Source organism: Cornus florida, unplaced genomic scaffold, assembly GCF_030987335.1.
Source record: "Cornus florida cultivar Cherokee Brave unplaced genomic scaffold, ASM3098733v1 CherokeeBrave_3.0.0_Hap2_Chr10, whole genome shotgun sequence".
Lineage (NCBI taxonomy): Eukaryota > Viridiplantae > Streptophyta > Magnoliopsida > Cornales > Cornaceae > Cornus > Cornus florida.
In genome coordinates this window covers 78,919,124-79,062,646 of record NW_026775580.1, presented here as the reverse complement: position 1 = coordinate 79,062,646, position 143,523 = coordinate 78,919,124, and the positions used below count along the sequence as shown (strand labels likewise).

General features: G+C 34.7%; 12 protein-coding genes across 20 annotated transcripts; 5 read left to right on the top strand and 7 right to left on the bottom strand.

Annotated features, from left to right (window-relative positions):
* Window positions 1-2,250: 2,250 nt before the first annotated feature.
* LOC132279396 (leucine-rich repeat extensin-like protein 4) lies at window positions 2,251-4,848 on the top strand. The gene has a single exon (XM_059781355.1). It carries the CDS (start codon window positions 2,410-2,412, stop codon window positions 4,648-4,650), a length of 2,241 nt encoding a protein of 746 aa, XP_059637338.1. The 5' UTR covers window positions 2,251-2,409; the 3' UTR covers window positions 4,651-4,848.
* An 883-nt stretch (window positions 4,849-5,731) lies between these two features.
* LOC132278664 (probable protein phosphatase 2C 44) lies at window positions 5,732-11,038 on the bottom strand. The gene is made up of 5 exons (XM_059780508.1): window positions 10,734-11,038; window positions 9,949-10,200; window positions 8,370-8,646; window positions 7,988-8,142; window positions 5,732-6,338 (listed from the first exon to the last, which is right to left on the bottom strand). The coding sequence occupies exons 1-5, from the start codon at window positions 10,782-10,784 to the stop codon at window positions 6,201-6,203; spliced, it is 873 nt and encodes a 290-aa protein (XP_059636491.1). The 5' UTR covers window positions 10,785-11,038; the 3' UTR covers window positions 5,732-6,200.
* Window positions 11,039-13,282: 2,244 nt separating this feature from the next.
* LOC132278662 (protein ACTIVITY OF BC1 COMPLEX KINASE 3, chloroplastic) lies at window positions 13,283-27,148 on the top strand. Of its 2 annotated transcripts, XM_059780507.1 has the most exons (8): window positions 13,283-13,729; window positions 13,826-14,053; window positions 21,837-22,172; window positions 22,374-22,929; window positions 23,137-23,323; window positions 23,429-23,807; window positions 25,874-26,022; window positions 26,882-27,148. In XM_059780507.1, exons 1-7 carry the CDS (start codon window positions 13,406-13,408, stop codon window positions 26,000-26,002), a joined length of 2,139 nt encoding a protein of 712 aa, XP_059636490.1. In that variant the 5' UTR covers window positions 13,283-13,405; the 3' UTR covers window positions 26,003-26,022; window positions 26,882-27,148. The 2 variants fall into 2 exon arrangements, with proteins under 2 accessions (XP_059636490.1, XP_059636489.1); XM_059780506.1 differs by lacking the exon at window positions 26,882-27,148 and having other exon boundaries at window positions 25,874-26,475.
* A 9,661-nt stretch (window positions 27,149-36,809) lies between these two features.
* LOC132278655 (chaperone protein dnaJ 10-like) lies at window positions 36,810-49,630 on the top strand. The gene is made up of 10 exons (XM_059780499.1): window positions 36,810-37,162; window positions 39,052-39,111; window positions 39,611-39,693; window positions 39,852-40,011; window positions 40,790-40,919; window positions 46,541-46,699; window positions 47,353-47,531; window positions 47,622-47,702; window positions 47,797-47,955; window positions 49,240-49,630. The coding sequence occupies exons 1-10, from the start codon at window positions 37,076-37,078 to the stop codon at window positions 49,333-49,335; spliced, it is 1,194 nt and encodes a 397-aa protein (XP_059636482.1). The 5' UTR covers window positions 36,810-37,075; the 3' UTR covers window positions 49,336-49,630.
* A 3,697-nt stretch (window positions 49,631-53,327) lies between these two features.
* LOC132278656 (UDP-rhamnose/UDP-galactose transporter 1-like) lies at window positions 53,328-60,970 on the top strand. Its single transcript, XM_059780500.1, has 5 exons — window positions 53,328-53,848; window positions 55,846-56,030; window positions 58,929-59,129; window positions 59,967-60,128; window positions 60,259-60,970. Exons 1-5 carry the CDS (start codon window positions 53,719-53,721, stop codon window positions 60,616-60,618), a joined length of 1,038 nt encoding a protein of 345 aa, XP_059636483.1. The 5' UTR covers window positions 53,328-53,718; the 3' UTR covers window positions 60,619-60,970.
* A 1,569-nt stretch (window positions 60,971-62,539) lies between these two features.
* Window positions 62,540-63,368, bottom strand: LOC132279179 (auxin-responsive protein SAUR15-like). The gene has a single exon (XM_059781112.1). It carries the CDS (start codon window positions 63,272-63,274, stop codon window positions 62,891-62,893), a length of 384 nt encoding a protein of 127 aa, XP_059637095.1. The 5' UTR covers window positions 63,275-63,368; the 3' UTR covers window positions 62,540-62,890.
* Window positions 63,369-67,367: 3,999 nt separating this feature from the next.
* Window positions 67,368-77,166, bottom strand: LOC132278653 (histone deacetylase 19). Its single transcript, XM_059780497.1, has 8 exons — window positions 77,009-77,166; window positions 75,459-75,991; window positions 73,860-74,300; window positions 71,826-72,056; window positions 69,646-69,716; window positions 69,512-69,569; window positions 67,800-67,868; window positions 67,368-67,721 (listed from the first exon to the last, which is right to left on the bottom strand). Exons 2-8 carry the CDS (start codon window positions 75,981-75,983, stop codon window positions 67,620-67,622), a joined length of 1,497 nt encoding a protein of 498 aa, XP_059636480.1. The 5' UTR covers window positions 75,984-75,991; window positions 77,009-77,166; the 3' UTR covers window positions 67,368-67,619.
* Window positions 77,167-87,754: 10,588 nt separating this feature from the next.
* LOC132279003 (uncharacterized) lies at window positions 87,755-95,135 on the top strand. 2 transcript variants are annotated; one of them, XM_059780920.1, is made up of 9 exons: window positions 87,755-88,269; window positions 89,223-89,450; window positions 89,591-89,712; window positions 90,124-90,184; window positions 90,517-90,657; window positions 92,555-92,662; window positions 92,911-93,139; window positions 93,280-93,531; window positions 94,774-95,135. In XM_059780920.1, exons 1-9 carry the CDS (start codon window positions 88,117-88,119, stop codon window positions 94,854-94,856), a joined length of 1,377 nt encoding a protein of 458 aa, XP_059636903.1. In that variant the 5' UTR covers window positions 87,755-88,116; the 3' UTR covers window positions 94,857-95,135. The 2 variants fall into 2 exon arrangements, with proteins under 2 accessions (XP_059636903.1, XP_059636902.1); XM_059780919.1 differs by having other exon boundaries at window positions 87,762-88,269; window positions 94,771-95,135.
* Window positions 95,136-96,391: 1,256 nt separating this feature from the next.
* LOC132278649 (uncharacterized) lies at window positions 96,392-115,397 on the bottom strand. Of its 7 annotated transcripts, XM_059780490.1 has the most exons (16): window positions 115,245-115,397; window positions 114,017-114,132; window positions 113,484-113,608; window positions 113,125-113,387; window positions 112,856-113,009; window positions 112,610-112,714; window positions 112,326-112,415; window positions 111,309-111,351; window positions 107,981-108,069; window positions 107,602-107,653; window positions 107,397-107,491; window positions 106,730-106,779; window positions 104,363-104,423; window positions 97,613-97,668; window positions 96,923-97,533; window positions 96,392-96,838 (listed from the first exon to the last, which is right to left on the bottom strand). In XM_059780490.1, exons 5-15 carry the CDS (start codon window positions 112,908-112,910, stop codon window positions 97,429-97,431), a joined length of 801 nt encoding a protein of 266 aa, XP_059636473.1. In that variant the 5' UTR covers window positions 112,911-113,009; window positions 113,125-113,387; window positions 113,484-113,608; window positions 114,017-114,132; window positions 115,245-115,397; the 3' UTR covers window positions 96,392-96,838; window positions 96,923-97,428. The 7 variants fall into 7 exon arrangements, with proteins under 7 accessions (XP_059636473.1, XP_059636474.1, XP_059636471.1 ...); XM_059780491.1 differs by lacking the exon at window positions 114,017-114,132 and having other exon boundaries at window positions 113,484-113,625; XM_059780488.1 differs by lacking the exon at window positions 114,017-114,132.
* Window positions 115,398-118,880: 3,483 nt separating this feature from the next.
* LOC132277925 (ethylene-responsive transcription factor 6-like) lies at window positions 118,881-122,278 on the bottom strand. The gene is made up of 4 exons (XM_059779765.1): window positions 122,234-122,278; window positions 122,041-122,130; window positions 119,161-119,391; window positions 118,881-119,093 (listed from the first exon to the last, which is right to left on the bottom strand). The coding sequence occupies exons 1-4, from the start codon at window positions 122,276-122,278 to the stop codon at window positions 118,881-118,883; spliced, it is 579 nt and encodes a 192-aa protein (XP_059635748.1).
* A 516-nt stretch (window positions 122,279-122,794) lies between these two features.
* Window positions 122,795-123,814, bottom strand: LOC132277924 (protein FAR1-RELATED SEQUENCE 1-like). Its single transcript, XM_059779764.1, has 2 exons — window positions 123,672-123,814; window positions 122,795-123,563 (listed from the first exon to the last, which is right to left on the bottom strand). The coding sequence occupies exons 1-2, from the start codon at window positions 123,812-123,814 to the stop codon at window positions 122,795-122,797; spliced, it is 912 nt and encodes a 303-aa protein (XP_059635747.1).
* Window positions 123,815-123,961: 147 nt separating this feature from the next.
* Window positions 123,962-128,376, bottom strand: LOC132277923 (protein FAR1-RELATED SEQUENCE 5-like). Its single transcript, XM_059779763.1, has 3 exons — window positions 128,286-128,376; window positions 124,551-124,954; window positions 123,962-124,435 (listed from the first exon to the last, which is right to left on the bottom strand). Exons 1-3 carry the CDS (start codon window positions 128,374-128,376, stop codon window positions 123,962-123,964), a joined length of 969 nt encoding a protein of 322 aa, XP_059635746.1.
* Between the last annotated feature and the right edge of the window lie 15,147 nt (window positions 128,377-143,523).

The window sequence follows — 143,523 nt, the reverse complement described above, 5'->3', positions numbered from 1 at the left end:
GGAGGTCGCCCCAGCAGCAGGAATGACTGGGGGAGTATTTTTCCTCCTGCCAAAAGAGGGAATCTGCAGTCTGCTCATATTGTAGCCGAGTGATGAGAGCGCAAAGAGGTTGTCTGAAGTGAGGAGATCTGAGCAGGAAGGAATATCGTTCAGAACGTATCTCTTCAAGTAGTTAATCCTATCCCTGCAAACACTGTAGCTCAAGTCATCACAAGGTATTCCCAAGGAGCGGCATAAGTAAGTGCAAAAACGAGGAACGCATGTTTCACAGGGGCAGTCGTGTTTATGGGATTTGAATTTTTTATAGGAGGAGACAGAGCAGACACCAAAGGCGCTCGGGATTGGGTAATCCTCTGCAGCCGGCGAAGACCAAGCCCCACTAATACCCACTATGCTATCCCTCCAACCCTTTTCAGATTTTATTGTGTCAGTGCATATGGACATCTTCTCGAACGGATAGAGGTGGTAGAAGGGCTCGTTAGTACGGATCTTACTGACCTTATAGCACAGAAGGAGGTCTATGAGGTCAAGGTCCAGATTTCTGTCACGCACCAATAAGAGCATAACAGATATGATCCTAAAGAAGTTGGGGTTGACCTGCAGAGGGGATATCCCCAATCTGTTGAAGACGTAACTAAAGAAAGGGTGCAGAGGGAACCTAACAACATTCAGTTGAAGGTTTGTGAATAAGACTTCGCCGGGCAGGAGGCCGGCGCCGGTCGTAATATTAACGTCTTGGGGGCAAACCCTAACTACGATGTTGTCAGGAAGTCTAAGTCTCATACGAAGAACACCCAGATCTACAACCATGGTGGAAGTGCAAGAAGAATCTAAAAGAGGGAAAATGGAAGCCTGCCGAAAGTAAAAAGAACGAAACTAACCTCGGAGGACTGCAAGATCGCTGGGAGAATGACTCTCGAAGGATTTCACCGGAAAAGGCTTAGCACAGTTCTAGAAAGAGGGAGATTTGGCTGAAGATGGAGACGGTAAAGGGAAGTGAAGTGGAATTCAAGAGCATTATATAGGCAAGGGGGCCCGAGGGCCGAAGCGTCGGGAAGGCAAGAAATCCCTCGAACCCCGGAACATTGATTCTGGATCTGACCGTTCGCTCCCCCACGTGGTTATCTCGAGCCGTCAGCGTCATGATGAGACGCCATCAATAATTACCCCTTATTAAATAAGGGGCAATTATGGGGGCAGTTGAGGAGGCCCTGGATGACATGGGCCAGGTCCGACTCGCAAAACACAACCTTCAGTCCGAACAGCTGGGTCAGCCCATAAAAAGACACTGCCATATGGGCCGAGCGGGAGTAAGCCCATCAAGAGTGACCAGGGCTTACTGAGGAATAGGCCCAGGTCCAGCAATTAGTAAATATCTTGTAAATATCTTGTAAATATCTGGTAAGTATCTATAAATAGGAGTTGGAATGAAGAGGAGAAGGATCTTGATTCGGGTTGAGGTGTAAGAATTCTAGAGAGAGAAAGAATAGAAGGAGTTTCTTGCATCTTCAACTATTGATGTCTCCGCAAAATATGAGAAAATTTCAAAGCAAAGCCGTAGTGTGGGACAAAGTGTTAATTGTGTTATAATGTTCACAAATGTTTAGATGGTTCAGGAACTAATAATTCCGATCAAGACATATAACAAAAAATAAAATAAATAAAATATATATATTTTTGATATTTGTTTACATGTCTAATAATAAATAACTCATAATATATTCTAAGTAACTTAAAGTCAATGTGCAATAGGTTTTCGCACTCTTCTTTCCCTTCCATTGAATTTTGGACTGCCATTTTTCACTCCTTATAGTCTTCCCCTTATTACCATATTAAAACAAAAATAAAATGAAACCTCCCCGAGACGTGCTGGCATGTCAATAATGATATATATACATAGATTCATTGTCACACAATTTATATTACACTAAATAATGTACAATACACAACACAATGATACTATAAAGATAGTACTAATAAATATAGAAATAAAAGCTTGCAGGAAGACACGTCTCAGACCAGTTGCAGAGACCCATCTGTCACCCCCTCTCTCCAACTTAAAAGCAAACCCTAAATCATTGAGTTGGGTCCCACTATCCGACCTTTTGATCAAATCGCACGGACCAAAAAAGTCATCCTCTCTCAACTAACACACCTGTTTGTCACACTAGATTGTTCTCACCCATAGGAGAAAAGAATAAAGAAAAGCAAAATATTGTTGGACCCTCTATAAAACAAAAGGATTGGAGAGAGAGAGGTGTGGGCAGTGTCCATTCGGATCATTAAACAAGCTGGAAACAACTCCAAACATCCCTAATCCATGTGATATGTACATATATAGACACACATATATATATATATGCACACACAACTCTCTGAGTCTCTAAATCAAAACAAGAGAAACAGAGAATGCCTAATCGCTTGAGCTTCTTCTTTCTCATTTTCATCATTGTCATCTTCTTATTTACATTTCAGATCTGTTCAGCGGACGATGACGATGTTGATCCGGATAAGCTCAGCTTCGAAAACCCAAGAATCCGTCAAGCCTACATTGCTCTCCAAGCATGGAAATCCTCCATTTTCTCAGATCCATTCAACTTCACCGCCAACTGGGTAGGCCCAAATGTCTGCTCCTACGGCGGAGTATTCTGTGCTCGGTCTCCTTCCAACGCCTCCATGAGAGTTGTTGCCGGCATTGACCTTAACCACGCTGACATCGCCGGATACCTCCCTCCGGAGCTCGGCCTCCTCTCCGACCTCGCCCTCTTCCACCTCAACTCCAACCGCTTCTGCGGCGTCGTCCCGGAGACCTTCAAGCGGATGAAGCTCCTCCACGAGCTCGACATCAGCAACAACCGCTTCGTCGGGAATTTCCCCAAAGTGGTCCTCTCTCTGCCTTCCCTCAAGTACTTAGACCTCCGATTCAATGAGTTTGAAGGCTCTGTACCCAACAAGCTCTTCGACAAAGACCTCGACGCCATCTTCCTCAATGACAACAGATTCCGATTCGGAATTCCGGCGAACCTCGGGAACTCACCGGTGTCCGTCCTCGTCTTCGCCAACAACAACCTCGGTGGCTGCATTCCGTCCAGCATTGGCAAAATGGGTAATACACTCAACGAGATCATACTCATGAATGATAATCTCACTGGGTGTATTCCGTCAGAGGTTGGAAGATTGAAGAAGGTGACCGTTTTGGACGTGAGCTTCAACAGATTGCAGGGACCACTGGTTCCCGAAATTGGGAAGATGAAGAGTGTGGAGCAGTTGAATGTTGCACATAATTTGCTGACCGGTGTTATACCGGCCAGCGTTTGCTTGCTTCCGAGATTACAGAACTTCACTTATTCGTATAACTACTTCACCGGTGAGGCTCCGGTGTGTGGATTGGGTAAAAAGGTGGTTGATGGTGTGAAGAACTGTATTTCCGGGAAGGCGAATCAGAGGTCTGTCATGGAATGTGCTTCTAGTCTTGCTAGACCTGTTGATTGTCGGAAATTTAAATGCGGTGGTTCGAGTGGTGGTGGTGGGTCATCACCGGGTAAATTGCCATCGTTGTCACCGCCTAAGATGAGGCCTCCTGTTAAGAATAGGCCACCAACGCCGTGGAGGTCGTCTCAGGCGCCTCCTCCGCCTTCTTCAAAGTCGTCTCCTTCTTTTAAATCACACCCTCCACCGCCACCATCGACTCCACAAGTTTCTCCATCTCCATCTCCTTCTCCTTCTCCGTCAAAGCCGTCGCCTCCGCTACCACCCCAATCTCTTCCGACACCGCCACCACCTACTAAAAAAGTTTCACCAGGAACTCATCTCCCTCCACCGCCACCGCCACCGCCACCGCCGTTTCATCATACCCCCTCGGAGCCTGCATATTCACCCCCACCACCCGTTTGGCACTCACCGCCTACTTATAAACATGTGACACCACCACCACCTCCTACTGAAAAAGTGTCACCAAAGACGCATCTTCCACCACCACCTCCGCCACCGCCAGCAGTTGGAAGCTCACCGCCCACTTATCAACATAAACCACCGCCACCATCAGAATGGGGAGCCGAAGCTCCAACGCCCGCTTATCACAGTCACTCTCCGCCGCCCCCACCATCAGGATGGGGAGCCGAGACTCCAACGCCAGCTTATGAAAGTCACTCACCGCCACCACCTCCACCTCATTTCGAATATGTAGGACCCACCCCTCCACCAACATATTCAACATCTCCAGCTCCACCACCAGCAGAGCATTCTCCACCCACCACAGGAACCCCAGCTCCACCACCTCAAACACCACTTCCGCCACAAGCACCGTTGCATCCCCTCCCTCCTTCGCCTCCATCTGGATGTGGTGTTCCAGGATCACCACCGCCACCAAGTCATCATTCTATGCCTTCGCCCTTCCAAATGCCACCACCACCAAGTTATCACCATTCACCGCCATCCCCACCTCCTGCACAACATTGGCATCACCCACCAACATCACATACTCAGACCCCACCACCCAACAAGTACTCATATTCATCACCACCACCACCGCCGCCGCCGTCACCGCCGCCGTCACCGCCGCCTCCACCGCCACCCGATAACATGCCCCTACCGCCAGTTATAGGAGTCTCCTACGCATCTCCTCCTCCGCCAGTTATTCCCTACTACTGAAAATTGACAATTCTTTATGATTAGATGCAATCAAGTTGCTACATAATGGTGTGTTTTTCTTGTGATGATCTGTTGGTGTCTCTCTTTTAAGGGCTGGTTGTTTAGCAATGATATATTTGTAGTTTCATTTTTGTTTCTCTTTTGTTTTGTATTCTTATAAATTCATATGATTATATAATATGCACATGTTTGGGACGAGTGTTAACACTTCACAATATATATATATATATAATTTGTAATACAAGTAGTAGTATTTTGTGTATAAATTCAGTTCAAGTTCAAAAATATATAGTCAATTGTCATTACGCCGCATTCACTCTATTGTCAAAACTCAAAACATACATGATTGAACTATAAACATGGCCCTGTTTAGTGCAATTTATGGTTTATTTGGTTTTAGAATAATTTTTTTATTTTTTAAAAAACTAAAATAAAACAGTTTGAAAATTTGTTGGTTTGTGGACTGTTTATTCTGAATAATGTTTTGGCTTCAATTGTTTGACTTAATCATTAGTCTTTATGCTTCTAATGTATTTTTGCATGTCTCTAATTTTGCTTCTAAAATTTTCTTATGTTGGTGTTTTGGAGCACCATCAGACAATACTTGTTTTAGAAATGTAGACAAATATTGTCCCAAGCTTGAAAGTATCCATTGCAATTGTGTCATCGCGTATCAATAAACAATTAGTTCTGGTCTCATGACTCTCATCTCACCTTTATAGATTATCATAATTAAATAAAAAAATACACCAGTGGGCTGTTGATTTTGTTCTAGGACATGAAGTTATGATCCATTATGTTGTTACAACAGTCACTTGAAAACTAATCAACTTCATTCAAAATTTTAACATTATTTAAAAAATATTACGCCAGGAGTAGCTAGCATAACAATTTACTTATCATGGAGCACCTAGGGTTTCGCAACTTAAAAGTTAAATACTACGTACGACACTATCACCAATGAATAATATATTCAATTGAAATCAAAATAAATCACTTTGGTAAATGTCCTGCTGATTGGATGGGTGACAAAATAAACATTACAGTACTACAAATTTAAGACTAAAATAAAAAGTGAATATACAACTCAAATATTTAAATGAATGTTCCTCCTCAATTTATTTGTGTCCATTAATGTACACACCATATATAAATGATTTTTCTCTCCTTCACCCTTTACTGTCCAGTAAAAATAAGGAATACCTCATTAATCTCACCTCACCCTCCTCACCTACCCAAAAAAAAAAAAAAAAAAAAACAAAAAAAAAGGAACAAAATAAATAAATAAATAAATAAAGGAAAAAGAAAAAACTGTGTATGGGCACATGCAAGTTAAAGGGGTCGGTCATGGATTAATGAGATATTCTCTTCCCCTATTAAAACAGAAATATGAATCACACTGACACCAACATAACTATTGTTGCAAGGAAAAAATGTAACCACATAAAAGCTCTTTGAGTCACATTATCACCATCTGAACCATCCAATGGAACCAGAAGAAAGCAGGGTGATTCAAGTGGATGTGATGGTGCACAATTTATACCCAAGCATCACCCAAAGCGGATCACAATGCATGAAATATCGTCTTTACTCTTTCTCGCCAATGCTTCCGTTGTCAAACGTTTGGCCGCTGCCTGAGGATCTTTAATAGATTTCACCATGTCAACTGCCTCTTGGTTTGCCATCACCTGCTCATCAGAGCACACCGATTATTTCAGTATTAGTTCTCAACCTACATATGAGATGATACAACATCTTTATCTAATCCAACATGTCCAAGCTGTTACTACATGCAGAGGGAACAAAATTGCACTTGGGCTTAATCCAATGCAATTTTTTCTTTTGCCCGCAATCTATAATTAGATATGAGAATCGATCAGAAAGGACATGCATTTTTCATCTGCCTCCTATATATATACATATATGCTGTAAGGATAAAGGGGATAAATAGATAAATGCTAATTTGTACACATGGATAAAGTGGGGTTTCAAAATATTCATAAAGACGCACCTGTACACTCTACACACATATATATGTATACATACATACTGTGTTTATATGAGAATTACTTTACGAGATACAATAATTAGTCAATCTTTCATACTTTGAAATTTATATGAGAACTGATATTTGGTCCCAAGTCAGCATAAATCAATCTTTAGAAGACATGCGGAACTTCACAGTGTATTAAAATGGTTTAGCAACTTAACCATCAAGAAACCAAATTCTTGTACTCATCCATCTAGGGCTACCGATGCAAACTAGAAGCACCGAAACTATCACCATTTACAAAATAACAATGGAGAGAAGACGAGTGCCTAAAACCACAAACAGAAGGCTTCTTCAGTTACTTGTTTCAGTTTTTAGTGCCCAATGCTTAGTGAAACAGAATGAGTAACGTTGTGATATTTGTATGCCTGTGGCATTGGCTGATGAGGAAATACAAGCTCCTCTTGTGTTCCTGGCAATGCATAATATAAAACCACAAAGTGTCACAGAAGTAAGAATTTTAACAATTCTCTTGTAGTAATCATAGGAAGGTTCTACTCTCTTCTGATATATTTTTGTTGGTACGTTCAATGGGAAGATGGTAACTAACCAAGCAAGTGTAATTATCTATTCTAGCCCACATAAGAAAAAATTCTTAAATTTTACCACCGGTAAGCACCTTATCATGTATGTCATTACATCTTGAAGCCACACAGTACCATAGATTGTAAAATTACTTGCAATCTTCTGGTCTTTGGTTCATACATAACATGAAAACTATACATGATTTGAAGTTGCAAGTCACAAGCCCTATCCACACAGCCCTCTAAAATCATGAGTCCCATCCACATGGCACTCTACGTCACAAGTCCCACCCACATAACTCTAAATCACAGATCCGTTGAATTTTCTATGAATGCAAATATGAGTTATAGATCATATAACTACCATTAGCTGATCAGAGAGATTGAATTTGGGACACATGGTATATATGGGAGGGGTTATAACCTGACAGCATTGTAGGCAAAACACCACAAAAGAGTTGTTGAAGAGTGTCAAAATCAATATCGAATTTATAAGACGAAAAGAAAGTCACAATATGAATATATATATATATATATATATATTAATAATGCAAAGAAATAGTCAGTAATATAGCTAGAATAAAAAAATTAGTTTAGCTTAGAAATTCTGAGCAAAAAGAAAAATTAGTTTAGCTTAGAAATTCCGAGCAAAAAGTAATCATTCTTGAACGTAAAAACAAGGAATCTAGCACAATAATTGAGAAAGAAATTGAATGAGAAAAGGAATAAGAGTGCCCATCACTAAGATGGTGTAACAACTGACCTTCCATAAGCCATCGCTTGCCAATATAATGAACTCTATAGTCGAGTCAATTGGTATATGTCGTACATCAGGGTCTGAACTTAAATGTGCTTTAAGGCTTTGATCTCCAAAAGCACGTGCAACTGCAAGTTGACCATTAACCCGAGGCACATCTCCTGAAATAAGAGATCAATTTTCATTACAAGAAGCATCTATTAAAACTTTACGATCCCACTCCAAATCCAATTTGGCATTGAAATCATATCAAGTTTATGCAAATACCCACTCGCTATCTGTATTTGGGTTGACTTGCAAATTTACACACTTCAGAGGCATTGTCAGCTAAAATCTCCACAAAGAATATCATTTAAGTGTAGTAGCATTGTAAGATAAATATGTTTACCAGGAAGTTTAGTGACAAAGCCACCCTGCTTTTCAATCCTTCTTCGTTCAGTGCGTGGTTCATGGTCCACAGTAAGTTGCTTGGCAGAGCCCCTCTCAGATACTACAGCTCTGGAATCACCAATATTCGCCACCCATAGATCTTTGCCATCAACAACAATTGCAGTTACAGCTGTTGAGCCACCGGGCCCTAATTGCATAGAGTTCTCCAGAATAAATTTATCAGTGGAGCAGTATGCATTCCTTATTGCTGCCTCTGGATCTTTCCAGAAATTTGGCTGTATTAAAATAATAAACGGACATTTGATTGTGGTTGATTAAACAGAACAACTTTTGAGAGATAAAAATAAAAAATAATAAAAATCTATGGTGGGTGGGTCAGTGTTAAATGTATTAAGACTATCAATTGCCATCAAGCTTAAATTGTGAGGAATGAGCCCAACAACGTATATCAAGCTCTTACAGCCTCTCTCACCTGTAGCCACATCTTCCATGTGGAGAGGCAATGTGTAAGGTAATAGACATACCAAACAAAAAAAAGTTCAAAATTACACAAACAAATGTGAAAAAAATGTAGATGTGGTGGATACATGAATACATGATATACATCAAGCTCCAACAAAAACACAGAACTAAATTTAATACGATTTGAAAAGCCGGGGTGTACAGATGGCAATGCGTAAGTATCTATATCAAAACATAATTACATTATTTACAACAAACATAATTAAAAGGCGTAGATTCTACTTTTCCAACCACACTTTCTATTATTGATCTATTTGTGGACCACTGCCACTAATAAAATGCAAAATTTTATTCATTTTCTTATAATTACACGTCTATTCTGAAGATAAAAGTAATAGTTACTGATAAACCATGTGTTTGCTATTACATGTCACCCTCTTTCTAAAACACCTGCTTTTCTAACTAGTATCCCTCAAATTGGTCCATTCATTATAGTAGGAACTCTAAGCCACAAATTCAACTTGCACATTGGCTTATGTGGTTCAAGGCTTGGCAGGTTGGACTTCTCTCCCTTATGGGTGTTTTAAAAAAAGCGGAGGACCAGTGTTTAGTTAAACCAGTTAATATTGAATTTCGGAAATCTCTAGATTCTTCAGTCTTTTCATTGAAGATTTAAGTTATGCAAAAGGAGCTGAGCCGAAGTTCATGTATACTATGCATATCATAGGTTTCACCCCCTCAATTGCATTTTGTTTATAAATTCTTCACTTATCAACAAAACGAAGTATGATTTACATCCTGCCTAGTATATATATCCACGAACTAGGCAGTGTGCCACTTTTAAGGTATACTATAGTCAAATTTCGCATGCTTTCCGCTTAGGAAATTTACCTAACTAAAAGATTTCGAGTTTCATACTGATGAGGTATGACTAAATGTTGCATATTAATCGCCCACCTACTACAATCATCCCCCACTCTCTAAGCTTGTGACTGACTGTGTGAAAGGTAAGAAACTAAGCATGATAGAAGTGGAGATAAACTAACATATCCCAATAATTAATTGACAACGAAAAAAAAAAAAAAAGAAAGAAATATCCAATTATGGAGATATACCTCATCAAGTATGTTGTTGAAAAGATTATCCTTTAAATAACTTGGAACACTGTCACCAAGGTGACCATCATATATCGCAAAGAGTCCAAGCACCCGGCCCTTCTTATTTCTGTATTCAGCAACATGGTAGTCCTCCATGTCATGACCAGACTGCCCTTCCACCAAGTGGAATCCATGAGCCACTTTCTTGTTGGAAGACTTACTTTGCCCTTTCCCTGTGTCTGATGAGGACGAATCAAAGCAACAAACATTCTGCAGTTCCCACACACAGAAAAACACAGAAAAAAAAAATCACCATGACACAACCTCAAATCACCAGTAATTACCATCAATCAAATTTCCACAACTAATTAGCACTCTAAATGTTCTTATGTTGCGTTTGGGAGCACCAAATCAAGCAAGTTTAAACTGAATTTCCTCCGATTCCAAATCCAAGACGCCCGATTTGGTGCTCCCAAACATACACGAAGCAACTTATCTGGTTTAAGATTCATTGTTATAATCCAATCACTATTATGTAAATAGGAATGGATTAATAAGAGACAGGCTCATAGTTTGGATTGCTTATAGGTAATTACTCCAACACAAGCTCTTAATTTTGGTACAAAAATGGATAGATAAAGTAAAGTCCCTGAACTACATGTGCAAACCATTAGAGGCAATAGTTAAATTATGATTCAATTGCATGATTATATGAAGTATAATAAAAATAAATAAAGCGTTTCAGATTATCAAGAATAGAGAATTCAATAAGGAAATTAAATATATTTTCAAAAGAAGACTACCTTGATCATGAAAAATAAGCCTCCAGCTGAAGCTGCGCGCCTTTTCTGCATCTCTATGTCTATATATATTCTTCAAACGGTTAAAAAGGCTCCTTTCTGGGTACCTTTTCACATGGATGGTTTCCAGGGGCTAACCCAAAACACAAATCTCTGTTTTTTTTCTCAACACCCAAACCTGAAGCTTGAAGAGAAGAGGAGGGGTTTGTTTTCTCCGTTTGTAGAAAAATTTGGTTAACTTTCTTATCAAAATACTACAATAGTCGATTGAATTTAGAGAGATGACTAGAGAAATATATATATAGAAAGAGACATGTACTGAAATGCTTTATAAGAGCAATATTTATGAAATTTCGCGTGGGCTCCACAAAAACCAAAGTTTTCATTCAATTGAATTTGGTTCTTTCTTTGAAACTTCAGATCATAAATTCAACTTGTAACCGTCATGCAACGCGGAAAAGCGCTTACTAAAAATTGCGGCTATTGGCAGGGTTGACAATCAAGCCCAAATTTTTCTTTTTTCTTTCAACCCGGATCCATTTGGATGTGAATGTGACAATCTAATCAAATAACCCATAAGCTAGTTGCTAGTCTTGAATGGTTCTTGTCAAATCATGTGCCGGCTAAATAAATGTGTTAGTTTTATTTTAAATTTAATATATATATTTTTTTTTATATATTTTTTTTCACACTTATATGTCAATATATGATTGAAATGGACTCATGGTCCTGAGATCATATAATAATTTTGAGTTGATTGATTGTAATTTTTTATCACAGGAAGTTTTGTGTTTAATTTTTAGAGAAGTTAAATTATAATAATACTCGAATTGACAAATTTTAGGAATAGATAGTATACATTTCGGTTTAAGGTTAAATAAAAATTAATTCGATTCCAATTGCTTGTAAAAAATTATAATCAGAATTGAAACTGATATGAAATTGAATAATGTAAGGCCTATTCGATCTGGTTTAATAGTTCTCTTTTAAAAACAAAATGTCTAGTATTCATTTAAAGAAATGTCCTAAATTGAAATTCCATAATCAAAGTAACTCAAACTTTATATGTTTGAGTATTGGTATCAAATTTATGTCACATGTGCTTACCTGCACCACTCTATTAATTTTTATTAATTTAGGTTGCTATCAAATTTATATCAAATGCCCTTATCTGCATCCAAAATCCTCAAACTCGTTTTTGGTTTAATCGATGTGATATGTGTTATATTATTATTTATTAATATTATAGTTTACAGTTCAATTTTAATAGACTTGGAATTAAAATTAGAACCATAAATTAACAATCCCAATTTAAGAACTGAGCTAAAATGACAGTTTAATTTGTACCAAATTGTACACACGCGTTTCACACGTGTAATTTATGAGATTCGTCTAACATGGTGCAGCACCACAGCGCAAGAATATGAGCTTTGCCTAGTTTATTTTGCCTTGTCCGGATTAATAATCCTTCACTTTTTACAGCAGAAAAGTTCTTATTTTATTTTTTTTAAATATAATTTTTATATCACCCTTTTTTTTTCTTTTTTTTTTTTTTTTGGCACCCTTGTCGATTTCCTATTGAATTTGTACCTCAACAGCTTTCACTTCTCTAGCATTAAATTTCCCAAAGTAGTTGGTGAACATTTGATGGGGTCAATTCTATTTTCAGAACAAAAATATCATGAAAGGGGCAAAAACAACTAACACTACTTTTATCGTGTTTGGTATACGGACTACTATAGAAGAAAAAAAATTGATAATGTAATAAATTAATGAAAATATTATATTAATTTTAATTTGTGTTCGAAAAGGATAGAAAGAAATGAAAGAATAAGATTTAATAAATTTATAATTTACTAAAAGAATTAAGCAAAAGAGTTAATTACTAAGACGGTGTTTGGTACGCGTTTTGTTTTTGGTATTTTTATTTTTTGTATGGTACTGTAGCAGTGAAAAGTAAAAAAAAAACACAGTTGATAAAAAATATTTTGTTTTGCATAATGCTGAAATATTTCATGAATATTTGCAAAAAATTAAAACATTAATTTAGTATTTTTACATGTTTCGACATTGAAACAACAAGTACGGTAAAGATGAATAGTTAAAAAAAATAAAAAACTTTTAAATAACATTTTAAAATTAATATTTTATTTTTTAAATTTGTAATATTTTTTAATCTAACGTGTTTTTATGTTTTTGTTTTAAAAAATATTATAATAAATTTACGTTTTGAAGCATAATTTTGAAAATTATTCAAATAATTATATAATAAAATATTTATTTTATTTCGCATTAAAACAAAACGCTAAACATGCTGCCCTATTATTTATTTTCTTCCGTTTCCGTCCACTCGTAAAATGATATAAAAATTATAATACATCCCCTCAATCCGTTATTTAGGACAAGAACATGTATTCACATTATGTTATATGACACGGTCGTGGAGTGCGAGAATCCATCAATCTTGTTTCGTGTACGAAAGTATCGAAAGGTCCATTTTGCATTATGAGCCAGATATTATACACTGTACATAAAAATATGTAATAATAAGTACATAAAAAAAAAAAAAACAAAAATACGAGAGAAGGAGAAAACGCTCTCTTCCTTCCCCCAAATTCCTTTTTTTTCTTCTCTTTCCTTCACCCACTCTCCATTATATCTCTGTGTTGGAAGCCATGAATTCTCTGGCACTAGCTTCAACAACCGGTTCGATAACCATTTCTAGGACAACCCATTCTTGTAATGGGAGAAGAAGAGTAAGACACAGACCGCGAGCAGCTCTGGTGGAGGCCAGACCTCGACCACCCGTTCCGGCCATCAGAGAAGGCCCTAACGGCAACAATGCCGTGCCGGTTCTCGCAGGAGACTCCGCTCTTCTTTCTTCAAGAAATCGAGCCAACGATATGCAAGCCGAGGCCAAAGCAATGGCGCGTGCCGTCAATGCCTCCGTCTATAGCCCTGAATTGCTTGCCCTAAAGTACGGCTCTCGACCCATCAAGGTAAAGAAATGAACAAATTCTGATGAGTAGAGTAATTGATGTTGATATAGAACTTGCGCTTTTGGATGAATTGTGTATCGTTGTGTTTTTTGATAGGTGTTGATGAGGACTTTGGAAGTATTTTTCGGGTTGGGTTCGTTTGGCTTTAAGCTGTGGTTAGATCAGCTGAATAAGCAGATCGATCAGAACAAGAGAGTGCGTGCAATTGAGCTGAGGAAGATCTTCACGAGGCTGGGACCTACTTTTGTTAAAATAGGACAGGGGTTGTCGACCAGGCCGGACCTCTGTCCACCGGAGTACCTCGAGGAGCTTGCTGAACTTCAGGTATCTTCTTCCTAATGCTCGCTCCCTATCTTTAAATGTTATATTAGTCCAAGTTGTTAATTTTTTTGGATTAGCTTGTTTACCAGTGCTTCTCCTAAATGGTGCCAAGAACCCCTTACCCAATTTACACTACACTCGGGTGTCGATGCAGTGCCCCTTGCCCATTTCTTGCAGCATGAGAACTTTTTGACCCGTTCTCTTGCAGGTCTTGGACTCTGTTTAGGACATAGTTGTTAAAGGCTCAAGGCGCATGAAGGCGCCAAAGGCCTTCTGGAGCCTAAGCGCAAGGCACAGTATAAGGCGCGAGCCTGATCGAAGTAGGGCACGAGTATAAAGTAATACATATTTAAACATATAATATTATATATATTCATAATCAAGCACTAATTGTAGTTAATGTAAGTAGTGAACCATAAATTTATGAATTTTGTCAAATATTTCATAAGTTTAAAACAATACAATATATGATATAGAACCTTTTAATTTAGTAGTCATTAAGTAAACAAGAAAATGATACAAATAAATGATTAAAAAATACAAGGCGCGCCTTTTTTGAGCCTGGAGCCTACTAAAAAGCGTGAGCCTGAGGGCTTTATGTGAGCCTTATTGCAGGGGCCTCGCCTGTAGTGGTTGAGGCGCTCTAGCTGAGCCTTGACGAGCCTGGGGCTTTTTTGGAGCCTAGGCGCGCCTTTAACAACTATGGTTTAGGACTAGTATACAAGGGCAAATAGGATTTGGAGTGGGAGTCGTGGGACATAGGAGAATAGTGAAAACCGCAGGAAACTGAAAAATTTTCCACGTTCTTCATCATGGCTGTACGGTGATGCCTAACCATGTAAATCTTTGTGTTCTTTGTGTGTGCCAGGTTTACTTTTCTTCTTGCTTCTTGATTTGTTCTTGGTTCGGGGCGTTTGTCGCAACAACAGATATAGAGTTAGAATGGCTTATTGAAAATAATGCACTAATCCATAAAACAATCAATATATATTTTATGACTCCGAATATTTGTAGAACATTTGCTTAGTAGTTGGGGACAACTGTTATGTTGCAAACACCACATTATTGCACCTAGTTAGCTCCTGAAAATTTATGCGTCTGTTTGTTGCTGACATCTATAATCAAATTGTACCATTTATAATGTAAAATGCTTGTGGTTTATGATGGCCAAAATGCAAGAACTCGAGGTACAACAGATGAAAAGCTTGACCAAGTTGGCTCAAATGCCAACACTGAAAGCTCATTGAACATTATTTAACTTGAGATTGAGATGAGGTACATGACTAGATAGGTTTGCAGTTGGCAATTGAAAGATGCTGTAGATGGAAAAAGGGGAAATAATTAGTTGACACTTGTATTGGTTCGCTGGTTCAGTCCCTTACTCACGAGGATCATCTTAGCACATAAGCATTTCATGGGGAATGCTTCATATTGGCTACTATGTTCTTGGTTGTCTCAAGATTTCTATAGTATGGTCTAGGACTATAGGTTTTGCAGCTTGCATCTTGCCTCTTTTACTAGGGACAAGTTCTGTGAATGGGGCAAAGCAGCAAGTCCAGGTGAATTAGTTCTTCTCTTTGCTCCTTAAAAGTTGTCTGCTGCCATTTACTTAGTTTTTTATGAAGTATGAATATGGATATGATTTACGGAAATGACATGATATGAATTAAATAAATAAATCAGAATACGGATAGAGCAAGGTTATGATAATGTATACGTGCATGTATTTGTCGCACGCCTATACATATTAAGAAAAATTATATTTTGTATCTTGTTATTGATAAATTTTAAAAAATAATTGTTTATCATATTATATACAATATACATATATTGCGACTAATATTCGTTTATTTCCAGTTCAATAAAAGATATATGATAAACAATTAAGTCTATGAATTTGTCACATATTTTTAAGAAAAATTATATTTTGTAGCTTGCTACGGATAAATTTTTAAAAATTAATTGTTTATCATATTATATACAGTATACATATATTGCGAATAGCATTTGTTTATTTCCAGTTCAATAAAAGATACTCCGTATATGACAAACATTTAACTCTGTGAATTTGTCACGTATTTTAGTATTCCTAACTTTATATTAAAATTACATGAAAAAGCTGAGATAGATGGTTGTACTGACATGCTTTTTGGACTAAATTAAAGATGATGTATTCTACTTTATCTCAGTTATTCTCTATAAGAAAGTCCAAGTATTTGAAATCATTGTGACAACTTTTTTCTAACAATTAAACTATGATATGTGTCAAACAAGTGAGAAGTATTCGATACGTGCTCGAGATGTGTCCAAGACATGGCAGACAAATGTCTCCCAAAGTATTTGAGAAGTCCCGAGTACATGTTCAAAATAAAAGAAAAAAATTATTGTCAAATTATGAATACACTTAACAATTACCAACGCATATCCACGAGCATCCAAGAAGGGTCGACATCCGATACGAATATGATGAGGATAATAGAAATACCCATGCTTCATTGCTTAGTGACTTCTGGTAGTTCAACACCAGCTGTTTCTATGTGACTGGGATAAAAGTGACGCTGCTCAAGGGTCTGTTTGGTTAAATGAAAATTAACAATGGAAGTGAAAGTTAAAGAAAGTGAAATAAATGAAAGGAAAATAATTTTTCTAAGATACATTTGATTGGCGTTAATTTTTTTCAAGAAAATAATGAAAAGTTACCAGTTCATGGTTTGGAATGTATGAAACTTACAAGAAAAGAATGGGTATTACAGTAAATTCATAACAATTGCTCAAGAAATCAAAATTTTATTGTGTTTTTGCGGGAATTTTTTTTGGAAGTTTGGTGGTTACAGAAAGTTTACTTTCCCTCAAAATTTTCCGTTTTATTTATTTTTTGTTCCATTTCCTTAACTTATTTGCTATTTCCATCTAACCAAATGGAGCCTAAGGATCTGCAGCCAATGCATTTATGTTGGTAATATGTTCATAGGCACCACATTAGGTATTAATTATTAGGGTTAATTTCACCTAGACCCCCTGAGGTTGGTGCATATATCACCTAGATGAAGATTTGGTTTTTAACGACCACTTAGACCCCAATTTGTGAGTTTGTATTTCACTTACACCCCAAATGTCAATTTGTAGTACTTTTTAGGTATAAAATGACAATTCTACCCTTTTGACCATATGTTGACTTAAAAAAAGTGTATTTCAAAATTTTCATGACAAAAATACCCTTCAAGTTTTTCATGACAAAAATACCCCCAAATGAGCTTACCACAGTTGCCTCTGCTATAAATTATTTTTTTCTCGACAATGACCATTGCTAATAAAAAACTAAATTTCAAAATTTTCACTCTTATTTCTTTCTTAATTTATTAATTGCCAAAAAAGTGAATTTCAAAATTTTCAGTCCTATTTCATTCTTAATTACTTGAATATTAACATGTAAAACACCTGTTAAAAAAAAAAGCCTGTTTCTTTTTTTAAAAAGCCTTTAAAGCAACTGTTACAATCATGTAAAGCAATTAGTCAACAAATTTTAATTTAAATTTAAAACCTGTAAAAGAATTGTAATTTTTTTAAGCCTCTAAAAATCAGATGCTGATACAGTCCAATTGCATGTACTGCTGCTGCAGATTTTTTTTTAAACCTCTAAATCAGAACCTGTTAGAGGATTGCAAAATCAGATGCTGATACAATCCAATTGCATATACTGCTACTGCAAATTTTTTTTTAAACCTCTAAATCAGAACCTGTTAGAGGATTGCAAAATTTTAAAACCTGTTACATTCCCAAAATATATCAATACCTGTTAAAGTCTCAAAATATATCAATACATTCCCAACATAAAGTCTCAAAATACATCAATACACTCCCAACTTAAAGTACAGAATATCAAAAATACCAAATACCAAACTTAATGTACTAAATAACTGCCACAAATAGAAAATGCCATCAAATTCATTCCATCTCAATGGTGTTAAGCTCCTACTTCCTGCTGGTACAACATGAAGGCTGAAATGAAACAAAAAATATTTATTACAATACAATTATATTCCTGAGAGCTTTGTGTTTTGTTGTTATTAGGATCAATAAATGAATTACATACCTGAGAGCCTTGTGTTGATGTGGCTTGAGTTGCTCTTGTTGCTGCTGCCCTACCGGAAGCCTAATATGAAAATTGAAATGAAGAAATCTTTATTGAAATGTGAAAAAAAAAAAAAAGAGAAAAAAAAAATTGAAATGAAGAAATCTTTATTCAATGAATTTAGTACCTTAGAGCCTTGTGTTGCTGCTGTTACTGCTCTATTCCTTTTTGATCTTTTTGGTGGATGTCTTCTTCCTCCTACTCTTGGGCCTGCTGTTGCTGATGATGATGATGGGCCTAAAGCTGCTGCTCTTGCCTGTTTTGCAGTAGGAGCCTTTTGACATCCCCTCTTGTTGTGTCCAAAATGTCCACATACACTGCACTGCACAATAGTTGACCTTTTCTTTGCTTCTGCTTCACCATCCTCCCTCTTCCTTGACACTCTTGGTCTACCACAGGGTCTTTTGAGTTTTGGTGGATCCAATTCAGGTTTGTCAACCTCAGTCCACATACTTTCATCGTGCATGGGGTGGATGAAAGGAGTGTAAGTCTTTGTATATGTATCCTTATTGTAGAAATCTGAACATAACTTCTCAATATCCACCCTTGTGGTAGTAATGGCTGCACATGCATGCATACAAGGAACTCCACTCACCTGCCATTCCCTACAACAACAAGTCCTCTCCCCAAGCATAACAATATAACTCTTCAGTTTTGCATTATCAGTTACCTCATACACTCCTTCAGCGGGCCATGGCAATTCACATGTACCAGCTTTGGATATATTGGAGTTTAATCTTTTCTTAATTTTTGGCACTACAGTGGTTGTCCAATCTACTGTCCTTCGAAACCTTTTGTTGAATTTGGACATCACCTTTGTTCTTATACATTCAAAAACAGCAGTGATTGGTTTTGCTCTAACATTCCCAAGCCAAGAATTAAATGACTCCACATGATTATTGGTGACATAGTCACATTTCACCCTATCATCAAATTTGTGTCTTGTCCATGTCTCCAAAGGATGCTCCATCAACCAAATTGAGGCATCCTGACTAATTGACTCAATCTGTCTCATTGCAATTTTGAAATCTTCTTCATTATATGCATTTACAGCTTCCCAGAATAGTTTCTTGTACTTCACACCTGGCCACCATGTCCTAAAGTTAGCATATATATGCCTGCAACATCTCCTAGTTATTGCTTGTGGAAAAATTTCAGAGAGAGCAGTTAAAATGCCCTTTTGACCAACTGACATAAAAGTCCATGGTATATTAGTTGTTGTTGTATCACCTAGGAATTTATGCAAGTGATCCAGAAACCATTTCCAACTGTCTTTAGTTTCAGACTCAACTACAGCTACTGCAAATGGATATAATCCATTATTCCCATCAAGTCCTATTGCACTCATCAAAATACCCCCAAATGGCCCCTTCAAAAAACAACCAGCAATACCAATAAATGGTCTGCAACCATTAATAAAACCATTTTGACATGCTGCAAATGATAAAAAAAAAAAAGTCTCTTGAACTTGGTAGGGTCATCTATACTTGGTTTTATAAAAATTAAACTCCCAGGATTAGTTTTAACTACCTCAGCTGCATATTTCCAAAGCTTTTTATATGAAGTAGAATGGTTCCCTAGAATCTGATCTCTTGCTATATTTCTAGCCCTCCAACAAGCACTAGTACTTACAATTGCAAGAAGTTTTTCTCTAACTTCTTCTTTCACATCTTTGACACTAATTTCAGGATTCCTTTTAAACTTCTCCATAAGCTTTTTTGCTATAAAAGGTGCAGTCACACTCTTGAGCTTACTTATTCTGATGCAAGTGTGCTCTGGGCCTACAGACGTCACCTTATATGTCAACTGATCAGCCAATATAGTTGCATGAATTCTCCAACTGCAGCCTTGGTTGGCACAGTGACAAGTAATTCTACCGGTCTCATTTTTTTCCCTAGCAAGGTTAAAACCTTTTTGGACTGAATACTCCACCAAAACCTCTCTGAAATGGCGGATGTCATAAAAAATATGGCCCTTCTCAAATTCAATTTTTCCCCCTTCAGCATATTTGAACAACTTCCCCTTCAATGATTTATATAAATAATCCACGGTCCTTGTTTGCTTTTTTCCTTTCCCTTTCGTTACATTACTCTCTATTTCATCCTCACTTTTTCCGGTCAAATCTTGATTCTCACTGTAATTAGATAACCCATCACTGCTCACATCTGGAATTTCATTTTCCAAGCCAATGTTTTGAAGATTATGATCTCCCAAATTCTCAACTCCTTCATGAACACCAGTCCAATCTTCATCATCACTATCACAAAAAGTATACTCAGATCCACCAACATCACTCGCACTGTTCTCTTCTTCACTCATCTCTTCACCGACATTTTCTTCTTCACTGACCTCTTCACTAACATTCTCTTCTTGCCTCACCACTACTTCTATCACCTCATCAACATCATGCAATATGTCATATGCCATTTCAAACTTGAATAACACACAACAAAAATGAAATGAAATGCAGAATCAGAGAACTCACAAGACAAAAAAAAAAAATCAAATATATATATATATATAGAAAAGAATCGAAATGGTGAGACATTGAAGTCCCAGTAAATTGTAAACGCACTTAACTCGAATTCAGTGACTCTCTGCTGTTTTTTGCAGAGACATGAGCAGTAAGCTGCCATGACAAGACCCCTTTCTCTCTCTCTTCTCTCTCTAAATAGTATCTACAATATAAGAGGGGAACAGCGAGACAGAAACATAGGGTTTGATTAGGATCGTACCTGAAATTAAGGTTCTTCAATGAACGGCCTCTGAAAATTAGGGTTTGATCTACCACAGTGAATTACTTGGTTTCGCCTTAAAAAATGGTCACAAGAATCTACTCAGGAGCTTCGGCAAAGAGGATCTCTCGTATGGGCGGCCTCTGTAGGAGAATCACTGAGATTTCAGAACAGCGGCGAAACCTCCTCGTACGGGCGGAAGCTACATCATTAAGGTAGATGGCGAGATGGAACGGCGGCGGAGGCTAGGTTTGGTTCGGAGATAAGGGTGTTGGGTGTTAGATGCAGAGGAGAGTGTAGGTTTGTGTTTGCCGTTTGGTTCGCCTATTTTGGGTTTTTTTGTGTACAATGTCATTAGGTGTACAATGTCAGGGGTAGTTTTGCCTTTTAAAATTATAAATTTTTTGGTATTAAATTGTATTAAAAATTTAAGGGTAAATGGGTCAATTCCCTTGTGTCAGAGTCCAAAAAACAAATTGGAGTCTAAGTGGTCGCTAAAAACCAAATCTCCATCTAGGTGAAATATGCGCCAACCTCAGGGGGTCTAGGTGAAATTAACCCTAATTATTATGTACTCAGTATTGAAGGCTGCGTAATATTCGGGATTTTAACAGGAGTATCTATTGGTTTGGTTGGTCACTCTTGTACTGGTATTAGGGTGTTACTGTTCACCAAAACTAGAAAATTCTACAAAATCACATTAAGTTGTGTGAGTCATGTTGCTTTATGATTTCAAATTTTTTTTTATGGGCACAAATGATGTAAGTCATGGTTGACGCTTTTTTTAGTATAATTTGCTGTTTTTTTTTTTTTTTTTTTTTTTTTTGTGAGATATAGCCGTCAATGCTTTGAAGTGTAGTTGTGATAAGTAGAAGTTAGATGCAAAGACAACCCTCACTGCTATTTTATGATTGGGCAGGATGCTTTGCCAACGTTTCCAGACGCAGAGGCATTTTCATGCATTGAGAGAGAGTTGGGAATCCCACTTGACTCCATCTACTCATCAATATCCCCATCTCCAATTGCTGCGGCCAGTCTAGGCCAAGTTTACAAAGCTCGGCTAAAATTATCGGGCCAGATTGTAGCTGTGAAGGTGCAACGCCCTGGCATTGAAGAAGCTATAGGACTTGACTTTTTCCTGATAAGGGGTCTAGGATTCATCATAAATAAATATGTTGACATTATTTCCAGTGATGTTGTTGCTCTTATTGATGAATTTGCTCGCAGAGTTTATCAAGAGCTCAACTATGTGCAGGTTAGTTTCCCCATCAAAATTTTCACCATTTTCATCATAAGCATGCATGTTGGCTCATTTTCTTTTCCCATGTATATCTGATTTTAGGAAGGCTTGTTCGTCTGTGACCTGTGTGAAATAGAAGAAACTAAAGCTTTGATTGTTTCATTTTTGTACAAGATTTCTCTGGGTTTGAATGTTAATTTTGACAGGTCTATGCAGGAGGGTCAGAATGCAAGGAGGTTTAAAAAGTTGTATGCTGACAAACAAGATGTCCTTGTCCCAGATATCTTCTGGGATTACACTAGTGGGAAAGTATTGACAATGGATTGGGTTGAAGGTGTCAAATTAAATGAGCAAGATGCAATTGAGAGACAAGGGTTGAAAGTTTTGGATTTGGTGAACACGGGTATTCAGTGCAGTCTCAGACAGCTGCTTGAGTATGGATATTTTCATGCAGATCCTCATCCTGGTAATCTCCTGGCAACACCCGAGGGAAAGCTTGCTTTTCTTGATTTTGGGATGATGAGTGAGACTCCAGAAGAAGCAAGATTTGCCATCATTGGTCATGTTGTTCACATGGTTAATCGGGATTATGAAGCTATGGCTCGTGACTACTATGCTCTAGATTTTTTGGCACCTGATGTAGATGTTTCTCCAATTGTACCAGCACTTCGGAACTTCTTTGATGATGCACTTAATTCTACTGTGAGCGAACTCAACTTTAAAACAATAGTTGACGGTTTGGGTGCTGTTCTATATCAATATCCTTTTAATGGTGAGCTGCTACTGTGTCTATTTATCAATGACCTTTAGCCTTATTGTCACCTGGTGCTGTTTAATCCATAGGTGCCATTGGCAAACTTAGGCAAAGCCCCACGTTTTATTGAATGCGGAGGCAAAAGTTTTCTTCATAACCACAACACTATGGCTGTCTAAATATATAAATACTTCTAACAGTGCTATTTTGGCAAAATGCTTGCAGTCCCAGCTTATTATGCATTAATATTGAGGTCGCTTACCGTACTAGAAGGTTTAGCCCTGTATGCTGATCCTGAATTTAAGGTCCTGGCTGCTTCATATCCATATTTTGCTAAAAGACTTCTAACAGATCCAAATCCATATCTGAGAGATGCTCTGATTGAGTTGCTTTTCAAGGATGGGAGGTTCAGGCATGTATTTTACTAATGTCTTGCTTTTATTTTTCTTCACCTTGAATTAAGTGATATGTTCCTTTTTAGTCCAGTTGGATGAACTAAAATGCTCCTTTGACACAGATGGAATAGACTTGAAAACCTGCTTGTTCAGGGTAAAAAAGATAGAGATTTTTCTGCAAATGATGCTTTACAACCTGTCCTGAAGCTGTTGTTGGGTCCAGAAGGTGAAGAGCTCAGGGTTTTAGTTATTAAAGAAGCTATCAGTGTTACTGAAGCTGTTATTCTGGGCTCAATGATTGATTCTTACAACTCCATGCCTGATCTTATGAGGACTCTTATTTTCAATGCCAATACAAGTGGGCCTCTTAGTGGGCCTCTTACAATGAGTGATGCTGAACGAGAAAGCATGATGCAGCTTAAAGAGCAAGTGTTTAGGATTTGGGGGCTTCTGCGAACCTCAGAGAATTTTGATCCTGCACTTTTGCAGCCCATTTTGCAGGTGAGAATCAACCTCTAATTTCTTTGTTCTTTAATTTATTTATTATTATTCCAGTTTCAAGTGGATATCATGTATGTTGATTATTTTACTCAGCAAACTAACAAACTTGCTCTACACTTATTTCTCAACTTCATGCTTATCAGTTATCATCATCATCATCCTTCCTTATCAGCTTTAATATACGAGTAAAATTTATATGATTCTAGGAGCGCGAGACTATTTTACTTCAGGATTATAGGACACTGAAGTTGGCCCGTATATTATCCGTGGAGTTATTTTTTCTTACTTTTATCTTCTCTTTTTTAAGTTTTTTTGTTTTATATATATATATATATAGATATATATATAGAGTAATGATTTCCTGCTCTCCGGTAAACAAAAAATTTTCTCCACACCAAACAGGGTAACCGTTGGATATGATTCAAGGGTAAAAAAAAGGTAATTACCAAAAACAACATAACAAATCATATACAACGCCATGCTTGGTGTCGATAAATCTCTTGCTCATCTGTGACTGGTGAGCAAGTGATCATTTCTGTATATATACTTGCTAAAAATATATAGGAAACAATAAATAAGGGCTTGTTTATTTATAGCTCCTACGTAAATAAGAAGCTGCCTTACCTTTCATGAATTTAGCCTTATGTTGTGCCTCTCCTTGCATCATCTCACCATGAAACACCATTGATTGAACTCAACAGAACTTGATAAGAATTTCAGGTTGCCAAGTTTGTATTGTAACAACCCTCACCCTACCCAGACACTTGTTCGCTTTTGGCTCCCCCAAACGGGAGACTTCCCAGGAGGTCACCCATTCTGGTATTACTCCAGGTTAAGCACGCTTAACTCCGGAGTTCTAACAGATTAACGACCATTACGGCTTTGTGTCATAAAAGGGTGTTGAATCTACATATAGCACTTGCCTTTTCCACACCCAAACGATGTGGGATTGTACACCTATAGCTTGCCCAGTGTGGTAGTCTGTCAGTGCCTCGCACTCGCCCATGCACACCCGCCCACATAGGTCGCCACATATATTGGATTAAACTCAAACTTCTAACCTCGCACCTTCTCTCAATAATGTATATTTTGTGGTTGTAGTAGTCTACTGTTAGCCGGTTGATTGCGAAGCACCCACCTGTTACACCTACTATCTTGATGTGCCATCCTATTTGATGTGGGATCCAAGAATAATATGCCATAAAAGTTTTTCAGTTTTAGTAGATAATGTGGTATTGGGAAATCTTAAATGATCTTGCTGTTTTTTTTAAAAAAAAAAAAAAAAAATTTATTTCTAAATTATTTTCAAGGGTCTAGGGATTCTAACTTCGAATTATAGGTGGCCATATTGCCTAAGGATGTTTTCTTTTTCTGGTGATTTTAGTATTTCATTTAGATTTAGGATATGCTTGGTACAGTAGAAAAGAAAAGAAATGATAACATTAGTTAGAAGGGAAAAGAAAAGAAATGAGAGGACAGTGTTAATTGTTTGTCGTGTCTGGTTGATTAATAAAAGAAAAGATAATAATCATGTTTGGGGAAAGAAATGAAAGGAAACTATTGTAATGAATTGACAAACATACCCTTTTTTATAGAGTTTTTTTTTTAAAAATATAAGGGCAAATTTGGTATTAACAAAGTTTCATTTAAAATATTAGTCTTTCCTTCCCTTTCCTTTCATTTCCTTTCCTTTCCATCCAACATTTCCTACCAAACACATTTTTTTTTTTTTTGTTATTTCCTTCCATTACCATTCTATTCTTTTCCTTTCATTTCCATTCTACCAAACTGGCCCTTACGGTCTTCTAAAGCCTGTAAATAGGCCCCAAGGATGGAAGACTTATTGGATTCCTACAGAAGCATCTTGGTTGAAGACAGTATCCAGAGCATGATGACATGTTCTTTAGGTTCTGAATCCTTTTATATATATAAAAAAAAAATGCTAGACTAGAACTGCTTATATTATTGAAGAGGGTATTCAAGGCATTTGTTGTTGAAATAACCTAAGGTAGTGGACTTGTTTGTAATTCATTAATCAAGCTGATTCGGGAACTATGCATGTACAGGTCCTGCAAGAACCTGAGGCACGCAGCCTTGGGGGGCGTGTAATTGGTGGAATCACTCAGCGTTTAGCGGCACGCTTGCTGAAACAAGTTCTCCGAGTTCCAACAACGGTTCCTGCTTCGGTTCCATAAGCATTGTTAAGAGCTTTCAGGTGAGATAATACATGTGACATATTTCAACTTAACAACATTTGGTTAACAGCTACAATTGAAAAAGTAGAACGAAAGGAAAAGTGAATCACATGATTTTGCCACAATAATGTGCAAGCCAGCTTGTTGAATGGTTGCTTCTTGTACCCAAAGGGGCTTTCTGGGCAACCAGGGAAATTGAACTCAAATTCATAGCTTCTGAGATGAGTCAACCAGGGAAAATGAACTCAAATTCACACACAACTTTGTTCTTCATGGCGTTTAAATGTCTGTTTCTTCTCATCACACTTGTTTAGAATAAGATCATTCTAGTCCAGCTTCTTCAAGGAATTCAATTATTCATATTTTTTATTATTGTCTTCCTAGTGTTTATTGTGTCAAAGTCAAACCAACCTGTGTACAAATACCATGTGAATCACAATCAAGTAATTTTATTTTCATGGGACATCCAATAATTGTGTCTGGTGCCGGTAATTTTAATTTTTGTTTGGATTTCTTTTCCTTTTTCCGGTAAATATTTACCTGTTGGATAAATTGCACATTACCTTTCAAAAAGGCTCTATAATATTTCATGTATATTTTTCGTTTTTTTGGGGACACATAGCATGGAATTGGGCCATGTGTACCCCATGATCGGTCCGGAAGTCATACATAAAAACCCTTTTTGGGCCAAGCAGGGGTCTCACTACTTTTTGGGCCCTGTAAACCTTACTTCTCTTTGGACAGTAGGTTGAATCTTATTAAAAACCTTTCCATAAAATGTATATTAACGGAACAAAATCCTCTTACATCAAGTAAGTGGTGCAACCCTAAAAAAAACAGTCGTGAAACATGCTGAAATTCATTACATTTTTTTTGTAGGGTGCTTCCTTAATTTGATGGAACCAGACTATTATTTCACCGGAGAGGATGGTCCAATCAAGTAACTGGTTAATAGATCATTTTTCAACACTTCCATGGCCATTCATGGATATTCCCTAAAGCCTAATTAGTATTAATGTGGCATACTTCTTCCAAACTAATATATATCTATATTTCATGTAGTTGTAATGATGTATAAACGGGCAATACCAAGAAATGGTAAATATCATGTAAAGCATCACACATTAAAAGGAAGAATTAAAATCATACTTTCTAACATGTTTCTTAAGCTAGAGACTAATCGAGTTATACTAGCCACAATTCTTAGAAACTTGTTCTACTCAAGGCCATGGTCAATTTGTCACCGGCTCGTCATGCATGGCGGTCGTCGTTTGTTTTTATGTTTTTGTTTCTTGGCAGAAAAAAGGCGTCATTGTTTGGTGTAATGATAAAAGCTCACGGAGAAACAGGAGAGTGCTAGTAGGAGTCTGAGGGCAACAAAAGACGTTATTGTTTGGTGCAATGGTAAAATCTTACTAAGAAACAGGAGAGTGCTAGTAGGAGTCTTAGAGCGTCCGCGTTGTGCAAAAATAATGTTCCCATTTGGAGTCGTAGGTGGAACCATCGGTCTTGTTTTATTTGCAAAGAAAAGTGAATTTCAAATTTATTCAAATGAGAATCCACCTCAATATGTTTTGAGTCCTCCTATGAAGTATTTCTATTATTCATGGTTCTCCAAACATGACACTTTTTATGGGACAGAGAGAGTACAGGGTTATTTGTCTCGCATAAATTTGGTTCACAATTTCTCAAATATGACACTTTTTATAGGACAGAGAGAGTACATAATTATTTGCCTTGCATAATTTTGGTAAGTGGCACAATTCTCTAATAATGACACTTTTTATGAGACGGATGGATTACATAGTTATTTGCGTTGCATAATTCTGATAAGTGACTTTATGTTATATGATTATCAACTTCTTCCGAATGATCAATCATTTCGGAGTTTTATATATATATATATATATATATATATATATATATATATGCATCATGTGTATGCATATATTTATGTATGTATATGTGTGTCTTAGGGACAAAGTCAAAGGAAACGACTTGTTCCTTTGAATCTAACGAAAATCAAACGCCATAGGCGTATTTTTTATTAGCAGGTATGACACTGACTGTCAATTGGGCGTGGAGGATAAACTATTGGAGGCAGTAATTGAATTATATTAGAGGAATACTTAGAAAAATTGAGACATCCTCAACTTCAAGTGAAGTGTCGATGAGACATCAAAATCTGAAATGTCTCACATTCCACTACCTTTTCTTAAGTTCCAATAAAAAACAGCTGGGTTGCATTTTGAAATATAAATTTTAAATCCCATGTAACTGCCCTTGTTCTATAGATTAATCGACTAAATTCTATATGAATATTGATAAATTTTTTATTAATTTGAAACCATGTTTAGATAGATGGTTTGGAAAAGTTTCTACTCAGGTGCTATGATATATCATTTGGACTCCGACCTTGTCCAATTAATAAGGTTGGACGGCTCATGTCTCAAATTTCATTGCTATTTGTTAGTTGTTTTTTTTTTTTTTTTTTTTTTTTAAAAAAAAAAATTATTATTATTATTATTATTTTTTGACAAAAACACAATCACTTACCTATTTTTGTCCCCATAAAAATCCACATTCAAACTTTTTATTTTGAAAAGTGAAAAAGTACCATAAAATTACAAGACCTACCATTTGTTAGTTAAATTCTTATCAGACTGTCCCATTTTCATGTTGGGTGATCGAAATCAACAGGAAATGGATAATTTTAAATTGAATCCCTTGTTCTATAAATTAATAAGAATGATGATTAAACAAGGTTAAAAAGTTGCTCCATTTGAAGGGTTTTTTTGGGGGTACATTTGAGCTTGATCAATCTTTAAGAATAAAATGAATTAAAAAGTGCCATCACCCACACTTATATACATTAAAAAATAAAATTAAGAAGCTATGGGATGACTTTCCCTACCTAACGGATTCCAGAGCAAAAGAGTCCAAACCACGAGCAGGTCGGAGGCAGATGCAGCCAACAAGCTGCCACTTGGTGGCAAATTGAGAGAGAGATAGATTAGTGATAACAATAAATATTAATAAAAATGTTTGTATTCAGACTAAAGTACCTAAATGAATAGATAGATTCTTTGTTACTAAAAGAAAATTAAATGTTACTTATAAAAAAAATAATAAAGATAATAATGTCATGTTCTGAATTATGGAGATTTCACCATCATCGACAAATTCAAAAAAGGAAAAAGAAAAAAACGAAGAAGAACATAATACATATTATGACAAGTAGTCCAAAAGGTGAAATTTACTTTGATCAGAAGACACACATGTCAAACCGAATCAGAAAACTCAAATATCAGGAAATACTTGTTCTATTAAGTACAAACCTGAGATTTGAAAGGAAAAAGAAAGAAAAGAAAGACACTTGCAAACAAATCCACATCCAGATGGAGCAACACAAACATAGTTTTAGAATATTAATAATACCGACACTGTCATTACACAATAACAATATAGATAAATAGCCATGAATGATGTTGACTCATATAGGTGTTTTGTGTGTGTGTTTGTGTTCAATTCAATACCTGTGTTATTGTCTCTAGCCGGCCACAGGCCTGCCTTCTGCCTGCTGATGTTTAACTAACAAATGGGATGGTTTCTTAAGAGCAAGAAATTTCAACCATCAATAAACTATAAAAATTGCTCATCAAACTAGTGGCCAACAAGCACTTCAACAACCAAAACTTAAACCCTCCCAGTGGCTCTCTTCTGCTCCGGTTAGCGTAGTTTGGAACAAAACTCTCCATCAATCTTCCAAACAGAAACTCTTTGCAACTCCTCCCATCAACCCTTCCTCACAAGAAGTATATGACTGCCGAGGATGGCGTTCTTCCCCGATGCTTTTCACACAATGACACCAAAAGGAATGATGCTACTAGTCAAATAGGTGACATGGGAGGATTGAAGAGGAGGGTGAGAAAGAATATGCAACACCATTCTAAAGTTAGTGGCCAGTTCAGGAGGTGTTCTTCCTTATCGATGTCAGCACGCCTAGCAGACACCACATCTGTAGCAGCAGCAATGGAACAGTATCTGAAGCTGGTCGATGATTCTGTTTTAGTCAAATCTTGTCTTGCTCCAGCCAGGGGCCAGAAGGCCCTAACATTTCCGGAACAAAAAGAGAGAAGAAGTGTGAGCAGCCTGCAGTCCCAGAGCATGGGCTGTATTGTTCCGTGGCAGTGGTCAAGAGTGCGTAAAGGAATTAAAAGAAGAAAGGTAATCTATCTGATGAAAAGAAGGTTCAACAACAGATGCAAACAGAAGATAGTTACCTTAGCAAATTGTCCACAGGGCCAGCTCTTATCATCTGAAGAGGCTTCTAGGGAAGAAATTGATCATAGCTGTGACTTTGGTTTTGGCTCTGCTTATCAAAGCAAAGATGAGATCCTCTTAAACTCGAGCTTCAGTCAAAAGTATCAACCAAAACTTTTTCAAGACATTGCAGGTCATGAAATCACAGTCAAGGCCATGTCAAATGCTGTTAAGAAGAAGAAAGTCGCACAACTTTATCTCTTCCATGGCCCCAGTGGCACTGGGAAGACTTCTACTGCTAGAATATTCGCCATGGCGTTAAACTGTGAATCAACTGCAAGTACTAAACCATGCTGGGGTTGCAGAGGCTGCTCAAAAAGCCTTTATATCATGGAGTTGTGCTCCTGTAGTAGAACAACTGGATTCGAAAGAATTAAGACGCTGATCCAGAGCACGTCGTTCACCCAGGCAATATCAGGTTTCAAAGTCCTAATCATTGAGGAATGTCACACATTCACTGCAAAAGCATGGGATGAACTTTTGGGCATATTAGAAGGGGGATATGGTTCTACGGTGGTATTTGTCCTCATCACCGTTGATGCAAGCATGGTTCCCAAAAACATATCATCAAGATGTCAGAAATTCTCCTTCCGAAAGCTCAAGGATAAGGATATAACACTCAAGCTATCAGAAATTGTAGCAAATGAGGATATAATAATTGAAAGAGAAGCAATGAAACTGATTATCGCCAAGGCAGAAGGATCCTTGAGAGAAGCTGAGAACATATTGGATCAGCTGGCCTTACTGGGGTCAACAATCACAAGTTCCATGGTCCAACAGCTTGTGAGTAGTCCTTTCTTGTATTTGTGTCTGATTTTTTTTTTTTTTGGGATTTTTGGAACGACACACTGCCAAAGAAAACATCTCTCTTAAACTACTTCACAATGGAATGGTGTTACTATCTACTACTATTTTTTTTTTACTTATTCTTCTCCTTACAGGTAGGTCTCGTTCCGCATAATAAGCTTATTGACTTGCTCGCTACAGCAATTTCAGGGGACACTATCAAGACTATCAGAATTACGAGGGAGCTAATTGCAGCAGGTGTTGAACCACATGTCCTTGTATCCCAATTGGCATCTCTTACCACAGACATACTTTCGGGAACTGCTCTAGCAGAATCAACATCATCAGCAGGGTCATCCAAAAGTAATAATAGGCTGTTAAGAAGCAGATCACAACTCAGTAAGATGCTTTTATTACTTTCAGTCACTATATATATAACATTTTGACACCTGCTGATACTTAAATTTTTTTGCAGCAAATACTCAATCAGAGAGGTTGTGTTATGCATTAAAGATACTAGTTGAAACAGAGAAGCAACTCAGGTCCTCAACTGACCATACTTCTGAGATATTTGCCTCCCTTTTAGAAATTACTTCCGAAAATGTCAGCAACAGAATTTCCACGGGTATTGTATTCCCCCGAGAAATAACATTATCCTCAGGTATTCTAGGTAGTGAATGAGAGATGGATTTCAAAATTCTGGTAGATAACATTTTTTGTAACCAAATAGAAGTCAGCATTTTTATGCTAGTTATATTTGCTCTTGCAGGTGATATGTCAAATGCAAATTCAGAAGATATACACCAGCAAATATTATCCCAAAGTAGAAGCAGTACAGATCATCGTTCTATCTACAGAACCTCTGAGCAAGCTGATATAGACAGAATTGAACCGGGAAAAACCAGAAAAAGCATTGATAAAGCCCCAAAATGTAGAGGCATGGAAGTTGAAAAAGAGTCCATTTTGGAGCACAACAGTGACATTGAAGAAATTTGGCAGAATATACTGGAAAGAATGCAAAGTAGTTCTATGACAGAATTCTTATACCACCAAGTGAAGCTTGCATCGCTAACCATATCCAGTGGTAATGCAATTTTTCCTACTCATTATCATGATGTTCATTACGATACGATTGCTCTAAAAAAATCTCGATCCAAATATGTCCTTTTATGCTTACATTTTCCATGTCCAACAGTCAATGCCATTGTGCATTTGATGTTCAAAAGACCTGAAGACAAGAGGGCAGCCCAGATGTCTGAAGAAAGCATATCAAAGGCCCTTCAAATGGCCATTGGTCGTCCTGTAACTGTGAATATGAGCCTAGAACCAGCAGGCTGGGACATTATAGAAGAAAATAGAGTTTCTACTATAAGCCAGCTGGTGGATTGCAGTCATTCTAACCAAGAGCAGAGAACACCATCTCTCCCAGAGTTTGTTCACCATAGAAATTCAGAAGCTGAAACTCAATTCCTTACAGCTCATGAATCACCTCCTCCATCAGAACACTTGAGGCTCGTCAAATTGAATGACTGTGAACCATCTCAAGGGCATGATGGATGTCCATCAGAAGAAAAGGAGGCAACTACAGCTCAGCCTCAAGTGATTGTACCCTTTACCGGACTTTTGACCCAGAATAACCAATTCGATTCGTATGTAGATCCTGAAAGAGATATTTTAACAAGAGAACAACCCTCAATAACCACGGATCATATCATGACAGCCAACAAACCTAAACACAGGTGGTGGTCATTATCCTCAATTCCACATAGTGATGCTAGTGTAGAACCATACAGTCAAGATATATTGTTCGAAAATGAAAACAGAGAAAGAGAGAGCAGAGCCAAGTTTCAGAAAGGCTTATCAAAGGCTACCGAAGATCATCATTCACAAAAAAGCGCAGTGCATGTGTAAGTTATGATTATATATGGAGCACTACAATGGAAAAATAAGAAGAAAGATTATAAAACTTTTCTTCTACTTATTTTATGTATAGAGATTTGAAGAATAAGGACTAACAAACTTTACATTTATGTGCAGAGGATCGGACCACTTTTGCAGTTTCACCGACGTACTTTGTCCAAGGAAGATCAAAGTAAGGGGTAAAGCGACATGATTGTTATCCTTGTATTCAAAATTCACAGTATGTGCAAGCAAGAAATTGTGAGAAGGTACATGCTAAAAGAGAGAGAACTTTACATCCGGTAGAGAGATGCATGAAGAAATTACTCATCACCTTGTTTATTACTAATAATTGCAGAAAGAAACTGGTTGTGAGTGCTTATCTACCAAAAGAATAATTAAAACATTATGGAAAGATTTGTTCAGTGCAATATGCAATGTGGTTTTGAAGTATACTGAAGCAGATAAACAATCACATTCTTCGTTTCATGTAAATCCGCGGATTTAGGAATTACCTACAAAGGCATTTCATGAGTGCAACGCTTTGTCTGAGCCTTTGCCTGGAGTATTGGTTATAAAATCACAAACATACAATGAATTTGAGCGTCGGTGTCAGTGCAAATCCGAATTCGTTCCAATAGCCAAACCTCCATTGATAGATAGATAGATAGACACAAATTCTGCAACTCTAAGATCATCCACATTAGTCCGTTGAGACGCTATTTCACTAAACATTTCTTGCTCCAACTATAAACAACTCAACACGATCACATTCATGATAGTTTGCATCATTATATGTCATTCCTTCGAACATTTTCATGCCAATCATCATATATATGATTTCAATGAAATGCAGTAAATATCAATTGAGCTACTTAGTAATTTGAGTATTACACAAGGAGTATTGAGAGAGTACCGAACATGGCTCTCTTTTGAATGCATTCAAGTGGGGTCTCTTTCAGAAGATGACCCATCCCATCCCACTGTGTAGATATTGTTTGCTTGCTCACTATTTTCGAAAGCACGTATTCACAGTTAGGAGACATGTACACGTATGAATGCCAACATCCTCTCCCAATTATGTGGAACATTACAATATCATTTTTCTTTGTAGGGGTGGCTTACCCAAAAGATTTTGTAATATTGGTAAATGGAAGTATCACATTTTTACAAATTGTTCGCCTAATTGAAAAGGAGAACGAAATTCTAGGGTTTTCAACAACCTTTCCAATAATCCTATGAGAACCCTAAATTTGTGATTGTATCCGAAATTGCCTTTTCTTAGCAATTGTCCCTATCCAAGAAAAATTGCCGACACTTGGAACCTCCCTAGCTCCTTTTCTGAACCGAAAGAGAGGAATTTGTTCTGTAATTTGGATACTTTGTGAGCTTTATGGACTGCTTTTTCGATGGAGTCAATGCCCTAGTTCTCCGTTGATCCTTCCCGCCTCGTCTTCATACAGTTTTCTCTTGCCTTTTGTTAAATGTAATAAAACTTCAAAAATATTCTCTAGTTTGTGGGGATTTTATTATTATTTTTTAGAACTACAAATATTGTAGTAAATGACATTTGGATATTACTGCTACCAAGCAAAAACACATTGCAACTCTTAAAAAAAAAATTAAAAAAAACATCCGTAAATATCTTTTTCTCTTTCTTTCTCCAACCGTGGGATATTAGAGGAGCCTGTAATTGAAGCCGAAAGACTTATAATTTTTCTTTTGAAAAACTAAAAAATTAATGCTTCTGATTTGCTTAACTATTGTAACAAAAGCACAATTTAAAAAGAAAAAAATATTTAAAATAATGTTTTAAACTAATATTTATCAAGCATGTTTTATTTTCAAAAATCTTGCACTAAATATACAATACCAAATAGATTTTCAAATTATATTAAACATATTTTAAGGTAGAAACATTACTTCTACTAAAGTAAACGTACAAAACAAACAATTATTGTTTGTTGTCAACTCAACGTAATTGAGCCGTGTCATGGCGTTGAGAGACTAACAGGGTGATATGGCTTTATTTTTAAGTTTGTTTAATAAATGAGCCCAGTAATGGACTTGCCTAATTAAAATTAATTAAAATATTCTTTTATGGTTGTGTTGACTACTATTGTGATAGTTTTTAAAATTTATTTATTTATTTTTTTATAAACTTTATTTATGAAAAAAGAAAGAACTTTTGAAAGTAAACAATTCTTGAGAGCATCTCCAACCGTTGTGTATATTTTTTTTTTGTATAAATCTGATGTGTCATGATGAATTTACACAAAAATCTTACATTATTTAATTTTAACTCCAACGATTGTTTTATATCTTTTGTGTAAAAATATATTACCCAATGATGATCAATCTTGTGTCATGCCAAAACGCCACATAACTTTTACAAATCTATTTAATATATGGTTGATTTTTTAATTGTAGAGAAAAAGGAATGAGAAATGAAATATATTGATCTAGTAGTGTAAACATATTGTGTAAAATACACAACTCTTTTACACATTGGTGATATGGTAATGTATTTTAACAGATTGCTGGAAATAGAAAATATTTACACATCATAAGTGAAAATGTATATTTTACACAAAAAAGTATTTTAACAAACCGCTCAAAATGCTCTTACCGCTGTTTACTAACAGTAAATCTTACTTTTATTTTGACTTAAAAATAAAAGATGGTTTTTTTTTTTTTCTTTAACTAAAAATATAACAAATGACATTTTTATAAGATTATAAATCTACTTATTCATTTCGGAATATTTTTTTTAACACGTCTATTATAAATGAGTTACAAGTAGATTCTGAATATTTTAATACTTGTCAAAGAGTCCGTTCCAGGTCTTTTTTCAACAATTAAAAAATAATTTTTTTTAAAAAAATTAAGTTTAAATGTGTTTAGTGATAACCATTAAAAACACACTTTTAATAGTTATTTTTGAATTTAATTAAAATTTAAAACTTTTAAAATTGTATTGAGAATAGAAGTTATATATTTTAGATAATAATTTTTCTTAAGACAATTTTTTCTTTTTTCTTTTTTATGAAAATAATTTCACTATTTGTTTTATAAAGTTGCTATCTATTAAATATAGTAACATCTTCATTAAAATATGTTTTTATAAAATTAACAATAAAATAATTTTTTAAATTTTTATTAACAAATTAAATATATATTTTAATTATAAAATATTATAATGAATCACAAAACATCTAACACAATTTTTAAATAATTCTATTAACAAAAAAACCTTTTATTTTCAATCTCACGTCAAAGTTCAAACCAATGGGGTACCAAGGGGTTCTAAATAGATTAAAAACTTCCTTTTATGTTGAGATCACTAACTAATTTTTATAAAATTAACAATAAAATAATTTTTTAAATTTTTATTAACAAATTAAATATATATTTTAATTATAAAATATTATAATGAATCACAAAACATCTAACACAATTTTTAAATAATTCTATTAACAAAAAAACCTTTTATTTTCAATCTCACGTCAAAGTTCAAACCAATGGGGTACCAAGGGGTTCTAAATAGATTAAAAACTTCCTTTTATGTTGAGATCACTAACTAGAATAGAATTTGTTTTCTTTAAAAAAAAAAAAAAACTACCAATAAATTACATAAATCGAATCAGAATAAAATCACCTGTCAGAATCGAACCAAATTATATACTTTTTGATATTTTTATCTTCTAAAATAAAAGCTAAAACAAACGTAATGGAGTTTATTTTATAGCATTAAAAAAAAAAAAAAAAAAAAAAAAAAATTAAATTTTTTAAAGACGAAATGAGGAAGCCGGCGATAGTCAACGCGGCGGAATCAAAGGTCAAACAGGCATGTAATTTCCAGACAACCTAGTTCTTGCGCGTATTGCATATTTTTCTTATTCCCAAATCCAAATTTCTAATCCCTCGCTACTAATAACAACGAGAGATTGAAATTCAGAGTTGTTAGTTAATATATCATCTGATTGTGTATATATATATATATATATCGATTACTCATTCGATCGATTAATCGGGAAAAAAGGCGGAGACAAATCTGAAAACATCATGGTGAAGGAGACAGAATACTACGACGTTCTCGGTATCAGCCCCACGGCCACCGAGGCCGAGATTAAAAAGGCTTATTACGTCAAGGTATCGCTTTCTTCAATACCTAGTTCTCTAAACTTATACTCAAATCTTTGTGTGAAGCAATCACTTCAATTCCTCTTCACTTCCGAGTGGCATAAAAAAGGGTTCACTGTTTTCTTTTTGAAATTATATGAGTATTATTTGGTAATCGAATCTCTACAGAGAAGTTGGATGTCTAAGGAATTCTGGGTTGTGAATTTTTTTTCAATTCATGATCTTTAGATCCATTAGGAGGAATTCGTGAGAGATTTTGAGGAAAACAATTCACATATTTTTGTCGGATATATTGATGGGTTTTGGGCTTTGGATGCAATTCAGATACTTATGGATAAGAATGCATATATCACACACATACGTATATATTGAAATTACTTTTTGGGTTTCATTCGGAGATGTTTTGATCATTGATTCTAGATCTTAGGACTCCTATTGAATGGTTGTTCTGGCTTTTTTTCTCCTTCATACCCAGTCTATTCATAGTTGGCAGTTTATGAACTGTTTGCTACCATTTCAAAATGGTCCTCTTTAGGATATCATCCAGTTGAAAAAAGAAAAAAGAGTCATGCCACTTTCAATCTCAGATTAAGGTTTCTAAATGTTTGGCTGACATCCCTTGGTACTAATGTAATGACTGGGAGAATGTTGTCAGCTATTCACGGATTTTTCGCATATTGGAGACCATTTAAGTCAGAGCAAACTTCATCCCTTTATTGCCTCAGGAGCAGCCTTCAAGCCTATAGAAGAGCACATTGGTGTTTAGGTCATTTTAGTAGAAGCAAGAGATGCCCAAATGAAGGCATTACTTGAATCTTATTTCATGAGTAATGTCATCACTTCTACATTTTAAAGTTTCTCCTTCTTTTTTATTTCTAACCAAGTATTCCAGATGAGCGCAAAAAAGGCTATGCATAAACCAGGTATAATAATAAAACATTGGAAGATAGAGCAAGGATTGAATTTTGTTCAGTGCCTTGTTTTGGTCATCTTTGAAATGAAAATGTTCTGGGAACACAGTTAATGGACAGAGAGTTTGAAATACATGTTAAGCATTTGGAAACATGAACTAAAATCTCGTTGTGTATAGATTAGCCTAATTGTGCTTGTTTAGGGTATACATCAATCCATATTAGAGCTTGTGGGACCGATGGAACCCACTCTAAGACAAAGTCTGCTCATGACCATGGGTAGACGAAGGGTAGGACTTTGGAAGAGAGGCCCATGGTAGGTTGCTCTTTTTAAGACTATATTTTTTGCTGGAATATATTACCTAAGTTGTCGCTTAACACTGTGCAAAATACGGACATATCCTAGTGTTTATTTTAATTATCCTGGTATGTTAACTAATAGTATTTCTCTCCAAACGACTGTTATGTCAGAATAAATTTAGCTCTTTTTTCCAAGGAAGAAGGCAAAATGAAGAGGTAATTGAAATAAATGAGATCATGAGTCAGCTATCTTCTTACTGGGTGGATATATGGTGTTGAGTTACAAAAGATGTCATTGCTCTAAAATATTTGGATTGCAAACTTGTTTCTTTCTAACATGCAGTCCTTCTACAATTGACGTTGCATGTGTATTATGGTACATTTGTGGGGAAGATCTATCATGATAAGGTACTAGTATTTAGAGCCATCCGATGGCAGTTTTCGAAGAACATCCTCAATTAAAGTGCCTTGTTTATCTATATTTTGGTTTTAGTCAGTTTGACAAACGAAACCAAAAAATATTTCAGTATTACTCATTGCATTGTGATTCATATATTATAATGCATTTACCATCTTTTGGCCCATCTCTTTCTTGATTACTATCTGTCTTTCACTATCTTGATTACTAAGAGCCAGTAAATGTTTTATCTTTGTCTGCTGAATCATTTTTCCTTTGTGGTTTTTCAGGCACGACAGGTCCATCCGGATAAAAATCCAAATGATCCTCTTGCAGCACAAAATTTTCAGGCAGGACTTCAGTTAAAATGTTATCATGAAGTTCATAATTCTGTTCTTAAAAAGATTTTTTATTTTATCCATGCATTGTTGGTTGCTTGGGTTTACTCCACAAAGGCTTCAATAATGTCACTAGAGTTGCACATGGGAAGGATATACAGAATAAGTAGGAACTGGATAATATACACCTAATCATGTGCCTCCAGCACAGGCTTGCATTGTAGCAAAAGTTTTTTCTGAAAGTTGGAGCTTTGTTTAGTTATAAAAAATAAATAAATGGCTTCTGCTGTTCCATCAATAGATTTACGCATACGTGGACAACCTTAATGAATTTATGCATACCCTTTTGACAAGATGACATTGTCATTGTGGAAATAGAAGAGCTGCTAACTTGTTTGGTTATCTTTAGAATATCATATCTATACCTTGTACATGTTTGTTTATGAAGTTTGAGAATCATTTGTTTGTCTTATTTATTTTCTAAGATAAGTTTTTATTCATTTGAATTCAGGTTCTAGGAGAGGCTTACCAAGTACTGAGTGATCCGACCCAAAGGGAGGCCTATGATGCTTATGGAAAATCAGGAATATCGACGTCAGTTTTATGTTTTTAATTTGTTATTAAATTCTTAAAGTTGACTGGACACTTAAGTAGTATATGTAGAAATGCGGGTGTGTAAATTCTTATTAAATTGATTAGCTAATATATATGTTATTTTCTTATACTTATTTGTGTACTTATCTTCATTGCAGCGATGCAATCATTGATCCTGCTGCAATCTTCGCAATGCTTTTTGGGAGTGAGCTTTTTGAGGAGTACATTGGTCAGCTTGCCATGGCATCGATGGCTTCGCTGGATATTTTCACAGAAGGGGAAGATTTTGATCCTAAAAAGTTGCAGGAGAAAATGAGGGTAATTTTCTATTTATCCCGCATAGGTCTTAATGTTGTATATAATTTTCTTGTACACACTTCTGTTATTGTGCCTGTACTGTGGTTCTATAGGAATTTTATGTGTGCGTTTCACATCTGTTGAAACTCATCAATGAAGTCTTCCCCCCCCCCCCCCCCCTGTAAATAATTTTCTTGTACACACTTCTGTTATTGTGCCTGTACTGTGGTTCTATAGGAATTTTATGTGTGCGTTTCACATCTGTTGAAACCCATCAATGAAGTCTCTCTTCCCCCCCCAAATTCTATATTGCATTTTATGTCAAGTTATGTAAGAAATTTTTTTTTTTTTCCCCTTCTTTTTGAAGATATAAATCGATCTTCTTATGTTGGCTGATATACGTTAAACATAAACATTTTTCAACAGGCCCTCTTTGTTTTTCTAAAGTACCAGGGTTTTTTTATTTGTTTATACCTATAGAGTTTGTATTAGGGCCACAACTTGGTTTGGTGGTAACTAATAAGGCCAAGCATGAGAAAGGGTTTTCAAGTCTAAGCGTGTCCACTTTGTGATAATAAAGTAATTATGTTTGTTTAGTGCATCCCTTGGAACACCTTGAATTGGTTAAACCAAGACTGCGTGATGTTTATTTTTTATTATTACTATTGTCTTTTTATTTCTTTCTTAGAAATTGGATATGTCATGTCGGTATACAATTCATCTACATTCTACTTCAGTAATTTTGAGTTGTCATGTCAAATTTTCACACTTTGCTTGTTCAATTTCAATTTTATTACAGGTTGTTCAAAGGGAAAGAGAAGAGAAGCTCACTGTAATACTGAAAGATCGACTCAACCTGTATGTACAAGGAAACAAAGAGGAATTCGTTAATCAAGCCGAAGCTGAAGTTTCACGGCTCTCTAATGCAGGTATTATGTCATCTAGTTCGATCTTCAATCTTTCATGTTTTGTTACTTGGTGACTCACTCTCACTAGGGCTACAAGCATCATCATATAGTATGGGGTCCTTTCTTTTGTGTCTTTGTTGTAGTCAAGGGATTGCTCTGTAGCCCTGAAATTTTTGCTGGTGGGAGCTGACCACAGCTGTGATACATCAAATATTCTTTCTGAAAAGGAAAGTATTGCTTCCAAATGAATGCCATGACTTAGTCACTTGATTTAAAAATTGAAACCGGCAAATATTAAGCCCTTAACTCTGAGCTTAAAATCATTCAAACTCTGAATTTCACTTTGAACATGCATCTCATGTCCTCAACACAGAGCAAACCCAGCCAAACCTGCGGTTGGAAAGCCAGCTATTAGGTGGTTTAGATACTTTTATATTTTTGAAAAGAATAAAAGAATACATAATGTCCGAGTAGGATTTGCTAATTTATAAAGGGTCGGTAACCTTTTATAGAAACCTTTATTCTTATTATCACAACCCAGATTATGAGGACTTGCTAAAATCTTGCTGTGTAGATATCATGATTATTCTAGGTTATGCTTCTAAAAATGTTGGTGGATCATAACTCTCCCTTTTTCTCCTTTTTTGCTTTACAAATTCTTCTTCATTTCAATTTTTTATTTCCTTTATCACTTCTAAGTCAGTGACCTGTTTCAATTTTCTTTCTCTGCTGTTGTCTCCCTTATTACAGCTGCTCCTATGATTTCAATTTCACCCCATACTCTTGCCTTAGATTCAAACGCTTGCTAGCTAACACATTAACTGCTACTTGATATCAAATATACTTTTCAGCATAGTCTTATCCCAACTGTTTGAGGTCAAATGTATAAATCATGTTTTTCCATTTTGTTCTATCTAAATTCGTAATTTTTAGTTAAGCACATAATGATGTCTTTCCTTACAATGTCAATCCATGTTGATTTTGGTTCTCCTTGTATTGCTCTGAATGCAAACCATGTCATAATGTAATTATTTGTCTTTGTTTCACATAGGTAAACAATTTTACTCATTTTTCTTCCATTTTACTTAGGGTGACACATCAATTGTTTATCGAATATAATCTTCCATAATTTTATTGTTTCTTGTGTAACCGAGGACATCTGTATTTCTGCCACGCTCATTTTTTGGACATTTTTTTTTTTTAGTTGTTTATCATTTTGTCTCTCATAAAATATGGCTGCTCTATTAACCATTTTATAGAATTTGTTGTTTATTTATTTTTAGAGGTATACATTAAATACACTCCATTTAATCATACTGCTTAAATTTTATGTGTAACATGATCGTTAATATCTCCCTTTTGTTGAATCATCGAGCACAGGTAATGAAATAGCTCACTTAGTGTCTGTTGACCCTCAATCTTCGATCTCCAATTTCAATGATGAGAACAATATTATTAATAAGCAGCATACATCATGGAAACTCATTAATTTGGGTTGGGCTTGTGTTGGATTGTAGGCAACCCAACCCGAACTTATAACCCGAATTATTTCTAACCTTACTTATTTTATTTTATTGTTTAAAGTATACTACATAAATCTATAATCGTTATAAACCTTTTTTCAGTTTATTTTTTTCTTAAATTAGAATTTTTGTATATTAATCGTTTGAAAAATTAACTTCTTGAGAAATTATTTAATATTATATCTGTTTACATTCAATTTTTAGAATTTTTTATATATAGAAGTAACCCCACCTGAGGTGAACTCGAGATCAATTCAATTTTTATAACCCTATCACAACCCAAGTTCAAAAATCTAAACATGGGTTGGATTTGGTTTGAAAGTCAGGTTAGGTTGAACCTGGTTGAAGGTTTTATATCTTAAGTTTGGGTTGAGCCCTCAACCCTTCGAGTTGCACTCCTAGTTTTTATTTTAGTTACAACTCCATCATACATGTACTATGTGCATCAGTTAAGAAGAGTTGACATTGTTTACATTGAGGGTAATATTAGGGGAAGGGAACGTCAAAATTAACATGGGTAGAGTTAGGAAGAAAATATATGATATGTTATGATTTGACTGAGGCGATGGCCATAGATAGAGTGGAATAGAAAAACATGATTCATGTAGTTGATGCCAAGTAGTTGGGAAAAGACGTTATTGAGTTGAGCTGAGTAGACCTATGTTTTTTCAAATCTATAAAAGCCACGTGGATATCATTCTTTGTCTTTTTACATATTTCAGTTAATTTACTCAGTAATTAAAGTTCTTAAATCCAAATTGATTTTTTGTTTTTACTGTTTCAAGTTGTAATAGCTAATTAATTACTCCTTCTAGAGTTTCATAATATTACTTTTTTTATGATAGTATCATGATACTTTCTACACCTCAAAATATATTGCTTATTTTTATATAGATACTAAAATACTGTTTTCACCAGTTGTCAAAAATTGTCTTAGTTATGGTGATATTATTAAATTTTGCCAATCGACACACACCACTATCCTAAACACTTCCAAAAAAAGAATGTCATCTAATTCTAAATGATTTTATGTTTTCATTTTCCTCAATGCAACAATTTACCCCCATGCACTTTCGTCCAACAACAAGAATTTATTTTCTCAAATTTTCCGAAGGTTACCATATTTTTTTAAACTTAAAGCTTTTGGCATAGCTTTCATTCAACAGCTTTTCTGATTAATTTTTTCAAATGTTTTCAATCCTCTCATCTTTCACCAAGACTCTTAAATCTTAATGTACTTAATATAAGTGATAGTTTCCTCTCCTTTAACTTAGATAGTATGAATCCTTTATACCTAATTTAGAATAAAGATGTTGCATGCTTTATGATTAGCTTTTCATACTACTTTGTTTCTTAACTTTTTCCTTTATATGTTTCTACTTTTTAGAAATTTGTTCATTTCTGGGTTTTTGTCAAATTATATAACTTTTTTTTTTTTTTTTTTGAGCTGTTACTAACGATTCAAGTTGCTTTAGATAATTCCTTATCCTTTTGATTCACTGAGAAATTTGAAATTCTTACTTTAGTTTTCTCTTTCTAAATTCGATACAACTTCATACCTTTCTTATTTGTATACAATTCTACTTTCTCCCTTTATAAATTCCACCACCTTTATTTGAGTTTCCATTCTCTTTTTTCTGTTTCTTGATTATTCTTCATATAAACATCTTAAACAATAAACCTATATTGCGAGATTAAACTTTCTCCTCATTTATTCTTACAATCTTTGCATGCTAGTTGATATACTCTTCTAATCTACTTTTAGAAGTTATTAAATGTCAATTCTCTTTTTAAAATAGGTATTCACTGCTGTCAGATTTATTTGCTACTTTGAGGTGTATGATAGTCTCCCCATCATCATTTCTATCTCCAAATCTCTGTCCACCATACATTACCTCATCCCTTTCACTTATATATATGCACACACACAACCAAAAAAAAATTATAAGTAAAGCAACCATTAAAGTATTCAACAACTAATTAGTAAAGCAACCATTATTAGTTATAATACAACCATTAAAAGTATCCAACAACTAATAATTTCTCCTTTTCTGGCACTCCTTGTTTTAATAATTCACTGTGTTCAAAATTTGTGCTTTAATGCGTTTCTTTACTCTTACTTGGAGTGCATAAGTAATTTTACTCACCATATTTTTTCCCAATACTAATTTAATCAATATTATCATATCCCCCTTTCAAATAACAATTATAACTTATTTTAAATTTTTATTAACCATTATATCTAGTCCATTTTTACTCCACTTTTTCAATTTTATAGAGCTTATATCCTGTATTTTAAATTTCTCTAACTTTCCTTTCACCCACTTATTTTTTGTGTGGATATGTTAGATTAACCTTCCTTCTAATCACGGTGTCTACTAATTCCACTTCTCTACAACATTTTTCGTATATTCTAAGTTGCTATTCTAGGCCAACCTTGGGGTAATTTCTTTCCAACTTTTTAAACCACCCAAAAATTTATGCAACGTATCACTTGAAAAATATCATAATGTTTACTCAAATAATTTTGAGACATAGGCTCATATGGATTAACAAAGGTATTACACTGGTTACTACTACCTAACACAACTTTCCCTTTTTTTAGGCTTGGAATGGGTTCCGTAAAGATATTACACTAAGCACAACATGGGTGGAGTCTACTTTATATCAATTATGATATATTTGTTTCTTCTTTGGTCTCTTACCCTGTCAACTAGGGGTGCAAGTCGGATGGGCTCAATCAGAACCCGACTCCAACCCGGTCTCGGGTCAATTCAAGCAAACCCGAGCCCAACCTGACCTCCGGTTGAGGTTGTCAACCCGAAATCCGAAAATGTGTGGGTTGGACAGGTTGATCGGGTTGATCAGGTTCCCTGTTTGTCTGAACACCAGGAGAGATTCTACTTAGCCTTTTACAGTTCCTTGTATTTTATCCCTCCACATTCTCCTCTCAACCATCACATCCACACCTATCTCTTTGTAATCATCCTCAACAATTGCCTCTGTTCACAGAAAAAAAATTACTATAACTACAAAAACCCATTCACAAACTACACTTCTGACGAACTGAAAATTACTCAAATCACACGGGATGAGGACGACGATGGCGATGGGATGAAAACAGCGGCAGCGAAATGAAGATGATGACGGCGGCAAGATGAAGATGTGACTATGGCGGTGGGATGGGGACAGATAACGGTGGCAGGATGAAGACGACAATTGCGGCAGGGTGAAAACCGTGGTGGCGAGGAGATGAAGATGGAACAGCAGCTAGGGTTTCTCTCTAGCAGGTGGGTTAGGGTTTGTGATTTTCTAAGGGATAAGAGAGATCATACAGGGGTGACAATAGCTGTTGGATCAAAATAGATGGTTAGGATTTACTTTAATATAATAATAATAATAATTTATTAAATGGCCTTGGGCTATGAAAATTCAGCCCGAGTCCAACCCTCGTGTTAAATTGGCTAACCCGAGCCCGCCTTTAATTCGGGCTGGGCTCGGGTTGGGTTGAGCTAGATCCAACCGATTTGCACTGCTACTGTCAGCCATGCCTTCAACATTATGTTGCATGGTCACTAGCCAACTGGCCAATGATATTATGCTCATTCATGATGATCTGTCTGCCTATGAGAAGGTAATTTACAAATAATAATAAAAGAAAACCTGTATGTTTATGACATTGACAAAGGAATTACTCAATATTTTTGGGTTAAACAGAGAAAGTCGCTCAAAATAGGATAAAATCTCGGTTCTTCAATTGTAATGGGTTCTCTGCTGCTCTCTTTTTTTTAATCACCAGAGGTGCATCCTTCCTGGTCCTCTTGGACTAGGGAAAGGTCCTCTCAATGCTCTAACGCCCACACCGGATATGGACTGCTGTCTCAAGTTGTTTGGAACCCAGCAATCAATTTTGAGATCTGGCCAGAACAATTGGTGCAGGCATGTTTAGACAAAGCCTTAATTAGGCAAATGAAAGTTACTTATCAAAAAAAAAAAAAAAGGCAAATGAAAGTGCAAAATGTCAGTGTTCACCCTTGTTCGTTGCACAGCAAATTTCTATTTGTATTTCTGTGACAGCATGTTGCTGTTTCTTATTATTTTCATGCTCTGTTTTGACAGCATATGGTGTTGATATGTTGAATACAATTGGCTATATATATGCAAGACAGGCAGCTAAAGAGCTTGGGAAGAAGGCAATATATTTGGGCGTGCCATTTATTGCTGAGTGGTTCAGAAACAAAGGCCATTTCATTAAATCTCAAGTAACAGCGGCAACAGGTTATTGGACACTGTTTTTAATCGTGAAAGCAATTTTTCTCTGAGTTACTTTTTTTAGTTACCATTATTTGAGATTGGTGCATGGGCATTTGATGTTGTTTGTCAAACTCGCATGTTCACCAAAATTGTTTATAAAAATTTGATATATTGGTGTCTGGGCAGAATATTAAATTTTGTGCTCTCTATGTTTCTCATGGTCTGTGGGGATTCAAGAATAAGTTATTGACTGAGAATTTTGTCTCAGTGGATTATGGCCATATGCTAGATAATTTGACTCTTTCCTGGGTTTCTTTAATTTAAGCTTGATTTTAGAAGTAAATTCTTTCCTTTGAGCCTTAAGCATCCTTTTTGTAGATCAATTTCTAATGTTCTTTTCAGTAAGCTCATCATATGCAATGAGGTTGGCATGTCCTTGGAGCTGTTTTGAGTTTTTACATAATTTTTTTGACAATGCACTGTTGGTGCATGTGACTATTGCCTTGTGTCTTGACATCCTTGTTGCCTCTAGTCATGGTCCTTGTGGATGCTTGGAGGTTTATCTTTAATTAATGTGTTCCACAAAAGGGTGCTGCTTAAGATAAGATCTGTACAGCTCAGTTAACTGTGACATTTTTTTTAATTGAAGAAAATTGACTTTTAAGTGCCTGTCGTAGGTGCAATTGCTTTGATTCAGCTGCAAGAGGACATGAAACGGCAACTAAATGCAGAAGGAAACTACACTGAAGAAGAACTTGAAGAATACATGCAGTCTCACAAGAAGTTGATGATTGATTCCCTTTGGAAGCTTAATGTAGCTGATATTGAAGCCACCCTTTCCCGCGTTTGTCAGATGGTTGTTTACTGAGTTATTATCCTTTGATGGTTGGCTAACACTCTGTTTAGTACTTTTGTTGTATGGTAATTTGTTTGTGGTTTGTCACAGGTTCTTCTAGAGAACAACACGAGGAAAGAGGAGCTCCGTGCACGAGCCAAGGGGTTGAAAACTCTTGGTAGAATCTTTCAGGTATTGTGTCTCATGCTTTATTTTCAATATCATGTGGTTTCCTTATTTTTTTTCTTCAGATACCTGATACTTTTCAAATAATGATTCAATTTAGAGGGTTAAATCCTCCAATGGGAACGAGAGTGAAAGTGTGTTAAACAATAATGTTCACAAAATAAATGGAAGTGAACGAAATCTTGATGCTGTTTCTCCCAGTACATCACCAAAATCCTCAAATCGTGAAGACATGTCGTGTACTGCATTTTCGTCACAGGTACCTTCTCTTTTCTTGCCCATTAAATTCCGATCATTTTAGGAATTCAAGGCATTTTTGGCTTCATAAAATCAATAGGTAGTAAAATGCAGTATTCTGAATATCTTTTTTTTTCCCTAATTGGTACTCACACACATGCCTCCATGGAGGCTCGAACCCCTGACCACCCTTTGGGAAGTAGGAGCTTGGTACCGCTAGGCCACTGGCCTGTTGGTTATTCTGAATATCTTATTTTTGAATGAAATAAGTTGTCACTAGAAAATGCTACTAATAATATTGCCAGAACTCATTTTATTACACTGATCTTTTATACTCTTGACTGGACCAATCAGAGGGTGCGATTTACTTGATGCTGACATGCCTTAATTTTGAATGAAACCAATGATTCATTTATAATTACATTTATTTCCGATCAAATGTTTTTTTATGAGAATACTTCTTTGAAAATTATAAAAAATGAAAGTACTGCACATCGAGTGATTTGGGCTTTTGACTATATGCTCTGATACTCCTGCAGGAAACAACACATTTTCATGTAATGATAAGAGTTCAATAAGAAAATAGAGACACTTTTGATGTTTAGTGCAACTTAGACTGCCAATGCCGCTAGACAAACAGAACTTCATGATGGGAAGCCAATTATATGTAGAAAATTCGGATTGATTTAGAACAGACAGTTCATGAAGACATTTGTAGAAGACATTCTGTAAAATTAAGAGAAGTGGTTTAGATGTCAGGATAACTTGGATTGCCTCGGCTAGACAAAAAGAAATCCTGGATTGGAATTGAAAATCCATAAATGTGAAACAATAGACATGCAATAATGAAGATAATACCAGAATTACCTTCATAAAAGCAGAATTTTACTAATCTTGAAGACATTTAGTTCCAATATAGCTCGGCACCTGTGATATGATTAACATACAAAGAATGTTTTATCTCTGCTTATCAATGCAACAGAACCGCATCAAACGATTTCTGTATTACTGGTTAAATAATTAAAGGAATTACTAGATGGAGGTTTAATAAGAATTTGATGCATGTACATCCTTCTCTCTTGTGGATTTTGGCAAACTAATGATAGACATGGTGTTTTTTTAAAAGCCCGTAACAAAATCCTTGAGTCATTCCTTTATGAAAGTTCAAAATCCAAATGCCTCCCAAGTAAAAATGAAAAACTTGCATCTAACTTCCTTTTTTTCTTGCACAATTTTCTCATATTGCTTGTTATTTTGTTTTTTATTGCTGCTGTTCATTAACTTTCTATGCAATTGGACCTTCCAGAGCCCGTATGTGGAGGCTCCCCACTTTGTTGGCAACCAATACACCTATAACTTCCCAATGCCAACAGCACCACCCGGTGCTCAAAGACATCCCTAAATATGCAGGAGAGGATAATTGAAGTGTGCAACTCGCTTGTAGTATAGCACCTATTGTTTTTATGATTTGTTATGGGTGTCGGAGGGGTATGAGTTCGTCGTTTGTTGAATGTGTGTATGTATTGACGAGTGTATACTCTATGCTTGAAAGCACATTCTGCCTCTAGTTGAGCCTACATGTTGTAATGTATTTATAGAACAGATACTCATACGGATAAGAAGTGAGGATTGTTGAAGGTAGTTTGCCTAGGTTGGGCGCCCCTGTAATCTGAATTTCTCATTTTGTTGGATTGTCATCTTCATGATTTCGATTTGCAGTTGTACATTTTAGGTTCCAGAGTTTAATTTCTTTTCTATAATTGAAGATTTGTGTGTCATGTTGCTTGGTTATGGAATGAAAGCTTGTGGTAAAAAACAAGCAGAAGTTTGATTTGATTGTAAAACAATGCAACCATGAAGATTTCTTGTGGAGTTACGTTGCTTGGGGCTGTCTATGTTTTATTTAAATCGATGCTAGCCTATACAAGATAATTCATAATAAATGAATATATTCGTTTTAGCGCGCAAAATCAGAGATGCAAAATGAAAATCGTGGTTGTCTGCAATGGTAGATTTTATTCAAGAGTGCTAAACACATTGCGCAATTGTGCATTCACTGATTGGTAAAAAAAATAAGTTGTAATTAATGTTCCTTTCCTATTTTTTTGGAATTATAAAACTTAACTTTAAAACTAAATTATCCTTTTAAATTATTTTCTTTTTCTTTATACTCATAACCTTCCTTCTTTCCTTTGTTACATATATTTAACTTTATTTTTTTTCTTTATTTTTAACAATTGCCTTCTTTCGTTTCTGTTTTTTTTTCTTTCTTTCCTGATTGGATATATATGCCTCTACTTCATTCTTTACTTTCTTTCTTTTTCTGTTTGCAGTATGATTAACTACTATATATATATATATTAATATATAGAAAATGAAAGAATTGAAAGGGAAAAAAAAAAAAAAGCAATCAATTAACATCATTTTTTTTAAAGAATAAGGTAGGTAAGTAAAGAAGAATGAAAGTTATATATATATATATACACGCACACACGAACAAGTAGTGTAGAAAAGAAAGAAGAAATATAAAAAGATAATTTGGTCTTAAAAGTTGAAGTTTTATAATTTTAAAAAAATAAGAGAAGAGGCATTAATTACAACTTCTATAATTGGGTTTTCAACTAGATGTGCGATGTTTAGCACTCCTCTTTAAAAATTTACCTTCTTGTATCAATGTTGCATGTTAAATGAAGGAAAATAGGGAATGTAAGAAGAGAATAGAAGGGAAGATGGGGATGGGAATTAGTTGTTTGGTTGTTAGAGTGGAGTCTGTTTAGCACTCCTCTTTAAGAAATTATCTTCTTGTATCAATGTTGTATTTTCCTTCGTTAGGGAATGTAAGAAGAGAATAGAAGGGAAGATGGGGATAGGAATTAGCTGTTTGGTTGTGCGAGTGGAGAAAAGGAAGGAAAAGAGGAGAAAGAAAAGGGAAGATAAAGCACATGTATCTTTAAAAAAAAATCTCACCTACTGGTTGGGAGGAGGAATGAAAGTGAAATAACAGAATAGAATAGAGAGGGAGGAGATAAGATAAATAATTTTCCATTGTTTGGAATAGAAGATAAGGCCGGCCGGTGACCGCGACTTTTCAACTCTCCTCTAGTGTTCTCTTCTTTCCTTCGTTCCAAACACCGCGTTAAGGAAACATTTTTAAAGTCAAAAACGGTCTGCTGGAATGTGCATGCGTATGAATATTCCAATATACCGAACTGAAGGTGTCGGTCGTTATAAGCATGAAGCCACCTGTCATTAGCGGGAATTATTTAGTCAGCCTTAATTTAATTCTGATGGTACCACTTTTCAACTATTTATTTATTTATTTTTCTTCTTTTCCTTTTTGTTCTCATCATATTGGATTACTAAACTGTAGGTAATAAAACGACCATGTGGTAGAAACTTTCAGACTTGAAACTCAATTAGGATTTTTTTAATTAGACTTGTGTTTATTCAGACTTGAAAAATAAATAAATAATATCTAACCTACGATCTGCATTTTTTTAACACGAGAATAATGTATTAATATTTTTTAATTTAAGTTGCGAGGCTTGCACAGTTTAAAGAATTTTTTTAAACTCGCACTCTTACACTGAATATGATTTGTCAGATTTGTTCTATAATATATTAACATTGAAACACTGTAATTTTTTTTATATATTTTATGCCAATAATCCAACATAAAAAGTGGAGTGGAACTTTTGCAAGATTTCATTAATGAGAGTTTTTTTTAAATAAAAAATAAAAAAATTATCTAGGTACAATTATCAAGATGTTTTCACTTGGAAGTGGCTCCATAGGATTTAAAGAATAATAATTAATAATTTATTCACTTTTGGTTGTCTTCTCCAATCGAGAAACATATGGGTACACTTTTTAATTTTATTTTTCAAAAATTAGTTACCATAAGAAATATATAGCGTGAAATGTCACAAAACTGAAGTTCCTTCTATCTCAGCAGTAAAAAAAATTCATGTATAAAGTTGATTTAGGGAATTGAGCAAAAAACTTTAAGAGTCTAGAATTGGGTCAATAATTTAGAAAAATTGGTTAAGGATCACTCTTTGTGTTGGCTCCGGTACTCCAGCTCGATCTCGGTCTTCAGTTATTAATTAATTTTAACTTTAAGATACCAATTTCATGGTTCATGAGCACAACATTACAAGATTGTGAAGGATAACATTTTTTTTAAAATTATCTAAATATTATATATTATTACTTTTCAATTCATCATTCAAAAGCATATTAGGTCAGGTTAAAAAATATTGGACTCAAACAACTAAAATGGTAGAAGATTCCAAAAAGGTTATACAAACCTGATTGATATGATTTTATTCTCGTTTGCTTCTTTTGCTTTTTTGCTTTTTTGCTTTTGGATTGGATTGTGAATTGGCTTCCGATTCAATTGCTATTAGTGACCTGCAATTTTGATTATTAGGTCCATTTTCTTTTATTGTAAAAATCAGCCATGTGAAAGCTTCCCACCTAACATTTTTGTGAACAGAAATATATGTGTATATATATATATATATTGGGTTAGTGAACAGACTTTAAAACAATTAGGAAAAAAACAAAGACCTTAATACATAATGTGATATATATGAAAAAGGAGAAACACCGATTTAATTGTTACAACTTAATTAAATTAAATATTAATAATGAGATTGATGATTTTAGAATTTTAACTTAGTTGATTAAAGAGTCTTATTATTCATCGCTGACACTCCCATAATCGACTACTCGCAGAGCCTTACAGGTTACATGGGCATCACTATAATCACCGTTATTGATCCAACTGAACTGTTATAAGGAATATAATAATTCTCAATTAAAGTTGTCAATAATTATAAAAAAGACCCAATTAGTCATAAATAATTGCAGAAAAGATACACAATTAGTTCACTCTAAGACCATTTCTTTTTTACTTTCACTTGAATATATCATCGAAATGTTAATTTACAAAATATGTACTCCCTCTCATTCTTTTCTCTCAATAGAAAAAGGGTAACATTTAATAGAAAAAAATATCAATCTCATTCTTTAATCAGTCTTTTTCTTTTGATGGTCATCTTAGAAATCAATAATGAGAAAAAGAGGAAAAAAAATATATATAATAAAATAAAAAAATCTAGAATTTATGGGGACATGATTTGGAGGTGTACATTTGTGTTCGGAAAGACAATCCTACATTTGTGGGACACCCCTGGCTCAAAAAGAAAAAGACTGGATACCAAAATTATCAATTTCACTGGTAAGGGGTAACGCAACAACCGTTTTACTTTTATTTATTTCTTAAAAATAAAAAAGGAAAATAAAAAATCTGCAAGAATTTTTTTTTTGGTAAAACCTTTGACTGATTAAGAAAGAGAGAGAAAGAGGAGAGGAGAGAGAAAGAGGAGGGGAGGTGAATGAAAAGGGTGAGAATGCTCATGTCCGTTTAAACGAAGAGGGGAAATTGAGGATAGAGAGAGAAAGAGAAGAGAGAGAGAGAGATAGCACCTTCGCTAGTACTCTCACTCCTCCCCTCAATCAATCGAGAATCCAGATCTTCAAACCCTCACCACGTTGTATATGCTTAATATATATACCTGTTTTCTATCTCTCTCTACAGGACAAACAAGAAAGCAAAAATAATATATAGACACAGAAGATTGTGAAGGCAACGACAAATCTATCTTCTGCTTCTTCTTCGTTGTCTTCGTCGTCGTGTTCGTCTTCTTTTATTTCTACGCGAATTGCTATTTCTCCGTGAGATCTATCAGATTCGGAAGCGATTGTGAAAGAAAATTCAATGGAGGCCGAGAAGAAATCGTCGGCAGTGTCGGATTTTGGTGCGTGGGCGATGAATGTTGTGAGTTCCGTTGGAATCATCATGGCAAACAAGCAGCTCATGTCCAACAATGGTTACGCTTTCAGTTTCGGTCAGTATCTCTCTGTCTCTATCTCTCTACATTGGATCTGGTCACACACCCCTCTCTATATATAGTGCTTGTGTGTGTCGAATTGAATTCTTACAATGTTAACTCAACTACTGTACAGTTAGATTTCTGTAATCCTTCCACCTTATATGCCTTAAAGTGTTAATCTTTTGATTTCATTGTGTATAATAATTGTAGATCAAGGTGTTTCTAGTCTACATTGCCTTTTTTCATTGCTAGTCAAATATAGCTTTGGTCAATTCTTTTGTTTCTGCCCTCTACCAGTTTTGAAATCTTGACCTGGGGCTCAGAAGTTGAGACCCAAAGCCACCAAGGCAGAGGTAGGCCGGTGGCTTTGATCAATTCTGTGATACAATTATTAGGTTGTCTTCTTTAGGGAAGAGCAATTCTGTGTACAAGGCTCATTTTTTGGTGGCAAAAGAGTGATCAATTCCTCATCTTGTTTCAGCTGGGGATGAATCTCGGAGGTGTTTGGATTAAGGAATTGGAAGGAAAGGAAAAGGAGGGAAAATTGAGAGTTGATTAACCCTTTAAACAATAATTTATATATCTTTAAAAATGTAATCAATGGTTTCAAATATATATGGATGGAAAAGACTGAAAGGATAGGAGAGCTAGATTTTTCTTTTCCCCCTATTTTTTATAATGCAAATTTCCTTTTGTCTCACTTACCACTCACAAAATATAATAATATATTCCTTTATTTCTACAATGTTTGAAACATAAGGTTTACTACTATATTCCCTTTCTATTTCCTTCAAAAACACATTCCTCTCATTTTCTCTCATTACTAGCTGGGCCAACCACAGCACCATATAATCAGTGTTTGAAAACTATTCCACTTATCCTGACCTGGTCCTTAATAGATGGACTATTGCACAAAGTTATCCATGTTTCACTCTACTACTACACCAAGCTCCGAGTGGCCCTTGGAAATGATGCCTTAACAACCATCATTTCCTTTCCCAAGCTGGGACCCCCCTCAACAGTTCCCACATGGCTTCTCCTGCTCATCATCTCTGTCTCTGCCATAGCCTAATCAAAGCACAATATCACCATCACAGCCCCAAATGCTGCAGTCACCTTCAGTACATTTTAACATAATCTTACAAGACGAGCTCTCCCATGAAAATCCTTTCTTAGAACATGCAAAATAATAGAATGAAGGGGTGGGGGAAGAAGTAGAAGAGGAAGCAGTAATAGGAACAGAATAATAGGAACAATCATGCCTGACATATACAACAAGATCACTTTGCCTAGTGATGTTGACAAATAGGAGGGGAAGTGTAGTAGGAAAGGAATACAATGAATACGGTATCAACATGATTTAAGCTCGGATGTATCAAGCGACCTATTTCCGGAAGTTCCGTAATTTTGGGCCTAGTTTTTTTAGATAAAAATATAAATTTGTGAGACAAACATGTTTTTCTTGCCATTCCAATTTTTCTACTTTTCTTAAACAAAAGGTAGTAATAATAATTAAAAAAGATTTTAGTAGCATAAACATGAAGGCAGAATCGTAGTCATTATTATGATTTTCTTCCCATAGTAACAGTACCATATACACCTATCGGCATTTATGTGCGTTATATTAGTGAAGAAGTATGCTATTTGCCTGCTGTTGGTAAAAAATCTTCAAGATAAATGGAAAATCCTTGCGTTGAAATATTATACATTTATACTTGAGGACAATTCTGGATTTTCCAGATTTATGTTGTGGTCATTGTTTCAGGCTTTGGTTTAGTAAATTCTAATTATATTATGGATGAAGTTGATTTTTTTTTTTTAATAATAATAATAAGTGGATGAAGTTGGATTTTCACATCTAATATATTGATTGTGTTTCATGTTTTATCCACTTAAATTGTTGCAACTGATCATAATTTCTCCAGAATTATTACGAGCATCTTTATTTTTATTGCATTCATGATATATGGATTTTTAAATCAAGTGTTCTGCTTTATGTTTAATTTCTGCAGCCACAACTTTAACCGGGTTCCACTTTGCTGTTACTGCACTGGTTGGACTGGTGTCAAATGCTACGGGTTACTCCCAATCAAAGCATGTTCCTTTGTGGGAGCTTTTCTGGTTCTCGATTGTTGCCAATATGTCTATAACAGGGATGAACTTCAGTCTCATGCTAAATTCAGTTGGATTTTACCAAGTATGGGTTTCCACAAATATTTTATGCCTATCTTTTACCATTATGTATTTGCTTTTATGATGCAATCCAATTGTTAGCTGCCCGTACTTGATGTGATGACCAAGATCATATTTTGACCAATCTAGTTTTATGTAGAAGATATTGTACCTAGTGTTTTCTTTTGCTGCATTCAAAACTTGCTTATTGTCTGGAACTGAAATCCTAGTTTAGGAATTTCACCAATTTGTTAGTAATTCGTGGTTTAGCATGTGATTTGACTGGGACTATGGCCTTAAATAGAGTGGAATGGAAACATAGGATTCATATAGCTGACCCCAAGTAATTGGGAAAAGGCTTGGCTGTTGTTGTTGGTAGATTATGGTTATCAACACTTTGTACAAGGAAACTATTAATCAGACCATTGATGAATTTTGTGATGAAGACAAAGTTTAACAATATTGGTATAGCTACAATAATAGAAGTTAATAAATGTTAATGATAAAGATCTTAAGAAATAAAATCTAAATAGTTTATATTGACTGTTTAGATGATCATAAGGAATCAATTTGCACTTAATTTATATAAGTCTAATAAATATACCAACCCTACAATATATATATATATATATATATATATATATATAGAACAAGCGCCTATTAGTCTCTCTTTTGTTTATCAATTTAATGAATCCCCAGCTCAGAGTGTACAAAAACTTATTCAAAGAAGAGAAATAAAATTAGACCTCATCCAAATGACTATAATCACAAAAGAAACTCTACAAAATAACTAAATAGAAAACAAACTTCCATGACACAAAAATAAGGAAGTTAACAGAAGTTGGTTCAACTTGAGCATTGACTATTCAACATCCTCAAAAGTTCCCTGGCCTGTTTAGTGTGTTGCCAGCATATCGGGTCATCACCCGCTAACCTCTAGTAAAGGCCGATAATTGGCTTTACAGGTCATGAGAAATCTTAAATTGCAGTCAGAGGTGGTGACCACTCTCTCTGATGCAAAGCATGCTACAAGGAAAAGGGATAATTTTGAATGTCCATAAGCAACATGGTTGAGAATTTCTAATTTAAGTTTTTGGTTATCATTTTAAAAATATATATATATTTTTTAGATTCATATGTCGTTTGTATAGTTTTATTTATGTTCTGTCATGTCTTAGGAGTCAAATGTATTTCGATAATTTTCAGGTTTGTTAGACATAGGTTTTCCTGGTGTATAATGAGTTTATCACGGGTCAACTTATGTTATTGGTTATTTCTCGTGCTTTGTTAAGCTAAAAAGTCATTAGCAGTTGAGATGTTTTTAAGTTTATTTTTGGAATCTCATTTCTAATTTTAGGAAATATCTAACAATGTTGTAGCCTAATGGTACATCCTCACTTTCTAAAGTAGAAGGTCGATGGGTGCAAAGTGGGTGTGTGAGCTTCAAATAGGAGAAAAAAAAAAGGTCGAAGTGTCTAACAACCTATAAATCTCTATATACTTGTTCAATTCAAAGAATAGGATTGAGTTTTTTAATTTTGGTAGCATAGGGTAAATCTCTATATACTTGTTCAATTCAACCCTATGCTACCAAAATTAAATTCAACCTATTTAATTTTGGTAGCATAGGGTAACGTGTGATGCACCCTATGCTACCAAACCTTAATAAACTGTAGTCCCTTTCTATCCCCTTTAGTTTGGAGTTAAATATGGGCACCAAATTATTTTGTTCAATGCTCTGGAATCAGTTTTGAAGAACTTTGAAAAAAAAAAAAAAAATTTGTTTTCAAATAACTACAAAAGACCAAGACACTTCTCTAAAATTTGGCCTTTTCTGTAACACTCGGTTTTTATGGAGGGTGGGTTGGGGAAGGCAACTAAATAAAATTTCTCACTATTTTCCTTTTATTTATTTATTTTTTTAATTTTCTGAAAACAGAAATTTGATCTTAAAAAACTGAACCGAGCAACCTTTCTTCCACATCCGTTTGGTATATTAGTGCTCACAGGCTAGTTCTTTTTCACTTGTAGTACAGATAGAAGACAGAGCTTTTTTTTTTCTTCAACTTCTAATTTCCCTTTTTTGTGGGTCCACCACTGTGGTCACTCAGGCCGAGTTTTATTCAGATTTGATGCCTTGAAATATTTTGAGATACTGAAAGAAGATGTCAATTCGAGGATATGTGTTATGGAGGTTTTTTTTAAAAAAAAATATATTTATTTATGGAGGAAATTTTAAGAAGTTTGAACTCAACAATGTTCTACTATGCTTAACCCCTTAAAAGTTTCCTTTGATTATTTCATTTAGCAATGTCAATGGAGTGGCTGTTGGTAGCAAAAGAATGAACTTCCAACCCCTGTAATAAAATGAACTTTTAAAGTTGGTATGAGCATCTGTGCTGTGATGGCATTATTAATAAAGGTTGAATAATTAATAAACTAGTAACACTTTGTTTGGTTCTCTTTGGAAATTGCTCTGGTTATTTCCAGATTTGATTGAGGTGGTTACGGATTTGTTGGACATATCCCACTATTTTCTAATAAGAAAACTGGCATGCTCTTTGGTCAATTGTTTCGTGTTCATTTGAAAACACGTGTTTACTAGAGGTGCAATGAGTAGGGACATCTTGGGCACAAATTTTTCATCAAATTCTTGAGATACGCAAGATGCACATACAATTTGTCCTTTCTCCGCACATTAGAAAAGTCTGTTCCAAAAAGTTGAATAGGAGTGTGTTAACAGCTGGATGTTCAGTATGAACAACATTTTTTTTTTTCTTCGTTAAGTAATTTATTCCCCAAGGGGCTACATGCTTGTTTAAGTTTTAATCTTTTTCCTTTATTTTCTTGTTCCTCTTCTTTGTAAGTTATAATATTTCTTTTTCCGTAATCAGCTAATGATATCATTTTGTTTTCATTGTAGATCTCGAAACTGAGCATGATTCCAGTGGTTTGCGTACTGGAATGGATCCTTCATAATAAGCACTACTCGAAAGAAGTTAAAGTGTCTGTTGTGGTTGTGGTTATAGGTGTGGGTGTGTGCACTGTAACCGATGTCAAAGTTAATGCCAAAGGTTTTATATGTGCCTGTGTAGCGGTATTATCTACGTCATTGCAACAAATTGTGAGTGCTTGTGCAATTTCTCTCTTTATTTTCACTTGTTATATTGACTGCAATATTTTATAAACTGGGCAATGCACCAAGCTGGAAAATCTAGTGGGCTATGGTTGGGGGTTCAATCGGTTGGGTAGCCCAAAATTGACAGTGTTCTATATTTTATTTAAGAATGTGTTATTTAATAAATAAGAATATAATAATTGGTGTAAAAGACTACAAATGAACTGAGTAGAGACAATTAATGAACTGTTGGGCTTGGATCGGTTTGGTTGGGACGAAGCTCAAGCTCGGATAAAAGTCGGGGAGGATATCAGATCTGAAGATTCCTTAAGCACATTGGAAAATTAAAAGAAATACTCCCTCACTACCATACTAAGTGTACGTTATTGTGAATTATCACTCAATAACAGCGACAATAACCCTTTGTTGGAGGATTGCTTCTTCACTTTTCAAAGCATTGTTTGATAGTTTCTTCAAGACTAACAAGTCCATCAGCTTAGTAGTTCTGATAATTGGTCATCATCATCATCATCCTTGCCGTAATCCCATATGAATGGGGTCAGCCATGTTCTGGTAATTAGTAGTGTGGTTAATCTGTATCTGTCTGATCTTATATACATGTGCATTTATTGAACTGTTACAGTTGTCTATAGATTTGAAAAAAATTGTAGGGAACCTTGTATCCATGAGGTGTGGAATCATATGGAAATCCATTCTCTTCTGAAACCATTTCTTGTTAGGCCCATGACTTGCATTTACTGAACGTTTTAGTCATGCCCCTAATCAACATGTATTAACTTGATGATTTAGAATCATGATTGGGAAATTTCCTTTTTGATACAGTCGATAGGTTCTTTACAGAAGAAGTACTCAATTGGATCTTTTGAATTATTGAGTAAGACAGCTCCTATTCAAGCCATCTCTCTCCTACTGCTGGGTCCTTTTATCGACTACTTTCTTAGTGGAAAATTTATAGCGAACTACAATTTGTCTTCTGGTGCTATTGTAAGTACTTTACTCATCCAATATTTTACTCCATAGGCTACATAACATCTGTGCATCCATGAATTAATCTTTGTGTGGGAAAATTATTATAAATTGAATATATCTAACTGAGTGTTGGTAATATGTGCAGTTCTTCATACTCCTTTCATGCTCCCTAGCAGTTTTCTGCAATGTGAGCCAATACCTCTGCATTGGGCGTTTCTCAGCAGTTTCCTTCCAGGTATTAGGGCACATGAAAACAGTTTGCGTCCTCACCTTGGGGTGGATGCTATTTGATTCAGCGCTGACTTTTAAGAACATTATGGGGATGACCGTAGCGGTTGTTGGTATGGTAATTTATAGTTGGGCTGTGGAGATCGAAAAGCAAGCCAATGCTAAGATCACCCACCACGCGAAAACCAGTTTGACAGAAGAGGAAATTAGGTTATTGAAGGAGGGAGTGGAAAACACTCCGGTGAAAGATGTTGAACTTGGTGAGTCTAAAGGGTAACACGACAGTTGCTTTGGCTGGTAACATGCATTTTTGCAACTGTCATATTTTGTAGTTTTGCCTCATTTATTATGTCAAAGCAAGACCTGGTGCCCGTCTGCTCACCCTCACATCATTTCAAGTTAAGAAATCGCGATCAGTCTCATCCAATAGTTCTTTTCTTAATTTATTCTTGTTTATTTCATGATTATTTATCTCTTTCTTTTTCTTTTTTCTTTTTTTTTTTTTCTCCTTTTTGTGTTTTGACTTCGGGTGTGCAAAGAGATCAGATAATGAAGCCATGATGGGATACTGAAGATGTAAAATCTATTTGTAGTTCAATTTTATAGTTGAGTTATCATTGTTTTTACCATTATTACTCTTTTTTGAGCAAGTTTATTATTCCTTGTTACTTTTTTTTTTCTCTCTCTCTCTCTCTCCCAGGTCGTAAGGTCCTGAGTCTCCTAATGAAGAGTAGTTGGTTAAATTTTTCGTTACTGAAACGATGGCGTTAGTATCAGTGAGGCAAACAAACAAATGATGATTAGGGCAGTTTAAAATACTTCAGAATGGTGCATGGCCTTTGCGGCTCCTCGTATTATGACCAAGAGATTCTTATTGCAATTATATATGGACCCTTATGAGTTCTGACACAATTTCTTATTTGTTTTCGGTAGTCCAAAGGCAACTGGAGTATTCAGGACTGGAAAAGCTATCATGAGATTAATCTCATGTGGGTCGTTTTCAATTCAAGAGGATAGTAGTGAGAACAAACCAGTGCAATGAAAGCATGTTTAGGAATGTGGTTAGGAAAACATAATGCACCTCATTTTAAGAAATTATTTGCATCCAAGAGGAGTTGAACTTTAGATCTGATATTTCTTGAAGCACTCGGACCAAGTGATCTGGAGATAATGTTGCCGTTTTTACCTTTAACAAGAAACAACTCCAAATGACCCCTTAGTAATAGATCATACTAAAAGCATTACTATGTTATGCACAAATTTAAATAGAATTGAAGGGAACTGAATGTGATAACCTAGAACAAAGTCTGCCCAAAAAATGCACCATGGCCTTTTTAATGTTTTCATTTTTGCTCAAATCTATACCATCAATCAAAATCCTCATAATGTGATTTCTGCATATGTCTCTGTTTTTGCAAAATATATGGAAGAATTTAGTGTGATTAGAATCCCAATCTCAACCAACTGATGAATTCTCTCTATTCCATTAGTTCATCTCTCCAAGCCTTCCCACTTTTTAAAAGTTATTTGATCTATATTTGAACATTACAGAAGAGTTAAACTTTGTTAACGTAAAGCAATGCTATTCAGTTAAATAGTCATAGTTATTCGGATCTAATAGTGTAACTGAAGATTTTAAGTAGAATTTTTATAATGAAATGGATTGGATAATATAAAAATTTATTTAATTTATTAAGCTTTAAGAAACTTTGGGTTAGGATTATATAAAAAACAAGGTTTTTTTTTTTTTTTTTAATCGGGGAGTCTGGAGCTTTGCCCCGACGAATTTACGGGACCTGTGCAAGGCGACCCTCCACACAGATTGGGTAAAACTTGGACTATGTCCACGATCATGGCATCAAAAAATTGCTCGCACCTAAAGAGAATCAAATTTGAGACCTAAAACTTAATGAGACTTTAGGACCTAAGTCTTTTCCACTAAGCCAACAACCCCTTGGAATTAAATTAAAACAAGGTATTTGTATTCAAGTAAATCCAATATATGACATATTTCTCTAAATAAACATTAGAACCAAACTTCAATTTGAAGCGTTTATGTTAACAATGATTTACCTAAAATCTCTAACTAATTTCATCTTTGACTTGAACGATAGATATAAGACATATAAAAATATATAAATATATATATATATATATGTATGTATGTATAATAGGCTTATGTATACCACGTTGATAAGAAAAAACAATTATCATCACTCTTTGTAAAAAAAATGAAACAGAGCATAATGATTAAATACAATTAATTATACATGTTGATAAGAAAAAACAATTATCATTACTCTTTGTAAATAATAATAAATAAATAAAATGAAACAGAGTATAATGATTAAATACAATTATACATCTCCTTGCCATCTCATCTTTACCAACTGTCATGATCTGCGTATCCCTAATATTTCAGAACATACAGGAGAAAGAATCTTTATCTACCAGACCCCAAAAGAAAACTGTGTATTGAAGGAACACCAAGAATTTCTAGAGAGAGAAACAAAACTTGATGAGCGAGAAAATTAATGAATGCTGCAGTACTATTGAGCACGCATTTGTGTAGGGGAATGACCGGAATGAGTGGCAGTAGTTGTGTAGAACTTGGAAATGAGATCGTGTAGCTCCATGTAATGGGCGGAGGGATTTCGGTTGTTGAGGAGATGAAGAAGGTACTGAAACAGATCGATCTCGCACGCGATTCTCAGAGCTCCGTCGTAAGAATAGCCGAACTCTTCCTCCGATAATTGGAGTAGCTTTTCGAAGAGAGGATGGTTCAGGTAATTCGCTTCCATCTCGAATTTGCAGGGAATTTCTGTGTCTTTGCCCACGTAAACGCGAATGCGACCTTCCGGGACGACTTCTGTATCCGACTCCGATGGAAAGCTCCTCCTCCCGCAGCTCACAAGCTTCCTCATTAGCCCCATTTTCTCTCTCTCTATATCTATATACGTATCTCTCTCTCTCTCTCTCTATATATATATATATATGTTGGTGTTGCTTCTCTTTGCAGCTCTTTGCTTTCTTTGTGGTTCTATAAAGGGCAATATGAAAACTGATACGTATATATAGGGAATGGAATACCTTAAAATTGCATGTTATGAACGTTCGTATAATATGTATGTATATATTAAATATTAAATAGACTTAAATATCCAACTAAGAAAAGATATATAAATAAATAAAGTACAGAAGAAGTCAATTGTGATTAAACAAAAAGAGATAATAAAGAATTAAAGAAGGTAGTCCAGCGGAAAGGTACTTGGCTTAGCTCCGGGGCTTCTGATTTGGCTAGCCGAGCCAGCTTAAGGGGTTAGGGCTACTACCTATGATTAGGGTAACATTGTTAAAATGGACCCCCAAACAAAAAAAAAATTGGGGGATCGTGGGTAAGAATGTAACTTTACACTTCACAGTGGAAGCCCACTAGAGCCAAGTTAACAATCAACTTAGATTACTGTTAGTTAAATATTCCTTTGTCCCACTTTAATTGTCGCATTTGGAAACCATTTGTGAGTCACATTTTTAAAAACGACAATTAAAGTGGAACGGAAGTAATATTACTCTTTTTATCTTAAATTTTTTTTATCTTCTTTTTATTTTTTGATATCCCAAAATTTTTGTTCTTTTAACTTTTTATTACTTACGATTCACAATAATTTAAATAGATAATTTTGTAATTTTAAAAGGAACAGTATATTAAACGTTTGTCCCCTTAAAAAAAATTGAGTCCCAAAGAGACCCAAGAATTTATATTAAATTTGAATATCAAATGAGTCAAATATATTAAATTTGAATATCAAATGAGTCAAATTTAATTAGTATTTCAAATTTGAATATCAAATGAGTCAAATTTAAATAACCACCAATTCAACTCGTTAGCCTATAATAAATATTTGGTCGCTGTACGTTAGAACTTGTCACTTTCTTTTTAACCAATCTTTGATTATGAATTGAAGATCGAGTCCAACTTTAACAATAATTAAGTTTGAATTCAAACGCAAGTTTGATCAAACAAGTCTAGCTATAGCTTCCTTAGGCTTAGAGAGTAAGTGTAGACTCCAATTTTTTTGACTCCACTAGAAGCAATAACCAAAATGAAATGCAAAAACGCATTGTGGTTGATGTGGTGCAAAACATTAAAAGGACACTTGTGATATTTTTCATTTGTGAATATGTTAATTAGATTAGGTTCATGACTTCATGACGAGGGTTTAGTGGATTCAATGAATGAAGATGTAAATTTACTCATTGTTAATGTATCTGTTAAAAATAGTTTTTAAAAAATTTTGAGAAAATAATAAAATATTGTTATCTAAAAATAAACCTTTTTACAATAAACTTTTTAGAAAATTACGTTAAAGAATATTATTTTGTATAATTTTCTAATTCTCGGAATTACAAACCAAACCTGCCCTAACTTTTTCATTTCAAAATAAACTGTTGAATGGGTGATGCAACCCAAAAGTTGTTTCTAAATAGTTTATTAACTAGAAGGGTGCATGCATGTGTGTATATATATATATGTATGTATGTATATATTTGGACAGTGTACAGAAATGACAAATGTGATTGAATGTGGTAGTGAAGAGAAGCTGAGCCGATATAGCTGGCGGCGAATATGGAACCATCAAATAAAATAAACATATAGAAACTAAATTAATAAAAAAAAATAAAAAGAAGAATAAAATATAAAATAGAAACTATATAGCCCTGAAGAAGAAGTTGAAAGTGTGAACTCCAGAACGTGTGGTAAGGGAAGTCAAGCCAGCTAGAGAGCGCGTATAACGGGAAGCGGGATGGAGGCAATTATTAGCACCCATTCCTTCCGTCGAAGGCGCTGAGCGCTCTCTCTCTCTCTCTCTCATTAACGTACGTACCTCATGACTGACTATAGTACAGAGATCAGAAATTCTATTTTATTTTATAATTAATTCTATATTATATCTATAAATATTTAATAAAACTTAGAATTAAAATTTAATTCTATGTGACTCCAACTTGGATCAAACTTGGGTTCGGGTTTTATAATTTTTATTCATCCTCCATAAGAATCAAAACATAACAAGTTTTCAGTTTTGGAATATGAAAAAATAAAATGATTGCAACAAAAATAAAATAAAATTTTAATTGGTTAGTAAGTAAAAAATGCAAGTGCATTTTATGGACCTGGAAAAAATCACCCCGCCCAAACAATGGAGTAAGAGTGGACCCCACTTAATATGGAGTGATCTTTGCCCTTACATGGATAATCTAGAATTTATAAAAAAAAAAATTATAAATATTACCACGGTGTAATTCACACAAGTGGTATATGACCTATGCTTTCCAAAATATGGATGAGCTACTCCACGTGAGGAGAGCCAATTTTTCACATGAGACAACGCCGTTGGAGGTAATGCGTCTATTTGTATTGCTTACTTACCCAAAGAGGTCATAAATATATATAAAGTTGGAATAAAATTTTATTTAATCTCACCAACTTTAATCGAAATTAAGTTTAATTTAAATCCAAACCCGATTTGAAGTTCGTATTCTAAACTTAATCGAAACTTAGATTCTAGTTAACCTAATTAAATTCATTCCACTCATCTCAAGGGTTAAAAAGACAGTTGATACACAATTTGTTGCGCAAAGGCGAAAGATATATTCTTCCTTCAAACCGAAAGGGAGAAAAAGGGCAAAAAGAAAAAGTCAAGTGAATCATCCACGTGAGTCCAAAACTCTTTTTGGCTTAAAGTATTATTATATTTAACAAATCCAAATGTGGAATTTGGAAAATGTATTGCATTATTATCTCTTTCCATCATTACATCCGTTGGAACCGTTGCTTATACGATCCTTTAATTATGCTTTATCTTGTTGACGATGATAATGACGATTCACCGTAAGTCCTTTACATGACGGTGACACATAACCAAGAAAGCCAACAAAGAATGTTCCATGCTATTTCTTAATTTCAAGAACCACCCCAATGTGACTCTGGCACTTTCACATTTTCAACTCATGATATCTATGGCATAGCTTTATTGATGCACCGAGAGGACAATACTTAAATTCTCACTAGTAAAGATCTACAACATACTAACGGCTGATGTGAACCAATAATAAATTGACACGTCCTATTTTAATTACCAAATTATAACCGGTAATCAAATCACTATTTCTGATTTGACAAATGAATATCTACCCAACATTTTTTATTTACTAATTAAAGATCACATGTTAAATTTATTATTCGTCCACATCAGCGATAAATATGTTATAAATCTTCACCAGTGAGGACCTAAGTATTGTCCTTCGAGTTAATACCAAATACATTGTTGCGGATTATCTTCAAAATAAATCAGGATCCTCAACAATGCATTTTCTTTTTCTATTCCTGGTACCCGATTGATGGGATGATTTTAAAAATTCCATATCAGCTCATCTTCCGTTAAAACCACTACCTAGTTTTCAGGAACATATTCCGCATATCCTTGTACAACATATTCCATGTAACCTGGAAGTAATGGGAGTCTCTTATCCCTTTGTGCCAGGTTCATGCAATGGCTTTGATACTAAAACTTGCAATACATGCATATGAGTACACTTTTCCTCAGTATTTGTCAATAAATCATAGGAAAAAGAAACAATCTTTGAATCTCACACAAGGTAATAGCTTACCTGTCATAAAATTCAAAAACTTCAAGTCATCTTTAGCTTCTCAGCAATCAATTGGTGGGTTCATTGAATGTTTCATTGTATTTTAATAAGCTAGACTGATGGTATTTGATAATTGTTCTTTTACAATACTATTTCAATCTTATTGAAAATTCGGTACTTTGAAGTAACTGAAATGTCTAGTGACTCTCAGGCTTCCGTGCGTGGGGAAAACTAGACCTAGTAAATTTTCTAATTGCTGAAGAGGGGCATAACACATAGTAACAACAAATGGGATTTCTAACTTAACACACCCCACCATCACAACACACACACACACACACACACACACACACACACAAGGAAAGAAATCTAAGATGGACGGAATATAATCTATGTTCTTCAAACTTCTCTGATACAGAAATTGACGCTTAAGTTCCAAACAGAGCCTACAAAAGGAACATCTGTGTCTGTGTGTATGAGAGAGAGAGAGAGAGAGAGGGGAAGGAAGTGAGTTTCCAAATGAGAATGAAAATTGCCAAATACAAGAATTTTTAATGGGGTATGAAAACTACAGTTATTACAAAGCAATGTATATCATAGTTATTTTTAGGGGGTGTGCAACCTTACTCATGAACTCATCTCAGCAGGCTGATCAGGTGGCTTGTTTGAGTTTTCTTGTTCCACTTTAATCTCTGGTTCATCCATTGACATTGAATCTGGATTTGAAACCTGAGAAAGACATCCAAGCACATAAATAAAATAGGGTTACGAAATACTTGCTATTAAAAGGTTGTGCCAAATCTTCACCTTTAAAGTTGCAGTCTCAGCTGGTGGTGCATCTGTTTCTCTTGCACGCTCTGGTACTTTTAGGTCCTCCTGAAGATACAGCAAGGGCATAGGTTGTTATTGCATTAAATAAAATAAAATAAAAAATAGAAAGCCCAGCACATTAGATCTGAAAGGTTGAATTTTGATCGTCAGGATTTACCACGTCAAATGAAAAAATGAAGTTACTTTTCCCTTTTCTTCTCAAGTTTCTCAAACAGGTGATTACACGAAACATTACATTACTAGTAACAATATGGCAAGCTCAGGTATTTGCATAATCAAGAAGATCCATAAACCAGGAACTCAACTTCTATCTACACACACGAACAAATGTTTATGGCTTCAATGTGAGCCCTGGATGTAGAAGATAATAGTCTCCCAGGCCATAGGCAGGACTCTCTTGTTTGTGTGGAAGTAATATAAGGAAAGCACTTATGAAATATTAAAAAGATTTACTTACCAAAAGAATATACAAAAATTTTAACAAACGGAAACTTACATGGGAGGAAGTAATTAAAAACGTTTTTAAAAAATTACATCTAAGAGAAGACATGGTATACAATAGGAAAGAATGGAAAAAGATAATTCATGGGGACCCATCTATATGGGATAAGGCAAGGATTATGATGACGATATGATGTGACCCCCACAAAATTTATAAATAATCTCAATTTAGAATCCTTTAAACTTTACTTTTGGACATTTACATTTATAGAAAAAAAAGGAATACAAGCCATGTCTATGGATTTACATTTATAGAAAAAAAGGAATACAAACCATGTCTATAGACCTTTATATAATTTTTTTTTTTTTTTTGTCCAACTTATATATATATATATAACATATATGCCAAATTAGATTTTGTTCGCATGGGCTATGAAATAATTTATTTTTAAAAATAATCTTATCTTAGTTAATTTATATTAGAAAATATATAAGAGACTTTTATGTAAGGAATGATATAGTTTATTTATGATTTTAAAATTTTATTTTCATCTTATTAGTTCCCCCAAAACATAAATTTCTAGCTCCGCACCTGCTTTTATACATGAATAATAATCAACTGAAAACAAGGCACATAACACACCTTATTGAAATTAAAAGTGCACTCTCTTTGAACAAGGTGTGTAGACACATATACTATCATGTCAAAAGGGAACCAATACAACAACCATACCATTTCATAGGCCGCGAATGAAAAAGAACTTCTGGTCCATATCCAAAAATGACCACATTAGCTCTCCTTTTTACGAACTACCAACTATAGAGGTCGCCTCGTTGTACCAAGAGATGACGGGTTATAAGCACTGTATCACAATCACAGTGACATAGCGGGGAAGAAAGAAAAAAAAAAGGGTATAATAATAGACCATTACCTAGTATTGGTCTTGCCTGAACACTAGAGATAGACATTAGATAACATTTTGCACAAGTGGCTGCTCTTAAACTCGGAGCCACTTCCTCATGCTTATCGGTTAGATCAACTGTCAGAATTACCATTGGCCCCTAATTACTTACATCCACTCTTATTGTAGAAAAAGCACAAAAGATTGCATATAATAATTGGCACGTATTAAGTGTTTGCCATTGGCATTTGGCAACAAAACATGTAACAAGCATGCTCTATCTCATATTCAATGTGATGAACTGGTTTTCTAGATGCTAAGAACTTAAAAAAGGAAGGAACATACCGCGTCATTATGCTCCGGTTCAGGAAATTCCCTCTTCACTCTGCCTGGCAAAGGCTTGCTGACAAAATAAATAACATGCATTAGAAGCCATAAAAATCCAAAATATAAAAGTGATATTGCGTCGAAAAATTTACCAGTTGTCATCAACATCCATGTCAGATTCAGGATCCCATCTTTCATCTTCATCATCTTGATCTTCATCTGCCTGAATGTCAGAACATTTAAGAGAAGTCACTTCTTTATGTATGGCTGCTGCAAAGTTACACTGTAATATTCAAGTTTTTTATTAATGATTATATTTCCTATTGTTCTGTGCTGCTCTGGTGATTGCTAACCACGTCCTTACACGTCTTTTCATCAGATTACCACAATTTTCCTTTTCCCAATTTAATGGGTATTGTGTGTGTTTGTGAGACCACAACTTTTTATTTATTTTTTATTTTTAGTTTAATGGGTATGCACCTGTGCGTGTTTGGGAGCATCAAGCATGATATATATATATATATATATATATATATATATATATATATATATATATATATATATCAGCTTAATGGGTATGTGTCTGTGTGTTTGTGAGCAGAGGAACTCCATCTGTGTCGGTCTCAAAAAAATTGACAGTCATGTCAGCTCCGAGAAAATGTAAAACCAATATAGTTGTAACGTATTTATTAGGATAAACAGTTCCTAATCATTTCTAATAGGCTATAATGTAAGGACTTGTATTGCTCCTGAATTTTTTATCTTTTTTTTTTTTTTGGTTTTTTTGGAGGGGGTGGGGGTTTATCTCTTATCACCAAGAGCTCAGCTCTGGTAGTATCTCCTCAACTGCACATCTAAAGAATTTTTATAAAGAGCATTATGCACGTTGACTACATATTTTTCTTTTTATCATCTATCATCTTACATTAGATGGTGAGTTAATATTCAGAGTGTTGATCACCAACTTGTAGAGCCAACTCGTCATCAACACCAAATCACACAAAGAGGATCAGACATTACAATAGAGAAAAACGCGAGTTGAAGAGCAGATTGCATGAGAACTCATTAACTGGCAGCAGCATAGTTCGAAGAAAACATCAGGCGTCAATCTGGATCAAAGGTAACTGGGTAATTATATGGGGTTTAAATCTAATACAAGATTGCATTACCTTTCTTTTGATAGTGGAGTTTGATCGGCCTGAACTAGATCACGTGATTTCTTCTAGTGGGGGAATTCACGTAAAATCATGTGTTTATGTTTGATTGCTACATTATTTTATTTTTGATCTCTATAAATTTAAAATTTTATATTGTTGCATCTGAACTATAATTGCTAGATTTAAAATTTTGGTTATTTTTAGTTAAAAAATTAAACAATCTATTTACCCCCCTTTAAATCTATTTTAGGCATTGTCTTTGACGTATAAGAACCTTGGGCAACAGTTTACTCTCACTTGGCATCAAGCATATTAATTGTGGATTTCTCAGGAAATAAAATAAAGAAAACCAACAAAAATGCTTCGACAATATACAACAAAGACCAATAACTGCAATGATTAGAAAGAGTGACATGGTCCACACGTAGAGGATAACACTAGAAGAAAGTATAGATCAAAACTAGCAAGGGTCGAGATAGGTAGGAAAGACATGCAGTTTGTTACTAAAACTATAATCCTATATAAAGCAAAAGGGAAAAACAAGATCCATTTGACAAATGTTGGTCAAAGCTTTGTTCAGTTGTGTACAGGTATCCTAATCCTCATCATAACAAAAAATAAATAAAACTAAACCAGTTGTATATTATCCTAAAAAGAAACAGGGTCTTAGCTTCAGACTTACTGCCATGGTCACTTCCTTTTAGACCAAAAGTCTTCTTAAGTGGTCTGGGCCACGAAGTTTGTAATTTTTGGGCTTCCAAACAGGATGTTCTTATCTAACAAAGCAACGAATACCACCACCACATTTAAGCACTCCATGCACATTATCTACAGATTTCAGAAAGAATCCTCCCCTCATAATTTCTTTTCCTTCCCTCATTAACCCGAGAGGCTGGCACAATCAACTAGTGTCTAACATAAAATTGTCTTAATTTAGAATTACAAATATTTCTAATTCTGGAGCATATATATATGACAAACAAAGTTAATTTGAACAAATCAACCAATTAAGACAAAACAAGAAAAAGGCTAGAACATGGTGACGATATTATATAGAAGTTGTTTGTTACTTTCTAAATATCTATTTCAAAGAGAAACATATAACCTAGTCACCAAAAAGCCTTAAAAAAAATAATGAGCTACATTGTAAATAAATTACCAAATGCAGAACAAACCTCTGGGAGCTCAGTTTCAGGTGGTCGTTCCTGGAACTGCACACTCGGTGCATGTTGAAGTTTTGAGAGATTATCAAGAAGCTTAACCCTTATGTCTTCCAATAACGGTCGAGAGTTCTTGTTTTCCATGTTACTTGGAGCAACATGAAGAGTATAGTCCGGACCAAAATATTCATAATACTCATGTTGCGGCATCTTATCATCAACTTCAAGCCCAAGTGCTACTCCTGTCTGCTCAAGGGATGATAGCATAATTGTCAATTAAAGAAGATATCCAAATAAATCTCGAACGGAAAATCACATTAAAAAAAAAAATGGAAAACATAAACAAGTTTGTGATCACCATAATTATGATAACAGCAACAACGATAATTAAAATTATCTAATTCTAGCCTTCACCGTTAGAGCAAATATTGCTATCTAAACACAATTAGGAACACCAAGGCCCAAAATGCATTCAATCCATGAACTAGTTTCAACTCAAGACAGCTATCAAAACTAGGGATGGCAATTTCTTCCGACACTACTGATTTTCACCCCGTTCCGCCCCTAATGGGACGGGTATGGGAAGCCTTTTTCCTGTAAAGGCAGGTAAGGTGTTGAAACTAAAACCTGAGTTGGGTTTGGGTTTTTATGAATCCCACCCCAAACCCCCAATTATAGAGTATTATTACATTATGCCCTTACTTTCTAAAAGTTACTAAAACTACCCCATATATATTTACCACTAGGATTACTACCCTAAATCAGAATCCCGACCACGTTTTGAGTTCCCTGCTTTGGAAGCGAAAAGTGGAAATCTCTTTTCTGCCGGTGAGCTCCAACATTCAAGAGGCCGGCAACCCTCGTCATCTTCTACTAAAGAATCTGCTCTCATCACTCTGTCACGATCCTCACTCCGCTGGCAATCTCCAACGATCAACAGGCCGTCGTAATCTTCTTATATAGAATCTGCTCTTCAATCTTCAATCTTCACTGCTTCTACAATACGGCCATGGCAACCCATGTTTAGGGTATGTTAGGTACTTCTCGTGTACGTATTTAGGGTTGTCCCTCTTAGAATCTGATCTGATCTCTCTATATATATAGATATTATATACGTATATGCATCTAGGGCATCTCTCTTAAAATCTAATCTTCTCTCTCCATTTTCAGCAGAGAATCAGAGATGGTGGGTTGTGACGGGGCAGGGACGGGGTCTAAGATCCATTCCTCAAACGAGGATGGGAGTAAGAAGGGAAACTGTCCCGGGTTCAGGACAAGGTTGGGGCTGAAAATTGACAATCTGGTCGGAATAGGGTTTAGGCAAACCCACCCTGTTGCCATACCTAATCAAAACACCCATGCAATCACCCAAATAACTCACACAAGTCGAATAACAATTAAATAACCATGGAATCATTTATCTCCAACTGGATTTTCAAACTTAGCACAGTTCTCAATAAATGAACATTATGACATGCCACATGGAACTTCCGATATGAATCTCGTTAATGATAAAGAACACTAATAAAATAAGTTTCAACTTCTAAAACTTATAAATAACATAAAAAATAAATTATAATGTGAAGTAATATTACTTCTTTTTTTTTCTTTTTTTCTTTTTTTTTGAATCATATGTATATATTTTTCAATTTCTTCCCTTTACAATATAACAGGAAAAAAATGAAACGTATATATTTAGGAGGAGAATATTAGAATAATCACAACATTCACTCAATAAAAAAATAAAATAAAATAAAAAAGTGTGTTCAATATACATTCTAAGCTTCCATGAAAAATTTAACCAACAAATTCTCACATGTTAGCCCGTGTCATTTTGAAATTTGGGGTGTACATCAGCAAATTCTACATTCTTTTTCCTTCTTGCCATTCCCATAAAAGTGTACAAAATTTTAGCTGTTTCACTGACCTTCGCAAAGATCACATTAAACATTTCCATTTGGGGTTAACCAAAATGAAATCAAAAACAGTGATCCAATCATAGAACATAATTATTTAACATGTGATAATTACAAAGAAAGTATATAATACCTCATAGCACCAGCATCGAGCAACATTGCGTATTGTATAGCCACCTCCACCCAGCAACAGTATTGGAACATTAAAAGATCTCATATATTTCACACACTCTGCATGACCTTTAATTGAGAGATTAAAGCAGCCTAACCGGTCTCCAGACAGGGAGTCTGCACCACACTGTAGAACCACAGCACCAGGCCTGAAAACTTCCATCACTTTGCCCATTATTGGCTTAAACAAGGACTGGTAGCTCTCATCATCAATTCCATCATCTAGCGGGACATTAAGAGAGTAATATTTTCCCTTCCCATACCCAATATCACGTACATCCCCTGTACCAGGAAAATAATCTCCAAACTTATGAAACGAAACAGTCATGACTCTGTCCGTAGTATAAAAAGCCTCCTCTACCCCGTCACCATGATGAATGTCAATATCCACATATAAAACACGCTGCAATATGAAAAGTCTAACAAAATTAAGTTCTAAAAAGGCTAGTTAAACAATTTAGAGCTTAATACGGTAGTTAAAAATAAAAAAATAAATATAAAAGTATTTTTGTAACTAGCTAAACAAAAGGAGCTACAGCTTTCATATGACAGATGTTACAAAACAATATTGTAGTAATGAGAGTAAGAATCATGAGTATAATCATCATGATCAAATTAAACACAATTAATTACTGATAATTATCAAAAAAAATTACTGATAATTATGGATTCAACAATTGATGCCAACTTCAAATATCAAGACTTATGATTCATCAAAAATACTAAACTAAGATAAAGAAACAACCTTGGAGATTATATACAAGGATTTAACATCTTCCATGATGTCAAAACGGATTAAACTGGTACCATCAATTGCCCAATATACAGTTGGCACTTAGTGCAGTTGACACATAAGTGAGGGAAATGGCATACTCCACTAAATGGTGCACAAGGGTCAAACTAAATATTGTGTAAGAATTTTCATTTTTAAAGCACTCCGATGACTTCTTGTGAAGCCCGTGTCTTACCAAACCTAGCATTAGGATAAAAAAATAATAATACAATGCATGTCATGTGATAAATATCAACTTCTTTTTTTCTTTCTTTCTTTCTTTTTTTTTCTTTTTTTTGGTAGATACCAAATATCAACTTCATCGTATATAAATATAGCTATCTAATCTGTAAACTGTTTACAAGGATTTATAATTAAACTCTAATATAAAGTGTGTATGGATGGAGCAGCTCCCAGTCAACTTCATGATCGGCACGTGAGAAGCATGGGAGAGACATCGGATTCAAGGCTTGATAAAACATGGGTCCAACAGGAAGAAACTGAGGGCTGCAAGGGCAAAATTTGTTACACCATGTATAATTTGATCCTTCACATATACATATGGGCTGATGAACATATTACATATATACAAATGTATTAATTTATAAATATTCATATGCAGATGTATATATATATAGTGGCTTGTGGTCAGAAAATTTACTTTTAGAAACCAATAAAACACAAGAAATAGCAAATCTAAAACATTGAATACTGTCTCAGACGTCTGCTACTATGCATAAATCCTAACGATTGCATTTTGAAAAATAACCAATGACAAATTTGACTAACCTCGTGCATTTTGAGAAGTTCCAAAATGGCCAGCACAATATCGTTTACATAGCAGAAACCAGAAGCCTCACATTTCTTTGCATGATGTAGTCCCCCGGCCCAATTTATTGCAATATCACATCCATGGTTTAACTTCACAGCACCACCAACAGAACCCCCTGCATAGGTCTGACAGAAAGAGTAGAGACCGTCAAATACAGGGCAGTCTTCACCAACGTTGAACCTCTTCAGCTGCCTCAGCTGATCTTGCTGTGTTTCTGGGGTGATACCCCTCAAGAAGGCAACATAGTCGTCAGCATGAAACCTACAAAGGTCCCTATCTCTAGCAGGACAAGGTTTAAGAACATTCATATGCTGCAGCAATCCATAGTGAGCTAGTAGAGCATGTGTCATCCGAATCCTATGCGGCTTCATTGGGTGACCTTGCCCGTAATAGTAATTGCCAACTTCTGGATCATAAAAATAACACACTTTTCTCTTCACCCCATCTGGCCCAGATGGTAGGGAATTGCCTCCAATTTCCATCAACCAACCTAGAAAGGTAATGAATAAGGTCGAATAAAAAACAAAAACAATTAATTTAATAGAGAACCCTAGAAGGGTGCCATGTGCATTGTTCTAATTCACAATGATAAGTCAGTGACATCAAGCAATATCTCAAATATTCTCAACACCAAAAAGAGTATGCACCCATAGCCTCAATTAGCATAAGACCAGTTGAGAATTAAGGTGATCCTTCTCAGATTTAAAGAGAAACAGTCACACAAAAGCCCATTCTGGACTGGATTTCAAATGATTAACCTTACTCGGTTTTATAAACAGGAGGAATGCAACTCATACCACCATCCACTTGGTATATAAATCAGGAGGCTATTTGAGCAAATAAAAATCAGAGCAACTTCCTCTGGACAACTATTTTGAATAACACAGGCCACCATGCTGGAATTATCAAAGCGTTATTTCTCAATTATTTCCACAACCCATAGTTTTTTTTTTAATCCTAACTTATTGAAAGCATCTCATAATAATAGAGAAAGTAGATATTTATAAGATTCATGGCTAACTATTTTTAACTCTACAGTGAAAGCAAAATGGATTGAGAATAAAATACAAGTATTTATAGGCCATAGACACACAAACTAATGTTCAATGATAATTTAAGCCTGCAAAAACACCAAACACGCACTTCCAAAATTTTGAAGTCGAACCCTAGAATGGAAAATGGAAAACCTAACTCAATGTAATAAGAGATTATATAGATAGACCCGTCTGCAAATTTGACTCCTTTTACATACACAACGGTCAGATTGAATCAAAAGATGCAGAAGCTCCCCGAAACTGCCACTTCCCAAAAAGCCCAACGACAAGTGCGATCGTTAAGAAAGAAATATGGGTTCTCAAGAGAAATAAAAGAAAAATTATATTATGATTTGCATCAATTAGATTCTTGAATTTAAAACAAAACAATACTACGCACATCTGGAGAGATTGAGATTACAGTAGTAGATGAAGAAGTAAAGATTAAATGAACAAGGAGATATAGTGTGTACCTCTAAATAGAGAAACGGAAATCGAAGACCTGAAATCCTCGAGACAACGCCAAAAATGGCTCCGAACGCTTTCTCTACTCCCTCTTCTTCTTTTCGTTGATTATTTTTTCTTTTTTTCTTTTGTTCAACAATGTATTATTTACACTAATTTATAGCCGACAACAGTTCTAATATTATGTTAAAGCACAAATAAATATTTAAAAAGACAGAGAAATAGTATATATATACGGAGTATATATATATATATATTTTTTTGCGTAATTAAGACAAATATAGATATATATATATAGTTAACGTTTAGCTTTAGTTAATCGTTGTAGGGCGGATGCGTTGGAGGATGAACTGGATATATAAAATATTGAAAAATCTTAATTCAATTTTATTTGGATTTTTATCCAAAAATATAATTTATTCTTACAATTTTAAGTTGGATTGAATTTGACTTTGCAATTGAGGTCTAGAATTTAATTTAGAGTAAAGTGTAAAAAAAACCTTCTTGAATTATTGATTTTTTGCAATTAACCCTAAACTAAAGAGTGTCTCTTAAATTATTGATTTGTTGCAAATAAAGACAAACACATCACAAAAGACTATTTTACCCTTTGTTATTAAATTTTTCATTTCTTATTAAATTATTTTTTATTATATTTTCTCTTATCTAAATATTAATTATACCATTTACTTTAATTTTATAATTAGTATCAATTGATTATAAAAATGAAAAAAATAAAATAAACAAATTCGTAGCTATCATTTTCTAAAATGATTAACTTATTATACTCACTTTAAAAAAAAAAAAAAAAAATACTATAAAAATATATCTTCTTTTTCAAACAATATTCATGAAAAATTAATAAATTACGTAAATAAAAAATATCTTCTTTTTAATGCAATATATTCATGAAAATTAAGAAATTACTTAAATTGTTTCAAAATTTTCTATTTAAGATTTTTATTTTAATAATTAATTTTAAAAATTAAAGCAAACTTATGTAAATTTAATAGAGAATATTTCATCAAATTAGTATGAATTTTTTTCATAATTTATTTTAATACAAAAAATATATATCAAGTGTAATTCAATAAGAAATTATATTATGATCATTTAATGAAAAATAGGTAAGACAATGGGGCATTTTGCAACTAAATGTGATAGTTTAAAGGGTTTTATGCGCAAACATAGTTCAAGGGGGTTATTTGCAAATTTAGACATAGTTGAGGAGGTTTTTTTTTTGCATTTTACCTTTTAATTTAAAAAGGCAAGTTCATGTTAAGTGCAAAAAATCCCCCTCTACTATCGATATAATGCAAAACAGTCCCTGTGTTGTATAAAACCCCCATATAATATCAATTTGGTGCAATTAACCCATGTTTGTATAAAAAGACATTAATACCCTCTTTAATATAAATTAAAGGGTTAAGTGCAAAAAAAAAAAAATCCCTATATTAGATTTGTGTATTTTGAAAATGTGCATTTCAATCGATAAAAATTCAAAAAATATGCAAATAAGCCCCTCTGACCACTTTTTTGTCAAAATTGACATAAAATAAATTCAAAAACCCTATTTTGCCATTTTTTTTTCCTATTCTACCCTTTTCTCTTACACTCTATCACCACCATTATGTTTATTCTGGCCATTTAATTCAACCCATAACCAAAGTTTAGCGCCGATCTGTTGAGTTAACTCAGTGTGTCATCAAACAAAGTCATATCACAAACCCAGTTGTTGGTGACGGTGAAGGACGACGAGCTCAGGACGCCGTTAATGTATCATCAATGATGGCAACTGATGAAAAGGGTCTGGATCTATTGGTGTTTACCATCCGGTAAGGATGAGAGCTTGTCGTGGGAGTTTGGTTAACGGTGAAAGGTTGAGGTCTCATTCTACAACAATGAGATGGTGGACGGTGAACCTTATGAGTTCCAGACGGGAGTGGTTCCGCTGCCTCTGAGGAAGAGGTCAGTGAGGTTGGCCAAGAACAGTCCGGCGGCGATGAGGGCCTCTGTGATGGCTATGAGGCTCAACCACTACTTTAATCCTTCCCTTCATTCCATCACAACGTCCACTGCGGTCACCTCTGCCCCTTCCTCTCCCTCCATCACCTCTATCGCCGCCACCTCTGGGGCTTCCGGGGTTTCTTCCTCCTTTCCCTCCACCACCTCTACTACGATTACCTCTGCCCCGTCCTCTCCCTTCATCACCTCTACTGCCACCACAACTTTTAAAGCCGCCACCGCCGCCTTTGGGGCCTCTTAAGCTTCTTCCTCCTCCGAAGCCCCTTCCTCTTCTCCTTCCATCACCTCGGTCGCCTCTGAACCCTCCACTACCACGACCTACAAATCAATCAACCAAATACAAAGGAAAAAAATAAAAATAAAAATAAATTATCTAAAATGGTAATTTTACATTGCCTAATTTTTTTAATATTATTTCATTTATATTAAAGAGGGTATTAATGTCTTTTAATGCAAAAAGGGGGGTAATTGCACCAAATTGATAGTACAGGGGGTTTTATACCACATATGGACTGTTTTGCACTATATTGATAGTAAAGGGATTTTTTTGCACTTAACTCAAGGGCAAAATAGGATTTTTTTAAATTTATTTTATGTCAATTTTGACCAAAAAGTGGTTAAAGAGACTTATTTGCACCTTTTTTGAAATTTATGAACTAAAATGCACATTTTCAAAAAGTATGGACTATTTCTGCATAAACCCTATATATTAGGGTTTTTTTTTTTTGCACTTAACCGAACTATAATTCATTCTTACAATTTTTAATTGGATTGAATTTGATTTTGTAATTCAAATATAAACTTGGCTTTTTAAGTTGAATTCTCCACCTAAATTGCAAAGTCAAATTCAATCCAACTTATAATTGTAAGAATGAATGTGATACCCCACATTTTCCACGCATAAGTTGATCAGCTTATACACAAAAAATGAGAGATATAAAAAATAATTGGTAATATACAAGTATGGAATACAAAATGATAATAATAGAAGAACGTAGACGAGAAAGGAAAACTAAATAATAAAACATCCATCAATCCTTTATTAAATACAATACTCCTTTATACAACCTGGAAATCCTATGTCAATGATCCCTAAATATAAACTTGAAAGTTCAATGTCAGAAGTAAATAAAACTGGAATCAAAATAATACATAAAACTTCTACCCTGAACAAGACTGTAAGAGTAGATGAGTTCGGATGTTGGTCCCACACTGCTAAGCCTCAACCTTGAAACGGGTACTGACAGGGCCCTGAAACACAACAATGGTGGGTCAAACCCACGAGCAAGTTCTCTCTACTATGACCCAAATCAGATAATCAAATAAATTAATCATTATTATTCGGAAGTATATTATATCTGTATACACCCTAATGAAACTACACAATGCATAATAAGACCTCAACCAGAATAGACGGTGATCACTTAGACTCACACGAGGTGGTTAAATGTCTCATTTCCCTACCTGAGAAATCAGCTATTAATACACACTGCATAGTACTGACAATGCATACTATAAGTCCTACACAGTGGTAACACATCTCAAGGTACTAATGAATATACTGAGTATATCACTTAGGCAACACGTGCCAATTATATTAAACCACATACCCCGACAGTCACACATCTGTTTATGGCAACAAATGCATAAGGTATAAATGAGACTAAACTTATTAGTCAGCTCACATGGTTCTATATGGCAACACATTCATATAATATAAATGCGACTTAATTTATTAAATAATCCACTTACTACCTGAAATGCACACAGCATAATAATCATGATTTATATATCATTAACAATATAAATAATCCCATAATGTATAATGGACAATTTATATGAATAAAATCATGTAATCATTTAATTTAACATTAATGATTAATACAATAAAATAATAACACAATTAATATTTAACAATCTCATTAAATTAATTACATCTGTTTAATAGCGATTCGTACGGGAAACGATACAATTAATATTTAGAAATATTAATCGGACATAATAATAATTAACAGGTAACGTCCCGTTAAACTCGTAAATACCAACCATAGGCCCAAAAATGAAAGTTTAAGGTTATGGAGATTTCAAAACAGTCCCTAGGGGTATTCTGGACTTTTCCTGCAGTTGTAGAGGTCCCATACGCGCCCTCACGCGCCTCCCAAAGTCCCCACATGCGCTGCCACTTCTTCTCACACGTGCACGCGCCTCCACGCGCGTCTGGAGTCTGCCACGTGCGCGTTGATGATTCCTGCTGACGCGGCGTGATCTGATTAGTCTGTTGTAACAGACTTCTGTGGACGCGCTACACTGGATCGATCTGATGATCATTCTTTAATCTAACGGCTTTTGATTTGCGCGCACCATAAGATTGTGTACTACGCTATACTGAATCGATTTGATGATTAAATACCCATCTAACAGTCGCTGATCCGTGCGCACACTAACTACAGTGCACCGCATCACACCGGATTACTCTGGTCATCTTTCCTACTGTCGGTGGCCGGAAACTCGCCGAAAATTACAGAAAATTCCCGAAAAATTTCAAAAAATTCTAAAAAGCCCCTAAAGCCTTAAATAATTATTTATGAGCTACATTTTAATTACATAGGCTAATAAACAAATATCTAACACCCTAAATAATTAAAATTTCACTACTTTAATAAACTAAAAATTAATTTATTAAAATTCCTAGCATGGTTTCTAACCTCTAAATAGCCGAAATAAATTAAACAAATAATTTATGGATTCAAAGGGGAAAAGTAGATAATAACTTGCCTTAAGGATTTAAAACAAATCCGCCGATTGCGCGTAGTCGGGTTAAATTCTCCTTCATCGGTCCAAGGCTACTCTTCTCACTTTTCTTCTCTTTCTCTCCTCTAAAATAACTCTCTGCTATTCTAATTTTTCTAACTTACGTTCTCATCAACCAAAGCTAACTAATATTTATACAAACTAATATAATATAAATATTACAAGTATCTAACTTCATATTAAATACCAAAACATTCCTACCTAAACTAATTTAATGCAAAGCAATCAAGTCAACCTATCTAACTTACAATTATAACAGTAAATGCAATCCTATCATTCAAACTCATGACATTTTTATTTTTATTTTACGTAATAATATACTAAAATATAAATGTACTACTTTAATTAACTAATACTAATTAATATAAAACATAACCGCTAAAAAAGTATATAAACTAACATTATAATATAAAGAACATACAATTAATATTACATGCACAGATAAATAAAATAAATTTAATAATTTAACATACACAGTTAAGAGGTGAATAAATCTAGATATTAAATAATTAACCCAATACAGAATTAATTTAAATAAACTCTTTAAAAATACGGGGTATTACAATGAATTATAGTTTTGGATAAAATTTGAAATAAAATTGAATTATATATATATATATATATATATATATATATATAGGGTTAATTACAATGACACCCCCTGAGGTTTGTTATATTGACAGCCATATATAAATTAGCCTATTTTTGAACAATGACACCCCCTGTCAGATTTGGCATCCAAACAAAACTTAAAAACCTATAAAAAGTCTAATTTACCCTTCATTATTTTATTAAATTTTTACTATAAAATATCAAAATACTTGAATGACTAAGTTGCCCTTCTGCTATTCATTCACGTCTCTCTCCGTGCGCAAATCTCATTTCTCTCTCTTCTCTAACCCTAACCATGTTTTCACCATCTAACCCTTTATTATGACAAAACCCTCTAGAAAATTTCACTGATGACGACGACCACCGCCATCAGCGATCGGCGGCGATGATCTTGGTATCTTGGCCGAGGAGTACTTTTTCCTCACGCTATGCTCGCCTCTGCTCCTCTGTGTGTGTGTTCGTATATACTATTGCAATCAGCGTCGGTGTGCGGTTATATAGGCAAAGGTGGTCTCTGTAATTGTTGTGCTGCTAATCTTTGATGAGCGAGATACTTTTCGAAGATCCATCTACGTCCTCACATATTCATTTGTCTTCTCTTGTTTGTTCTGCAATGAGGCCCATTCGAAAGGGGATTTCGCATCCACGGAGATCGATGCCTCTTTCACCCTATAGAACCCAAATGTTGTTAATTATCTCTATCAATGAAGAGAGAAGTAAGTTCACCCCCTTTTCTTTTCTCTGTTGATCGTGTAGACGCGGTCATTTGGTTCATTTTCAGGAAATTAAAGATTAAGAGCCAGTGGTCCTTGGTTGGTGACTGATTCTTTGCTTAGTAGCTTATATATATATATATATATATATATATATATGTTTGTGTATGCAATTGAATTAAAAAAAGAGAGTTTCAATTCGTACTATATGTATATATGTAATTAAATTTTTTTCTTTTTTTTTTTTTCCAAAAACTGACTAAGCGGACTCATAAGTTGATTACAAGTGAATTGTGGGAGTACATAACACTGTAAGAGTAAGCGAATAAATAGGCAAAACAAGAAAGCACTGATTTTCAAATCACCCCCATCCCTTTTTCTTTGACCATTATGAACAGAAAATTCACAAAAGTTGATTGGGCACATTCCATCAAGAACTGGGAAAAAAACAAAGCTTCAATTTTTATTGTGTGTGGTTATGTGTGTGTGTGTGTGTGTATATATATATATGCAATTAAAATGAAAAAACAGAGAACTCCAATCGACGCTGTAGAGGATGCTCATGGCACGCGCATGGAGGAAAATGGCATCGTTGTCGAGGCAAATGTAGTTCTTGACCACCCACTTACGCTATAGGAGCTCTCGTAGCTCAGATCAGCAGTGATTGTAATCTTGTGGGCATTAGTGGGGTCACTGATTGTGCGAGTGAGAGGACTAGGATCGTTGTCGGTGGAGATGATTTTTTCAGTGATATATTCCAAAATATACGGCGATGATTTTTTGGTCTTCCGTATATTTTTAGTGCCAATATGCACCAACAATTTTTTCAGTGATGCCATGATTTTTTCAACAATTTTTTCTGTGATGCCATGGTTGTTCCGACAATTTTTTCCTCCCACTGTGATATATATTTACACTGCAACTGCTATTCTTCTTCAATGGTTGGTGGGTTTGGTAAAGAGGGTTAGTTTTGTCCATTCAAAAGATTTAAAGAAGGTTAAAATAGTAATTTCATAAGTGAAATAGGTCAATTTACAAGTCAAAGGGCAATAGAGTCAATTTATCTCGTGTAAGAGGGATTTGGGTGTCTTTGTTAACTTTATCAAACTTCAGGGAGTGTTATTGTTCGAAAATGGACTAATTTGTATATGGTTATTAATAGAACAAACCTCAAGAGGTGTCATTGTAATTAACCCATATATGTATTACAAACTCGGTTGAGATTTTGAAAGAATATGATAAGATAGTATATGAATTTATATTACAGATTACATGTCAATATGCAAGCAATACAAAATTATACTTATACATATTATATATAATTAGGTTTCTTGAGTTAGCTAATTCGAGACGAGTAAAATACAAAATAAAAACAAAATACATTTGGGTTATAATTTTTTTCAAATCAAACTCGACCGAATTATAAATAAGAATGTCCAAACTTAAAAAATTTCAGTCACACATGCACGTTGAACCCTACCACCAAGACAGTAGTATATTATTTTTTTAATCTCAAATATATTTGATTAAGAAACATATATTTGTCACTACAAGTAAGAACCATAATTTCAACATTCGACAATAATATTCATATAATAGAAATACCAAAGGCGTTTGAGCAAATGGGTGCATGAATTTTTTGTCGAAAAAATATATACAAAAATAAGTTCATTAATTAAGTAGTCCAATTTCAAAGTGTAGACATTAAAATTTTATGAACTTTTGTTTTGACAAATTGACCCATCAAATATGGGTCTCATGTTTAATTAAATTATTTAATTGGTCCAAGCTTGGTCCACTTAAATTATTTAATTAGCTCAGCCCAGATGATTAAATGAAAAGATAATTATTCCTAATAAAATATATTTGGAATAATTATTTTTAAGGATAATTATCATAATATAACCGGCCTGTCAGTTATGATTTTATCCTTATTAGTAGAGGACAAGTGTCATCATCCTATTAATCCAAGAAGCCTATAAATAGAGGCCTGGAGGAAGGAGGAAGGGATCCAGAAATCCAGAGGGTTCAGAAATTCAGATACTTAGAAATCAATTCAGAAATCCAGAGAGAAATACAGAATCGTGCCGTTCTTCATCAAAATCCCACGGTGATCAACAATAAGCACATCAAATTGTGCCGTTCTTCATCAACATTCCACATCCAAAGTCGTGCCATTCTTCATCAAATTTAACAAATTCTCTTCGAAGGCGAAGAACAATAAGCACATCTAAATCGTGCCGTTCTTTCACCGCGATTCAATAAGTTCAAAGAATCCTCAAACAACACTATTCGAGATCAAGCTTCGTCAGTCCTCGATCAAAAATCATTAGCGGTTTTCCTCAATTACAAATATTTGAAGAAGATTGCCAACACCCCGATTCAAGATCAAGCTCCAACAACCCTTGAATCCAACCAACAAAAGAGATCGAATCAGAGGACAAGTTCTTTCTTTTGTAAAGAATATCTCAGAGGATTGTACTCAATTTTCTCAAATCAATAACTTACTATTTGTTCCATATTTTGTTATTTATTTGCAGACTACAAAATTTGTGTGTACACAAAGAAAATTATTATTTACATAAAACCCTTGAAACCGTGGAGGAAAACTCTATTACAACTTACTCCACTCCGTGAAAATTTATTTATAAAACAAACGATAACATTCATTGTAAAACTACAAAAGAGCCCACAAATACAGTCTTTTAATTCTTGTTTTATTTTAGGGGCTTTTTTTACTTGAGTTCCATAATTTCGTATATATTTTGACAATGGTCCCTTTTTTCAAAAAAAATGTTAGATTGGTCCTATTTTTTTGGTTGGTCATGGTAAGAGTGCCCTTCTTATAAAACTAAAACTACCCCATTTGTTTAAACCACCCTAGTCATGTTAGCACACGTCGCATATACGGCTTTAGCACTTGACCATGAAAACTTTTTCGGCGAGATATGAACTTGATTGAGTTGTAAGATTATCATGTAAGGTTCATTTCATGAATATTGTTCTTAGATTTTAATGCATCAATGGAAAAACTTTTCTCAAAAAAAAAAAAAAAAAAAAAAAAAAAGTTAATACATTTGTTCCACACACATAATCTTATTCAACAACACATAACAATATTATTTCGTCATCTCTTCTTCTAAAGTATGAATCATGTTGCCAAATCCCATTCCCATCTCATGGACTTAATTTTATTATTATTATTATTATTATTTTGAGTATAAGGCAATACCCAAACAAAACAAGGGCAAACAAATGACAATTGTTTTCAGCTTGATAAACAGCAATGGTGCATAGTTTAAAAAAAGAAAAGAAAAAAAAAAGGTCTGGTTTTGATTGTTGCTAGGGTAGTTGGGTTAAAAAAAAAATAAATAAATAAAAATTAAGGATAGTTTTGAATTTTTAAAAAATATCTTTTAAAAATAACTTTAATTAGTGAATTGTTTGTTGAGTAACAAATATGTGTAACTTGAAAGCCAAGAGGACCAAATTTTCTTCCAAGGCTTTTTACTTATTGTCACTGAGGGGGTGTAAGTTGGGCAGGCCTCGTCAGCTTGGCCAGGCTGAATCCCTAAGTCATACAATTTAAACGAGCTTCGCTCTTAGGTTTGGCTCTCGCTTTCTTCTCACTTCGTGTGACTTAAATTTTGCCGTTCTTGCGCTTTCGCACCCACACTTGCTTTATTATGTGACTTAAGATTTACCAACGAGGTTAGGTTGATTATTTCTAAGGTCGTGAGTGAAAAACACTCTTATGCCATGCATGTAGAGTGTATAATTCTCTATAAGTTCTAAAAAATTCTTAACATTCAAATTTTGAGCAAATAAGGGTCTGAATACTGAAAAGACTAAAATATCCCTCTATAACTTAAATAAAAAAAAATAAAAAATAATTAAATGTGAAATGAATAACGTGTCTCTCTTCTTCTTTTTTTTTTTTTTTTTTTTTTTTTTCTTCTTCTTATATAAGGGCATTATTGGAAGAGTAAATGATATTTTTGAAATTTTATATTTTAAAAATGTCAAGTGTAATACACATGACTAAATTTGTATCCAAATAATAACCTCGAACCCTTCTTTGATCATTTTTTCAAACTTAAAACATTTATATACAAAAAAAAATTAAAAAAAAAAAAAATTAGTGTGATATTTTTTCAAAATTTAAAAATTAAGGGTGTTTTTCCCACTTTGCCCTCATTTCTATTTGCCCTCGCCATTCGCATAATTCTTACTTTTTCAAACTGGACTAAGATAGTAAGATAGTGGGACATGGGATAGAATTTGTACTTTACATAAATAAAAAAAAGAGAGAGAGAGTAGGGTTTCAGCTTAAAGCTAGTGTTTAAAGTTGGAATTTGAAAGAAATTTGTTGTTTGTGTTTTGTGTTCTTTTATGCAATATATATATATATATATATTGGCAAATAACTCCTTATGCTATTCATTTTATTTTTATTTTTTGGATTTAACCATCTTATATACTCTTTTATGAATAAATCACAATATGTGCCCATTCATGTGATCAGAATATTGTCTGTTATAAACGAAATAATGTCTGATGGGTGGTAAGTTGTAAGTTGCAACTTGCAAGGATTATTATTGTGTACTGCGAGAGTTATTAACCATTATGCAATTTTAAAAAATTGCCAATTTGGTTCCCTTTAAACCCAACCGGACTCGTGCGAGTGAGGTTCACTTTAAAAAATTGTTGCCAATTTGGTTCACTTTATACACTACATGATGAACTGATCAAGACGGAGCAGCTTCTGATTCACGCTACACTTTTCTTGACAAAAAGCCTTTTGATTCTTATTACTATTCGATTCCTGGACCAAAGTCCCTTTTAGTTGTTAGGAACTGTTACTGTATTATCAACCCAAATACAACCCATTTCGCTTAGAAACACAAAAATATACTTGTAATTTCTACAACCGAAATTGCTGTGCTGATCCTTCAATGCGTACAATGGCGGCGGCGGTGGTTTTGCGGTGGTTAATTGTCGTCGGAGGCGTCGCCGCCACGGCTTTGCTACTTGCCTGCCGCGCTTCTGACGAGCCTCTAGTTTCCCGAATTGCCTTTGGATCATGCGCTGACCAAAGTGCTCCCCAGGTTTTTGATCCTTGTAACTATATTAGGGTTCCTTCTGTTTTTTCTTTCGTCTTTTTTCTTGCACTCGCCTATTGAATTATTGTGTGTGCGTGTGTTTTTTTTCCTTCTAATTCGGTTTTTTTATTTGTCATTTCTCCTTTTCATTTTCTTTTTCCCGCCCTCAATTATTTTGTCGGGACGCCCTTGGAATTATTAGTAAACCATGACTTATATAATCCTAAACTCCAAAGTATGTTCTTTTATTTATTTATTATTTTTAAAATTTCAATATATATAGAGAGAGCAGTGGACATGAAATTCTGCAGGATCTGTAAAATGGTTTCATAAGAGCTTATATTTTCAGGATGAAAATCTCTCAAAAAAAGAAAAGAAAAAAGGCTCCCCCTGTATATCCAATATTTTCTTAAGAAACAGTGAACAATACAGAAGCAAATGCGAGGATACATGCACAGTGGAGGTCAAATAACTCCAAGTCCAAGCAATCCCACCCAAAACCATTCCATTTCAGTTTAATTGCAATTGGCAATTGTACCCATCTCTATACATGCATTCACCTAAGTGACTTCAGTCACTTGCTAGATTCAGTGTTTAAACTAGAAATATAATATTTACCTAGAGATATTGTTGTTGTATTGTTGTGTCCTGCTTTGTTTCCTTTTCTTGAGCTTTGTTTTGTTGAGGTGTCTGTGTCATGCCATATATGGGTATGAAATTACGTTTACTACATGTATAGATTTTTTCACCATTTAGGCACATGCAAATTTTTTTTTTTAATAACTTTTCTCATTTTCTTGTCTACCAATGTGCATGCATTTGTGTATTTTTTGTTTACGTATATCTATATTTTGGCTACTTATGTATTTGATCTTGATTGAATGGTCTTTTAGTTAGAGTACATGTAATGAAGTCCAAATTGTTTCCCAAAGTTGCTGAAAATTGGTGGATGTCTGCAGCCTATTTGGAATGCAATAATCAACTTTGAGCCCCAAGTTTTTATTTGGCTGGGTGACAACATTTATGGAGACACTAGGCGCCCCTTCAAGTTTATTGGGAAGGAAAGAACAATTGGGCCGTGGAAGAATGCTCCAAGGTTTTTCCCCTCCTCCGAGCATGAAATGCAGTCCAAGTATAAGATGGCTAAGAGCAATCACGGTTACTCTCGTCTTAGAAAGATGACAAAGGTGCTTTACTCAAAATTCTTTGTTGTTATTGTTTTTGTTCTTATTTTGTAATATTAGATGTTACTTGTAGAATCAGGTAAGTGCTTAGTGACACTGCAGACAGCTAATACTATCTAACAGAGAATGTATGGACGCTACAGGTAATTGGCACATGGGATGATCATGATTATGGACTAAATGATGCAGGAAAAGAATTTGGTGGGAAAATTACAAACCAAAGGCTTCTACTTGATTTTTTGGATGAACCCCAAGACAGTCCACGGTGCGGGATCATTCTCAATTTAGAGTTACTAATATTTCTTTTATCTCTCATTTTGCTAACACACTGGTTAGGGTATTGCTAAATTCTTTCATTATGACTGGTCTACCTTTGTCTAAGTGGCTTTGAGGCTTAACTCTCAAGTCCTAGGTCAAGGTTCTGAGATTGGTAGAGAGAGAAGAAAGGGAAAGAAAAATTCTTTCATTATGGAGACATTAAATATATCGAAAATAGATAACATTCACATATGAACACCTAACCATTTCCTTGCAAAAAGCAGAGAACATTTACTGGTGGTCTGAGTATCAGAGACAACTGATTTCATACTTAGCTTAACCCATCCTTTTTTTTTTTCCTTCCGTTTTTTGAGTAGCGAGTATTGATGAACTTCTTCTCATGGCTTCATTATTGTAGGCGCAAACAGGCTGGTGTGTACGCATCATACACATTTGGCCCTGTGGGTAGACAAATCAAGGTATTGAAGTCAATCAATTTAGTACCTTTGCTTTTATTTCATTTTGATTGAAGTTGACCAATTAGTTTAGTTCTCTTTCTATAAAAAGAAAAAATGAAGCTGAACACTGCTACTAAAGGGACTTCTTTTGTTCATTATAATTGCCGACCTTTTTGGTAGTCTGATATAACGAGTTCAGTGCTTTGGGATTTGGGCATAATAATGTACTCATTACATTGGTTTGGGCAAACCCTAAATTGCTTACATGTCCACCTCAATCAGAAATATATCATTGGTGGAGACCTACATACATGGATGCATTTGTTATAATTCTTGTTGATAAACTTCTCCAGGTTATTCTCTTAGATACTAGATACCATAGAGACCCTTTGTCCAGCGATGGAAATATTTTGGGGAGTTCGCAATGGACATGGTTGGAGAAAGAGTTGAATGGTCTTCCGTCAGCCATTACTGTTATTGGTTCTTCTATTCAGGTATTATGTATATTTGTTGTCTGATCATACTGAAATTCTTTGTTCCAAGTTTAAATGTAAAATTTTATATACATTTGTTTACGAATTTTGTGTTATGGTGCATTTATTACTGATATGGGACAAGCTATAGGGAACTTACCTATATTGGATTGCTGAATCAGCTTTTGGATAAGATATTGCACCCTTAGCTAACTTTATTTCCCAGTAATTATCATTTTGAAGTTGTTAATTGAAGCAATAAATTCTGCATGTATTTTGGACCATTAGGTGTATCACACCTTTTTTCTAAGCAGTTAAAAGGTTTCACTGAGGGGCACCAGAAAAGGGGGGCAAAAAAGAATGGGGACACAGCATGTAAATGGGAAGCACAGTTCCTTTCTCATATTCATCTCATTATTTAATGCATGTCTTCTCAAGTCTTACCTTTTCCTTGGAAGCTGTTTAAAGTGAACTATATTACTCATTTTATAATTTGGTGGGCTTTATATAGAAAACGAATCTCTTTAAATGTTATAATTATGATTGAGGATATGTTAAGGATACAAAGACTAGGTTTTGCACTGTATGAGAAGAAACTAACAATTTCTCTATAAAAGTGGGACTACTCAAAAGCTCAGTACTTAGCCCATGCCTATTTACGCTAGTCCTAGATGAAATATCAAAAGATATACATGAAGGCATCCCATGGTGCATTTTGTTGGCTGATGACATAGTGTTGTTGGATACTTTTAAGGAAGGCTTGTGAACAAAATTAGAAACTTGGAGTTATCTTTAGAAACAAAAGGGTTAAAAATTAGTAAGTCTAAAGTAGAATATATTGAATGTAGATTGAATAAAGATTCAGAAAGTAATAATAAAACAATAGCAATCCAAGACATCAGATTTACTCAAAATCATCATGGTTTATGCTTAGGATCAGTAATACAAAAGAAAAAGAAAAAAGGAAAAAAAAAAAAAGGGAGGAGAAATAGATGATGATATTACCAGTAGGATTGAGTAGGATGGACCAAAGGGAGACAGGTTAGTGGTATCCTGTGTGATAGAAGAAAACCAAACAACTCAAAAGAGAAATTTTATAGGATAGTCATTAGGCTAGCTATCTTACATAAGGCAAAGTGTTGGGCGTTAAAAAAGAAATGAGAATGCATTCATGTAATTGAAATGAGAATGTTGAGGTGGATGATAGTAGTGACTGGAAAAGATAAATTGACTAATCAAAGTGCGAGGGATAGATTTGGAATAACCCATATTAGTGACAGAACAAGAGAAAACAAACTTGGTGGTATGAACATATAGAATGTACACTCGTTGACGCGCCCGTAAGAAAGGGAAACTAGTTTGCATAGAAGGTAAGAGACATTGAGGCCGATCAACACTAGCATGGAATGAAATAATTAAAAATGATTTCAAAAAAATTAAATTTTAGAGGAGACATGACGTATAATAAAGTAGTATGAAAAAGAGAATTCATGTGGTCAATCCCATTCATTTGTGAAAAAAAAGGCAAGGATGATGACGATAATGATGACACTACTCCTCATTTTGTGTAGTGATTGGTGTTTGTTGTACATCTCTTTAATCATCTCAAGTCTCAACAACTGGGTATTTTGTTGCTTCGTAAAATCCATTTAATTCTAAACCAAAAGCTCAATAGTTTCTGCATCTTTCATGCACAGTAGAGAGAAAGATCCACTGAATCAAATTTATCCACTAAAAAAGTTTGGAACATGTGTAGCTCTAAAAGTGAGATCCACTAAAAGTTACATGATATCTTCAAAACCTTAGCCCAAAAATCACAAAGGAACACGGAGTATGGTTCTAAATTTATTAAAAGATTATACTCTTGCTGGAGGTTTGTCTCTTTGTTATACAGAATTGTGCATTTTCCTTCATTCAGGTCATCTCAAATCTTTCAGCAACTACCGGCCCTTTGTTTTATATGGAGTCTTGGGGACGTTTCCCGAAGGAGAGGAATCGTCTTTTTAAATTGATATCTGATAGTAAGGTAATAATATCTTGCTTATTCACTAACTTCAATGGCTTGCGTAAGTTTATTTTCAGTTGAATTCAACAACTTTCAGTGGTGATCTCTTTTATTTTTTTAAACACAAGCACCAGGAGCTCTCTTTTAAAAATTTCTTTTCCTTTTATAATCTTCTCCAAAGGTGAAGATTATCAACCGTTTTATATGTTACACATTCAAATTAATTTAGTTTTATGAAAGCTCATTATGTGTTTATCTTTCTTGCTTAGAGAAATGGAGTCTTCTTTATAAGCGGAGATGTTCACTTTGGAGAAATTACACGACATGATTGTGCTATTGGTTATCCCCTGTATGACATAACCTCAAGTGGGCTTACTCAAGCTGTTGAGAAGACAGTCCCACCCCCATTACATTTCATAGTGAGATTTGTGGCATGGTTGACGCCAACTACAATGAGAGTTATGGACAAAAGTTGCAGATTCAGGTCATGCACATATGGTATACTTGTAATTTTCTTAGTATTTATGTAACCTCTTTCTCAGAATATATATATATATATATATATATATATATATATATATATATATATATATTAATGCATTAAGATTGTTGATCTTATGATGTGGGGTATCATTTAGGACAACCGAATTTTGGAGCAATAGTGATAAATTGGGATGCTACTCCAGTGAGTTTGAAAGTTGAAGTGAGAGATGCAAATGATTTGCCTGTTACGAGTGTGAATATCTCCCTATTGGAACTCCAAGCCCAAAGAATAGACTCTAATACCACGAGGAAAGCAAGAGGATCTCAGAAACACTGTTCTCTTGAAGTCTCTCTACCGTGGATGGTCAGATATCGCTTGGCTATTTTGTTCTTTTTTGCTTTAGCTGGTAAGTTATATCAGATTTGCAGCATTTTCTTTTGTTTTTATTTCTTTTTTCTTAATACATTCTGCTTGAGATGCCAACTTGCTGAAACTTCTTTACTCTATGTAAAGTGTCGATCATCTTGTAAACTATGAGACACTCTAATAATGTGGAAGAATAGCAGAGACTATGGAACATCTGTCTAATTGAGAAGAATAGCCCTTTGTATTATTTTTTTTCTAACCTTGGTTTTTGTACCCCCACCCCAAAAAAAAACCAACCAAACAACACATATGGTAACTCTGTTTTTTTTGCCCTCTCTAGGAAGTAGGAATTGAGTACTTTTATACTAATTCTCTCTTTTATTTGCTTTTGTGATCTTTTGAATGCTTATTTGTGCTAGTCAAAATATTATCAAAATGCCAGTTCAATAACTCCTCTTCCTTCCTCCCATTCCAAAAGTAAAATAAATAATTCAAAATGTTAGATTGCAAAGAACAGAAAATGGCTATATGACTTTGAGGGGAGATCTTCTTTTGAAATTCAGGTTTTGAAGTAGCATAGAGTGACTTAAAGAAAATCGGGGAAGATAGGTTGAAGAGACAAAAATAAGGTCATTTTTTTTATGATTATGTGTACAATGAGATGGCATCAGAAATTTGAGATGGGATGATAATTTCAAACAGGGAAGGGCTTTTAAGTGCAAAGCTTTTTCTGTTTAAAAGAAACAGAAAATTGATGGTGTGCCATTGTATATGTTGTTTCAAAGTTGAGATTGAGGAAGATGTATGAGATTGGGGTGTGGGAGAAAGGTAGCCCTGAAGCAGATGCTCTAGCACAGCAAGGACTTAAATTAGAACCCGGATCCATATGCGCAAAACTGCCAAACGCAGTTGCCAACCCTGGAACCCCTTCCCTCTCTCTTTTGTTTAGCCTTTTCTTAAAAATATTTCGAAACAATTTCAGCTTCCTTCATTTAAATGACAAATAACTTGCTAGTCTTTAAATATTTTTAAGACTTGATAGCATCTTCACCTGATGGGCGTTCAGTTTCTGTTGTTTTTTGTCACCACAATTTGATTTGTCATTTGAGTGAAGAGATTTACATGAGCGACCCCCTGCATTTTATACTAATAAAAAAAACAAAAAAAAAAAAAGAGCGACACCCTGCATTTTCTTCTGTTGCACTTGCTTTTTTTTTTTTTTTTTTTTCCTTCTTCTTTGGTTTATTGTCCTGATTCTGCTGTTTGACATTTTATGCAGTAGTGTTTCTTCTTGCTGTGATAGCACTCAGTTATGTGGTTGTATCAATGTGTGTGCAATGCTTGTCCAAGTGCAAGATTGATTGACTGATTGGGGTATGCTAATTTACAATCAACTAATTCAGAAGTATACGGTCACCGAGGTCTAGTAAATTTCTTTACTTTTTATTTGTAATTTTGACTTGTTATCCGGAATTTGCATTATCAATGTCACAGTTCCAGATTGATTATGTCACCATGTTGTAGAAGCAATGATAATACACATAGATACAATGTATTGAACCAAGAGGTAAATTGCAAATATCTATGTTTGTGTAATATGTGTACAACTGCAAAAAAAATTGAATTTAAGCTATAATACATGTATGCTAAACATGTTGGGGAAGGACTTGGGTGGATTAATTTGTGTAACGAGTTCGGTAAGAAAACAGAGGTTCCCTTTTTAACTTTACCATACAAGAAGGTCCTCTGTTGAATTGTAAGGTGGATCCGTGAAGAAAAAATGACACATCTGGTTGAGAGTTAGTTTCAAACAATATCCTATTTACATGAAAAATATGTGGTGGATCTTTTTTTTTGGCAGGAAACACGCATCCCCACCTTGCCCTTACGTAGACTTGAACCCTCTCGACCTTCTACTTTATCAGTTTACGTGATGAATCTACAGTGGCTTTAGGATACACAAAACTAGATTTGTATATGCTACTAATTAAGATACTAGAGAGGAAGCAGATTTTGCTCCTTTCGGAAACTGATAATTAATGCGATCAAAGTAGAGGCTAGCCGTCAAGTTAGAGAGATTAAACTGAGCATATAATCAGGCCATGCTTAAAAGATGTTTATAGCTCCTGTTAAAATAGCAACTTCTTTCTTTGGTAGGCATGAAGTTGGTTGCAGAACCTCCAGATTATTTCCCTGTGCTAATGGTTCTACTCTAGTGTGTTTCCAGACTATATTTAATTTTCCCATTAAATTCACAACTTATTAAAGCAAATGAATTCTCTCAAATCAGTTTGGGCAGGGGCAGAATATAATCTCATATTGTACATGTTGTCTAACAATGTGTAAACTTTGAATTACATCATTTTTATTATTTATATGTCACTATAAACTTTTAAGTAATTTACCTTCTATGTTTGTTATGCCACTTGCTCACACTTTTGCCACTTTCATATTCTTTGTTTTTTTTTAATGAGAATTTCATAATTGTGTTGCAACCAAGGGTTAAGTAACTTACAGCCCAATGATATCTCCTCTCTACCTCCCAAAATGCAAAATGAACGGTAAGCGTTCAAGTCTCCAAATAAGCAAAATAAATAAATGGGTGTGTGTTACTTGCAAATGATCCCACAAAATAAATAAATAAATAAATAAAATAAACATGGAGGGGTAACTAACTTGGCCCTGGGAAAACAAATCTTAATTGTGCTGCAATTTTAGGTTTTAGGGGCGGCATGACATTTGCAGTCCGTTGACCAATTCCACAAATAATCAACTAGGATACAGGCCCTACAAAATGCTTTTTAACCATTTGGATTGTGTTCGCAATCCAAACTTGTTTAACAGTGATGATCCTAACATTGTTTCTTGAACTTGTTGATCACTTTGAATATTTAAAAATATAGTCGTAAGAAGTGCTGTATAGATTGAGAAAAATTACAGCATGGCATTCGCCAAGATAGCAAGCAGCCTAACAAAGCTTGCCCGCGCACTCAATTCCGGTGAGCAAGCCATTAGCCCGCACTCAATTCCGGTGAAGTAGTTTTCTTTCCAAAAAACACAATTGTGAAACCTACTACAAATTCCATAACAATTTACTTACATAAGATGATTCTTTTCTACATAGCATTAAAGGGTTAAAGCTTAAACTCTACATCTAATACTCCACTTTAAACCTTGGGACTGTCAGGTCGTCCTTGGCGATAGCTTTTGCTATCTCTTCGTTGTACTGCCTCTTCCTTGTTGAGATAGCAATATAATTGGCGACTTCATTCAACTCCCTTCCACAATGGTCGAAGTCGACTTTTATGCCAGATTTCTTTAAAGCATCAATTTCTCTTACAATTCTCCTGCATTGACAAACATATAATAAACTATTATGTGGGTGAAAAAAATGTAATTTTTAATTCAAATACGTGAAGTGATATGTATACCTGATTAGGGATTGAAGGTAAGGATCTGTCCCGAAAAGCCCGATATTTATAGTACTACCCTTCAGAGCATTAATCAATTGCAAGCAGTCATTATAGATCTTAAAATTCTTAACCTTCAGGGCTCTACCCATTTTCACACCATTTAGGAAACCGATAGCTTCTGCTACTTCTGGCCCAGATATTCTATTCAGTGGGCTTCTTTTAATATACTTAATATCTCCCAACCAATTTCGGGCCACTGCAGACCAGGCTCCCCTTCTTTTAAAACATGACCCATCGGTATATATATGGGTCACACCAAATGGAGGGGGTTTCCAATACTTTATTTTCACCGCATATTTCAGGTAGTATCTCACCGGAGCATATTCCACAATACGAATGCGGTCATTTTCTTTGAGAAACTTGAAAATTAAATCTCTGGGGTAACCACGGGGACCGCTACTGTGAATTGCCCTGGCATCTTGGTTAATGGCCAAGACCCAATTCATATAGTCATGGGGAGTCAATTACTTATGACCCTCCACTGGTTTGGTAGGTAAATGACGCAGCAGTAGATTCATTCGCGATAAAATCTCACGGTGCCCGTCTATGTAGAAGAGATCATAGATGGTCTAAAAAAATACACCCAAGTTAAGTAACAGTAATATATTAATCTACTACAGTAATCAAATTGAATATATATATACTCACATAACTACTATACAAGCAGCAGAATTGTGTCCAATGATTCCCGCAAAGTAGATGTCCTAACACATGAACAGGAAAGAGCAATAACAAGGGGAAAAAAATCAGTAGTTAGAGAAGGACAAAGCAATTATATAAAATAAAAGTATAAAAATCAACATGGTCATGCAGTAGTACATACAATAGACATGCGTTTGTTCCAATACTATCTATATATGAGAATATCTACAGTGGCACTGGCAGTTTGTTATCTACTCTTTGGTTAATTAATGTATGTTCTGACTTTAGAGTTATCCCTAATCAATTATACCCTGCTAAGCCTGGTCTAGACTCTCTCTCTCACTCACCACCAGATGCTCTCTAATACAAATTTTTTTCAGTGGCATTTTGTTGAACATATATATGCAACACATTTATTTCAATTATGATAGAATGTTTCTAGCCCAGAAATTCAATTACGGATTGTTGAGACTTGAGAGGGGTTAGCACTGACAAATCTTTTCTCTGCAATTTCATTACTGATAAGCAATGGGATCAATCAAAGTTTAATTCTCCGGGTCAAGAGGCGCTGCTTTATATCCAACAATTCACAGTGCATGTTGGTCAAGATCAACTCCCGTGGCAATGTCAGAATATTTCCTTCAAGAAAGCTTGGGAGGCATACAGAGTGGTGATGCCTAATGTTTCTTGGGCTACTCTATGCTGGAATGGTGGCAGACCTAGGTGGTCAGTCCACACGGTCATGTAGTAGTACAGACAATAGACATGGGTTCCCATACTATCAATATATGAGAATTTCTACAGTGGCATGGGCAGTTTGTTATCTACTCTCTGGTTAATTAATGTATTGACTTTAGAGTTATCTCTAATCAATTTATATACACTGCTAAGCCTGGTCTAGGCTCTCTCACCACCAGATGCTCTCTAATACAAAAATTTTCCACTGGCATTTTGTTGAACATATATATGCAACACATTTATTTCAATTATGATGGAATGCTTCTAGCCCAGAAATTAAATTACAGATTGTTGAGAGGGGTTGGCACTGACAAATCTTCTTTTCTCTGCAATTTCATTACTGATAAGCAATGGGATCAATCAAAGTTTTATTCTCCGGGTCAAGAGGTGCTGCATTATATCCAACAATTCACAGTGCACGGTGGTCAAGATCAACTCTTATGGCAATCTCAGAATATTTCCTTCAAGGCAGCTTGGGAGGTATGCAGAGTAGTGATGCCTAATGTTTCTTGGGCTACTCTCTGCTGGAATGGTGGCAAACCTAGGTGGTCAGTCCATTCTGTTGGTCCCACCTTTGAATTAGGGTTTGCCCTTTAAATGTCAAAAAGACTATAACAGGTCCACTTCATTGGGTTTCAAGTGATTCATTATATTGATCTACAAGGGCAGCTTGGTCATTCCATATGGTTAAGACTGTTCAAATGGCCTAAGAAAGGTACATTGTGTTGCCAGTTCACACTGCAAGCCAATTACGGTTCAAATGGCCCTCGTATAGAAGTTGATATTTGGCTAAAGTCTTTCAGGGGCACCTAAGTCTTTTCACACTTGTATTATATCATAATACACTTGTTTGTGATAGTACATTGTATTAAATTGCTCCTATTCACAGTTTGATCAAGTGTTCACAATCACAGCTACAGAAGACGATATATATTGACTAGTTTCCCTTGCAGGGGTATTTTGGTCAATGCAATTGTTGAGCATCTTTGCGGCACGTGTCTTGTAGTCCTAGTGTAAGAAGATGCAGGATGTTATTCATTATTATTCGGAGATTACATTCTGTGTGGGTTCTACAGAATGCCATACTGACTCGTACTGCCCTGCAGAGGACAGGCAACACCCCGTTACAGTTTGCTATTTGTGTTTCAAGCAAGTTGAAAGTCTGGACCATTTGTTTTGTCAACGTAGCTATACAAAGCAGCTGTGGTCTGAACTTGTGGAGCTGTTCTAGTGGAAGTTTCTGGTCTCAGAATCTGTTTAGCAATTGGCTAGCATGTTTCAAGTGGCTGGCAAGAATATCAAGCACAACGTGCAAAGAATGATCTTTACAGCGAAACTCTATACTTCATTTGGAATGAGAGAAACTGCAGAACTCATGATACTCCTAATAGAAGTCCTTCTGTTTTGATTAGGTGTATAGTTTGGGATGTGCATGCTGTGTTCGAGGCCTGTCCTTTTCTATTGTCATGACTCCGTTAGTGTCCTGGTGTGGTGAGGTTTTTTCCTCATTCTTGTAATTGTACCTTATTGATTATGTGATATTGTGGCCCGAATTTGGTGCGACATGCGAAAAATTTTTGATCCGTTTTTTCCTCATAGGTTGTGGACCCTAATTAGTCTCTTGTAGCCCAATATAAAAAGGCGCTTAGGGTTTGGAGTGGTGCAAGAGAGAGACTGAAATTGGTACAGAGACGGAGCGAGGGGCTGAAAAACTTGTAATCTCCAATTTTACACATAGTAAAAACTTTCGCCAGATTCCAACCGTGGACATAGGCTGTTGCCGAACCATGTATAAATTTTTGTGTTCTTTGTGTGGCGTGTTTACATTTCTATCGTGATTCTTGGTTCAACTTGGGTTTGTTGAGTTTGTCATAACAAACTGGTATCAGAACTTTCGGTTCGAAGCAGGGATATTGTCCAAGTTTCTGGAAATCTAGAAGTCTAACAGCAAAAACGATTTCAACAAGGCTTGTGGCAGGTTAGGATAAAGGCTTTGTTGGTTCAACAAGGGTTATCTTAGACGCTGAAGGGGAAGGGTGCACTGCCAGAAAAGATCAAGGATAAAGATGAGGTTATGGAGAAAGCACACAGTACGATTTTGTTGTGCTTAAGTAACAAGGTTTTGTGATAAGTTGCTGGAGAGACTACGACGGATGGGCTGTGCCAAAAGTTAAAGTCCCAGTATATGATGGAATCTCTTGCGAATCACTAGTATCTAAATAAGCGGTTGTTCACTCTTTAGAAGTTCAGATGCACGAAGGTTCGTCTCTGAAAGACCATCTTGACAAGGTAAATAGTATTATCATGGACTTGAATAATATTGATGTCAAGATAGAGGATGAAGATCAGGCTATTATTCTATTGTGTTCTCTACCACCCTTGTATAAGAACTTTGTCGATACAATGATGTATGGCAAAACTGCTTTGTCCGCGGAAGACGTGAAGGCAGTTCTGAATTCTGAGGAGTTACAGATAAGGGCGTTTGAGAGCAATACAAAAAGTTCGGGCAAAGGGATTATTTGATAGAGGGAGAACGAATCAGAAGAGAGGATCTACCAGCAAAGGTAGTTCCAAGTCTAAAGAACAAAACGAAGGTGTTGAGATGCTTCATCTGTCACAAGGGCGGGCACTTCAAAAAGGATTGTCCGGAGTGTAAGAAGGGAAAGGAAAAATCCTCTTAAATTGAAAATGTGGCTGTTGCAGAGAGTAATGATTCAGATGAGCGGATTCTTGATTCGGGTTGCTCGTTTCATGCTCGTCCAAATAGGGACTAGTTTACCTCTTATCGATCTATTGGAGGAGAAGTTCAGATGGGGAACGATGCAACATGCAAGGTTGTACGTATCGCTACAGTTTGAATCAAGATATATGATGGCATAGTGAGGACACTAATTGATGCCAGGTATGTACCAGAATTGAGAAAGAATTTGATTTCTCTGGGTACGCTGGATTCCATCGGGTACAGTTGTAAGGCTAGAGGTTGAGTCATTCGGGTTTCCAAGGGAGATCTTGTGGCGATGAAGGGATTGAAGAAGCATCGTTTACATGCTTTACACGATATCACAATCAATTGTTCAGTTGTTATATCGTCCTCGGATCTGGATTCATATACTACCAGATTGTGGCATATGCAGCTTAGGCATATGAGTGAGGGGGATGGATGTTCTGAGTTAGAAAACCGGGAAGCTGGATTTTTGTGAGCACTGTGTCTTCAGGAAGCAGTGCAGAGTGAAGTTCAGTACAGGAATTTCACACGAGCAAGGGTATGATGGATTATATTCATTCTGATCTTTGGGGTCCCGCTCAGGTTACTTCACATGGTTGAGGTAGATATATGATGACGTTGATTGATGACTTTTCTCGGAAAGTTCGGGTTTATATTCTGAAGCATAAGAATGACGCTTTTGTTACATTCAAGCAGTGGAAGACCTTGATTGAGAAGCAGACGGGAAAACAGGTCAAGTGCTTGAGGACAGGCAATGGCTTGGAATTTTGTGATGGAGAATTTAATGAGTTTTGCAAGACTCGCGGGATTGTGAGACATCACACACTGAGGAAGACTCCGTAGCAGAATGGAGTTGCAAAACGGATGAACAGAACGCTATTGGAGAGGGCACAGTGTATGTTGTCAAATGCAGGGTTAGACATTTGGGCTGAAGTTGTTCTACAGCTAGTTCCTCAGTGAACCGATCTCCATCGACTGTAAGACTCCATAGGAGGTATGGTTTGGTTCTCCTGCTAGTTACAGTAATCTGAGAATATGATTATGGTGCCCAGAGGCTACAGGAAAGAATATACTTTGTTAGTAGGGATGTGACCATTAATGAGTCTGCGATGCTTACTCCGCAAAAGGAGGTAGTTGATTCAGGGAAAGCTCAGGGTGTTAATGAGCAGGTGGAACATGTAGAGGTTCAATTAAAGGATAGTCCTGTTCAGTCGACTCACAAGCAGGTGAAGTTTCGGGCTCAAGGAGATGCACAATTGCAGCAATAGTGTGGTTAGAGACAGGCCTAGGAGGGGTTGATTTGGTTACTTATGCACTTAGTGTGGCAGAGGATATTGATGAACCGTGTACTTATCATGAGGCCACCACAGGTGGAGAGTCAGCACAGTGGTCTGTTGCCATGAGTGAGGTCTCTTCATAAGAAGAGACTTGGAGCTACTTAAGAAGCCAAAGGGTTAGAAGATTGTGGGCTGTAAATGGGTCTTCAAAAAGAAGGAATTCCAGGGGAGATGCGAGGTACAAGGCACGCTTAGTGGCAAAGGGTTATACACAAAGGGAAGGGTTGGCTTTAATGAAGTGTTTACTCCTATGGTGAAATATATAGCTCAATCCGGGTGTTACTTGCTATGATTGCTCTGTATAACTTGGAGCTTGAGCAGCTTGATGCCAAGACTGCTTTCTTGAGTGGTGAGTTGGAAGAGCAGATTTATATGCATCAGCCTAAGGGGCTTAAGATATTGGGAAAGGATGATCATGTTTGCCTACGGAAGAAGTCCTTGTATGGGCTGAAGCAGTCTCCTAGACAGTGGTACAAGCAATTTGACACCTTTATGGTTGGGAATGGCTACTGTAAGAGTAAGTTTGACAGTTGTATCACAAGAAGTTTTGGCAGATTGTATTTTTCACAGAAGAAATACATTGAGAAGGTGCTGGAACGTTTCGATATGTAGGCATCAAAACCTGTGAATACTCCAATGGCTGCCCATTTTAGACTTTCAGCTCGATTGTCACCATAGACCGAGGAGGAGGAGGAGGTGGAGCACGTCTTGTGTTCCTTGTGCTAATGCAGTTGGTATGCTTATGTATGCTATGGCGTGCACTAGGCTAGACATTTCACATGCAGTTAGTATAGTGAGCAGATACATGGATAAACCAGGGAAGGTCCATTGGCAAGCTGTGAAATGGATATTACGATACTTGCAAGGCAGTGCAGATGTTGGGTTAGTCTACGACAGAGGAAGTGACACGTGTGGGAGTGTTACTGAATATGTTGATTCGGATTATGCTGGAGATCTTCATAGGAGGAGGTCTTGACAGGGTATGTCTTCACTCTTTGTGGGAGTGTGATCAGTTAGAAGGCGACTTTGCAGCCCGTAGTTGCATTATCTACTACTGAGGCTGAATACATGGCATCTACAAAGGCAGTGAAGGAAGCTATACAGTTGAGAGGCTTGGTTGGTGATCTGCGCTTGCAGCAGAATGATTTGACTATATTTTGCGACAGCCAGAGTACTATACATTTGATTTTATCAAATGTTCCATGAGAGGTACAAGCACATTGATACATTGATGTCAGGTTTCACTTCATCAGAGATGTGGTTGCACAAGGTGCTATTGTAGTGAGGAATATTGGAGAGTAGAGAATCCGGAAGATATGATGACTAAGGTCATTCCTACACACAAGTTCAAATACTGTCAGGACTTGATTAGTACTTGTAGTTGCTGAGGCCCTTAAGGGGCATGTGGAGGCGGCGAAAGGAAAAGCTAGAGATTGTGGAGCTTGGCGTAATTCGAGCCAAGGTGGAGATTTGTGATATTTTGACCCATTTTTGCTTATTGGTCGTGGACCCTAATTAGTCTCTTGTAGCCCAATATATAAGGGCGCTTAGGGTTTGGAGTGGGGCTAGAGAGAGACTGAAATTCGTACAGAAATAGAGTGAAGGGCTGAAAACTAGTAATCCCCGATTTAAAACACAGTGAAAACTTTCGCCGGATCCCAACCGTGGACGTAGGTTGTTGCCAAACCACGTATAAATTTGTATCTTCTTCTGTGTGGCGTGTTTACTTTTCTGTCGTGATTCTTTGTTCAACTTGGATTCGTTGCGTTTGTCATAACAAGTTATTTATAATATTTTTTCCCTTCATTTAGGAAAAAAAATTATGCAATAATTTAATTTATCAATAATGCAACTCAATGCTTTCAAAATAACTTCAAAGGAAGCAATTTATTCACATTCAAAAAGACGTGCATAATCAGTAACACAAAATAATAATAATAATAATTTGCAAACTACCTCTTGAATTGGTCAGCAGTAGGGAAGACGAGGGGGTGAGCGTCCGAAAAAATTGATTGACCTACAATTTTTTCAAAAAAAAAAAAAAAAATCATAAAAAAATTATATATATATATATATATATATATATATATATATATATATATGGGTAAACGACAATGACGTCCGCTGAGGTTTGGTCTAATTGCAACTGAACCTGAGATTTGTCATTTCTTTGCAAAGACCAGTGTCAAAATTTACTGTGAATTTACTTATTTACCCTCATTATTATATTATTAAAAATATTTCAGTGTGTGAAATGACTGTTTTACTCCTATACTTGCAACCACAAATTTTTTTCCTTTTTCTTCCTCCAATCGTTCTCTCTTTTCTCTTCAGTCGCCTACCCCACCCCCAATCGCCACTAGCACTCAACCTCTTACCACCACCATCTCTCCCCACAAGACCTATTTTCATGTTTGAATCCCAACTAGATCACAAGATAAATATATATATACAGACACACACACCCATATATATATGTATGGAAATTTATATCTCAAAGCGGGTTCATGTTAAGCATCTTGGTGTTAATGGCGGAGATGACGATGACGTTGGTGGAGGAAGATTCACAATCGGCAGCCTCAGATCGGCGTAGCATTACTGCTCAAATTGTTCTTCCGACACAGACCCGGTCTGATTCGGTCCAAGTAAACCCCATACCTCAAGAGTCAGGACCATCTTCTTCCAGGGTCATCACTGAAGCTTCAATTTTCTAAGTGGGGAGGAGGCCGCCATTTGTCAACTGCCTACCCCATCCCCCAATCATCACCCCTCTCAACCTCCTACCACCACCACCAACAATCATTTGGTAAAATCAAATATTGATATCGTGATTTAAAGAAATTAACTCTTTTCCAATGATTACAACCGTTTCTAGTTTCAGCCTGGTTGAAGATGAAAATTAGAATTTTTTTCCCCAATTAGGATTTTTATAAAACCCCTAAATAAGAAAATGTGAAATATTAAAATGCCATTTTTAATTGGGGTTTAAACTGCTTTCAGTGTCTCCTGTATTTGTGTTTTGAGATTGGGTGTCTTACAGATGACGGGTTCATTTATGCATATTCTGATTTTTTTTATTTTTTATTATTGCTTATGGGTATTGCTGGGTTCATTTCCCATAAATGCTTATAATATTATACAATATATATTGTATCGTCTTTAATGTGTTACACAATAAATAAAATATACATAGCGTATATTAGTTTCAGAAATGAGCTGAATTAGGAAAAATAGATGGTTGTTATCAATTTATTATACATTTGTTTCAAAAAATAAATATCGTTTTAATTAAATATAATTAATATATAGAAGAAAATAAATACCCCTTCTGGTTTGAAAAATCGCTTGTGATTCGTGTAAGCCGGCGAGAACCATTTGAATCAAGTAGAAGAGATAAGAAGAAATGCGCCCCCCTCCTATATATTTGATGCCTTCTCCTACAAAGAAACTCATAATACCAACCCCATTCGTAATTCCATCAATTATCCGTTCCCATAGATTATTTTCTCAACGAATAAGTAATTGTAGGAGTGAAATCTTGATATAATTCGACAAAGCAGGCGACATCCAAGGCAATAAAATTTTTAATGAATAGATCCGATCGCAACTTCGAATATGGAATTCAAAGGGATCAAATAAGAAAGGATACTCTGAATCATAGACCTATAATGAAATATACGATCAACCAAGGTGCTGAGTTGGAATCCCATTCTAACTAAGGATTCTTGTGGTTCCGGAGGATCCAGCTACAGGAGATATTCTCATTATGAACTGAGCAGGGCTAGTGTTTTTACAAGAAATCTCTAGCCAACCTTCCTGCAAGAGATCTTTTCTTAACATCAAACGTGTCTCTTAAATATATTTTATTTATACTTTAACTATTCTAATTACATTTTAATAAAATTATTTGCATATATTATATATGTTTATATATAATGTATGTGTGTATACATATATATGTATGTGAACGATAAACCTATTTGGATTTGCATTTGAGTTTAATTTCATGCTTTAGTCTCATTTATATATAAGGGGTAATTTGGTCAACTAATGCATGATTTTTTTTGTTATTTGATGAAACTATAAAGTTAATAAAGTCTTTTATACTTAGTTGATGGGCATTTTAGTCACTTCAACCAAATTTTCTGACACAAAGTACATTTTTTTGTACGGTGGGGAGGTCTTTGCAAAATGGGGCAAACCTCAGGGGGGACATGTTGCAAAAAAAATGGAAACCTCGAGTTTATTTCCAATTAGGCCAAACCGATCATTGTAGTTTACCCTAAATATATTTATATAAAACTCAAATTAGTGAATCCTTACCGATCCAAAGAGCTTAGGGGAACCAAGAAAATAGGAGGTCTTCCAAATCTCTGTTTTTTAACCACGAAAGTCAGTTTCACTAGATAGTATATCTAATATACAAGAAATTTTCTTTAAAAAAAAATCTAATTAAATTAACAACGCAAACCATTTAAAGAAATTAACACACAAAATATAATGCAATTGTTTTCAAACCACATAGGGTTAAAATCTTCTAGCCAGCTCAAAATGAAATGCATATCAATCATATATAAATAGTTAAAAAAATCGAATCATTTGTATATGTATGTATTTATCTACAAACATATTTGTTAATATTTATTACAGTAAATAATTCAATAAGGAAAATAAATTGTCCAAGGAGGTTGAGAATTTTCGAACAATTCCATTGTTCGCTATGTAATGGGTGGAAACCCTATTTCCCCTTTTTCAAAGGGTTTGTTCATAGACATTGGAGCAAGAAGGTAATTGTTTTTCTGAAAGATGGATTTTTCAAGATCAAATAGAAATGCAAAAGGTTTTGGAACGTATTCATAACTTTGAGGTTTAGGGTAATTTTCAAACATTTTTTATTTTTTATTTTCTCAAATACTTCATTTAAAACATATGAATGTCACCCAATGTATGTTTTTGAATTATACAACAGCAAAATTAGAAGAAATTATACCAGATGCTATATGTGCTTTTGCTATTTGAAGACTACGAGGAAAGGAGGACTTCAAGTATGACGGTCGCTGGCTCAGGAGGCCACCAGTCATGAAGCTAAGACAATTGAGATGAAATTAGATGTTCAATTAGCAGGTTGGACACTAGGCACCACTTTGTGGCTTCACAACATGAAATTAATGTAATTAGATTATCAATGAACTTACTTCCCATAAAGAACTGATGCACAATTTCTCTTGAGCTTTATGTGAGCTTGGCCTGCAAAACATACATGACAAAGGTGAAATAAGACTAAATAAATTCAAATGTTCCGTAATATTACCAATGATAGATACATTGAAATCAGACTAAATAAAATCAAATGTTTCGTAATATGTACATATTTTCCCAGAATAAGGCCATGTTTCAATATTTAAAACACGTATAAACTAGGGCAAGTGCCTTGACACAAGTCAGAATTCCCAAAGTTCAAAATTAATATTCTGAAACAGATGAAATGTGAAACACTGCTGAACAACTAAAATATAGCAATTTATTCAACAACTAAAATAGATTAAATAAAATGGAAATAGTGAAAAACCATACCAGAGGCTTTTGGAAGACGATGAATGAAGGAGGACTTCAAGTATGATGATTGCTGGCTCAGGAGACCACTAGTAATGAAGCTGAGACAACTGAGATGAAATTAGATGTTCAATTAGCAAGTTGAGCACTAGTCATCCCCGTATCAGGGGAGGTCAAGTTTTAATCTTCAGTTTACATTATAGTGAATCATTACTAGAGCCAGTGAAACGGTAGCTAATAAAGCATAAACTGCTCCTTTCCCAAAACGCAAGATGCTCACACTACAAGACCAGTAATATTCAGTAGAAGAAAACCTAACAGGGGAAGATTAGCTTCTTGCAGAGAGTGGACACCAGGGACGTAGAGGGAAACTGATAGCTGAAGCAAGATAAAGAAAAGTCAGTGTGCGATTCCGTACGAGGACCCCCTTCCTATAGTTCTTAGGTACATTAATAAGAAAGGATATTAGGGACATGGGAAGAGGAAGTGAGTTCCCAGGTAAGTCTTTCACGACAGGTTGATCAGATATATCTATTTTAACGAATTATAATGGATGCAGAAAGAGATTCAGATTGCGGAGGATTGAGCCACTTTTTATTCCTCAAGTTTGGACTACTTGTCTTTGGTGGTGACCATTGGTATGTTTAGTGGTGCAAGGCCATTAGTCCTATATACTATATATTAGTAGTACTTTATAACAAGCACTGTGCCTGAAGAAGCTTTCTTGCTTTGCTCCAAGACAGCTTTCGTACTGCTTTCAGTTCTACTTCACAAGCCTGAACCATGTCTTGACCGAACTAGAACTCAGCTCAGACTCTGACTTTAAACAGTTTGAAAAAACAATGCCTCTTAGCAGTTAAGAGCATTTTCCTCATTTATCATCCTCCGACTACGAGATAGATGAGCGCAAAGAGTGGAAACTAATTCTCAGTTGTAAAGTCCTTTACAGCGTTACAAAGTTTATATGAAAATGAGTCAGCACTCGGACGTGCGAAGGATTGGATTGATGTTTATACAATCCGAAAGTGTAATAGACTGGCGGAGGTTCTGGATGTCTCTTGGTGAAACTCCAGGATGCGCTTAATAAAGGGTCACCTATTTTGAGATTTCTATTTGGACGATTTAGGGCAGTAGGAATGAAGAGTACTGCAGGATTTGAAGAAATTGCTTGGTCAATTTCGTCCTTTCTTTTCTTTTCTTTTTCCCCCTAGTTGGTACTCACATACACGTGCCTCCACTGAGGCTCGAACCTTGACCTCTCTTTAAGAAGTAGGGGCTTAGTACCGCTAGGCCACCGGTCTGTTGGTAATTTCGTCCATTTGGATTCAAAATCCATCGAGCAACGGCTTTCTAGAGGACCTTTCATCGAGGATCTATTCTGACAAAATGATGTGAGTGCTACAGCGAGCACGGTTAAGGTAACTAATTCTAGTTAGTGGTGCCTTAATTTATTAGATGCATCCCAAGGTCATCATCGTGTATCCAACAAGTCAATAAATTAGTAAGAGAACCTGAGTCTCTTCTAGTATTTTACCGACCAGAAAAACAGGAACCTGTACTTAAGGGGGGTTCAACTATTTGGAAAATGTTTTCGGCATTTCTTAAGTTACCCAGAGAGGAAATTTCGCAATCCAGCATATCCTTCACCATTGTCTTATCACGAATTCACTCCCAGAGGAAGCTGTTTTCACTCCCCCATGCAATACCGAGTGAGGAACCCTCTTTTAGTAATCTCTTGCAAAAAATGCGGGGCTAGTAAAAGACACATCTATTGAGTGAGAGAGAGGAGGAGCCAAATGATGTCTCCCACTATTTTTGTCTGCTTATCAGAAACATGTCCTAACACTACCCAACTTCCCTTAACGTCAGGAAAAGACACATATATTCCTACAATTACTGCTTATATCCAAGTTCAATTCACCCAAGCGCAAAGAAAACCCATTGTCAATAATCTGGATGAAGGAAGTGTGCGTTATAGGTCTCTTTATTTTAGTTTTTTATATTATTATACAATTTATGTAGCACTTTCAAAAGAGATAATCATTAATCATTTCAATTCAAGTATTAATCAATATGGACCCTAATACTTAGTATTGATAACCTTAAATTGTGTCTGTCCAATAAGCATTCTATGCATAAAAGGATAAAATGAACTGGCCACATCAGAATTCTACAACAGAAGATATATAATTTCCCACCATTAACACTTAATATAATGTTTAATAGGTCCTCCATAAATTTGTTATAAAAGGTTATTTAAAAATTTAAGCCAATTACCATAATCACTCTCTCCCAACAGTAGATCTACACCATCTCAGGTATAGCTAGACCTTACTGCCGATTCAATCTGGCCCGACCATCTAGAGTCTAGACAACCATCTAGGTCGGCCATTCATTCAATTCAATGTTATTAAAAAAAAATTTGTTTAATTATAAAAGGGCCAGGAGCATTCAGTCAAATCACCTTCTCATTTTTATGAAATTGACTTGGCCGGTTGTTGCTCCTTAACTTTGTGGGTATTAGCAGCAGTTTCCAGCCGTTCTTCCCCTCCCAAGAGGGGGTTCAGTTTCTATACCTGTATTCATAACTAAAAGTTATGAATAGCGGGACCAGAACGAAGAACTCAGATCCCTACCTATTTGAGGGCTAGCTTTACAGATTAGCATAGACTGATTCAACTGAGGAAAGGTCGCATTTAAACGGTTTTAAAGAGTCAGCAGAGCGTACTCCGAGAGTGCTTTTGACCTCAACGGGGGTGGGTAACCAACTCATCTTGGCTTTAGTTACGTGGTACCTTAGTACAAGATCTAAAAAGAGAAATTTCATAAGAAATTATGAAATTTCTGGTTGTAATGTAAGTACAATTAAGGAAGAGTGGAGCTGTTATCGGAAAAGGTTTCGGAACTTGAAAAGCATAAGGGATATCAAGACATGTAAACACTCAAGAAATGCCGCTTCGTCAGCTTCTACACTCTCTTTCACAAATGAGCCTCAGGGAAAATTTAGGGTTAATTTTAAATCATCTAATGCGCCCCTTCAAGTATGACGGTGACTGTGAAATTTTGAAAGAACTTAACATGTTCAGATATAGTGTCAACCATCATACACCATCATTCAGATACAATGTAAACTGAGTGTTACTTTGGTATTTAATTCCTTAACCAAACTTTAGAAAAGGCTAAGTCAGTAATTGTGATAGTAGATTTATCAGTTAGTGATGACACTAGTTGGTACTGATGATAAGGTTCTCCGGACCAATAGCAAAAATAATTTGAAATATCCATTGATTATTTTCGAGCTATTAACATCAAAAAACATCAATTTTGTAATTTGTAGTCAACTACTTACTTCCCAGATTCACTATTTGTCTTTAGCTTCCCGTGAGCTTGGCCTGCAAAACATACAAATAAACATGTATTAACTAGGGCAAATGCCTTGACTCAATTCAGAATTCCCAAAGATCAAACAACAGGGAATTGTATATCACTCCACATGATTTAACATGACTTATACTTGTTGGTTGTATGGTCACAAGGGTAGAAGATCAAACCAACACGCCCTCAAGTACTTGAATATGGTAGTCATATGAGTCCTCCAAGGGATTGTGCGAGTCCTTGAGTCAATTTCATTTTCTAGAGTTCTTGAAAAGTAGTAATTTTCTAGAGAATGGGCATTACTTTTTTATTTAATTAATTGTTGAAATTTAATTTACCAAACGTATAGTTAAATATAACAAAAAGATAATGCCAATTATGCCATAACATTTTCTATATTAAGCGTAAGGTCTTAAATTTGTTATCCATCAATCAATCAAACTCAAGTGAATGGAGAACTTTACCATATATCAAAACATCTAGAGAAGCTGTTAAAGCAGCATTTTGGGAGCATCTATGAAGAAGAAAAGAAGATCCTTGAACTCCAAAAGGAGGTACAAATACTAGCTGATGACTTACTAGGCCAGCTCTTGAAGATCACCGGGACAATTCACCATATAATGCAAATAGCAATGAAACGAATTACAAATGGATTGACAATTGAAGAGTGAAAGAAGAATTCACACTGTTCTACATTGCTGGCCAAGAAACAACCTCGAGCTGGTTAACATGGTCGATGGTAGGCCTATAAACATTTGGGAAAAATGATCTTTATTTCGAAGCTATAAGCCACCTAAAAATTCTAAGTAATCTTCTTCCTTTAATCCTCTTTACATCAAGATCTGTTTCATTTTAGGTCCTATTAATACATTGATGCAAATTTGCCATGGCTGTTTCAGGGTCAATGCTTAAATGAAGAACTAATGAGCTCTAAATATGACCAACATTGGGTAAGGAAGTACTATAAACATTTGGGAAAAGTGAACTTAACTGCAACTAGAAGGACTCCTCTGCGCACATACCCAAAACCACCTTGTGTATTGTGACAATACAGCCAAGCAAAATATCATTTTCAAAACATCTGTATAGATTGATATAAAACTAAGAAATAAAAAGTTAATTGTTCCTAAGAGACTAAAAAAGGGTAATAACACCTTCCCAGGCCATTAACATTCAAAAGCAGTGAAAAAAAAAAGAAGAAAAAATCATAAAATACCAAGGCAAAATGTGAAACATGCTGAACAACTAAAATAGATTAGATTAACTAAAACATACCAGATGATTTCTGTGCCTTTGCTTTTGGAAGACCAGGAGGAATGAAGAATGATTTCACTGCCCTAAAACTACTCTGTGCTTTTCCTTTTGGACACCATTTAAATTCTACACACATACAGAATTTAAATCTCAATCAAATTACAAAAATAGTCACCAATTGAGTTCTAATCAGATCTAACAACATTTAAAATGAAGAAATTCCCTGGATTATGGATTAACTGAAATGGAAGCAGTGAAAAACCATACCAGAAGCTTTCTCTGCTTTTGCAATTAAAAGACGAGGAGGAATGAAGGATTTCATAGTGCGTAACTATCTCTAGCCCTAAATTCTCTCTCTCTTTCTATCCCTAAATTCTCTCGGTGTGTCCTAAACAAATGTCGAGCTCGCTGTGTACATAGTCTAATATACAAATACATACATTGATAAATATTTATATTTATAAATTACAATATAAATATTTATATTTATAAATTATAAGGAGAAGGGAATTGGATTTGGGGCATATTGGGCTTACCGTTTGAAATCTATAACCCAGCCAATTCATTCTGGCCCAGTTCTGATGATGATGCTCCAATTTATAACCCATTTTTTTTGGGTGGGCTCGCTCACCCCTGGATCATGAATGAAAACTAGGTAGAAGGTCTGCGAGTTCTGATGATGCTACTCCAATCTGTAACCCACTTTTTTTGGGTGGGCTCAAACCCACCAGAGCCCACCCCTTGATCATTAATGAAAACCTATGTAACCTCCCATACTATACCCAGATCTCTGCGGACTCTGAAATGAAGGAACAGAATGTGTTAGATATATCAAACCACAACACAAGTGAGTAATAATATAAAGCTAAAATACAACGAGGAGTTTAGAGGTAACCTTTTTCGATTTCCCCTTGGTAGAGATTGCAGAAATAAAGACCAATAGAGTGCCAGGACTTCTTCTGGTAGGCCTTCCATAACTCTGATTTACTAACCCAGTGATAGTAAGAAGTTGCAGTGGAACTGAAACAAAAAGCCTACTGTAAATATTAAATATTAAAAAGTAAATTAAAAGAAGATCCGTTGAGAGAGAGTAAAGCAAGAGAGAGAAGGAAGGGTTAGTCGGTCCAAAACGGAGTTATGTGAGTACGTGTCCAGAGGGTGTGCTGAGTCCTAATATAATACGTGGCGAATTATGAATCTTTTAAAAAAAGGACTTTTATTAATAGTAAAAGAGAAGATAAGATAAGTAATGTTTTATTTTAAAAATATTCTATAGTAACATTTATAGCGTAAAGACTAAATAAAGTATGAAATTACAAAATTATCCTCCTAGAGTTTTTATTTTATTAGGGCATTTATGGAAAATACGGACAATTATTTTGCTTGTACAGTCTAAAAAAGAAAAAGAGAAAAATAAAAAAACTTAACCTAACCCAAAGACCAACCCCTAATTAGGTCGGCAGGGTTGATCAGTTTCCAAAATCTACACCAGACACGGCGGGCATCTGTAAATCACCTCCGGTCTTTTCATATCTCTGGATCACCTATTACAGGGTTAATTGTTTCAACCTCAGGCAGATTTAGAAACAAATAAACAGAAAAAACAAAAACAAAAAAAACTACAAACGTATTTTTTTGGTTATCGGGTCAAAATATAAAAATAAATCGAAGAATAAGAAGAAATAATAGATTGTTCAATTGTTATAAAAAATAATAAATAAACTCAAGGAATTTTTCTGGCTAAAAAGATATAAATTTTTTTTAAAAAAATGAAGGAATTGAAACCTGGGCTTTTCAATTGCAAGAAGGAATTTTTCTTCTAAGAAGAAATACTGGATTGTTCAACCCATACGACAAAAAATAATTATAAAAATGAGGAGAACAGAGAGAGTTGGAAATTAATTGAGAAATTGGAGTTTTAAAAACATGAATAGAAATCGTGAAGAAATGCATACCTTAATTCGTTGGGGGAGAGAAAAATTAAAATAAAAATAAATCGAAGAATAAGAAGAAATAATAGGTTGTTCAATTGTTATAAAAAATAATAAATAAACTCAAGGAATTTTTCTGGCTAACAAGATATAAAATTTTTTTTTAAAATGAAGGAATTGAAACCTGGGCTTTTCAATTGCAAGAAGGAAATTTTCTTCTAAGAAGAAATAGTGGATTGTTCAACCCAGACAGCAAAAAATAATTATAAAAATGAGGAGAACAGAGAGAGTTGGAAATTAATAGAGAAATTGGAGTTCTAAAAACATGAATGGAAATCGTGAAGAAAAGCATACCTTAATTCGTTGGGGGAGAGAAAAATTAAAATAAAAACAAATCGAAGAATAAGAAGAAATAATAGGTTGTTCAATTGTTATAAAAAATAATAAATAAACTCAATAAATTTTTCTGGCTAACAAGACATAAAATTAAAAAAAAAGAAATCTGGGCTTTTCAATTGTAAAAAATCTCAAAGGTATGCTATGAAGGAATTGAAATCTGGGCTTTTCAATTGCAAGAATGAATTTTTCTTCTAAGAATAAATATTGAATTGTTCAACCCATACACAAAAAATAATTATAAAAACGAGGAAAACAGAGAGAGTTGGAAATTAATTGAGAAATTGGAGTTTTAAAGACATGAATAGAAATCGTGAAGAAAAGCATACCTTAATTCGTTGGGGGAGAGAAACAAGAGAGTGAAAGAGAGTAGATCTGCACCTTCAAACTGGTTCCGTTGGGAAGAGAGAGAGAGAGAGAGAGAGAGAGTACGTCGGGGGTAGAGAGAGAAAAAAGTAAAAAAAAAGTACATTGAAGACAGAGGTGTGTGTCACTTGTCAGATGTCTGTAGGTTAAACTTATGCGTGCATAACGGACCGGGCCGGGCGTAAATGTATTTTAATAATTGTAGGCCCAGAACATGGGCTTTGAGATAGTGGGCTAACTGGACAAGCTACATACTTAAGAACGGACTGTATTCTTTTTCCAAAAAAAAGTATAATTTACCCTCTTTGTTTATATATTTTGAAATTTATACTTTATATATATATATATATATATTGAAATATGGTAAGCATTATACAGTAATGATATCTTATTCATAATTCTTGGTGCGTAGACTGGAACAAGCTGAATTTGGGTCTTCATGTTGCCTGTGCTAGATCAAATGGCTGTGTGTTTTGCACTATAATTATCGGTCAATTATTAGAAGATTGAAATGTGACCGATATCTTGAAATATGAACGATTTTATGATTACCTTAAATGAGGCCAAACACGCTTCCTCATAATATATCACAATATTATCATCATAACTCAAAGTGTTTGTGAATATAACAAAATGGCTGTAAGAATAACATATGGCACAAGTTTTAGGGAACAATTGAAGATGAGAAAACTCCTTCATAGTTGAGAAAACAAGTGGAAAGATAGAATTGGAAGACCACATGATGATAACTACTTGGAAGTTCCAACTTCCAAAAACTACCATTTTGAACTTCTATAAATAACATAATGGAAGAACAAAGGCTCTCTTATCTTCTTCTTTTTGTTTCATGTATTTTCATTCCTTCCTATAGTCCTGCACTTTCAATTCATGGTTTAGTTTTTCTTGCATGTATTTCAATTTCTAGATTAATGAAATTCCAGTCGGCTTCTGGTCCTTTTCGATTCAGTCTTTCAATTCCTTCGTCACTCTCTTTAGTTAATTTCTTCTCCCAACATTTGCACTTTGTCAAAGGCAAAAATAATCTACGAAGGCTGATCATTCCATACCCTTTTCACATTGGCCTGATAGATTCCATAGCCAAAACAATATTAATATGCCCGCTTTTCCAATGAAAAATATATTACGATCAAACAATAAGAAGTCTTGTATCACATCAAATTCGAAAGATAAAGTGATTGGGGATATATACGAGTTTCAAATTCCAGTCGGCTTCTGGTCCTTTTCGATTCAGTCTTTCAATTCCTTCGTCACTCTCTTTAGTTAATTTCTTCTCCCAACATTTGCACTTTGTCAAAGGCAAAAATAATCTACGAAGGCTGATCATTCCATACCCTTTTCACATTGGCCTGATAGATTCCATAGCCAAAACAATATTAATATGCCCGCTTTTCCAATGAAAAATATATTACGATCAAGCAATAAGAAGTCTTGTACCACATCAAATTTGAAAGATAAAGTGATTGGGGATAAAGATAAAGTGATTGGGGATATATACGAGTTTCACTCTTAGAACATGTCTCTACATGTCTCTAATAATATTGCAATTATTTATAATCATAATTTTATTTGATGGTAATATTCTTAATTAATACCATTCATGAAAAAGAAAGTTTAAGAATAGGAAATAACATTAATAATCATATAGTAAAAAAAAAAAATGTGACAAATGTTTGAAAATAACAAAGTATAAGATTTTGATAGTTTTGCTTTAAAAAGTACAACAGCAAACGCGTGCATAATGTAAGAGAATTGAAAAGGGACTTTAAAATATTCGAATATCAAAAGAGGGAAAAAAATTTCTGTCGTGCAACAAATAATTGTATTAAAATAATACTGTAACAGACATAACTCAGTATCACAACGATTTAAGCTAATGACAACTTTTTTTACCTCCTCAAGTGGAGTTTAATGGATCAGTGACAAAAATATATATATATATATATATATAAATAATTTTTCCTAATCAAAATAAAATAAGATTCTGCCCATATTAGTAAGGTAAAAAGTGAAACTGCATCTATTCTTCTTTTGTCTCTCAAAAAGTGTTTACCTTTTCATTTTTACTTATCCCAAAATAGTTAGTTCTAATTAAAAAATCAATATATTATTTTGTATAACATTACCATTTTAATATTTTTGCATTGAATTTATAAAAAGTAAATCCATTACATCTTTATGGATCCATTATAAGTAACTGTGGTAATTCAACCACTATCAATATAATAATAAAAAATTAATAAAAATCATTCTCTTAAACAGTTAGATTATCAAAAAAATACATTTATTCTGGAAGGATAATTTCAAATAATGTTGTGTTAAGTTTTTCATTAAAAAGGTATATATAAACTAATTAATATATATATATCATGTATATATTATTTTATTCAATTTTAACCTTGACAAGAAACTGGGTGGAGTCAATAAAGATAGCCCAATGAAATATTTATAACTATTTAGTATTAAATTAGGGTTAAATGCAATAAACCCCCCTGAACTATTGGTCATTTGCAAGAAACCCCCTAAACTACAAAAAAACTCCCTTAAACTATGATTTTGTTGCAATTTACCCCATGACGGCATATTTCGATACTGGAAAATTTGAAAGACCTTTTTATCCTTATAATACACTACTTTTTTTTTTTTTTCTTCCTGCCAAAAGATGTTCACCAACACAACCGAAACCAGAGAGTTATTTTCGGGGGGGGGGGGGGGGGGGGGGGGGCGGTTTCAATACCAGTTTACACAAAGCAGAATCATTGAATTCCATCAACAGCTTTATGATAAATTCACCAACCCAGATAGGGGGGGGGGGGGCGGTTTCAATACCAGTTTACACAAAGCAGAATCATTGAATTCCATCAACAGCTTTATGATAAATTCACCAACCCAGATAACATTTCGTTCAATCCTTCTCACTTATGAATCCCAACTTCTCACCTCTCCACTCTCAATTCTCTCTTCCCAATATACCCCCCCTCTCTCTCTCTGCAACCTTCCCTTTTTTCAATTAAAAATTACATAAACTAAGCTTCTCGTGTTCTTGAGTTCGGCGAGGATGAACTCGGGCGGTAGAGATGATGGGCTGTGAATGAATTGCGGTAGTGCTTGGCCAGTGAAGAGGTCGGCAGTGGTGATGGGCTGGCTGTGATGGAGCTATGGCAGAAAAGACCCACCAATCCCAGCAACAGAGATCGGCCGCCGCCCACGGATCTTGAATGTAGCTCGGTCATAAGCTTTGGCGGTTTCAATACCAGTTTACACAAAGCAGAATCATTGAATTCCATCAACAGCTTTATGATAAATTCACCAACCCAGATAACATTTCGTTCAATCCTTCTCACTTATGAATCCCAACTTCTCACCTCTCCACTCTCAATTCTCTCTTCCCAATATACCCCCCCTCTCTCTCTCTGCAACCTTCCCTTTTTTCAATTAAAAATTACATAAACTAAGCTTCTCGTGTTCTTGAGTTCGGCGAGGATGAACTCGGGCGGTAGAGATGATGGGCTGTGAATGAATTGCGGTAGTGCTTGGCCAGTGAAGAGGTCGGCAGTGGTGATGGGCTGGCTGTGATGGAGCTATGGCAGAAAAGACCCACCAATCCCAGCAACAGAGATCGGCCGCCGCCCACGGATCTTGAATGTAGCTCGGTCATAAGCTTTGGCGGCTTCAATGGCGGTGTCAAATGTCCCAAGCCAAACCCTCGACCTGCGACGATTCGGATCTCGAATCTCCGCCACGAACTTTGCCCCACGGCCTTTGTCGGACCCTTCTGTAATGTAACCTCTCCTCTGTATTCAAAGGTTTCTTTACAGACACAACTCTTGATGGCTGAGTCGACTCAGCGAATTCCAAAACCTCAAATTTCTTCACTGGAGGCAAATTGATCTTCAATGATGGCTTACGATTATTGAATCTCAACTCGGAATTCGATTCGAAGTCCAAAATTTTCGACTTTGGCCTCGTGAGATCGATTATTTGTTGTTTTGATTTGAATTCAAAGAAATCATTTTCAATTTGCTTGAAAGTAAACGAATTGGGAATAAAATCGAATAAATCACTGGTACTAACTTCGTCATAGCTTGAGGTCTGTGAACAGAGTGATTTAGAGACAGAGCTCGAAAGATCAAAATTTACGCTCCTGGTGGTAGAATCGATTGAGTCAGACACGAAGCTCAAACTAGGAGGATTTTTTTTGTAGTTCAGGGGAGTTTTCTAAGATGATGTTCATCCAAAGAGATGATGTTATTCCTTCATCCCTAAGAAGGCTCACGGATAAGATGAACAGTATTTCTATATATATATATATATATATATATATATATATGTCTGTATGTGTATATATAGAAATAAGGGTTAAGGGTGTGTTTGGGTGGAAAAGTAAGTTAAAGAGGTAGGGTGGAATGGGCACAAGAAGGGCAATGGAGTCTTTTCATGCTTATAAAGTACAATATGGTCATAAAGTTAGATATTTTGGGTCACGTGATGGCACATGATCATTTTGCAAGTGAGATGCAGCCGGAGCGTCGCCGGATTAGGTAATCTACAACAAAAATTATAATTCAGGGGGTTTCTTGCAACTTTTGTAATTCAGGGGGGTTTGTTGCTAATTTGTCAATAGTTCAGAGGGTTTTTTTTGCATTTAACCCATTAAATTATGAAAAATGATAATTTTGATGATATCTATGGACATTAGAATCGGCCTAAGCGAAACACTAACGTGGCAAACCACGTAATAACCACAAAATTTCTCTCTTGCTCGCACACTCACCCCTAATTTTATCACAACATACGATACTCGCAATCTACCTAAAAAATATTCCAATCCAGAGAGAAATAGTTGAATGAATGACTTTTAATTGTCGTCGGAATTGGCAAAGATTGTTGGGCCAAATCTCCTCTATCGTCACCACCGATGAAATCATTAGCCGCAGCGACGACCTGGTGATGGAGATTTAGCGTCTGACAGTGAAATTTTCTCTCTCATCTCCAGTCGTCCCAATATCTCAGATATATCCCGATTTCTCTCATTGAAAAAAAATCTAGGGCTAAAAATTTACTTCCTGAAGCAATTAGGGTTATAAAAATAATGATCCCAAAACCTATGATTGAATTGAAAACCCTTTTGCGTGATACTTGGAACGACTTGCGCAACTTCCGACGGCCTCGACGAGCTTTCAACCACAAATTGTTCCAAGTTACTTATATGCTACTATTTACATAATAGAGCTTTATGAAGGGAGAGACCCATTTATTTCACATACCAACAAATCGAAAAATAAAATTCAACTAAAAAAAACTATGAAATAAATTAAATAAGGCATAAATTCACATATGAGATTTTTTTTTTTTTTTTTTTTTTTTTTTTTTTTTTTTTTTTTTTTGAGCTTTTTTCAATTTGTTTCTTTGGAAGTTGGTTCTTCAAAGCACACACATGGCTTGCCACATTGCATGTCGACAGTTCTTCAGTTCTTTTAAGTCGGGTCTAATAGCAGTATTATTTAAAAAAACACACATTACTATTCAATATCGGGAATGGATCCTCTCCAAAGGAATTCCTCTCCTAACATCTCCAAGGATTTAATCATATAGCTGTTATAGTGCCACATCACTATCTTACCATTCCCTCATTAATTTACCAAAATTTAATTAATTAATATGGTATCTTTTGGATTGCAAGATAACAATTACGACTGATTTCCCAGCTCATTTTACTTTTTGGCGCCAAAATTTCCATATAACAATTATGCTTCATTTTACTTTTTGGCGCTAAAATTTCTAAGATAACAATTACCATTCTACTCCCTTCTTTCAATTTCTTACAGTTGAAAATAATTTAATTAAGGGTGAGTAAAAATCTGAAAATTTGGGTATAATTTTTTTTTTGAATTTGTGGATAAGAATATAGATTTCACTGCATCAGACAACTATAACAAAAAAAAAAAAAAAAAAAAAAAGGGTTTATTTTCCTCTTAAAATTGAATTTTGCCAATGGTATGTTTAGTTGCACTTGTGCACCCTTTATGACTGTCAAGGTTCTGACTTCAAAACACTCAAATACAAAAGAACATGAATTGAAATCATTGTGCATTTGCAACTTAGAGTTCCAAAAGTAAAAAAAAAAAAAAAAAAAAGATACAATGAAAACATCCCTTCTTAGTTCAACCAAAAATCAGAACAAATACTAGAGAACATGAATTGAAATCATTGTGCATTTGCAACTTAGAGTTCCAAAAGTAAAAAAAAAAATTGATACAATGAAAACATCCCTTCTTAGTTCAACCAAAAATCAGATATTAAGTGGGATCAAATTCAATAAACATCTGTACAACCTCCAATACCAAATCGAACATTTTTTTTTTAGAGCCTCCCATAGGCAACCTGTACACAAAACACTTGTTTCAGTGCTCAACTTACTTTCCACATATAACTTACCCTAGCATAAAATGAGAGCTACATAACTCAAAATAAAAAACAAATGAATATGTAGAATAAAATTTGAAACATGAATGCTTACCTAATAAAACAGTGAAGTCAGAAAGCTTTTCTGTCAACAGCACATATGCAGAAGGAAAACAATTCATAGAAGTCCTACATATTCTACATAAACAATATATTTTAGAAGAACTTTTTATTGGAAAACAAGGTTATAAAGAATAGTTGCAGCAATGAATTTTTGTTTAAATAGTTTTCACCAACTAGTGAACAATAAAGTAACAGTGGTTGGTGTGGACTCACCAAATACTTGCTGAAGCTTTCAAAATGAATATGATCGCCATCAATTGTTGCCGGAGTGGACATCTTTCCATTGATATTAAAATCGATGGTCTTATAAAAGAAAATGTTACATGATTATTCTATTTTAAGTTACCAGCCCAAGCACTACATTTGAACACCTCAAAAGAAGGAAATTAAGATATCCCAAACTTACCATTCCGTCATTAATTTCTGAAGATCTAGCTAAATCATTGTCCATTGTTACTTCAGTGATTCTTCCATTGTTCACTTGCAAAGAGTTTCAAATATCTACTTTCATTCTTGTTTCTGCCTCAATATACCAATAATTCACATCTTACCTGAGTAGAGAACAGGCTGTTGAATGCTTGAGAGTGCTTAGGTAATGTTTGAGATTGCAAATATCCATAACTCATCAAAGCATAGGAATTGGGTAACTCACAATTCTGAAGACACGTATGAGTTAGTTATAAACAACATGAAATATTTTAAAATAGAAAATTTAATTAAAAGTTTTTTTTTCAGAAAATAATATAATTAAAAATTACTTACATTAAGAGTATGATACAACATGGATGAGGAGCCATCGTTTTGGGTTAATGCTGATAAGTTAGAAGGTATTTGGACAGCCTAAACCAATTCAAATTTCCACACTTCAAACCTAGATATATTTAAAATACTCATAAATAATGTAGCATATTAAGATATATAATTAAAATACCTGAGATGGTTGATTTGAAGACTTTTTCTTCTTTTGTCATGGCTTCTCAAGAAATGATTTAAGTCTTCGTCTTCCTTTAGAGGACTCTCTTCTCTTTAAGCCCTTGGCATGTATATCTTTGGGCACATCCAAGACATGTTCATTTTCATTTGTATCACAGGCAATGGAAAAGTAATCTGGATAACCATTTTCATTTTCGCCATATATTTTTAGCTTCCAAATGTTATCAATAACTTTGCTCAATTCATCTATATGGTGGAGAGCCGCTGTATACGATTCATCATTTTCTGCTGCCATAGATGATATCTTGGTAAATAAATGGCATAAGTTCTTATACCGAGATGTTACTTCTAACTTGACATCCGCTTTAATATTGCGCCCATGATTATCTTGCACAAATCTAACTTTTACATCTCTAGTCCACCTCTTTAAGATATATGCCCTTGGTATTTCTTTAACATGCATGACTTCTCTAAGAATCTTTATAACATGACTACATAAAACACCCATCATCTCAAACATTCCACAACTACATGATAAGAAGTCATCTAAGCTCCTTTTGACTTGACGATCTCTAGATTGATGATCAACAATTGTATAGATAAAAATTCCACCTTCCTCCCTGCAGCCTTTTATATCGGCCTCCATTGCCTTTACATATTGGTTTTGAAACTCCTCAAAAATGGCATTGGTATAAACATTACCTGCATGCATTAGGATCTTTAAGTCCATTTTAATCTTGGGCATCTTATGGCATAATGCATATTCAGCCTGTAACTCCTTGTATCGCTTATCATGAAGCATCCTTTCAAAGTGTTTAAAAAACAAGGTAAATCATGGTCAGACTCTAAGTAATCTTTTAAACAAGCATTCAAACTTTTCACTAAGTTGTGTGCTCCTCATCCCTGCAGACCATTCACAATTGAGATATGCCTTTGCCCATTTTCTCCTCAATTCAAACATGTTACGCAACCAAGTATTCTCACAAACATGATACTCAGATAGCATAGTATCCCAAGCATTGATAAACTCATCTTCTTCCTCATAATAGTCCATGAATTTTCGTTACACAGATTTAATCCCATTTGAAACTTTAAACACACCACTTAAATGTTTCACAGCGTTTTGCATGGTATGCCAAGTACAAAGCTGATGACATGTTTCGGGCATTACAAGTGCTAAAGCTTTTGCCATCGCTGCATCTTAATCAGTGAAAATGGTTTTCGGATTTTTCTTTGACATTGCCTCCAAAAAAGTTTCAAATAACCAAATGAAAGAATCGGCAGTCTCATCATACATCAATGCAGCTCCAAATATAATGGTTTCTCGATGATGATTAAATCCAACAAAAACTGCAAATGGTCGATTAGCTTTATTGACTTTGTATGTAGTATCAAAAATCACGACATCTCCAAATTGACCATAATCAATAATCAGTTTTGCATCTGCCAAAAAAATATTTGTTATTTGCTCCTCATTATCCAGTTGCACAGCGTGAAAGAATGAAGGATTTTCCAACAAGTGTTGTTGGAAATATCTTAACAAGCTTCCCGCCTCCCCGACTGCTAGATTTCGTTGTCTTTTATACCGTAGATAATTTTTTTGGTCTAGCTTAGTGAACCCAAGACACTCCTTTCCACCAACATGCCTTCCTAACAATTCATATTCCAGAATCATCTGCTAACTCCATTTCAATAGCCTGAGCTACAGAAATTCTACGTTGTGATGGCATCATGTGAGTACATTATTCCATAACCAATGGATGGTTGTGTATTTCTACAAATTTATTTACCCAATACTTATTACTGCCTCTATTCAATTTGATATTCATTTGGGCACCACAACCAGTCCTAGTCTCAGCTCTTGGGTTCTTCGTCAAGTAGTCCCGCTTATCTTTACCTCGAAAACCTTCCTTGCAACAAACACATAACCTTGAAGTAAGTTCACCGGTAATCAGATTTTTATTACAGTTTTCTTTTCTAACACTAAACCCAGTCCTGCGCCCATACTCATTATAAAACTCATAAGCTTTTTCTTGAGTTTCAAACTCCATTCCAAACTTAGGTTTCCAACTAATGTCACCCGCGGACATTTCCATATTAATGTTTGTCTTCAAACAACTCTCCTCAGATTTGATACAACACACCCTAAAAAACAAATCATATTGATGCACAATGCCGTTTAGAGCAAAAATAGCTGAATAAATAAGTAAATTATCAGTTATCAAAGTGAAGATAAGTTGACTTTAAATCTTATTGCTAAGCACACAATTAAAACAAGTTAACCATAACTCCTATTCAATTTAACTTTGTGATACTCTAAGAAGAGATGCATAAAATTAGATTTGTTTTCCAAAAAAATACTACATGAATCCATGGAATTTTTTTATTTGGTATATACTATAAGGTTTTTTTCATTAAAAGAAAGAGACTGATTTACTTAAATTGAAGAAATCCATATAAATCCCTGCGTGCAAAAGTGGTCTGAAACATTTTAAAATTCAATCTAAAAAATTTCTTCAACATAAAGGAAATAAATATGTTAAAATAAATATACATGTTAAAAGGCTAAATAAATCTAACTATTAGAGTGAAATATGAGAAAATGGGAAAAGAAAAGTGAAACCTTCCCATCAATTAAAAAATGATCTAGCCAAATGAAAAGCATATGGAAAAACAAAAAAATTATGAAGAACAACTCTTTGAAGAAGAGGGATGATGCAAAGAGAAATAAATTAAACGGAAAAAAACTTATTCAATAAAAATTGAAATATTATATATATTTATTTATGATTCAACTAACCTAGACGTTGCAGTGGATAAAACTCTGGAAGGTAGAAGAGATCCAGATGAGCTTTGAGTTATTTGATGTAGCAAGATCTTAAAATACTTTCTCAAACTAGAAAAAACTGTGAAATCTTCTAAACCTTAAATTGTAGCCAATAAAGATTGATGATAGTGGAGGGAAATTGAAAGAGGGAAGCAGAATGGTAATTTTTATCTCAGAAATTTTAGTGCCAAAAAGTAAAATGAAGTGTAATTGTTATATGGAAATTTTAGCGCCAAAAAGTAAAATGAGCGGGATGGGAAATCAGCCGTAATTGTTATATTGGAATCCAAAAGATACAATATTTAATTAAGTTTTGGTAAATTAATAAGGGAATGGTAAGATAGTGATGTGGCACTGTAACAGCCATAGGATTAAATCCTTGGAGATACTAAGAGAGGAATTCCCTTGGAGAGGATCCATTCCCTTTAATATCACCTGGCTCGTGTAAACTGCTACGCATTACTATTCAAAACACTTATTACCATTCAAATAATACATGGTTGTGATTTCCTACTTCTTATAACTTGCCACCTAGAGAAATTCTTGCTTTATAAGTGACACTCTATTTATAAGTATCATTCTTCTTGGACGACTGAAATGCATTATAACTCTACAAAACTTTTGTGATTTCCTACATTTATACAAGTGACACTCTATATATAGGTATCAACTGTATCATTCTTCTTGCACGACTGGAATATATTATAAGGAAGGATTAAAATTTACCCACTAAAATATTCTACCTAAATATCGGTTAAATCTACAAAACTTGTTGTGATTTCCTAAATTCTTGCTTTACAAGTGACACTCTATTTATAGGTATCTTGGATGGCTGAAATGCATTACAACAAAGGATTAAGATTTACCCACTAATATATTCTACCTAACTCAACAAAACTTTTTTACTATTCTATTAGAATTTTCTCAATACTATTCAAAGTTTACAAACTCTCCAAATTTATAGAATATTCTCACTCTTTTTACAATATTTTACATCTCTACACAAATGTAGAAGACTATAGAATTCAACTCTGATGCCCTACAGAGTCCAAGGCGTGGCATGACAGCAAGCTGAGTAAATGGGTTCATATAGAAATTCTTGTTTTACAAGTGATACTTTATTTATAGGTATCATTCTTCTTGAATGACTGAAATGCATTATAACGAAGGATTAAGATTCACCCATTAAAATATTCTACCCAAATATCTGTTAACTCTACAACACTTCTTGTGATTTCCTACTTTTTATAAGTTGTCACCTATACAAATTCTTGCTTTACAAGTGACACTCTATTTATAGGTATCTTGAACGGCTGAAATGCATTACAACAAAGGATTAAGATTTATCCACTAAAATATTCTATGTAACTCTACAAAATTTTTTTACTATTTTATTAAAATTTTCCCAACACTATTCAAAGTTTACAAACTCTCCAAATTTATAGAATATTCTCACTCTTTATACAATATTTTACATCTCTACACAAGTGTAGAAGACTATAGAATTCAACTCTGATACCCTACAGAGTCCAAGGCGTGGCATTGCAGCAAGCTGAGTAAATGGATTTGGATTTTGGATTTATCGAGACATCAGCCCAACTCCAACGGCAATATTTGGATTGTGTCTAAATCAAGGCCCAAAAAGATGAAGCCCGAGTCTTAACTATGGTTGAATTGGGCTTGACAGCTTTACTGGTACACCACACAATAAGTGGGACCAGGTAGTGGAGGGGGAGGACATTTAAGCACCAAATCTTTATTGGGCTTGGTAAATTTGGAGTCATTTCAATTATGTCCAATTTACGACGTGTACAAACAATGCCTAAGACTTGTTGCCAAAATAAAAATAAAAAAATTATCCATATCAGGTTTGGCTGGATTAGATGGTGTCAATATGTGTGTGTATGCCATGAAAAGTCACATTCTTGATCTCCTTTGTTCACGCAATTTGCACACCATGTCAAGAATTGTATTACTTTTCCTTTGAATTGAAATTTATCATCCTCATTGAAATCTGTAGCATAAAGGGCCAAGTGCAAAAAACACCCCTTAACTATGCTTATATAGTACATATCACACTCCTCCCGTACAAACAACACCCTTCAAGTTTTAATTTGATACAATCAAGTCTCTCTGGCATATTTAAAACCAAATTTGATTAAAGTACCCTTAGTCAACAATTTTATAAAATATATAAAAATACAAAATTTTGTAAAAAGACCAAAAAGGACAATTTGCACACCTAGAAACCCATGTGTCGCGACACCGACGGCTAGCTCGACTTTGATGATGGAGGCGGCGGCGAGCTCGGCTTTGATAGAGCGACGGTAGAGAGGACGAACAGTGGTGAGAAGATGGGCTCGGATGTGGAAAGGCAAGCTCGGCCGGTGGAATCGGTGGCCGGCGAGAGGGCTCGGCGATGCAGCGGTGGTGATAGTAGACATTAAGCAAAAACACAATATTAATTACAAATTATCAAACCCAGATTAAAAATCAAATCTTTTCAGAAAATAAAGAAAATCTTAATTGATGATGAAGGCGGCGATGAGATGGCAGAAGAAAGAGTGGCGACCATGGGTATGAAATTAGTGGTGTTAAGCGGTAGTATAGAAGGTGAAGGGCGATCCATCTGAGCCGCTGCAAGCTCGCCGATCCGTCACCGCCATCATCACACAACTCTCTATCGTCCGAGCTCAACCTCGCTCACCACCGCCTCCATCACAATCGATATCTGCCATAGCCAAGCTCATCCCATCTGAGCTCACCGCCGCCTCCATCACAGTCGACATCCTCCACGGCCGAGCCTATCAAAGCCGAGCTCGCTGCCGCCTCCATTAAAGCCTATCTCACTGCCATCATCCTCAAGCTCACAGCCGAAGCCGCAACCAGCCCATCGCCGTCACAGACAGCCCATCTCCACCTCGGCGTGCACAAGTCGTCGTCGCCAAACCCGAATCCATCTCGCTGGGCATTGCCACAGTCTCCCGGCTAGACGAAGGAACAGGCTCTGCCGCGTTTCAGCCCGACCATTCCATCCGATCCTTTCTCTCTGTTGGCTGAGGTCTCAACGAGCCTTTTATCCTCTAATTTTTCGTCTTGTATCTTTCCTATTTTTCTCACCCAACTGAGACTTCTTTTTCGGAAGACTAATTCGCAAAGAGCAGAGAAGAGAATGGGTATTTTCGGAAGACTAAAAAGCAAATGGGGTATTACAACAATAATTTAGGTCAGATTTCTGACGGAGGGGTAATTTTGCATAATTTTAAAAGATTAAGGATGTTTATTACACACTTTTTTAAATATGAAGTAAAAATGAGTATAGTTGAGGGGTGTTTTTTACACTTACCCCATAAAAAATATGGTCCCAAAATTTCTCCAACAACTTCTGTGGCAGATTGGATTGACTAATACACAAAGTTTGCCACGGCTGCGGATAGTTACGTGCACAAGAAAATTTGCTTATACGAGTTTGAACGCTTATATGGACCAATTGATTGACGTTGTAAAATTCAAAATTGGAATAATATGTCTAATTATTGAACAACACATTTTAGAAGGAAAAAAAAAAAAAAAAATCCCTTTTTTCAAAACAACCTCCACACCCCCCCCCCCCCCCCCCCCCCCCCCCAATACTCCAGGAAATAAATTTTAAACTCAAATTTGTAGATGGAGTCCACTAATGCAACAAACCTTATATGATTATTTCAAACTAATTAACTATGCTTATTTGAAATAAGAATAATAAAAATATTAAAATAAAATAGTTACTATTTGTATCTGGTAATTACTATTCTTTCTCCTAAGCTTACAAGTTTGATCATTCTAGAAGGCGCAAGTTAAGATGGTTAAAACATATATTAATATTATCAACAAGTACATAGTAATACTACTATGACAATAGGACATTAACTAGCTAGCCTTTACTTCTAAGAAGTCATTTTTGTCAGAATTACAAAACGTGTAAAGACCGTTTTCTGGAAGAGAAGGGTGGTTTGGTCCTATAAATAGAGACCATTATGCAAAACAGAATTGAAGTAACACAGACACACTACTGATAGAAGAAGATCAGATAATAGAACAATCTTAATTAGTTGAGAGTGTTCATTAATTCATACAAACAAATCACTAGAGATGGCAATGAACCTGCGTGCTATTATTATAATTTGCATGGCCGCAAGCCTAATCTCCATGGCTTCTGCCATTGCCGGAACTGCCACTTACTATACCGTCTATGTTCCCAAGTATACTACACAAACCACTCTAGCTCTCTCTCTATGTGTGTGTGTGTATATATATATATGTTATTGATTGAGATTGAGATATAGATTATATATTGAATTTTGTTGTTTGTCATGCAGCATTGGCATGCTGTGGGTACCAAGACCAGGGAGTCATGATTGCAGCAGCTAGCGACGCCATATAGAACAATGGAGCTGCATGTGGAACAATGTATCATGTTACGTGCACAGGACCTACAAACCAAGGTGTGCCACCTTGCAGAGGCGACAGCGTGACGATGAAGATCGTGGATCGTTGTCCATCACCTGGATGCCAATCCACCATTGATCTCTCTCAAGAAGCCTTCTCCATGATCGCTGATCCACCAATTGGAAAAATCAACATCGAATACAACCAGTAATATCATTGCTGCATTCACACATTAATTAATTCCTTAATTTCTTTTTATATTTGTTCATTATTTTTGCTTTGAGATTAATATATGATTCTTTTTTCTTGTGATTTTCAAGGTTTGAAGCTATATAGAATTCAAACTACATATTGCGAATAAACTGTTACCGTTTTGTTGTCTTTTTTCTTTATACTGAAATAAGAGACATGCATGCCATGGAATTAATCTGTTTAATTCCCATGAACAATACCATGTAACATGTCATGTGATAGGAAGAAATAAGAAATTCCATTTCCTATATTTGATTTTTTTTTTTTTTTTTTTTTTTTACGCATATGTGTGTTTTCGGTAAGGGAATTGAAATGTGTGTTCAAGTGTTTGTTTAATTTTGGGTGCATTGGAAAATTCAAAATTGAAATATATTTATATGTATTCATGCGTGTATACTCAAGTTCCAAATTCCAATTGGTTGGTTTTGTTTCAAATTATGGATATATACTAAAATTTTTGAGTGCCTCATATTCGAGATCAAATACTGAAATTCCATGAAGCTCATATGATTTTTATAAAGCTAATTATGAGGAAATTTAATCTCCATAATAGCCACATGTGCGTAAAAATTTGTGGCACCATGCAATCAGTCAAATAATCGCTCCTGACTGGTCAATTTTCTTGACTGGACATTTGTAATATGAATGAAATATTTGGATTAATATATATATATATATATATATATACTATTCTAAAAGTGTAAGAAATTTCTTAATATTTTTAGAATTTTCAAAAATACAAAATAATTTTTATTAAATATTTTACATTAAATGTTTTGAAAACCTTTTATTTTTATACACATTTTATACTATCATTTATTATTATTTTTGCTTTTAATAAACAATTTTATTATTTGAATAGTTACAACCTTTGAGTTTCTCATGTCTCCATTTTTTAAGAGTTACACCACTTAAATTCTCTATTTAATTTAAAACCTTTTTATTTTTATTAAATAAACATTTTATACTATCATTTATTATTATTTTTGCTTTTAATAAACAATTTTATTGTTTAAATAGTTACAACTTTTGAGTTTCCCGCACCTTCATTTTTTATTATATACACATTTTATACTATCATTTATTATTATTTTTGCTTTTAATCAACAATTTTATTGTTTGAATAGTTACAACCTTTGAGTTTTCACGTCTCCATTTTTGAAGAGTCACACCACTTAAATTCTCCATTTAATTTAAAACCTTTTTATTTTTATTATATACACATTTTATGCTATCATTTTAAATATTTTACATTAAATGTTTTGAAAACCTTTTATTTTTATACACATTTTATACTATCATTTATTATTATTTTTGCTTTTAATAAACAATTTTATTATTTGAATAGTTACAACCTTTGAGTTTCTCATGTCTCCATTTTTGAAGAGTTACACCACTTAAATTCTCTATTTAATTTAAAACCTTTTTATTTTTATTATACACACATTTTATACTATCATTTATTATTATTTTTGCTTTTAATAAACAATTTTATTGTTTGAATAGTTACAACTTTTGAGTTTCCCACGTCTTCATTTTTTATTATATACACATTTTATACTATCATTTATTATTATTTTTGTTTTTAATAAACAATTTTATTGTTTGAATAGTTACAACCTTTGAGTTTCCACGTCTCCATTTTTGAAGAGTTACACCACTTAAATTCTCCATTTAATTTAAAACCTTTTTATTTTTATTATATACACATTTTATACTTTTATTTATTATTATTTTTGCTTTTAATAAACAATTTTATTGTTTGAATAGTTACAACTTTTGAGTTTCCCATGTCTCCATTTTTTAAGACTTACACCACTTAAATTCTGCTTTAAATTTTTGTTGTAATTACTATTAAAATTGTATGGACTTTTTATTTCTTTGTATATATCATTCTATGCCAGTTTGATTTGATCTTTTCTAAATTTTTTATTTTCATTGTTGACTGACCACTATTTTTAAGTAGTGCGCAAGCTATTGTAGAATTTGAAAATTGTAACTTATGTGGCCACTATTCAAATGGACGGAGATCTTGAAGGCTGAGTCAGTCCCCAATTTACACGATAAACTATGTTGTATGGTGCTCCCCGACTGTTAATGTGTTAGAAAAATCATCTATTGAAGTTTTTAATCTGTTTGAGTACATTAATATTTAAAAATTTTGAAATTTGATTGGTGTTTTTTAAAATCGAATTACCAAATTATTCGCGTTCACCATTTCATTTTTCAAAGTTTTTTTTAAAATTTATGCTATATAAGTGAAATTTTGCGCATGTTCTTTGTAGATTTTGAAATGTAATGATATATAATGACAATGCATGCAAAATATTTTTGGTTTACCCAGATTTTAGGTAGAAGTTCGATTTAATAAAAGTAATTGCAAGTACAATCTAATAGTTTTCTTTTTTTCCAATCTTATGCTCGAGTTATAAGAATTTGTATTGTAAATAGCTAATTCTGATTCATATTTCTTTTTAATATCTTCAATCAAGGAAAGGAAAATATCAAGACAAGAATGATTAGGAAAGCTAACTTTAAAGTAGTTTTCATAGAAAAAGTTAATTTTTCTATGTCAAGTTATCAATCAAATGTCATACAGAGAATAATATAGTGGTGTAATGTAAATTAAACCCAAAAAATAGTTGTTGACACTTACAATATCTTACAATAACTTTTCGGAGAAAAGTTATATATACAATAAAGTTTGATATGGTTATTTTGCATCATATATATTAATATGGTTAATAGGAATCTTTCCAATTTTTATGTGTTCTTAAAATTTTAATCACCAATTTTGATTTATAAACTAAATTCTTTAAATTTAAAATTTTTACTTCTTCTAATCAAGATTTATCAATAAAAATTTAATCATTGGTCTCAAACGGTATAAAGCCATTGTTGGATTGTAAAGAAAACAAAGCTATTGCTCTAGACTCGAGAAGTTTAGAGTAATTATAATATCAACTTCTCAAATGTGGTAATCCTTAGGTCAAGTTGCGCATCTTTGTGAAGTGAATATTTATTTGTAATTTGTATAGTGAATTGGTTTTTTTCCCAGATAAAATAGCTTTAATTCTAATTCACCACGTTGAATAGTACATGTATGGCGATTGTGCTTATTGTGATGCATGTCTTAGAAAGGTAATTTGTGCAAACATCAATTAGATGTCTTCGAATGTGATTATTACTCAAAAAAATTCATTGAGGTAGATTACCGTATTTACCTAAGAGGTGAGACATCAATTGGGATGTTTACGTGTTTTTTTGGCTTATTTGCTTATTATATGCATCAAATTAATGTCTTGATTGCCCAAAAATATCTCACATAATGTTGGAATGGCTACAGAGTGATCTAAGGCGCTATGACTTTTTTCCAACTTTATTGGATAATCTAATCTATGTTACAAGCCTTTGGGGCTATATTTTGGGTTAACCATTAAGTAAGGGTTGGGCTACTTTGCCTTTGTAGCTTTATCTTAAGTCTTTTATTCAAGTCCCTCTTTGCCCATTTATGGGTACATGCAATTATAAATATGCCTTTTAAAAAATGAAATAAAAACAATAGCAAACACACACACAAACTTTTGAGTGGAATACCAATGATTTACATACTGAAAGAGGAAAAATATATGAGGGGTCTTGTAGCCTTGGAGGTCCTATTAAGGTAAGTGTATATACTTAAACTTTACATCCTTAGATAATTGCAAACATAAAAAATACAAAATACTTTCAAATGTATTACTTTATATATATATCTATTATTATTTAGAATCAAAATTAAGTTTTTTTTTTTTTCTTTCTTAAATACATATTATTTAGAATTATAAATTAATAAAATACATGTTCATTTATGCAAGTTCATGATCCATTTCCGAGTGTGATATACAACTGGAGAAGCATACCTAATAATTCTCTATGACTAAAAATGATTGTTTGATGATTATATTATCCAAAAATACGGTCTGATTATAATATATATTATAGTACTCTTTATTTAAATATTATCTATAAAAATATAATGTTTATATATATAATTATTATAAAATAATAATTTATATATATAATTACTTATAATATATAGTTTAATAAAATATAAAAAAAAAATAAAAACAACTATAAATAAATGAACCTGATTAAAAGTCGAGGCTAGAATTTGATTCTATATCCTTAAGACAGATTCGCCCCGCTATGGTGCTAATGGACTCAGTGGCGTCTATCTCTAAGGATACAACGACTTGTCTTCCTTCGGTAGTAACACTGCAAACTAAAGGAATAGGCAAACTGGCTCGGTGTAGTACTCTCTAACTCGAACTTGGACTCGAAGTGACTGACTAAGGTTCGAACCCACAGACTAAAGAGAGAAGGAGGAAGAAGAAAATTCAGAAGAAGAGGAGAATTCTCTGAATTTTGGTGTGATTTGCAAATGATCCAAATGGGGGTATTTATAGGTAGTAAGGTGCCTTTTCGGGTAGGTGCAACCATGGGTTATTATGGTTCGGAAAAAAGGTGCAACCCTTTGTAAAAAACTAAAAAGTGGTTTTTTAATTTAAATTAAAAAAACCAACAACCCAAAAACCAACCATTTGTGAAACCCATTTAAATAAGCCCAATCCAAAATTTTATTTAGTAAAAAGAATAACCGGACTTTACAATTAGGCCCAAGCCCAAGCTTGACTTATTTAAACTTTAATTGGTTTCAACATTTTTTCCATTTAGGCTTATCAAACACTTCACTTTGGATCTAATTTCTCATTCACCGAAACAGATTTGAGAAAGTAAATATATCACGTTCATCTCCTTGTGGAGAGGAACACGCTCGTCTATAGATTTGCAAAAAATTCTTAGCGGAATCTATTCCAATTCTCATCCAAAATTTATATTTTTAATGCCCTCGTTTCCAACAATCCCCCACATGAATGAAAATTTGCGTAGATTACAAATGAAGAAGATACAGTCACTAGAGAGAGTACTATTAGAAAGTAACTGCATCGGGATAGGTAGCTTTTGGCCTTGAACCTTCCCTAGTGTATTACTATTAGATTTACTAGCTAACAAGTGAATATGATGTCTTGAACTGTTCAGCCGTTGATGTAAACCAAGACAATAGCAAACACATAATTCCTTCCTACACAAAGTCGGTTCTCACGGTTGTGTTCATATGGCGCTGAACAACTCCTGGTATTTCATGAGCGCTCTAGAAAACTTAGCCTTTAGAAGTTCTCATAGAAGCAGCCCCACTTCACACTCATATAGGTGATCGACTTCTTATTAAGAGTATCCTACTATACCCCACTTGAATTTTTCAAGGTATAAGAGTCATTAAAAGCATAGTTTATCCTACTCATCGCTGTAGGTATCACTGTCTCATCATAGAAATGGGTAGAAGATTAAATCTTCCCAGTGCTTCTGGTGAGCCATTCAGAATTTCTGTTGTCCATTTGAACCTAGATCTTGGGATCTCTAGTCAACTAGGTTAGGTTTCCATTAAGACGACTCATTAGCTTTTGGCTTTAATCCTAGCCCTTCGATGAACTATACACTTGCTCTCTTGTCAAACCTTTTGTAAATGGATCCGCTAAATTATCTTTTGACCTGATATAATCTATTAAGATTATCCCACTTGAGAGCAATTGTCTAACAGTATTAAGTCGTCGACGTATATGTCGAGACTTACCGTTATACATATTACTTTGTGCCCTTCCAATTGCTGATTGACTATCGCAATGTATACATATAGCGGGCATAGGTTTAGGCCAATTTGGAATATCTTCTAAGAAATTACGAAGCCACTTAACTTCTTCACCAGCTTTATCCAAAGCAATAAATTTAGATTCCATAGTGGATCTAGCAATACAAGTTTGTTTTGAAGATTTCCAAGATATGGCACCTCCTCCACTAGTAAAGACATAGCCACTTGTGGATATAGAATCCTTCGTATCTGATATCCAATTAGCATCACTGTATCCTTCAAGTACAGCTAGATATCTAGAATAATATAATCCATAACTTATGGTATATCTTAAATACCTTAGAACCCTAATTATTGCAGTCCAATGGTTCTTTTCTGGATTACTTGTATATCTACTCAATTTATTAATTGAGTATGCTATGTCTGGTCGTGTGCAATTTATCAAATACATTAAGCTTCCTATAATGCGAGAATACTCAAGTTGTGATATGCTAAGACCAGTATTTTTATATAAATGAAGATTTATATCAACATGAGTCTTTACTAGACTACTGTCTTCTTTATTAAACTTTTCTAATATTTTCTCAATATAATGAGATTGAGATAATACTAGACCATCTGATGTTCTAGAAATCTTGATTCCCAGAATGACATTAGCTTTGCCTAAATCTTTCATATCGAAATTTTTGGTCAACATCTTTTTAGTAGTTTTGATTATAACATCATTACTACCCATTATTAGCATATCATCCACATATAGGCACACAATGACATATCCAATTTGAGTGTTTTTCACATAAACACATTTATCACACTCATTAATTTTAAAACCATTTGACAACATCACTTTGTCAAATTTTTTATGACATTGTTTAGGTGCTTGTTTCAATCCATATAAGGATTTTACAAGCTTGTATACCTTTTTTTTCTTTTCCTGGAACTATTAAACATTCAGGTTGTTCCATATAGATTTCCTCCTCTAATTCACCATTCAAGAATGCAGTCTTAACATCCATTTGATGTATTTCTAAATTTTGCAATGTTGCAATAGCTAGTAACAATCTAATAGATGTTATTCTTGTGACTGGTGAATATGTATCAAAATAATCCAAGCCTTCTTTTTGCTTGTATCCCTTAGCAACAAGTCGGGCTTTATATTTATCAATTAAACCATCAGGCTTCATCTTCCTCTTAAAAATCCACTTATACCTTAAAGGTTTAGTCCCAAGAGGAAAATCCACTAGCTTCCAAGTACGATTTTGCATGATGGATTCAATTTCACTATTTATGGCTTCTTTTCATAAAGGAGCTTTAGGAGAAGACATAACTTCCTTATAGCTTTGTGGCTCATTATTCAATATATATGTCAGAAAATCAGGACCAAATGACTTAGACGTTCCAGCTCTTTTACTACGTCTAGGTTCTTCCTTATTTTTATCATTTATAGACTCTTGGTCTATATTCTCTTGTATATTGTTATTAGCAATATCATAATTTTTTTAAGAGAATTTTTACATGGAAATATATTCTCAAAGAAAGAAGCATTCCTTGACTCAATAATTGTATTGACATGAATATCAGGAATGTCTGATTTATACACAAGGAAACGATATGCACTACTATTCTGTGCATAGCCTATGAAAATACCATCAAAGGTTTTTGGTCCTATCTTAACTTTCTTAGGAGTAGGAACCGCAACCTTAGCTAGACACCCCCATACTTTTAAGAATTTATAGGAAGGTTTTTGACCTTTCCATAGTTCATAAGGTGTTACATTTGTTTTCTTTTGGGGTATTTTGTTGAGAACATAATTAACAGGAAACAAAGCTTCCCCCCACAAATTCTGGGTTAAACCAGAACTTATCAACATAGCATTCATCATTTCTTTTAAGGTACAGTTTTTGCGTTCAGCAACAGCGTTCTGTTACGGTGAATAATGAGCGATAGTTTGGTGAATAATACCATGTTCTGAGCAAATGTCAGTGAATGGTACTTCGTATTCACCACCTCTATCACTTCTAAATACCTTTATCTTTTTACCAAGTTGATTCTCAACCTCATTCTTGTAATGTTTAAACATTTCCAAGGTTTCATCTTTTCTTCTTAACAAATATACATAATAGTATCTTGTGCAATCATCAATAAAAGTAATGAAATACTTTTCCCACCTCTAGTTGGCACAGATTTAAAGTCATAGATATCACTGTGAATTAATGCTAGAGGTTCAGTACTTCGCTCTATAGAGTGAAATGAGGTTCTAGTCAATTTTGCTTCTACACATGTTTGACATTTTTGATTTAAATTAATACTAAATTTAGGTATAGACTCCATGTTAATTAATCTACGAATCGTATCATAATTAACATGTCTTAACCTACCATGCCACACATCAGATGATTCAATCATATAAGCAGAAGAAGCATTAACTTTATTATTATTATTAATAGTTTTAGGTACAACAGTCATTACATTGAACTTGAAAAGTCCATTACTTAGATACCCTTTGCCCACATACACCCTATTCTTGGTTAGCACAAACTTGTCAGATACAAAGACCAGCTTGAACCCATTCTTGCTTAGAAGTGACCCAGAGACCAATTTCTTCCTGATGTCTGGTACATGCAGCACATTATTAAGAGTAAGCTCTTTCCCTGAGGTCATGAGTAGCTTGATCTTTCCTTATCCTTCAACCTTTACAGTAGAAGAGTTCCAAGAGTTCCCCATGTAGAGTTGTTCTTCATTGACTATAGCTTCATAGGTAGTGAACATCCTCTTTTCAGAGCAAACATGACGAGTAGCTCCTGTGTCCACCCACCATTTTCTATTGTTGCTCACGAGGTTGATTTCAGAAACCACAGCTGAAAGATTTAGCTCTGATGCATCAGTTATTAACTTATCTTCCTCAGCAATGTGCACCTCAGTGGTCTTTTTCTTGGGGTTGTGTTGTGCTTTGCGGCTATGACAGTCTTTAGCTCGGTGTCTTAACTTGCATCATATGAAGCACTTCTCAGTGAACCTCTTGTAGTTTCCTTGGCTGGGACCTTTGCCAGAGTACTTCCTCTTTTTATTCTTCTGTCCAGCTTCCATTACATTTGCCTTTGACATCATTGAAGAATTCACGGCTTTTTTTTCAGATGTGCGGTTTATCTTCTTCAATTCTTAGCCTGACAATTAGGTCTTCGATCCCCATTTCCTTGTGCTTATGTTTCAAGTAGTTTTTGAAATCTTTCCAAGTAGGTGGCAACTTTTCAATGATTGAAGCTACTTGAAATGATTCACTCAAGGTCATCTTCTCAGCATGTATCTCATGTAGGATCAGCTGGAGCTCCTACATTTGGCTCATGACTGTCTTGGAGTCTATCATTTTGAAGTTTAAAAATCGTCCAACCACGAACTTCTTTAAGCTAGCATCCTCTGTTTTATACTTTTTGTCTAATGACTCCCAGAGCTCTTTAGCAGTATTCATTGGACTGTACACATTATATAAAGTGTTGTCCAATCCATTGATGATGTAGTTTTTGCATAGGAAGTTTCCATGCTTCCATGCTTCAACAACTCCTAACTTTGTAATGTCAGTCTCATCCTCTTCTAGTACTGGGGTAGTTTCAGTTAGGTACTTGCTTAGATTCAGAGTTATAAGGTAGAACATCATTTTTTGTTGCCACCTTTTAAACTCTGCCCCATTGAATTTTTCGGGCTTCTCCCCATGACTGACGGGAACATTAGGCATAGTAGTACTCGTACTTACCATTCATCTGATATATATTAAATATACAGACCACAGTCAAAATTAAAGAAATAAAACAACAATAATATTTAAATAATTAAACTATAGTATAAACGGAATCTGTCTTAAGATTGTTGTCCAAAAATACGGTTTGATTATACTATATACTATAGTACTCTTTATTTAAATATTATTTGTAAAAATATAATGTTTATATATATAATTATTATAAAATAATAATCTATATATATAATTACTTATAATATATATTTTAATAAAAAAATAAATAAATAAAAACAATTATAAATAAAGGAACCTGATTAAAAGTCGAGGATAGAATTTGATTCTATGTCTTTAAGATAGATTCGCCCCGCTATGGTACTAACGGATTCAGTGACGTCTATCTCCCTGGATACAACGACTTGTCTTCTTTCGGTAGTAGCACTGCAAACCAAAGGAATAGGCGAACCGGCTCGGTGTAGTACTCTCTGACTCGAACTCGGATTCGAAGCAACTGACTAAGGTTCGAACCCAAATACTAAGGCTCAAACCCACAGACTAAAGAGAGAATGAGGAAGAAGAAAACTCAGAAGAAGAGAAGAATTCTTTGAATTTTGGTGTGATTTGCAAATGATCAAAAGGGGGGTATTTATAGGTAGTAAGGTGCCTTTTCGGGTGGGTGCAACCATGGGTTATGATGGTTCGGAAAAAGGTGCAACCCTTTGTAAAAAACTAAAAAGTGGTTTTTTAATTTAAATTTAAAAAATTAACCACCCAAAAACCAACCATTTGTGAAACCAATTTAAATAAGTCCAGCCCAAAAACAAGCCCAATCCAAAATTCTATTTAGTAAAAAGAATAACCGGACTTTACAATTAGGCCCAAACCCAAGCCCAAATCCAAGCCCAAGCTTGACTTATTTAAACTTTAATTGGTTTTAACATTTTTTCCATTTAGGCTTATCAAACACTTCACTTTGGATCTAATTTCTCAATCACCTGGAAACGGATTTGAGAAAGTAAATGTATCACGTTCATCTCCTTACTGAGAGGAACGCGCTCATCTTTAGATTTGCAAAAAATTCTTAGCGAAATCTATTCTAATTCTCATCCAAAGTTTTTATTTTTAATGCCCCCGCTTCCAACAGATTATTCAATCACGTGCATCGCACGTGAATTATATATATATATATATATATATATATACATATATATATGCATTCTCACGAATTCAAAATAAAAAATAATGCCCCCGTTTCCAACAGATTATTCAATCACGTGCATCGCACGTGAATTATATATATATATATATTTGTATATGTATATATGCATTCTCACAAATTCAAAATCGAAAATAACTTACCAATAAAAAACATAAACTACTTATAGCTAAACTTTCTAAAATCTTTAGAATGGGAAGAGACTATAAACTAGCTCTTTGTAGATTCAGATTTTAAATCTAATCTATTTCTAAAACAGAGGCACAATTTTTTTTTTTTTTCACACGTAGCTACAGTACGTAAACTCCAGATACAGATATTTACCTAGTTAAACTTCTTAAGATAGTAGTAACTCTGAGACTTACCATTGCAGCAAACTTTAACAGATACTCAACTTGTGCTTTTGATAACCACTAATCTCATTTACACAAATTGATTAAAATGACAAATTATTAATAGGTCTGCGTATTAAAGGAGGCCAAGTACACAAGTTTGAGGCATCACACAATTGATCATTTTAGACAAAAGTGTTAGAATAAGGTAAAAAGCAATATTACTGATCAGTGTTGTCAAACCAATCATATATTGGAGATGGCAATCAACGTTAACGTTCCCTGTATCATTATGGTGTGCATTGCCGCATACCTAATTTCATTGGCTTATGCATCCTCCGGAACTGCCACTTTCAATACCATATATGTTCGTAAGTATCATATATTTAGGCCTTCCCCTTTCACGAGTTCGACAATAAGATAATTCTGACCGTTTTGATGTGAGTGAGACACAAGTTTTTCTCATTCACATCAAAACAGTTTATCTAACTTTCGGACTTTAAATATACTTTAAATTTTATAAATTTAAAATTATTCTTTATAATTTTTGTATATTAAGTTGATTTATTTGTTGCATGTGTTATTAAAATTCTTACTCCATAGAAATTTGAGCTCTATTTTTTTCTCTGACGAAAGTTTAAATAAATGTAAGTACGCAATATGATTCCAACGCTCACCACCATTATTTTAATGTTGTTGTTTGTTGGCATGTAGCATCGGCATGTTACGGATACTAGGACGAAGGACGAAGGGACGAGATATGGGACGATGGAGGTGCATGTGGAAGAATGTACACAGTTGAGTGCACAGGTGCAGCCAACCAAGGTGTGCCACACCCTTGTACCGGCAACAGCGTCACTGTCAAGATTGTGGATCGCTGCAAATCACCTAATTGCCAAGCCAACATTGATCTCTCTCAAGAAGCATTTTCCGTCATTGCTGATCTTGCCGCTGGCAAAATCGACTTCGATTACTAACACTAACACATCATTTTTTTTCTTCTTATTTTCAGAATATGAAGCTTTCAAGAAACCCAACTACATGGAATTATTATTATTATTCTCTAATTTTTATTCACTTTGGTGCTGGAATAATAGGCATGCGTGTCATGAACACAGGAATTTCCACGGATGATACCATGTAATTTTTTTTTACCTGTGTACCATGTAATCATGTAATTAGTCATGCGAGAGGTATCCTGCTGACTAATTTGTAGTTTAACACACACTCTCTCGTGAATAAAGGATTTTGGAATAATAAATACTGTTGTATATGTGAAAGTCAATTTCTACTGAAATCAAACTCATATTCTAAATGCATAAATTTGATTGGAGACGTACCTAAAAATGAAGATTTTGTTTGAAATTAATATACGCAAAAATTTTACATATCGATATGGGAGACAGTCTTAAGCCCTCTAGGAGCATCTCTAAAGACTCCGATCATTGTCTATATATATATATATTTTTTTGTATAAATTTGAAGTGTCGTGAAAGATTTACACAAAAATTTTGAATTATTTATTTTTAGCTCTAGGAGTTGTTTTATACTTTTTGTGGAAATATATATCCTCCAATAATAACCAATCATGTGTCATGTCAGGACCCCATATATTTTTTACAAACCTACTTAATTATACTTGATTCATTAATAGAATAAGAAAGAGGGAGAAGAAAGGAAATATGTTGATTTGGCTGTGTAAAAAAGTTGTGTAAAATACACAATAATTTTACACATTGGTAACATGACAATATATCTTAACATACTGCTGAAGATTAAAAAAATTTACATATCATATGTGACACTGTATATTTTACACAAAAAATATTTTAACATACTTGGAGACATTCTAATATTTTCTCCACTAATAGGGTGATGGGCTCTCGGCTTCTTTGATATTTAGAGACTAAAACTTAAACCATTCAATAAAAGATTTAAGAGGAAGTCGTTCTATCTACCAAAACAATATATATATATTTTGTATAAGTATTATTTAAATTAAAGGACACCTTGAAGAATTGATATAGTTCAATGCACTTCCATTAAATAGAGTGCTCTATCACGTTAATATATTATGTGTCCCATATTAGTAATTCATTTTTCTTTATAAGAATGTCCAAATTAATTGTTTAATTTGAAAAGTTGAAACAAAATAAAAACTATCTTTCCATAATACTCTTTAATTTTTTAAAAATCTTTTAGGCTAGCAATATACTCATTTACACTTGGAATGACAACTTGATTAAAAATATGATTGTATGTCCCATTAAAAAGTTTTACTCAATGGAC

Coding starts and splice junctions, on each gene's coding strand:
- LOC132279396 (XM_059781355.1), top strand. CDS start 2,410: ATGCCTAATCGCTTGAGCTTCTTCTTTCTCATTTTCATCATTGTCATC.
- LOC132278664 (XM_059780508.1), bottom strand. CDS start 10,784: ATGCAGAAAAGGCGCGCAGCTTCAGCTGGAGGCTTATTTTTCATGATC. Junction 10,201..10,733: donor GCTTATTTTTCATGATCAAG/GTAGTCTTCTTT, acceptor TGGGAACTGCAG/AATGTTTGTTGCTTTGATTC. Junction 6,339..7,987: donor CAAGCGATGGCTTATGGAAG/GTCAGTTGTTAC, acceptor TCTGATGAGCAG/GTGATGGCAAACCAAGAGGC.
- LOC132278662 (XM_059780507.1), top strand. CDS start 13,406: ATGAATTCTCTGGCACTAGCTTCAACAACCGGTTCGATAACCATTTCT. Junction 13,730..13,825: donor ACGGCTCTCGACCCATCAAG/GTAAAGAAATGA, acceptor GTTTTTTGATAG/GTGTTGATGAGGACTTTGGA. Junction 14,054..21,836: donor AGGAGCTTGCTGAACTTCAG/GTATCTTCTTCC, acceptor ATGATTGGGCAG/GATGCTTTGCCAACGTTTCC.
- LOC132278655 (XM_059780499.1), top strand. CDS start 37,076: ATGGTGAAGGAGACAGAATACTACGACGTTCTCGGTATCAGCCCCACG. Junction 37,163..39,051: donor AAAAGGCTTATTACGTCAAG/GTATCGCTTTCT, acceptor GTGGTTTTTCAG/GCACGACAGGTCCATCCGGA. Junction 40,920..46,540: donor TTCACGGCTCTCTAATGCAG/GTATTATGTCAT, acceptor CTGTTTTGACAG/CATATGGTGTTGATATGTTG.
- LOC132278656 (XM_059780500.1), top strand. CDS start 53,719: ATGGAGGCCGAGAAGAAATCGTCGGCAGTGTCGGATTTTGGTGCGTGG. Junction 53,849..55,845: donor TGGTTACGCTTTCAGTTTCG/GTCAGTATCTCT, acceptor TAATTTCTGCAG/CCACAACTTTAACCGGGTTC. Junction 59,130..59,966: donor CTACGTCATTGCAACAAATT/GTGAGTGCTTGT, acceptor TTTTTGATACAG/TCGATAGGTTCTTTACAGAA.
- LOC132279179 (XM_059781112.1), bottom strand. CDS start 63,274: ATGGGGCTAATGAGGAAGCTTGTGAGCTGCGGGAGGAGGAGCTTTCCA.
- LOC132278653 (XM_059780497.1), bottom strand. CDS start 75,983: ATGGAAATTGGAGGCAATTCCCTACCATCTGGGCCAGATGGGGTGAAG. Junction 74,301..75,458: donor AACTTCTCAAAATGCACGAG/GTTAGTCAAATT, acceptor TTCATATTGCAG/CGTGTTTTATATGTGGATAT. Junction 67,869..69,511: donor AACCGGAGCATAATGACGCG/GTATGTTCCTTC, acceptor CTGTATCTTCAG/GAGGACCTAAAAGTACCAGA.
- LOC132279003 (XM_059780919.1), top strand. CDS start 88,117: ATGCGTACAATGGCGGCGGCGGTGGTTTTGCGGTGGTTAATTGTCGTC. Junction 92,663..92,910: donor AATTGATATCTGATAGTAAG/GTAATAATATCT, acceptor TTTCTTGCTTAG/AGAAATGGAGTCTTCTTTAT. Junction 93,140..93,279: donor ATTCAGGTCATGCACATATG/GTATACTTGTAA, acceptor GGTATCATTTAG/GACAACCGAATTTTGGAGCA.
- LOC132278649 (XM_059780490.1), bottom strand. CDS start 112,910: ATGAAATCCTTCATTCCTCCTCGTCTTTTAATTGCAAAAGCAGAGAAA. Junction 108,070..111,308: donor ACAAATAGTGAATCTGGGAA/GTAAGTAGTTGA, acceptor ATTTCATCTCAG/TTGTCTCAGCTTCATTACTA. Junction 107,654..107,980: donor TCGTCTTCCAAAAGCCTCTG/GTATGGTTTTTC, acceptor TATGTTTTGCAG/GCCAAGCTCACATAAAGCTC.
- LOC132277925 (XM_059779765.1), bottom strand. CDS start 122,278: ATGGACAATGATTTAGCTAGATCTTCAGAAATTAATGACGGAATG. Junction 122,131..122,233: donor CAGAAATTAATGACGGAATG/GTAAGTTTGGGA, acceptor TTCTTTTATAAG/ACCATCGATTTTAATATCAA. Junction 119,392..122,040: donor AAAGCTTCAGCAAGTATTTG/GTGAGTCCACAC, acceptor CTCTGTTCACAG/ACCTCAAGCTATGACGAAGT.
- LOC132277924 (XM_059779764.1), bottom strand. CDS start 123,814: ATGGACTATTATGAGGAAGAAGATGAGTTTATCAATGCTTGGGATACT. Junction 123,564..123,671: donor GCATATCTCAATTGTGAATG/GTCTGCAGGGAT, acceptor ACACTTTGAAAG/GATGCTTCATGATAAGCGAT.
- LOC132277923 (XM_059779763.1), bottom strand. CDS start 128,376: ATGTCGACTGTGATGGAGGCGGCGGTGAGCTCAGATGGGATGAGCTTG. Junction 124,955..128,285: donor TGGAGGCGGTGGTGAGCGAG/GTTGAGCTCGGA, acceptor TTATTTATTCAG/CTATTTTTGCTCTAAACGGC. Junction 124,436..124,550: donor GAGGCAGTAATAAGTATTGG/GTAAATAAATTT, acceptor TGGAGTTAGCAG/ATGATTCTGGAATATGAATT.